Source organism: Ascaphus truei, chromosome 4 (genome assembly GCF_040206685.1).
Source record: "Ascaphus truei isolate aAscTru1 chromosome 4, aAscTru1.hap1, whole genome shotgun sequence".
In the NCBI taxonomy this organism is placed as follows: Eukaryota; Metazoa; Chordata; class Amphibia; order Anura; family Ascaphidae; genus Ascaphus; species Ascaphus truei.
Genome location: NC_134486.1, coordinates 83824520 through 83946415, shown reverse-complemented (window position 1 = coordinate 83946415; position 121896 = coordinate 83824520). Strand labels below are relative to the sequence as shown.

General features: G+C 43.9%; 2 protein-coding genes across 3 annotated transcripts; one reads left to right on the top strand and one right to left on the bottom strand.

Annotated features, from left to right (window-relative positions):
* Nucleotides 1–20807: 20807 nt before the first annotated feature.
* On the top strand, nucleotides 20808–37611 carry CEP68 (centrosomal protein 68). 2 transcript variants are annotated; one of them, XM_075596112.1, is made up of 6 exons: nucleotides 20808–21025; nucleotides 25107–26463; nucleotides 28842–28964; nucleotides 29516–29612; nucleotides 32523–32692; nucleotides 34576–37611. In XM_075596112.1, exons 1-5 carry the CDS (start codon nucleotides 20823–20825, stop codon nucleotides 32690–32692), a joined length of 1950 nt encoding a protein of 649 aa, XP_075452227.1. In that variant the 5' UTR covers nucleotides 20808–20822; the 3' UTR covers nucleotides 34576–37611. The 2 variants fall into 2 exon arrangements, with proteins under 2 accessions (XP_075452227.1, XP_075452228.1); XM_075596113.1 differs by lacking the exons at nucleotides 29516–29612; nucleotides 32523–32692; nucleotides 34576–37611 and having other exon boundaries at nucleotides 28839–28966.
* On the bottom strand, nucleotides 33685–65585 carry RAB1A (RAB1A, member RAS oncogene family). Its single transcript, XM_075596114.1, has 6 exons — nucleotides 65248–65585; nucleotides 44363–44435; nucleotides 41834–41929; nucleotides 40753–40848; nucleotides 40090–40221; nucleotides 33685–37654 (listed from the first exon to the last, which is right to left on the bottom strand). Exons 1-6 carry the CDS (start codon nucleotides 65268–65270, stop codon nucleotides 37457–37459), a joined length of 618 nt encoding a protein of 205 aa, XP_075452229.1. The 5' UTR covers nucleotides 65271–65585; the 3' UTR covers nucleotides 33685–37456.
* Nucleotides 65586–121896: the final 56311 nt, after the last annotated feature.

The following is a 121896-nucleotide window of genomic DNA, read 5'->3' as shown; positions in this document are numbered from 1 at the left end:
AGGAAAGAACGGACTTTGTGGTGGAAGTGAGGCAGGTATTGTTGAAGAGCAGGCCGTAACCCTGCCGATACCTACCATTCGGCCCCCGTCCCCCAACCCCGTCCATCCCCAAAGTTAGCCCCAAGGCCCTAGTTAAACCCCCTGTCCCTGTAACCTGTTCCTTCGGGTCTACCTCTAGCCTTGGGATGTCAGGGGATTCCCGGGGTCCTACCGAGGAACAGACTGGGAGCATGGACTGGGGAACTTCGGATGATGGATCGGAGGGTGGAGGGAGGATTTCCCGACGAGGGTCGGTGCCCAGTGATTGTGCTAGTATGTTGGGGATCACGGGTTGACACTGGTCACAGCGTCGGGGAAAGGTTACGCAATCTCAGGGTACTTCGGGGGTATCATCGGGCGGGCCTGAAGAGGAGGAGCCACTAGAATCCAACTCGGAGGAGGTACGGGGAAACTCGATGGTGGGCACCACTATATGAGGGTTATGTCGCCTGGATAGACCGCACCCGTTTCATTCTAGAAAGGGATGGGGTAGTTGACCATTGGTGGGCTCCCGGGGATTTCGACGATGGGGCATACCTCAAAGAGCTACGAGTAAGGTGGGACCGTATTCAAGGGGGTCTTATTACCCCAAAGGGATCTGAAGGGTTAGATGATCCAGTGGAGTCAGATGAGCCCCTGTCATGGGTGTTACCGGGAAAGGCTGGGCAAACTAAATTAACCCGGGCCTGCCGAGCTGAACGGGCCATTACAGCCAAGTATAAACGGTCTCATGGGCTGGAGTACCCATATGTCCCCGAACCTCTGATGAGGGAGATAGAGGACAATCGAGAGAGGTGGCTTCGTAATGATATAGAATATTATATCGTCAATAAAGGGGGAGCCATTAAGGGAGTTCAAGCTGAGCAGAGGGTTTCCCAACTAATGAGGGTTTGGAAAATCGGGCGCAGCATTTATGTGCACAAAGTGGTGTATTGTAATGAGCGAGGCCTACCCCGAGAGTATAGCGTGACAGTCACCGATGCAGCGGGGTGGGAGGTGAAGAAACCAGACCCTCGACACTATTATTAGGTCCCGTCAAGGAGTGGTCTGCCCTTTTCTTTAACGCTCTCTGCTGGTCAGTGAGCGGGAGGTTCTTGCATTATTATGTGAAGGTGATAATGTTTGACGCTTAATTTGTGTGTTCTTTTTCAGTATTTCCTGGAGCAAGGTACACCAAATTTAGGCCCCAGCCGGGACGGTGGGGATTCACCAGGGGGAGTATATAGCCATGCATAATAATGGTATATTACTTTCCTCTCTGTTGGCAGTAAGTCCTGGTAAGTACAGGTATGCCAGCAGTAGTTATGGAGGTTTTCCCTCACACAATGGTGAGGTGCCCTATGTATGGAGGGGAGTGGCTGTATGCTCTGAGTCCCTGGATAGTGACATCAGGGATGCGCCTGCCTCCTGAAGTATATAAGGCACAACACAGTTAGTTAGTTGTGTTCCAGCAGCTGTGGGAAGTTGTTGGGAAGTTGTATTTTCCTGCATAAGGGATTGTAGGAACACTTTGTGACCCTAGTGCAGTAACTAGCGGTCCAGGTTGACCAATCAAGCCTGTCTAAGCCACTCTGTGTCCAGTGACCTGGCACAGAGAGGATCTCCCTAGGAGAAGAGGGAATCCCACTTCAATTTGGGAGGGCGTACCTGGCAAAGGGACATCACGGAGAGATGTGCGGCTAGAGCCGGCAGCTGCATGGGGCAGTCTGCTACAGCCCAATCTGCAATAAAGATGACCTTGTTAACGAAACCCCCACTGTGTGAGTGTGAGATTACTCAGCAGTGGCAGTCACCACCTAGAAGGAGTTCCTCACCAGGACCATCTCCCTGCGGAAGCATAGACCCTGATGAGGTGGAGGTGCTGCACATGATGTAAGTTGAACTCGCACCCACTACCTCAGCTACCTGTCCTGATGACATCCCCTAATACCATCAAGCGGGAGACTCAGGAGTCCTGTTGCCTACAGGTGCACCACCAAACACTAACACGTAATGGGGGTTGGTTATTAGAGTACCCGGGCCAATGTGAGATTGGGGGGGGGGAAACCCTTTACACAAGTAAATGTGAGGTCCGCCACATCCTTTTACATTCTACTTTTGCCTTTCTTGCTTGGTACAGTTGGACAATGTGCATTGTTATTACTGAGCGGATAAAGTATAAGGCTGAGTCCCTGCTGGTAGGTAAAATGATAGGTGTGTAATCAGCGCTTGTGCAAATACAGTATTAGATAATAAAAAACCTTATGATACAGAGTCCAATGGGTAGTCCTGGAGCTGCCTTAAAAAGATTATTCTGGTATCTTCTACCCAGAAATGGATTGAAGGCTGGAAATGATCTTTTCTGGCGCTGAGGTGAGGTTGAGATGAGTGGATTTGTAATTTCTTCTGATGAGCTTTGACCTCAGGAAAAGGAGAAAAGAAAAAGACAAAACATGCAGGGGACCTGCAATGGTGTATTACCCAAGGGATAACAGGATGATACAAAGAAGGAGCAATTTATTATTAAAATAACAAGGTTAAAAAACCATGGATAACAATTTATAAACATACATTGAATATGATAAAATGAATGATGGACAGGTGCCTAGGCACTATCCGCACTCTTGTGATTTGGAACTTAGTCCAACAGTTCCGTTCTTTGCTCCGCCTGGTCTAAAATTGAAAACCTACTCACCACAGGTAAGTAGTATACAGGCATACCCCGGTTTAAGGACACTCACTTTAAGTACACTCGCGAGTAAGTACATCTCGCTCAATAGGCAAACGGCAGCTCACGCATGCGCCTGTCAGCACGTCCTGAACAACAATACTGGCTCCCTACCTGTACTGAAGCTGTGCGCAAGCGGGGAGACTATAGAGCCTGTTACAAATGCGTTATTTACATCAGTTATGCACGTATATGACGATTGCAGTACAGTACATGCATCGATAAGTGGGGAAAAAGCAGTGCTTCACTTTAAGTACATTTTCGCTTTACATACATGCTCCGGTCCCATTGCGTACGTTAATGCGGGGTATGCCTGTATAAGCACTTGGTTTTGGTGGTCTTGGCCGTTGATCTCGCCGTTCGCCTGGTGATATAGTCGTCTCTGCTGCCGGGGATCCGATTCAGTGTTCCTGTGAGCGCTGCTTCCTGGAATACACACGATCCTCACGGCGTGATGACGTCACCCGTATTGGTCCTCGGCTACGGTGCCTCAGCGGTACCAGCAAACCTTCAAACGCGTTTTGAAAGTACAAATAATGTCTCTCTTCGTCAGGGATAAGACTAAGGTCCCGTTGCACGCGTCCGCACGGCTGGCTTGCTTGCCGGCGGCGCGTGCAACTCGCTGTACCGCGATCTGCGGTCTACAGGATACTTTTCTCGGAGCGGGGGGGGGCGTGGCCAAACGGGTCGGGGGGGGCGCGGCCATGACATGAGGGGGCGCGACCATGACGTGAGGGGCCGGAGCGGGAGGTGGGCGGGAGTGGGAGGATTGACAGGGAGGGGGGGCGTGGCTTGAGCGGAGGGACCCGCTACTCTTCCCCCCCCTCCCTCCACGGGCTGCCACGGGCTGCAGGTAAGTAAAAAAAACACACACACGCAGGCACTCATACATACATACATACACAAACACACACACAGGCAGGCACTCACGCACTCATACACACACACACACACACACACACACACACACAGACAGAGACAGGCACGCACGCACTCATACACACACACACACAGACAGAGACAGGCACGCACACAGACAGGCACACACATACACACACTCATACACACACACACACAGACAGGCACTCAGGCACACACATACACACACACACAGGCACTCAGGCACACACATATACAGACAGGCACTCACCTGCTTTCACTCCACACTCCTCCCCGCTCCCCGAAGCCTCTCCTCCTCCCGCAGCCTCCCCTCCCCATTGGCTCACAGCCACACCACGTGACGCGTCAACGCTAGAAAACACCATTCTGGGGTGTTTCCTAGCGGCTGACGCGCCACAGCGTGTAATCAGCTGTGCAGCCAGTGGGGACCGGGACCGGCTCACAAGGATTCCCCTGCTGGTGGGGAACTCGCTACATTGCCGCCCGCGCCAACGAGCGCAGCGGGTCCCAGGCCTAAGTGCTGCTTGTAGCTGATCTTATTAAATACCCCAGTTCATGATTAAAAGCGCTTTGTGATTGGCGCAATCCTTAATAGAGTAATTCAATCAATCTGCCCTCTACAAGTGTTCTTATGGAGGCACAAATGATGATATTTAAATGCTTAATAACGTGATTTCTAGACATTAAATGCACAAACATCTCTGTGATCTAGCAAGACATATGGGTTAAAGAACCATTATTTAATTATATTGCAATTAATGATTATTGGTGGAAACTATCCCCTATTTTTAGGTGTCCCATCTGATTAAATTAAATAGTCTTGTGTGATCTCAAAGATTTTTATGCAATTTGGAAGCATAGTTTCAATGGCAATTAATCAATCTCTACACATTGTTGGATCTATATTACTATAGTCTATTATCTCATACTAACTTGATGTATTATAAGAGCCAACAATAGGATATATTAGTGAACACAATAATAATAAAACAATATTATATTGAACAAATGTTTTAAAATATTTTAAAATAAACATTCAAATCTTATTAAGCAATAATATGAAAAATACTAACTGCAATTTAAAATACTAGCTGCAATTAAAAATGTTGCAGAACTATCTTAAGCGGATATGATTTAAGATGTACTCTAACCATGATTTTAAATATGATCTTAAATATCATAGGGAGGGAAAATCTGAGCCGACCATGATTAAAGTAAATTAAATTATTCATAGTGATAATGTGAGTGACGTGTTATATATAGTGACAATGACATTAAACTAATATCTTTATTCTAAACTTAGTGTATATATTAATTAGTTATTAAAATAATTATTAAATTATTACGTGAATTAAGTAGTTATTTAAATTATTAAAGGTGGATACTTAGTCTTTATGTGTTATAAACTTATGATAATTATCCTACTAGTGTGTGTAATTAATTATACATATTACAGTGTTACGTGCAATTGTTTAAGTGCAATTATTGAAGTAAATGATACTTATGATGATGATCATAATAATACCTTCATCAAGTCGGCAGACAACTTGAAGATGGATTAGAATATTATGATTTTAGAAAAGCTGACAAATCAAATTCAATATTTAAACCTAGTGGGCTCAGAGTCTTTAACTCGAAAATCCAGAATGACTCTCTTTTTTAAATGAAATTGATTTTGTCCCCACCTCTCCTACTGAAGTTTGGGCATTCGATGCCATGGCATTTCAATCCTGTAGGGTTTTGAGAATGTACCTTTTTAAAATGTAGTGACACATTATGAAATTCAAACCCCCTTTTTATATTATAAATATGTTCTCCCAGTCTTCTCTGTAGTGTTCTACCCGTGCGGCCCACATATTGGAGGCCACACGGGCATTCTAGGAGATATATAGCATACTGGCTATGGCAATTAATTAGAGTTCTAATTGGGTACTCTTTTTGTGTGACCTTAGATGAAAACTGTTTTGTTTTAATACTAAACTGGCATGCTGTACATTTGGCACATGGTTAGTACCCTTTGATGTTGGTTTTGGAAGCGATATGTTTACTAAAAGGACAGCTTGGAGACAAATATGTTTTGAGGTTATTGGCTCGCCTGAAATATATTTCAGGTTTCTCTTTTAAATGTTTACTCAAAATTTCGTCCTGTCTTAATAAACCCCAATATTTTGCAAAGATTGTTCTTATCTCTGGTGCCAGTGTGCTATACTGTGTTACAAACGCCACTGTATTGTTATCATTATGTTGATCTTTGGGTTTGTATTTCAATAGATCTGATCTGGTCATATTTCTTACAGTTTCCACTGCCTGGTCTAACTGATGTTTGTTGTACTCCCTGTCTAGAAACTTTTCTTTTAGATTCTGTGCCTGTAATTCGAACATGTGATCTTCCGAACAATTACGTTTGATCCTGACCAGCTGTCCCTTCGGGGTGTTTTTTATCCAATTTGGATTGTGGTTGCTGCTGGCCAGGAGATAATTGTTTTCCTGCACTGGTTTATAGTAGGTTTTTGTCTGTAGGATCTTATTTTCCACATATAGTTGGAGGTCCAAGAATTCAATATTATCTTTGCTGTCCTTGAAAGTGAACTTCAAGTTCCTATCGTTATTATTGAGATGTGATTTGAACTGATCTAACTCAAAAACAGAACCTCTCCAAATGAAAATAACGTCATCTATGTAGAGCCGCCACAGGACCAAATTCGCCCCCAGCTCCGCGTTGGACCAGATGTAATCATCCTCATATTTCCCCATGAAAACATTCGCATAGCTGGGGGCAAATTTGGTTCCCATGGCGGTGCCACATACCTGTAAATAAAATTGATCCTGAAAAAGAAAATAATTGTGTCTTAATATAAAGTCTATAGAAACCATTAAAAATTGTGCTAATTTTGGTGATAAAGTGATATCTTGTTCCAGCTTAGATAATATAGCTTCACATCCCTTTTCATGGGTTATTACAGTATACAGTGAAGTTACATCCGCCGTTACTATTATGAAGTTCTCATGCCACTGAACCTCCCCTAATATTTGCAAAATGTGGGTGGTGTCCCTTAGGTGGGAACGCAACTTCACTACATACTGTTGCAAATGATGGTCAATGAACTCTGATAGAGCAGAAGTCAGAGATCCTATCCCGGATATTATCGGGCGACCCGGTGGTCTAGCAAGATCTTTATGTATCTTCGGGATCATGTAGAATATAGGTATTCTAGGGTATAATGTTATAAATGAATTCTTGTTCTTTTTTCCCTATTGCTTCATCTATGACTGCCTGTTCTAATATAGTTTGTAGTTTTTCTTGGTACTGAAGTGTAGGATTACGCTCTAACATTTTATAGGTATCTTTGCCACCGTAGCCGAGGACCAATACGGGTGACGTCATCACGCCGTGAGGATCGTGTGTATTCCAGGAAGCAGCGCTCACAGGAACACTGAATCGGATCCCCGGCAGCAGAGACGACTATATCACCAGGCGAACGGCGAGATCAACGGCCAAGACCACCAAAACCAAGTGCTTATATACTACTTACCTGTGGTGAGTAGGTTTTCAATTTTAGACCAGGCGGAGCAAAGAACGGAACTGTTGGACTAAGTTCCAAATCACAAGAGTGCGGATAGTGCCTAGGCACCTGTCCATCATTCATTTTATCATATTCAATGTATGTTTATAAATTGTTATCCATGGTTTTTTAACCTTGTTATTTTAATAATAAATTGCTCCTTCTTTGTATCATCCTGTTATCCCTTGGGTAATACACCATTGCAGGTCCCCTGCATGTTTTGTCTTTTTCTTTTCTCCTTTTCCTTTCTCCTTTTCCTGAGGTCAAAGCTCATCAGAAGAAATTACAAATCTACTCATCTCAACCTCACCTCAGCGCCAGAAAAGATCATTTCCAGCCTTCAATCCATTTCTGGGTAGAAGATACCAGAATAATCTTTTTAAGGCAGCTCCAGGACTACCCATTGGACTCTGTATCATAAGGTTTTTTATTATCTAATACTGTATTTGCACAAGCGCTGATTACACACCTATCATTTTACCTATTAGTGTTCATCTTGGGTGTTAGCAGCTGTGTAATATTGCATTATGAGTAATTTATTGAAGTGAAACTTCTTTAGTGGCACCTCATTCGAACTGGGGCAAAAAAGAATTGTGGAGACAGAAATGAAACGGATGTGACGTCAGTGCTGGCAGTTGAGGCCGGGCTGTGTTCTGGCTCAGCCCAACCCCAACACTGACATCACACCCGCTCCACAAATCAGATGCGGCGGCGGCGGCGATAGCCGCCGGCGCCGCTCCTAATGGCCCCCGCTCCCCCCACACGGCCGCAGACATATGCGGCGGCGGCAATTTCCCCCAGTTGGAGATGGGCACGGGCGGCATCCGGGGCAGTGGGGACCGGGCCCGGCTCTCTGTCCCAGCCGCACGCCAAGCTCAAATGACAGTAGTAGCTCTGTACTCCATCAGGGGCGAGTGCTTCTGCTGCACGGTGATGGGGGCAGCATCTACTGCTTGAACCGAGCGGCACCCTGCAAGTCCCCCTGCCCCCGGAGCAAACACACTCAAACACACTGACACAAACAAACACACATAAATACATACACATACCTCCGCAGGTGGGCTTGCTGCCACAGGATGCACGGGCTGGACACTCCTCTGCCGCCGGGCGGGAGACTCCTCTGCCGCCGGGCGGCAGACTCCTCTGCCGCCGGGCGGCAGACTCCCCTGCCGCCGGGCGGGAGACACAGACAGAGCTCCCCCCGCTGGGCTCACTCACGTACAGGCAGCAAGGGGAGCTGTTCAGCTGCCGTCAACCTCTGCGCAGCCCGCGCCGCGCATGCGCAGTAGTCATGGCGACCCTGTCGGACGCCACGCATGCGCAGAAGCGTCTGGCAGCGGCGCCGTTAGGTGATGTGAGGGGGTGAAGGGGGGTGATGTGAGGAGATGAAGGGGGGTGATGTGAGGAGGTGAAGGGGGTGATGTGAGGGGCAGGGGGGTGATGTGAGGTGCAGGGGGGTGCAGGGGGTGATCGGAGGTGCAGGGGGTGAGGGGAGTTGTAGGGGGTGAGGGGAGGTGAGGAGGTGAAGGGGGGTGATGTGAGGGGGTGAAGGGGGGTGATGTGAGGGGGTGAAGGGGGGTGATGTGAGGTGCCGGGGGGTGATGTGAGGTGAGGAGGTGTAGGGGGTTAATGTGAGGTGCCGGGGGGTGATGTGAGGTGCAGGGGGGTGATGTGAGGTGCAGGGGGGTGGGTGACGTGAGGTGCAGGGGGGTGACGTGAGGTGCAGGGGGGTGATGTGAGGTGCAGGGGGGTGATGTGAGGTGCAGGTGATGTGAGGTGCAGGGGGATATGTGAGGTGCAGGGGGATATGTGAGGTGCAGGGGCATATGAGAGGTGCAGGGGGGGTGCGCATACATCACACATGCACGCACACAGAGTCACACATGCACGCACACAGAGTCACACATGCACGCACACAGAGTCACACATGTACACACACAGAGTCACACATGCACACACACAGAGTCACACGCACACACACACAGTCACACGCACACACACACAGTCACACGCACACACACAGTCACACGCACACACACAGAGTCACACGCACGCACACACAGTCACATGCACACACACAGTCACACGCACACACACAGTCACACGCACACACAGTCACACAGTCACACGCACGAGGAATTCACACCTAGTGCAAATAGCTAATACAGGGGATGTGTGCCGAGCACGCACCTTCAAAGTCAAAATGTATTTGCGTTTTGTCAATGAAATTGTATTTTGATTTTTAATTAAAACATCACAAGCACAATTTCTGTGACAAAAGTCAAAGAAGTTTCACTTACTATGCGCGTGCACAGCACACACAGCTTTTTTATTTGTGAATCGTAGTAATAGGGGTCTTGATATAGATCAAGTATTTTCAACAGTAGACACCCCAGACACACCTATGATACAAGAAGATACACAGGTAGAAGGTTTAGAAGCTACATATGACAGATTAGAGAAATTAATGATTCATGAATCCAGACAACTGTGGGATGCGGTAGCATTAGAGAAATATCTAGAACAAAAAATGATTCCCCGCGGTTTAAGAATTTTTAAATCACCAACTCCCGATTTCAATAATGACCAATTTGTAACAGAGTGGAATAGACTGCTAGATAACTGCTCCTTTGAGTTAATGAGATTTCTCATCTCAAATAGGAGACAGTTACTTCGCAGACTAGACAATGAAATTACAGAAATACAGGAATATCTGGAGTCAGTGAATAGTCAGGAAAAAACATTATATGAGGATAAAATAGATAAAAAGACAAGACAGGCAGAGAAAGATATTAAAGAAAACAAAAGAATAAAACATCAAAGGGATAAGATAGATTATGCCCAAGGTAAATACAGAAATTGGAAAAAAACATCACTCCAGGAAAAGCCCCAGAATGTCTATAAAGGACGTAATAGAAATAAAAAAACATACTATGAAAACAAATATAGAGTATCATCTAAAGACGTACGTGACACATCTAAGGATAGAACACCATCTAGACATCAGAGTAGAGATACCAAAAAGGAAAACAAAATTGAAAAATCAAATAATAGAAAGGAGGAAAGAAGTGAGAACAAACATCAGAAAGAGGATGATAATATACAACCTAAATATCATATCAATTCCCCTTTCCATCAACTAAGAGGGCTACACATTGATCAGACCAACCAAAGGAAGAAAAGCCCCCCCCCCCCCCAAATACCACATCATCAAAAAAACAGGAGAGTCCAGAAAAAGGTACCAAAACAACTAGTGGAGATAAAAAATCAGGAGGTACACAAAAATCCAATCAGGAAAAGAAGACAACGTTTTCTTTTTTAGATTGGAAGAGAGAAAGGGACCAGGAGTTCCAGAGGAAACAACCAGAGAAAAAATGGGAATCTCCAAATTCGAGAAAAAGAAAAATAGAAAAAGAGGTAGAAGAGGGGGGAAAGAAAAGAGTAGCCAGAGCAACAAGCGAATAAAGGAAGCTAAAGTCCTCAAAAATCAATTGAATATATTTAACATAAGTAAATATGAACTTACTAAATATGAAAAACAAGTTTTAAGCAAGGGGCTAACTTTCGCTCCAACATGCGGCCCAAATCACTTTGGGGTACATGTGGATGTACAAAAATTCATTCGAAAGTTAGCATTAAAAAGATTCTTTGCGAAAAACACCAATAGATTAAATACGATTCAAGATGATAGGACAGACAAAAAATCAACAAAATTTAAACCTAGTTCTACATTTTACCCAAAATTTGCGAGGGGTAATTTAGTTGAATCGTTTGCAGAAATGGTATCAGCGGATATAGAAAAATGTATTAATGAAAAAAAGATAGGGAGGGGAAATCTGAGCAAACATGAGAAAGAAGCGATTACACAATTAGAAAATAATGATCAGATAGTAATCAAGTCGGCAGACAAAGGGGGAGGCATCGTAATTATGGATGCCTCCTACTATATAGAGGAATCCAGACACATATTGGAGGACAAAGATACCTATAAAATGTTAGAGCGTAATCCTACACTTCAGTACCAAGAAAAACTACAAACTATATTAGAACAGGCAGTCATAGATGGAGCAATAGGGGAAAAAGAACAAGAATTCATTTATAACATTATACCCTAGAATACCTATATTCTACATGATCCCGAAGATACATAAAGATCTTGCTAGACCACCGGGTCGCCCGATAATATCCGGGATAGGATCTCTGACTTCTGCTCTATCAGAGTTCATTGACCATCATTTGCAACAGTATGTAGTGAAGTTGCGTTCCCACCTAAGGGACACCACCCACATCTTGCAAATATTAGGGGAGGTTCAGTGGCATGAGAACTTCATAATAGTAACGGCGGATGTAACTTCACTGTATACTGTAATAACCCATGAAAAGGGATGTGAAGCTATATTATCTAAGCTGGAACAAGATATCACTTTATCACCAAAATTAGCACAATTTTTAATGGTTTCTATAGACTTTATATTAAGACACAATTATTTTCTTTTTCAGGATCAATTTTATTTACAGGTATGTGGCACCGCCATGGGAACCAAATTTGCCCCCAGCTATGCGAATGTTTTCATGGGGAAATATGAGGATGATTACATCTGGTCCAACGTGGAGCTGGGGGCGAATTTGGTCCTTTGGCGGCGTTATTTTCATTTGGAGAGGTTCTGTTTTTGAGTTAGATCAGTTCAAATCACATCTCAATAATAACGATAGGAACTTGAAGTTCACTTTCAAGGACAGCAAAGATAATATTGAATTCTTGGACCTCCAACTATATGTGGAAAATAAGATCCTACAGACAAAAACCTACTATAAACCAGTGCAGGCAAACAATTATCTCCTGGCCAGCAGCAACCACAATCCAAATTGGATAAAAAACATCCCGAAGGGACAGCTGGTCAGGATCAAATGTAATTGTTCGGAAGATCACATGTTCAAATTACAGGCACAGGATCTAAAAGAAAAGTTTCTAGACAGGGAGTACAACAAACATCAGTTAGACCAGGCAGTGGAAACTGTAAGAAATATGACCAGATCAGATCTATTGAAATACAAACCCAAAGATCAACATAATGATAACAATACAGTGGCGTTTGTAACACAGTATAGCACACTGGCACCAGAGATAAGAAGAATCTTTGCGAAATATTGGGGTTTATTAAGACAGGACGAAATTTTGAGTAAACATTTAAAAGAGAAACCTGAAATATATTTCAGGCGAGCCAATAACCTCAAAACATATTTGTCTCCAAGCTGTCCTTTTAGTAAACATATCGCTTCCAAAACCAACATCAAAGGGTACTACCCATGTGCCAAATGTACAGCATGCCAGTTTAGTATTAAAACAAAACAGTTTTCATCTAAGGTCACACAAAAAGAGTACCCAATTAGAACTCTAATGAATTGTCATAGCCAGTATGCTATATATCTCCTAGAATGCCCGTGTGGCCTCCAATATGTGGGCCGCACGGGTAGAACACTACAGAGAAGACTGGGAGAACATATTTATAATATAAAAAGGGGGTTTGAATTTCATAATGTGTCACTACATTTTAAAAAGGTACATTCTCAAAACCCTACAGGATTGAAATGCCATGGCATCGAATGCCCAAACTTCAGTAGGAGAGGTGGGGACAAAATCAATTTCATTTAAAAAAGAGAGTCATTCTGGATTTTCGAGTTAAAGACTCTGAGCCCACTAGGTTTAAATATTGAATTTGATTTGTCAGCTTTTCTAAAATCATAATATTCTAATCCATCTTCAAGTTGTCTGCCGACTTGATGAAGGTATTATTATGATCATCATCATAAGTATCATTTACTTCAATAATTGCACTTAAACAATTGCACGTAACACTGTAATATGTATAATTAATTACACACACTAGTAGGATAATTATCATAAGTTTATAACACATAAAGACTAAGTATCCACCTTTAATAATTTAAATAACTACTTAATTCACGTAATAATTTAATAATTATTTTAATAACTAATTAATATACACACTAAGTTTAGAATAAAGATATTAGTTTAATGTCATTGTCACTATATATAACACGTCACTCACATTATCACTATGAATAATTTAATTTACTTTAATCATGGTCGGCTCAGATTTTCCCTCCCTATGATATTTAAGATCATATTTAAAATCATGGTTAGAGTACATCTTAAATCATATCCGCTTAAGATAGTTCTGCAACATTTTTAATTGCAGCTAGTATTTTAAATTGCAGTTAGTATTTTTCATATTATTGCTTAATAAGATTTGAATGTTTATTTTAAAATATTTTAAAACATTTGTTCAATATAATATTGTTTTATTATTGTTTTATTATTATTGTGTTCACTAATATATCCTATTGTTGGCTCTTATAATACATCAAGTTAGTATGAGATAATAGACTATAGTAATATAGATCCAACAATGTGTAGAGATTGATTAATTGCCATTGAAACTATGCTTCCAAATTGCATAAAAATCTTTGAGATCACACAAGACTATTTAATTTAATCAGATGGGACACCTAAAAATAGGGGATAGTCTCCACCAATAATCATTAATTGCAATATATTTAAATAATGGTTCTTTAACCCATATGTCTTGCTAGATCACAGAGATGTTTGTGCATTTAATGTCTAGAAATCACGTTATTAAGCATTTAAATATCATCATTTGTGCCTCGATAAGAACACTTGTAGAGGGCAGATTGATTGAATTACTCTATTAAGGATTGCGCCAATCACAAAGCGCTTTTAATCATGAACTGGGGTATTTAATAAGATCAGCTACAAGCAGCACTTATCCCTGACGAAGAGAGACATTATTTGTACTTTCAAAACGTGTTGGAAGGTTTGCTGGTACCGCTGAGCCACCGTAGCCGAGGACCAATACGGGTGACGTCATCACGCCGTGAGGATCGTGTGTATTCCAGGAAGCAGCGCTCACAGGAACACTGAATCGGATCCCCGGCAGCAGAGACGACTATATCACCAGGCGAACGGCGAGATCAACGGCCAAGACCACCAAAACCAAGTGCTTATATACTACTTACCTGTGGTGAGTAGGTTTTCAATTTTAGACCAGGCGGAGCAAAGAACGGAACTGTTGGACTAAGTTCCAAATCACAAGAGTGCGGATAGTGCCTAGGCACCTGTCCATCATTCATTTTATCATATTCAATGTATGTTTATAAATTATTATCCATGGTTTTTTAACCTTGTTATTTTAATAATAAATTGCTCCTTCTTTGTATCATCCTGTTATCCCTTGGGTAATACACCATTGCAGGTCCCCTGCATGTTTTGTCTTTTTCTTTTCTCCTTTTCCTGAGGTCAAAGCTCATCAGAAGAAATTACAAATCCACTCATCTCAACCTCACCTCAGCGCCAGAAAAGATCATTTCCAGCCTTGAGTCCCTGCTGGTGCTGAGCTTGCTGAGAGGGCGGCGCTTGGCGCGGTTACTTGCATATATATATATATATATATATACATATATACAGTGGTTGACAAATCACCAAAAAATCTACTCGCCACACAAAAAAATCTACTCGCCACGATGTTAAATCCACTCGCCCGGGGCGAGCAAATGTATAGGTTTGTCGAACACTGCATATATATATACATATATATATGCAAATACAACTGTATGCTCATCTGCATGTCTTAGGCAGGTCTGCAACCCCGCCTTTCCCCATTATCACCCAGCATACAGCACTTCCACTGCAGCAAGGGACTCTGGGAAATGACATGCAAATGAGCACACACTGTCACTTTTTGCCTCAAAAACCATTTTTAACATGGTTCCCTATAGGCTTAAGCTTGCTGCATGGTCACAGCTTTGAGCACAGCCAGGGTTAAGGTGCATACCCAGAAAACCACCCACAGACAGCTTTTTGTTTTGAAAATTCTTTTATTATGCAGCGAATCTTTACAACAAGATTATAACAGTACATAAATCATTTTCCAAACGGAAAAAAAACCGCGACGTAAACAACGGCGCAGTGCATATCCCACACAACTCACATACATTTTTTTTAATGGTTTCCCCAAAAGTAAAACAAACTGTGACGAACACGGCGGTGCAGTGCATTTATACATATGCACCGCACCACAGACATGACATATCATACAAACATTATCTCTAACTTTATTGCACAGAAAAACTTTTGGGGCGGGGGAGTAAGGGGGGGGTGGGGAGCGGGGTGTTTAGTCCTCCTCCTCAGGACTGTCAAAGATGGAATAGTCCTTGAGCAGGCTGTGGAGCAGCCTGCGACAGTCCTGTACCGACATCCTCTTCTTCCCCCTGGTCAAACGTTCCCTGGCGAATAGTAAAACGTCTTTAAAACAGCACATTAGACGCCAACCAGCTTCGATTGCGTCCTCTGTGTGTGTTCCTGTGAAAAGTCCGTGGAACACCGAGTAGTACGTGACGCACTTCCTCGGTATACAATCCTTTAAGTCAGTGTCAAGCGCGCGCAGCAAGGCCTGCGCAAAGGGGCAGTTCCAGAAGAGGTGTATGATGCTTTCCTCCACTGGGTTGCACCTGGGGCAGTGACTCACGAGGCTGAGTTTGCTCTGGTACTTGTCCACATTCACAGGGAGTCCCCCGTGTATGGCCTGCCAAGCAATGTCTTTGTGTTTGTTCATTAGTCTTTTCGATGCCACATTCCTCCACACCGTTCCAAAGGTGTTGGGGTGGAGACCTGGGACCGATTCCATGATGTCTTTAGCCCTGATAATTTTGTAGATGATCTTGGGCTTCCACAGGTCTGGTTTTACTCCCTCCAGATTGTTCTGCCTCACGAACTTCTTCACGTCCTTGTAGAACCAGGGCGTGCGCCAGCTGTAAGGGATGGAGCTGTCCCACTTGTCCCACCCCAGTGCTCTCCAGAGCGGCAGGAGTAGGAGGCGGGACATGGAGTAGCCAGAGGAGTCTTTGTCGCAGTCTCTCAGGGTGATCCGGACGCAGTTGCTTACAAAGAAAGTGCGCAGCATAGTGGGGATGTCGGTGATTCCTCTACCCCCCTTGTGCGGCTCTTTGTACATCACCTCGCGCTTTCCCCTCTCAAACTTGGCCCCCCAGACAAAGCGGAACACTGCCATGGAGATCTCCTGGCAGGTTCTGGTCGAAGGCGGGTATGCCTGGGCCACGTACTGCAGGACAGGAAGGATCTCGTTCAGCAATACCAGCTTTTTCCCCTCAATGGTGAGGGGTCTGAGGCGCCACAATCCGATCTTCTGCTTCACCTTGTTCAGCCTCTCGTTCCAGCTCTTCAGGGCAGCGCCCTCGCTCCCCACACCAAACCAGACTCCAAGGATTTGAATGAGGCCTGCTCTGATGGGGAAGGGGAGGGGGTCGGCAGTCAGGTTCCAAAGCCCAAATAGCTTGGTCTCTGACTTCCCGCAGTTGACTTTTGCTCCTGAAGCTTTCCCGAAATCCTCGCACGTCTGGACCAGTGTCCTCACCGACCGGCTATCTGCGCAGAAGATGGTGACGTCATCCATGTAGAGCGAGCACTTCACTTTGCGTCTCTGGGGTCCTGGCACGACGATCCCTCTGATCTCTGCGTCTCGTCTGATGCACTGGGCGAAGAGCTCTATACAACAGACAAAAAGGAGAGGTGAAAGAGGGCAGCCCTGCCTAACCCCTGAGAGGACAGGGAAGGGGTTAGTCTTCCATCCGTTCACGATCGCCACACTGCAAATGTCAAGGTACATCAGGTTAACATAAGAACAGAACATCTCCCCCATCCCATACTCACGCAGCACCCTGCCCATGAAATCATGGGAGACACGGTCAAAGGCCTTCTCCTGATCAAGAGTGACCAGGGCCGCGTGTACACGGCGGTCTTTGATGTAGTGGACTGCGTCTCTGATTAGGGCGAGGCTGTCTGCGATCCTGCGTCCGGGGATGCCGCACGTCTGGTCTGGGTGGATGATCTGGCTGATGACCTTCTTCAGTCTGTTCGCTAGGACTTTTGCTAGGATCTTGTAGTCCGCGTTCAGGAGCGAGATGGGACGCCAGTTCTTGAGGTCGCACCTCTCCCCCTTCCGTTTGTACAAGAGCGTCAGCATTCCTTCCCTCAGCATTGGGGGCATCATACCTTCTGCTTCCATTTCCCTGTAAAGCTCGAGCAGGTCCGGGCCTATCAGGTCCCACAGCTTCGTGTATAACTCAGCTGGGATACCATCTCCGCCCGGCGTCCTACCCGTCTTAAAGGATTTGGTTGCAGCGTGGAGCTCCTCCAGCGTCAAGGGGGCGTTCATGGCTGCTTTTCCTGCCGGGTCGATGGTGTTTGTAATCCCTGACAGGAATTTGTCAGCCTGGTCTCGGTCTGATGCTTTTGGGGAGTAGAGGTCTTCATAGAAATCTTTCACGACTCCCATGACTTCCTCCTTCCCCTGCTGCACGTTGCCATCTTTGTCTCGCAGCTCCCTCAGGGTCGTGTGGGCAGAGTGGAGTTTCTTGAAGAAGAAGGCATTGCATTTCTCCCCCCTCTCAAGGTTCTCCACCTTGGAACGGAAGATGATTCGTCTGGATTCCTCCTCAAAGTGCTTTTGCAGGCTCTCCTTGGTTTCCTCCAGGTCGTCATCCACGTTCCATCCGCAGCATTTGAGGTCATGCAGGGACTGCAGCTTGCCCTGCAGGCCCTCGAACTCCCCCTTCCTCTCACACGCCAGGCGTCTGCCATTTGCCTGCAGGAAGCAGCGGATCCTTATCTTCGTGAATTCCCACCACTCTGCAGTGCTGGGGAAACAGGCCTTTTCTTCTTTCCATGCTGTGTATGCTGTTCTCAGCTCCTCCATGATCTCCTCCCTTTCCAGCAGTGCGCAGTTCAGCTTCCAGGATCCTGGCCCTGGGGGGAAACCTCCTCCCAGGCGCCCCTGGAGATGAATGGCTCTGTGGTCAGAGAAATGTACTGCGACCATGGAGTGCTGTCTGTGCTGTACCTGCTTGGTGGTGAATAGGAAGTCAATTCAAGAACGCACGGAACCATTTGGGTGGCACCAAGAGTAGTTTGCGGCGCCTGCTCCCATAGATCCCACCACATCCTTCAGGGATGCCTCCCCAATCATCGCCGTTAGTAGCCTGGACGGCACATCTATCTTTGCTGATTTGCTGGGGGGCACGCGCCCCCCCACCTCAATCGTGCAGTTGAAATCCCCACCCATCACCACTGCCCTGGAGGTTGCGAGCCAAGGGCGAAGGTGCTGGAAAAGTTCCAAGCGCTCATTTCTTCGGGGGGCGGTGTACACATTGATGAGCCTAATCGGCTCCCCTGCCCACGAACCGTCTACGACCAGTAGTCTGCCGCAGACGAGTTCATGGACAGAATCAACAGTGAAACATCCCCCCCAGATCAAAATGGCTACACCCGCGTTCCTGCACCCGTTCCCCCCAGACCAGTAGGAGGGGCCGTGAGACCACTGCCCGCTCAGGAATGTTAGTACTCTGGCACGTCTCATCCGCTCTCCTATGCTCCTTACGTTAATGGAGAAAATGTTAAAAGACGCCATTAGTTTGGGGATAAAGGGTTGGACAGACATGCAGTGATACTAGTTACTATCCTCGCTGGCATGGGTGGTCTTGCTGATCTCCTCGCACAGCTGGGCTAGCAGATCCATGGTTTGCCCAAGGTTGTCATCGAGGAGGAGGGTCTCTGCTGCCTCTCGCCCCTCTCTTATGAGCTCTTCCACGGTCACCTGTGTCTCGCTAGGTGGCTGTTCTAAAATGGCCGCCTGCTCCTCTGCAATGGCTGCCTCCTGCAGCTCCGCTTCCCCCTCCTCCTCCTCCAGGTCGCTTTCAAGGTCACTGTCAGCGTCGCTGGAAGTGGGTGAGTCGCCGATTTGCATTTGGGCCCTCTTCTGCTCCAGCCCCTGGTGCGGGCTTTCCGTCTCAGGGGCTCTCCTCTTTATTCCCTGCTTCTCCATTCCGGTGCGGGCTCTGGGTGCGGTATCTGTAGCAAGGGGGTAAGAGGGGTGGGGTGCAACAGCCTCGGGGCTGGGGAGAGGTGTTACAGGGGGAGGGGTAAGGGGTGGTGGGTGGGCGGGGAGGGTTGGGGTAGGAGGGAGGGTGGGGGTTGCAGCAGCAGTGGGTGTGGGAGGGAGTGTTGCTGCAGGGGTGGGGATGGGAGGGGGTGGGGTGGGGAGCAGGAAGGGACAGCGGGCTCAGGAGCCGCAGCGGGCGCTGTTTGGGTGGCCTCCTTTTGCCTTTGCTCCTTCTTATACTTCTTATACTTACCCCCTTGTGCCTTTACGGGTTGGTTTGCTGGGGGCTTCTTGGATACCTTCTGGGTTGCTGTCAGGGGAGCGCCCGGTGTCGCGCCTTTCGCTGCGGCCTCTGCGTAGCTCCTGACCCTCAGCTGGCAGTCCCGGAACATGTGGGTTGTCTCTCCGCACAGGTCGCAGGTTTTCTGGCGGGGACAATCCTTTGTTTCGTGTCCGGTGTTCTTGCAGTTTCTGCAGGTTTCCACTGATGCCCCAGGTTCCCGCAATTACCGCAGGTCTGGGGCTGGTCAGGGTAAAAGATCCTCCCTGGGCTGCCCGCGAGTGAAAAACTGGGAGGGAGGTGGTGCAGCCGGTCCGTCGCTTGTGAATCTGGCCACAAGCGAACGACCATGCTCCACTTTCCCACCCAGTACCCCATCTTGTCCTTGATCCTGCTTGGCTCCCTCACCACAGTGCAAGAGCGCCGCAGAAAGGTAGCGATATCCTTTCCAGGGATATGGGGGTTCCTCACCGTCACAGTGATCCTCTTCTCGTCCCTCTGGATAGGGCAGTTCACGTCGAACTGGGAGAAGGGGACCTCCTGTTTCAGGGTCTGGAAAGCCTCCCAGTAACCCTGCAGGCTCCCACCATGGTGAAGAACATGATGAACAGGCTCCCACCATGGTGAAGAAGTATATATACAAGTTCCATGGTCAAAAGCTTGGCGCTTTTGTAAATAACATTTTTAAACTTTCCCGCTTGCTCAGATAGCCCACAATTGCGCCCCCTCCTCCTCCCCCCTGCGCCCGCAAGTTGCAGGACACCCGGCGCGCTCAGCTCCACCGGGGACTAGCCTAAAATAGTACAAGAGTTAAGAGCACCACAATCATTTTGTTTATAAATATACACTTACACTTTATTTGAAAGAATAATGGATCTGTGGTTAAAAAAACAAACAAAAAAAAAAACTATTCCTTTTTTTATTTTAATTTTATTTTAGAGCATAACCTTACATAGCCCAGATTAACATTGAAATGTAGTACTACTAATTCTAAATAGTAATGCATGGAAAACAAGGAAACTACCACTTTTAATAGACTTTGCATCACTGTTACTATTAAAACAGTTCAATGTACAGTACAAGAAAAATCAGTATGTACTGTACAAGGGTCTGTTTAATGTTCACCGTGTTTTGTTAACTCTCCGGAGTGCAAGGGATTGGCTAGAAGGCGGTAGCAAAGGCTGCTGGAAAAAAATCCTGTGTTCAAACCCTGCCTTCACCCAACATATATGTAGGACATTAAGGAAGGCGGCAGGCGGCACTGTACTGTCACAGCATTGAGTCTGGGAATAGAATTCCGCCCTTCCTCGGATCCAAGGCAACGTTCCAAGCGCTCGATGACATTCTACAATCTACATCGTCATTGGACAAGCACACGTCCATATTGTGATTGGCAAAAGCAGGGGCTGGAGGGCTGGCCCGATGTGCGCGATGTCACTGATCTGGCACCGGAAGGGGTGTTGGTTTGCAAACCAGTCTTGTCATGTCTGGGTGAGCAAGAGATCTGCAGTTCATTTCTATCCACCTACTTAGTGCTAAGGTAATGTTTATATTTCTTTATGGGCACAGGATTTCCTTGATGTTTGATGATTAGTTGAGCAATCTAAATGAAAAAAACAAAACATAGATCACTGTAATTATATTGAGACATCTATGTATCATTACATCCGTCTTATTGTTGTGTAGTTATTGTCATACACGATTAGTTGGATGTTGTAACTCACTATTCTATCATATTTATGTTTCTTAATGTATTTCCTTACTGTAATATATTGTAAGTATTTTGTAAAAAAAAAAGGGAGCTTCTGTCTTTGGAAAAATGAGCAATCAGCTTATAATGTTCATTTTTGTTGGTGTCTTGGAACTAATATTGCTCTTTTCTTTTATCTACTTTCAGGATAGTTGCTTAAGTAATCCGTAGGATTCCCATTTAAAAAAAGAAAACTAGTTAGATGTGAGAAACACCTTCCAGCTATAGGTGTATATCATATAAACAAAAAAATACATGACACACAAATAGATTTAAATCATTATTTTATACATGAAAAAATATGACATGGGATCAACACGTTGGTCCATTTTGGCATATTTTTTCATGCACAGTATATTGATTTAAATCTATTTTTGTGTCATGTATTTTTTTTAGTTTACTTTCAGAATAAAACTGTTAATAGCTCTCTCACCTGACGATTAGTTGTTCCAACCTCCACTTCCATGTTATATATTCAAATTGGATTGTGGATGAACAAATACAGTAAGTAGACAGGCATTGGATAGCGCGTGCCTTGCTGCACCTCCCTATAAAGCAAAAATAATGTTTTATTGTATTCAGTGTGTTTTTTATGTGGGGAATTTTTTTATTATTTAAAGATGCAAACATTTATTTTGTGTTTAGGCTGAACGGAAGAAAGAAGTTTTATTGAGTTATAAAAGCTACTTTACATGTCTCCTCTCTGCTTTACCTGTAAACTGCAATACAAAGAAACACTATTTCAGTGCAGTTGCAGTCACCCACTTCCCACCAGTCAAGAGCAGTGTATAGGATCTTCAGGTTGCGGACATATTTGTTACCGTGCAGAGCTGTGAACGCCAAGATAACTGTACACCTTAAGTGCCTGGGTTGCAGTTAACACCCCTCTGGTGTTGAACAGATTAATAGGCAGAATCTCAGAGAAGCCAGTACATTTATCAGTAACCCCTTCACTGCCAGGCAGAGCAGTTGTTCTTTTTCAGCTCTGTCGCATTCTTCACTTGACCCTGTCGGTGACCTCAGATCACTACTACATTGCAGCGCCATTGAGGTTGTAATATAACCCCTTTCAATGACAGGGTTCTGCATTGTATTTAATTACAGCAATCTACATAGGATTTGGGAGGCACACACCACCCTGCCCCATACTGTATAGCCTACTTTTTAAAATGTTGGTACCATATTTTGCTGCGTGGTGCAGTGACGGGAGGCACGTTGCTGCCCACACAGAATGGACTGTGGGATTCCACTCACATAGTGTCTGAAACGAGCAGGCATTCTGAGGATTATAAACCTATATATCAAACCGCAGAAACAATGCTTAAAAACAAGTAGTGGAACCACCACGGGTCCGCGAACAGCTCTGAAACCGTCCTTGAGCTCACTTAAGTCAGTCTCCTTCCTCCTAGCTGTGACCTGAGAGTCCGAGACATAGCTTCCGGAAAGGGGGCATCGCTTTGCCTAGTATATGGAGCTGAAAGTCAGTCTTCTTTGAACAGACAATAAGGGGAGCGCAAAGGAAAAACACAACAGGAATCAGAATGCAAATACCCCACACGGGGTGAGCACTGCTCACTAATGCACCACAAGTAATGTGCCTTAGGCAATGCAGTGCGGGGGGAGAAGATGGAGTGAATATGATATAATATATATTGTGGTACTTACACGGCCATGTGTAAGTCAACTGCATGGACAAGCTATCGTGACTTGGTATCTGTGTGCGGGATAGCACTCTGCTGCTTCTTAAGGGATCCCTCTGTAGGTCGACCTATAAGTACCACAATATATATAAAATATCATATTCACTCCATCTTCTCCCCCCGCACTGCATTGCCTAAGGCACATTACTTGTGGTGCATTAGTGAGCAGTGCTCACCCCGTGTGGGGTATTTGCATTCTGATTCCCGTTGTGTTTTTCCTTTGCGCTCCCCTTATTGTCTGTTCATTGTGTTTTCCTGAGGGTCCTGGTTAGACCCGTAGGGTCGAGCTGCAGGCGCTGGCCATCGCAGTAGCGCACCCACCATTCAAGTGCAGGTAGATGCCTGGTGTACGGTAATATACAACCGTTTTATTTCTTGCCACTGAGAGCGCTGTCGTTTTTTTCCTCGCCACTGAGTTAGTCGTCTTTGTCAGCGGTGGAGTCTGTGATTTCCCACTAAGTGAAAAAGACTTAGCAGCCGTATTCATTTTAGGTTTTAATCGAAAAAAAATTAAATAAATGATATACTCCGTTTAAAAAAATCATTGAGTTTGGGGGGGGGGGGGGGGTGGGAACTAGGGAGTTGGAGGCTGACCCATTTGTACAGTGTTAGAAAAAAATCTTAACAAGAAATGAAAAAATAAACCTGCTTAAAGAAGTAAAACATTTTACTGTAATACTATAATCTTTTCTACGGGATTACCCCTTGAGCCCACTAGTTTAAAGAAAAGTACTTGTTTGTGTATTCTGCAGTACAGTGTGCTTCTTTAGGTTCTAGGCTCAGCCATTTGGAGCTCACTTATCCAACAGCCGATGTAATTCATTTGTTTTAGGTTTAGGACTTTAACCTCATTACTTATCTATCTGAACGATGGATTTAACAGTATCCTTTATTCTAGCAGAGTTTGTGGGATCGCTAGGTGATGGTCACTGTGGCATGTGAAATTTCAGATATGAAGTTGGGCACAGGCATGTTACAACTTGCCTGATAATGGTGGTTTCAAATACCAACAGGACCTCCGCAGAGAAGAGAGCAAGCTCTGTGCGTAATCTGAGAAATAGAGCTTCTCAGTTAAGAGGGGTTGTTACTTGTAAGATGTATCCTTTCATACTGGACATTGGGTAGAAATACTGGCACTGTTAAGCTATGTCTCCATTACATTCCAATTTGTCATACACGGAGATGGCAAGACTTGGTACATACTGTATTGTGTTGCTGGTCTTACACCAGCTGGGTTAACTGGCCTTCAGATGCCAAGGACAAAATAGGAAAAAAGTGAAACAACCTATGTATGTAATTGACTGTACTAGAAAAATGTAAAAGTGAAACTCTTGATTTTGTCCCATGTAATGCTAACCTGGTCAGATACATCCTGTGCTACACTTCTGGACTCTCCTGAGACTAACGTTGTCATCAAAATACTCTACACAACAAGAAAAAATATTTTTTTTGTCTTTATACATGCACAATTGTGTCACTTGAGTGTAAAACATTATTGTAAAATACTTTTATAATTATTTTTTTTTTAAAGATGTCAATTATCTGTGTTGAACACTTCACTGCTGTTCTGCTTACTACTCGTAGAGACTGCCCTTTTAATAACAAGGCTAAACACAATTTTGAACAACAGGATTTGTTCAATACAGACAATTAACTATATTGCAAACGTAACAGTTCATTGCACAGGTTTGAAATGGTGTTATTGGGTTATAATATTAGCATAGGCAAGGTAATTAATGTTTAGGAATTTTTGGAATAGGGCTATAGCAAACCCTACCTTTATTGCAGATACCTTGGGCAAGTCACTTTATCTCCCTGTATCTCATTTCCTAAAATTTAGATTGGAATCTCTTAAACCCATTGTGCCTGCAAGATTCCATGTACAGCTACGTACACTGTCCGCACTATTCAAGGGGGGGAAAATGACTGTACTGCTGACCGTTCACATGGAGTAATCATTAAGAAATGTGTTGGTCATAAACCAGAGATGCATATTTATCACCTTCGAGGTGCATTTACGATTTTATGGATATTTAGAATTTGTTACAGTATTACACACAATTTTGACTTTTCCCCATTGGAAAGTAAACAATACAGGAAGTTATGTTAAGGTTTATTTCTCTTTGTTTGGGAAAATTAAATTGCATTTACTTTTCTCTTTTATTTTTAAGGAGGCAAATAACAGATACCATAATATGCATACTGGTTGTTGCACAAATAATGAATAATATGGCTTTCTCGGGAGAGAAGACTGTGTTTCCACCAAGTACTTCAAATTATCAGTCTTTGTACAACACAAGCCGATCTTTTGAAGCACTGGCCCCAACTCTTTCTAGGACAACTCCTAGCAATGACGACCTTGGACAGGACAGGCCGAGATCGAGGACCTTTTTAGACTCGCCACGGTCTTCTACGTGTGGTATTTCTACACCCCGACTTCAGCATATGGCAAATTCGGGGGTACACAAGTCTTTGCAATCCAGTTTTAACGATACCAATGAAACAGCACAAACGTTTAAGAAGCCCAGCTTGCAGGAACAATACTGGGCAAGTGTGATTCCTGACTCCCTCCCTCCTTGTCCTGATCGCGGGTCTCCTCACTGGGACCCAAATAAAGAATATCAGGACTTGCTCGACTATACGTATCCTTTAAATCCTAAGTACTTTATTTATAAGGGCAGCGATGACGGGGAAATAACGGATCCCTTTTTCCATGACTCTGGAATAGATCTCGACAGCTACAACGTCTCATGTGGAAGTAAGTTACAATCTGTCGGCTCGCCATGTCCAGAGGAACACGAAGGAAAAAGGTTTAGATACCCAAGGACAAACCACCTAAGTTCCCCTTATGCGTTTTCAACCCCATTTAAAACGCCCCTCTATCGCGATTTGCAAAATCCATCCGATTCCTCCAACGAAGCCTCTTTTGAAGAACTCTCTCCTTGTGCTAGCAAAGTAGACCTCACCAAGGATTCCACAAGTAGTTTTTATCTCCCCAAATACTCTGTATACGAAGAGTGCAAATCATTGGGCAGTGTTTCAGAAGAAAAATTATCGAAGCCAGGTCAGTTTATACCCACTACAAAAATCCTCCCGCTGCGAAAGGATTGGAGCAGTGATGAGGAATATCTATCTTTACCTCCAAACTTTAAAGAGTTAGAGAACTTGGCCACACATTTGAAGGACTTATCTTTACGTATTGGAAAGAATGGTTACATGAATGGTGGGCAAGGCGAGGTCTGCAGACAGAATTGGCTTTTGTCTGAATATGCTGGCGAAAAAGGAAGGGGCACCAAGAAAAGCAATGCTCCTGAAAATCTTCATTACAGTCGGCCAGACTTTAAATCAGATGGGTCGGGTAGTAAGATAAATCCCCCGAGCCAGTGTCACACAGGCAGTACGTTAAATAAGTTCTCCTCTCTAAGAGATATGTTAGATGGTTTTTTTTCGTCCCATTTGTTGGAAACTGCTGGATGTTCACCAATGGAAAAGGGCCAAGAAAACGGGTCACTAGTCCAAAGTATACAGGTAAAAAATAAACCACTTAAATAGTGGGTTTTTTTCTAATTAATTGGGACTGTTTGGTCTGTATCATACTTATGATCCAAAAAGCAGGTTTAAGAGGATATGATTCTAAGGCCGCGCTTATAGTAGCGACGGCGTGCAGCGCGAAAACAAAGGCATGAAGTCCGTCGCGGTGCTCTTAGTGGGCGCGACGGCGCTGCGCAGCAACATGGCGACCAAAATCGCTGAAGTCATTGGGTTTTGTGTTGGTGCGCGGCCGTTGCGTGATAATGGCGAAATGCTCATGTGACGTCACGGGCCACGACCCGTGTCGCCCTCCCGAGGTTTCATGCAGCAAAGTGCAACTATCGCTATAGCGATGTCAGCGGTCGCGAGCACGTCGCCGTCGACGCTACTATAAGCGTGGCCTAAAGCTCAAGTGCTTCCATTAAATGCATTGTCTATCTGGTACATTTCATTCAGTCAACACACAATCCCAGCAAACTCTAACCCTAGAACCCACCACAATATATGTATGTTTGTGTCAAAAGGAGTGCTACTGAAGCGTGGCCAAATGTATACAGCGAAAGACAAAAATACTCCATGCTACATCCAATGTGATAAAATACATAGTTAAATACTATGAGAATTTTCACAGTTAGTGTTAGGACCTGCATGCTGGTCATGTATGTCTTTATTTATATAGCACCATTAATATACATGGCGCTTCACAGCAGTAATACACGTGACAATCATATAAATAACAAATAATACAACTAACACATAATGGGAATAAGTGCTTCAGACATAAAAGAGCTTACAATCTAAGGCCTGGGACATAGTAGGATCAGCCTTGCCGCAATAAGCAGGGGCTCGCGCACGCTTGCGGAAGCGTGTGTCTTACCTAAATTTTAGATTTGGCGCTCGCCAGAGCGCAGGGCCGGTCACAGGAGTGGATCGCCCAATGAGGGCGAACCAGCTACGTGACGTCACTGGCCCGCCCACGGACGGCACGCGCTCTTAGGCCAGGGAAAGCACTGCTTTCTCTGAGCCTCAGCGCCCCTCCGCACGGGCAAAGTATTTATGCCCGAGGCATAATTGGTAGATAGGGAGAACGTACAGAGACAGTAGGAGGGCATTCTGGTAAATACGTCTGCAGGGGCCAAGCTTTATGTATCGTGTATAGTATCAGCCACTGTGCTGCACATATGTTTCTTTAAGCAAGTGTGTCTTAAGGTGGGTAGAGAGGGTGCTAGTCGGGTATTGAGGGGAAGGTCATGCCATGAAGTAGCTGCAGGCTTATAACGCTTTGGCCAAAGGGTTTAACTAAATGACCCTAACTGATGAGAATACTAACATTAAAGAATTTTTAACTTATGTATTTTGTCACATGTATACATTTCATTCAGCCAGTAGCCCTAGTTTTAACCCTTCAGTATAGAAGGGGTTAGGGCCAACCCACAACTGAAAAATATACAAATTGTTTATTTTGACTATTGTGGAGTGCATATTTTTCCAGTTATTCCAACCGTTTATGTTCTATACACTTGGAATTGGAAATAATAATGAACAATCTTAAATGATTTCTAATGCCTGAATGACCGTGAGTGGCATTCCTGATTAATGTTATTAACTTAAAAAAGATAATTGACCTTGTTCAGTTGTCAATTTTGAGCTATTGGGATAATGAATGGAAAAGAGTATTGGAACCTAGACAGTGAAATGTTAAATTGTTTAAAAGAAAACATTACATTACTGGTGTAACAACATTATATATTTTCTAATTGAATGAAAATCATGGAGATGTGGACAGTTGGGGTGATTGTACACATTATTCAATCATTAAAAATATCACATTTGTGATCAGGAGTATGTAGTTTAGCTACTAGCATGTTAAAAGGGAATTGGTAATTTGTTTGATTCTTCTTCTTGGGTATTCTTTCCCATCGCCCCAAAAGATCCTATTTGCTAAAATAGTCCACTTTTCATGTAAATCAGTCAATAAATGGAAAACCTTGCAAGTTGAATATCTGAATAAAATGAGATCTTCATTTGATTTGGCACATTTTTTAAATACGTTCTCACCTGTAAGGTAACAAGATAATGAATTTATATTGAAATTCTTACTTTAATTATTTAATATGAATTGCAACTAAATAATTTTTAGAGTATCCTTACATACTGTACCACTGAGCTGAATGTGTTATTTTTTAGACTGTGTGTGTTGTGTACTTCATGTTAACAATGTAATTAATAGTTTGAAATAAGATAACAATTAGATTGAATCTGTTCAAAATAATAAGAGATGGAGCATATGCATTTGTAAAAGCAATGTTATCAGTTATACCAAAGTAATCATGAAAGAGATAAGTAATGCATTGTGCTTTGATCCATTTAAGTAGACATTTTGCCATCACCTCGACAAACTCATCCAGTGGCTGTACAGTGTGGCAGAAATAACAGACAACTGGATTCCTCCAAAGCCTAATGTGGAAAGCATACAGTTATCACTCAGTCTTTACCTGGTAAGCTACTCTGCTGATCATTTTCTTTTAACTGTCCCAGACGGGTCATGTTGAAATGTTTCATTCATTCTTTATAAATGAAGCATTACCAGGTTTAGTCTGTTTTCTTGAAGTCTCTGTTCTGATGAGTTTCCATACAGCGTTCTCTTGAGGATCAGTCTCTCTGCCTTAAGCCCTTTCCAAATCTGGCTGCAGAAATGGTTTTATTGGTGTCATCCAACATTCAGGAAGAAATGGCCATTTATATAGAACTTAGAGTAGCTAACCTTTTATTGGTTTAGCTCTAGTTGGCCCTAATAAAGTGTTCTTGTTATAATTAGCTTTTTGTGTGCGTGTGATTTTGTAAGGGAGCATGGACGAGCAGTTACTGCGAGTATACATGTCGCTATACTACTATGTCGGACTAGTTAAAGCTGTTACATTTGGGGTCTGGAGGGCTGGGCCTGGGGATGTGTGTGTGTGTGTGTGTATATCTCTATCATCTCTCTCTTTGTTACAGGTGCATTGGTAAATAGTTTCATGTTCAGTGCATGGGTCTGTTTTTGTTTTAGAAATTTAAGAAGGATATTGCTGAGCAACAGACGCTGACAGATACTGTTGTGAAAGATGGAGAACTGCTACTGAAATGCATGTCTCTGCATTCCTCCGGTAAGCTCCTCCTAATGCTGGGTCGTAGGAAAAGACACTTTAGTGCTGAATTGCAAATATTAGTGATGTCACGGGGGGGTGGTGGGGGCTTTTGGGAAGAGAGTGTGTGTATTTTGCAGGGGTAGTGTGTGTATTTGGTGGGGGGAGGTCGTGTAGATTTTTTTTGGGGGGGGGAGGGTAGTGTATGAATGTATGTTTTGTGTACTTGTAAATGACAAACTGTTTTGCACAGAATAACAATGAAAAAAACTAAATAAAGGACTTATTATTGTGAGATGCATTTTATTCCCTCACATATTTTGTCGTATGTTTATGCTGATACAGTATATACCTATTACAGTGTGTGTGTGTGTGTGTGTATACAGTATACTGTGTGTGTTTGTGGGGGTGTACTATGCATGCATGTGTTGCGGCTCTTGGAATATATTGTAGAAAGACATTTTTTATAGACGTTGCAAACCCCTCCCCTAGACCGATACGTTATCCTATATTTGTACTTACAGTATATTCAACCAGAGGAAGGCAAATAAAAAGCCCCAGTGGCATATCATCCAATGCTGTCTCATACACGGACACAAAATTCCTTCCTGACTCAAAATATTGGCAATCAGATTACTCCCTGGATCAACATCCTTCCCATGTTTACTTATTTGGTATATCCCTGTATACCTTTCCTTTCTAAAAAGATGTCCAGCCTTTTTTTTTAAGATATCTATTGTATCTATATGATCACAGATGGGCATCTGGCATATATATATATCACAAAAAACAATGTGACATTTTTCTAACTCACACGACTGTAGTCGGGGATATGAAGATTTATAGCGCGCATTGTATCATACGTTCCTCCTATGAGTTCGTCTGTGCTATCTGCCAACTGCAGCTCTATAAAAAGTACTTATTGCAGGACACACCTAAAAGGAAGACATCATGGCATATATAGGGTTATACACAACAGGCACCTCCTACTTATCGTTGTTGAGACTTGAATGGAAGGTGATTGCCAAATGGGTGGTTAAAAAAAATCTTGCGTTTATTAGTAAATACATGTAAAAATCAGATACAAAGAGCACAGAGCACAAGAAAGGTCTAGCGGTTTTTTGTTTTTTTTTTCATCTTGACCTCACCTTTTGTCAAGGAGAATTAGAACTCAATGTTACGGGTACAAAGTTCTGGAAATAACACCCATATTATTTAACGGATGGAGTAATCGTGAGCATCCTGTAACCTGGTGAATTAATTTTCAACTCGCAGACCCTCGTTTACTAAGCAATGGGTGGGTTTTGCACACGATGGTGAATGAGGCCCAGTTTTTCTTTTGTTCAGACTATGATCTAGCCACAACAACCAACTTTATCCATTTGTACAAAAAAAAAGCAGCTAAGACAAATAGTACTAATAGTGGCTGTAAAAATGTCAGCAAGGTTGGAAGTAAAACCCTTAAAGAATTTATTCCGGAAAGCGAATTGGTCTCTAGTATTTAATCCCAAGCAACTTCTAGAGCCATTTGTGGACATCCTCGGCCGGTTGCTCTTGTACTGGACATTTTCAGGAGCTTAACCCTTTAGCTGCCAGTGAGGCATCCAACACATTACAAATGAAAGTGTCATAGGCACCTCTGACATTGAGGGGATGTATCTCTGAATCGCCACTACATCTGTTGTGGCCACTTGTAGAGCAGCAAATCTACACGGGGTTGTGTTGATTTGGGCGATCATGCTGTTTTCAGACTAAATACCCCATATGCAGGGAGAGAAAGTATTTTCTTAGAGCTGCACTGCGAATGTACCCCCCAAAAACAGTTTAAAATGTGAAATTTTGAATACATATGAATGTAAAAAGCTGGGTATTGTGCCAGAAACTTGCAACGGAAGGAAATTAAAAACTAAAAAAAAAAAAATGAAACCGCTGGGGTGAGCTTCTGTGTAGTCTCACTGCAAAATACTGCCAGCAGAATGGCAGAAACGCCTTCCTGACATTTATATTATAATGAGGACAGTGTAGATTAAAGACTAAGAAATAATCTAGTAGTGGAAAGACTGGTATTGTCATAAAAGTTTTTTTGTTTTTTTTGCCATGGGTGTTGTGGTAAATTTACAACATTTTTAGACCCTTAAATGCTAGCTGTGGGTAAATGAGCTAAGGCTAGTGTCCGGTAGGTAAAGAGTATATTGTATCTGGCACTTGCTGTCCTCTTGGTAACATTTCAATGAATAGGCATATTGTAGATCCCTAGGTAACTTGATAGTCAATATAGTTCATTCAAAGTCAACAGAGCGCTAATCGGTGCTGGCTATCTCTCAGCAAGTCTCCTGCAGCTAGAATCCCTAAAGGAGTGGATTTGGGGTCAGTATACCAGTCTTATGGATCCTGCACCAATCAGGGTTACTTGCTAGTATTGGGCAAAGATGCCTCCCTCCCTCCAGAAATAGAGCAAACGCCCGTCCTTAATTCAGAGTAGTCAGCTGTGGTGTGCAGAGACCCTTAGATGCACACCTGCTATGGAGCCGACGTCGCCTGTGGCTGACATCAGACGCAGCCAACGTATGTTTCACCTATCTGCTTCATTGGGGTTGAAAAATTCCCCATAGCCTGATTTTGCTCATATAGAATCAGCCCCTTAATCTCTTGGTTACTAGATGGGATTGTGAAGCATTTCTCCTATTGTTTTGCTGTTCCTTTTTACGTGCGGATGGATTGGGATGTGGCATATATAGTCTCATGGGTACTGCTTGTGCTGTAAATATAGTGACTGCACATATTGACTTCAAGGGATCCTAGAGAAGCATACGGTATGTGAGTTTTGGGGTAGGGCATGTTTGTTGAACAAGACAACGCAAGAACAATTACATTGCGTAACGACTGTCATTAAGACACACAACAGTAAACATTGTTGTAACCTCTCATTAGTTTTGAAGGACACACTTGGATTAATCTCAAAGCAATCTGAAGAGCTTGACAGACACGCAAAGCGCCTGTATGCCTCAGTTCTCGGAGCTATGGATACCGTCACTGATGATGGCTTGAGGAGGAATAGGGACAAAAAACAATGTGTTTCCCTGGAAATGGAATCAAGTTAGGTAAGAAAGTGGACAGTAATTGTCAAAACGGAGATAGCGCATATCTCAGTATGTGCTTGGTGTGGTGTGTGGATAAAACGAGAGCTAATCAGTGACAGGAAAAACACAAAGATTAATATAAGATTCAAAATTTGAATTTCAGATGCTTTATAACTCGACTAGTAAATAAGTACAAGCAGCAAATTTTCTGCCTGTCGTTTAGCATGATTTTTATAATATATTCTAATGGGGTTTTTAATATCGTCCTATTGCTGCCTGACGTTTGATAGTGAAATACCACCCTTGAAACGAGCAGAGCCAAAAATTTTAGCCAAACATGGCAACCTCTTAATGTCTGTGCGGTCAGTATGCATCTTTTTTCAATTTTTTAGAAAAATTGAAACTCAAATGCAAAATGAACGTGTCATATTTCTGATTGTAATGGTCAGTAGTTACAAGCACAGATATTGATATTCCACAGACAAGTTGCTTAAAGTCCTGGGAAAGCTTTGGCCTGAGAATGCGATCCATCGGCGTAGCTCTCACTGCCTCAATGGTTTCATTTGGATTTTATTTGTCATGTAGAAATCTGGTGCTAGTTGCTTTTCCTCAGCATTGGAGCCAGTAAGTTTGTGGGAAAACAGGTAATTTCAGTTACACCCAATTCCATATTATAGTATGTAGTTACAAGGAAGTGAAAACACTCGCTAGCACACACTGTTTGCTTCATTTAGATATCATACTCTGGAATCTTAACGTATACCAAAGACGGCATACTTATGCGAGCAGAGAAACTAGGACTTGCTGATATTGGAGTTATGAAATAAATGTTCTCTAAGCAGCTTTAGCCATCTTTAGTTAGAACTGCACACATGTATGACTCTTGAATACTTTATTTTTAAAGATTTCACAATCCAGGTGAAAGGAAAACTGAAGGACTTAGTGTTATTTTTTTTTCCTTTCAGCTTTGATCATAGTTTAAGTATGTGACACTAGAAGAAAAAAAAATGTACCAGTTTTGATATTTTTATTATTAGACAGCTTGTATACACTGATGAAACAATACAGGGAACAATAGATAAAACACGGAAGTCTTACAAGCACATTCATTTTACAAGAGCTTCCCTACCGAAAAGCGTTTACAGGCTAAGCTGAGGGAAAGAGGGCAAAAGTCACACATTTTGTGGAGCAGATGAGGATGGACGCAGCTACTGTAGGTCATCTGCATGGGAATCAAACTTCTCAAAAAGGTGATGTTTTCTGATGAGGCGTGACAAGGCCTGGATACCGTAGCAGTAGAGGAACAGACAAGATCAGAAAAATGTAAACTGACATGCAGGCAGTGAGCTGTCTGGATAGAGGCACAGTAATGCCATATTGTGTGGGAAGTCACACAATATTCAGTAACAAAAACCCAACATGCAGGAAGGTTGTCTTGCAGACACAGGACTTGGGAGGGGAAAGAAGAAAAAAAACCAGCAAGCTTTGTGTGACAGGGAGGGGGGAGTGTGCGTGTGTTACTCATTAAACAGTACCAACCAGGGTATAGAAACTCACTGTTCAAGGAATAAACACAAGTTAGTTAGCAGAATGGAGTTTTAACTATTGCATGGGTTAATTGGCATGTCTCAATGGCTACAGTAAATGACCATTACAAGAGGCCACAGTGGTACCCCTGTGCTGTAATCAAAAAGTTTAGCTAGCTCTACATAGTTGGCGGAGGCTAGGGCCAACTTCATTACAAATTGAATATCAGCAAATAGTAACCTGCAAGTTGAATTCTACTCTACATGCCTCTAATTTTCTCACGCAGGAACATGTGTAGCTTCATTCAGTTTTGATATTTTCAGGTCCTTAAGAGATTCTCAAGACTCCTTAACGTTTCAAAATCTTTTTTCTTTTAGATAATCACAACTAAAATTTGACACCAGAAATATATATATACAACCTGCAATTCCCGTTTGGGGTGTTCTTTCTTCACGAAACAATTCAAACAAAGAGCACTCGGTTGTGATGAACAAAGTACCAAAAGGTCAAAAGAGAGCATTTCTTTAAATACTTTTATATTTCTCAACAGAAATATTAAATGAATGTTAACCTATGGTATTTCTGTATTGTGATAACTACTGTGCCAATTATCAGGTTTTATATTATAAAACCTGCATTGAGTTGTGATTGAGTCAGTCCATGTAGTATTACTTCATATTTATTCCTTTGTTACTGTTGCCATAATTGGAGTTGTGTGTCTGAAATCTGTCATGTTAAACATTTGCTATAACAGTTGTACAGTGATTTCAAATGTTCAAACTGCGTGTGATTTTTACAGTTTGCATTTTTCTACAGTCAAAATGAAAGTACAGATTCTAGGTTGGTTGGACTTTGTTTTTTGCATTGACAAATATAAAGATACCAAAATCTGAAATGTGTTTATTGAAATCCTTTACAAGAATCCTTGCTCTCTGGATACAGACTCTCCAACCCTGTGCACATAATAGGTACTACTGTAGTTCCTGTACACCTGCTGGATGGAGATACGTTCCAACAATACCTATAAAAAAGTCCCCTAACCTTTTTCCACACAAAAAAATAATTGGTACAGCTGCTCACAGGACCCAAAAATCACGTAGTGTACCACTATGCATGTACAGTTTGTGTCCCACAAGTCCAATAAATAAAAATGGGAACCATCAGAAAAGCCCTCAATTAAACAGCAGTATAAGGCAATGCAAGGTATGTCTATACACTTCCACCTGGATAAAGCTTCATTGATTTAGAGAATGGAACCCCCAAACCACTGGCTTCTGAGCCTATATGTTGTGACTTCAAATCATAGCCCGAAAAGAATATACTTTGGTACAGAATTTCTTTACACCTGTTAGTGTGTTTGTTCCTATTGAAACATAGGGTATTTTTTATTTTTGTTTGCCTAATGAGGTGTAGAACCTCAGGACCATCCATCTTCTGTTACCCTTAGGAAAAGTGTAGACAATACATTTGCCACATGCTTAACTGAACTGGATGTTAAGGAAAGACCTGAGACTTCATGCAAGCTCACAGATGCTAGCTGCAACACGGCATAAAATATGAATAGGCAGCTAACACTTAGTCTTTGCCGTTATATGTAGAATATGTAGATACAGCAGTCTGTGAAATTTTCCACACAGCTTCCCCCCCCTTCCCAGTATTTCAATAGGCCGAAATAAGGGATGTTGAAAGTACAGAATCCTGAAATATTTTGCAGAAAATATTACACAATGAGTAATATCCCAGGTTAGCCTGCTTATTATTTCAGTTCTGACTACACATTCAGTGTTAACATGTTTATTTTCATTAAGACAACACATGGTTTCCCCATTTTCAATCTGTATAGGTAGCGTAAGTTAGCAGTATTTATACGCCATCCATAGAAGGTTTAAGAGTTCTATACAACACCGGTCTTCAATTATCGAAACCGTTTCAACCATTGACAAATACAAGTTTTGCATTTTTTTTTAACTGATTTTTTTAGATTAATGCGCATTATTTTTTTGATGCAAGCGTCAGCCTGTTTGTTACACTCTTTGTTTACATCTACCAATTCACGTCAGGCTTAGCACTGAATAACTGGCATAATGTGTTGATCTGATCTGATTTAATAAAAGTGAAACAATGATAGAGTATGGAACAGTATATATAAACTTAATTGCAAAATTACATCACCGTGACACTCACTGCTTTACACCTCTGCAGAACTGTTTCTAAATCAAACCAATGTAAATAGCTACAGAAATTGAACATTTACGTGATTAAAATAGGACAAACACTGTACATTCAAACTAATGCATTAAATCTCAATTTAGTCGATTTTCTAATTCACCTACTTTTCTACTTGTATTACCGATTATACACCGGAAACATTATAGTGGTTGCAGTTGATTAGGTTAGTTATGCACTTGTTAGCTTTGTATACGAGTACCCAACTGTAAACTTCAATTACATACAGGGCACAATTTCAACCCAGGAGGCAGAAATACCTTAATTTCCCCCCCATTACTATACGAATTAAGACAATACTTATCACCATACACTGATATTACTTCCAATAAGTACAATATTTATTTAAACAATTCTTCAGTTGTTTGTTACATGTTGTGCAACAAATTACAATGTTCTGCAGCCACAAATTATATGCAGAGTATGAAGAAACTATACACCCCCTTTCTGCCAGAGGGGCCTACAACGCAACCCCTATAGCAGAAACGGGGTTAATCACATAGTGTAATCTTTCCATTTATAACTCTACAAGAAAGAACTAGCAAATCAGATCTTACATATAACATCTCACTAAACTTTATTGATGCATGAAAACTGACAGACACTCGTGTTGTTTGATACAAAATGGCTGAACTTCATCTTCAGAAGACTAAACCCAACACCTAAACATGCCAAAATCGAAACATCAAAAATGAATAGAGAAAAAAAAATAGGTATCTTAACCAACCACAGGGGGACAGAGTCTGGTATTAGTAAAGCAACAAAGGTTACACACATTATTGAGATACTGCCACACGTGGGGATGGGAAGGTTTAAAACAGTTCTGAAAATGAAGTTAGCTGTCTTGAGTCAAGGGCATAAAAAAAAGGTCAGTATTGAGCGTTTACAATCGCTGACCTTTGGGGAGACGGTAAGATTCTGCTGTAGTGCGGCTACATACAGTACAATTCAGGCAATTTTTGTTTTGTCACTTAGGTTCAGATTGAGATTTCACTGCTTGAGGAGGGCAGGGGGGAGAGGCTGCAGGCTGTTTTAGCAGCAGCCTCCACTGGACTGCTTGACTGGAGTGCTCTGGATTTTGACGTTGGACTTCTCTGAGCCACCAGATGTGGCCCCGGGACCCATTCGCTTTTTGATCTCGGCAGCCATTGTCATGAAGGCCTGCTCTACGTTCGTCGCGTTCTTCGCACTTGTTTCCAAAAATGGAATTCCCAGGGAGTCTGCAAATTCCTGGAAGTAGAGACAGTAACTAAATCAAAACTGTTCTCAAACTGGGGTGGCTAGTCACATACAAATAACTACTTTTCAGTTTATACAGACTCATAACTATCCACATATTGTATATAGATATAGTGTGTGTGTGTCAGAGTAAATGAGAACTTCACTCTGCACGAACAGCTATTTTTATTTAATATATACATACATACACTAGATCTACAGTCCTTGTTGATCCACTGCTGGATTAAATATGTACATCTATACAATATATATCCAAAAAACAGAAACAAGTCTGTTAAACGTATAATCTATATCCATGTATAGGTATGGACCAAAACATTTTTATAGGATATGCTGTATAAAATGTAGTAAACAGATATGATAGAGTTGTGCAAACATTTTGACCAAGTGCAGAAAAGACAAAATATAACCATTTTCAGCCATTACAAGTTTCACAGAATAGACTTGTTCATTTGCCAATCATTTTTAATGCAGACCATGGAATAGGGCTTACTTGTATACCTTCATTCACCTATACGCAACATGGCGAGACCTGTAAACACACCCGAGATACCTGGGCAATAAGCAAACTCACTTCAAATGATTGAAATTTGCTTACTTCCCAGATAGCTCCGGTGTGCTAACAGGTATCTATCCACATTAAGTTCATGTGACTACTTGGCGGAACACAAGTAAATGGGTCATCTACAAAATAGTACACTCATTCCTAGCTAAATGCATATTTCAGGCTGAACATTTCTATAAAATAGATTATCTGGCGAAATTACATCATGTCAGAAATTCGGCAAAGGTTTTAAACTAACATTTTTGCAGGCGGATTATAATATGTGTGGACCAAATGTTGGTACATTTGCTCATCTCTACTTGTTTGCTCCTGCTCTTAATGCAGATGCCAAATGGTCATTCAATACACTGCTCAAAGGCCTGCATCCACCCCCCAACCCCCGTGAAAATGCTAAAAACCAATAACACTGCATCACTGCTTCCAACTGGATCCTCAACACTTAGGCTGAGCTTATAGTCACCGCGCAATCAAAATTGCAAAAAAATAAAATGTACGAGGCCGCCCCTATTGCGCACGCCATAGCGTTTGAGACAAAATGGTCTTCAAGCGTGACCACGTCAAGTAAGCGGTATGGCCAATGAGGGCGAATTAGCTTCGGGACACGTCTGCCACGCTTCCAGCTCAGTTCACACAATGCTGGGGCTGCAGGCGTGCGCGAGTCTATGCGGTCCGTCGTGCATGCAGGTAGTATAATCTTTGCCTTACAGTGCACAAATGCCGGCAATCACGTCATCACTTGAGCCATGATCATGTGGTGCAAAGTCACTACTATGCGTGGTACTGAAACTGGGCTTACAAACAGCAAGCACGTCTAGAACAATCTCAAACAGCTGTAATTCTTTATGTGGAAATACAGGTTACGGTGGTTTGGCTATACGGAAGTTAAAACTAGGGGAATGTTACACCTGGGTGGTGACAAAAAAAAAAAATTACACAATAGGCCAGTGCTTCTCAAACCTCTCCACGGGAAGTGTGCCACATATTTAAGTATTAAGCAATGCACTTGCCGACAGTTGAATGTACCAGACATGAATTAGGAATATAGTGTTAGGTTGTGGTTCCAGAAGCCGGGCCCTGAAGAGCAGGTTTGAGAACCACTGGTCTAGGGCCACAGAAATCTTTTTCTATGACAACTGAATCTTAGGCAAATGTGGGGTTGTTCTAGTCTAGTATACATCCGACTCCATGACATTTTTAAGCCAGCACATTTTGCCCCCTGTGGTGCTTAAACATTTGCAGACGGCAATATTTCACCTTAGAAAACATGAAATATACAACAGGCGAAAATGATTTCCTATGAGAACAAACGAACCATTTCATATGGAGAAGGATTGTTTGGCATGACTGCTGTTTTTGAGACAGTCATGGATAATTAAATCACTGTGCTGGTCTATACTTAAATAATGAGTATTCAATTTGATCATTTCAATTTCTATTATACATGTATACCCCTGTTATTGCTCAGTAAAAATAGAAGCTTAACATAGGACTTATATACTGTTCTCTTGTATACTGTAATCTTGCCATCAACCTGCTGTCTTGTATATAAATCCCAGAATAAAATAAACTGATAAATAAATTAGGAATTGGTCAACGCAAACTGTTATGGAATGGGCCTACAATGGCAACCAGGTGGATCAATTTTTGATCCGTGTTGGATGAATCAAACTTTTCTGATTTTCTGGGACGGAAGGAGAACAGCGGTGTAGAAAATGTAGATTCAAATTAAGAAGTCTGTGCACTATCCAATGGTTTAAGTTATCTGCAACGTATGCATTTCTCTGCTTTCTGCGGAAGACACATGAATGAGAAAAAGCTACTGACATCAGTGCATGGAGAGAGTTCTGAGACCGTGACCCACCTTTGCTGTTGTGTAGTCCACTACCTTCTTTGTAGTCAGATCACATTTGTTTCCTACCAACAACTTGTTAACATTTTCACTGGCGTAGCGATCTATCTCCTGCAGCCATTGTTTTACATTGTTAAAGGACTCCTGGGAAAGAAGTACGAATTAATGATTTTTTATATGTACAAAGCAATACAAATTTATAAACCAAGTTTTTTTTTCCCCCCAAGGTCAATGAAATTGACCTCTGCATTCTGATTGCTCCTATCCAAGTACAGTACTACCTACAAAGTGTGGCTGTGTGTATTTGTTTAAAGCAGGGAAAAACATTTATGTACTTGTGCGGTATAGAGAAGTGCCACTCCGTTTGTAAAGAATTAGAATATATTTTACAGGTGATAGAGATACACGCACACACTTTATTTGCTACATTGTAACAAAAAGTTGATCGTTTCACTTGAGGTATAACCTGCAACACTGCCTTAAGGTTGCAAATATGTTTAAACAATACCCTGTTTTTTAGATTGTAAGCTCTTTGGAGCAGAGTCCTCCATAGCTACTGTAGCAGTGTTTATTAATGTTGTAATTCTACGGTTTGTTTCCCATCCTATTGTATAGTAAAATATGTAGCGTGTTCTAAACAGATAATAAATGATAAATCGTAATGAAGGAAATTACTTGGTCTGTAACATCATACACAACTATGATGCCGTGGGCTCCTCTGTAGTAACTGGACGTGATCGTTCGAAATCTTTCCTGGCCAGCTGTATCCCACTGTGTTGAAAAAGATACATCAGATTTAAACGTCACCTGGATATCATATACATGCAAACAGAGGAGCGTTTTTCTTGGCTGCTGCAATTTCAATTCCAAATCCTGCAATTTGCCAGATCGTATGCTGCCACCCAATGGATTTTTGCAGCAGGTCCACTAGCAATATAATTGTTTTACAGTGGAGATGCCATCTTGACATGCACAGGATTTAAAATATCACATACAAAAGTCAGTTAATAAAATGAAACACTGGGTATCCACGTATAAAAGCATAATACATAGGAATTATATGGTTTTCCTTCTAATTTGTTTTTGTCAACTTGGAAGGGCAGTAAGAACCTTCAAGGTTACCTAGACCAGTTGTTTAAAGGGGCTGAACAACTTACTCTGCATGAACTACATAATTAAAAACGCAAGAACAAAGAAAGACTTATTCAGGCCCTCGCTCTTCACATTTACTCTTACGATCAAAGTTGCTTTGTACCGTATTATGTTTATACCAGCTTAAATATCAATTCTTTTCTACAGCAGTCGTTCAAAGATCTAGGTTCAAGAACAGGACTAGATGTGAACAAACTATAATATTTCCATATATTACAGTTCAAAAACGCCAGATCCTATGGAAATTTCAGCATGGCTGGCAGGGTGCTATTTATTGTAGCTGTGAAATGCATTAACCTAGGCGCTCCACTTCATAGAGAAAAGCCAACAAATAGGAACAAATAAGTGTGTTCCTTTAAGGACTTCTGTAAATAAAACTATTGGTTTTCTACCAGTGAAGTCGCTGGGAACGTTAAGAAACTGCACACATATACATATATAAAAATGATTACGTTTTTAAAGATTTTAAAGACAAAGGGAACTGATCTGTAGTTGCTTAACCTCATTCCGATTGGAAGAATGTCCACTCAAATATGCAATGAAATAATCGGTTTCATCTTTTCCATCTTGAGCAGAAATAATTCTGCCACATTCAGTCACTTACTATTTGCAGTTTGATTGTTTTTCCATCTAATTCTATAGTCCTGATTTTAAAATCCACACCAATTGTACTGATGTAACTTTCCGTGTACGTGTCATCCTGCAGATAAACACAAATTGATATTTAGTATATTGCGCAGGTACATTTCAATACGTAACCTAGCTTATACATTTCTTGAAGATTGTGAAACTTAACACCGCTATCTTCGTTCTATCATATATCAATTGTCATTTCTACTTAAACCTATAAACAAACATTTTTTTATTCCCCCAAAAAGAAATGAGCAGTAAACATCTAAAGTTCTATAGCGACTATCAGGGCAGACGATATCATTTATCCTAAAGAGCCAGATATGGCGATAGTGTAGCACAAAGGTTCCCAACCTTTCCTTTGTAGGGATCGATTGGTATTATGTAAAGATCGGTACAGATTTAGTACACCATGAATCTGCTCAAATAAACCCCATTGATTTCCGCTCCGGAGACCCCCTGCATGCATCCCGAGATACTTGCCTCTGTAGGGGGTGCAGACAGCCGTTCCGCTAGCAGGGCTCACATAACAGCGGCGTTTCTAAGCTTCCAGCGCCATGCGGGCCAATCGGAAGCCGTGACGTTCTCAAGTTTGGCTTCCCATTGGCCTGCGTGCCGGGAGGTTTAAACTTTGCCGTGATACCAGCACACCCTTTGGAGGTCTAGCGCCGGAAGCAGGGGTCCCCCGGAGCTGAAATTAATGGGGTTCAGCTCCGGAGACCCCTTGCTTCAAACTTATGTTATAAAAAAGGAATAAATAAAAGCGCATAAATTGCTCCTTTAATGCTGTATGTCATGGAATTCCTGGAAGTCAGAGGGGATTTGTTTTGCTCCTCCCCATAGTTACAGGAGGGTAACTGGTGAATGGGAAGGGACAGCAAAACAGCGGTTTCTTTTGAAACTCCTGTGTGGATGGAAACCTTAATCATTGTAGTTTTATGGAATTCACACACACAAACAAAATGGAAATGGAAGGAAGCAAAGGATGCACTGCAACTGGATAGTAGTTTGAAAAAAAATGGGGCAAACTCCAAAATAAAATCGAGGGTTATTTATTTATATAGACTCACACGTTGGTGTACATAGCAACCGCACCAACGCGTTTCGTCCCGCAGGACTTTATCAAGGTGTATAAAGTCCTGCGGGACGAAACGCGTTGGTGCGGTTGCTGTGTACACCCATGTGTGAGTCTATATAAATAAATAACCCTCGATTTTATTTTGGAGTTTGCCCCATATTTTTTCAAACTACTATCCAGTTGCAGTGCATCCTTTGCTTCCTTCCATTTCTACTGTTCTACGACATCAGGAGTGCACGCAGAGGAACCCTCACTTGGCTTTGGCATCCTGGACTTCAGCTCACCCCCAGGGCAGGTAACGGGCATTAGCCCTCATTTTATTACCTGTTATATCCATGGGGTGCCTATACTAATCTGGTGGGATGTGCATCATTGACCATATAGGCGGTAGTCATGCAGACTGACCGCTAGGTCTTTATTATTTTTGCCTCCCCGCATAGGATGAAGCTTTATATATGAGCCTAAGGACTATATACAGTGTTCCTTTTCTGGACTTATGTTTCCAAATACAAAGATGTTTGTGCACACACACAGTATTTGAGCATCGCTCTATCAACCTCTCTCCTGTATACAAACAAAATGGAGAAATGTATATTCTGGTTTGTGAAAATTACTTGCAAAAAGTAGGAGTCACCCAGTGGTGGGATTGAAATTTTTTTAACAACCAGTTCTTACCTTGGCGGACAGCGTCCACCAGCATGTTTTCCCTGAATATCTTCTCAAAATGGCTGCGCGGCGTCACATGGCGTAATGCGGGAAAAGATGCTGGAAGACGCCGCCACAGGTGAGAATTAAGCACCGGTTCAGCGAACTTGTGAAATTTTAATAACAGGTTCGCACAAACCGGTCTCCCCTAAATTGCATATCCATATCGATATGGAAACAATGAAAGACTCACATGAATATAGTCCTGATTTTTATGTGATGAACGCTACTATTATTGTTCAGATCTAGCTGCGATACACTTATTAAAAAGACGAGAGTTTTCGAAAGCTCAACTAAAAGTACATCTATGCAGTACACTCATATTGGTCCATGAATAGGCTCTATACTTTATAGTAAAGCTTTGCCAGTGGGAACATATTGACAAGTCGGTGGAGAAGAAATAATGCAAGTTACATATTGCCATATTGTACTGTTGTGAAGGACCGATGCATGAAAGATGGCAATAAAAGTTTATTAGCGCTATTAACTTTACTAAATTAATTCTATACAAAAAGACTGTTCATTTGAATGTAATTTCCCAGAATCCCTTGCTGCAGTGGCAGCACTGTATGCTAGGACATAGTGGTGAAAAGCAGGGTTGCCGACCAGTCTGAGATGTCAATGTGCTCAAAAGTGATTTTCATTTGCTGAATACATAAAGAAACTGGTCCCCGTTGAGGGAACTTAAAAAAAAAAAATATCATGCAGAAGGGTACTTACTGCAAACCTAAGCAGAAGGCAAGATTTTCCCACACCGGAGTCTCCAATGAGAAGCAATTTGAATAAATAGTCACTGTAAAGAGAAAGAAGGATCATATTAAACAAAGACTCAGCAAGTCAGACTGCATACAATCACGTCATAGAATTTCCATGGCTTTTTCCAAGTAGCCTCCTCTGCTTCGTCCCCTTTTGTGCCAGAGATGCTACTTCAATAACTTGCCATGTACAGCAGGCTCGTCCAGTGCTGCACAAAAATGGAAATGGAAAAACACAGTGCACAAGCAAACAAAGCGTGGTGGACTCCGCTTTAAAAAACAAAGTATTCATTTGCCAATGGTAAAAACAAAGTTATGGGCGATCCTCGTACGCGTTTCGTGCTGCAACAATAATAAAGCGCCTGCAGCGCGAAACGAGGAGGATTGCCCATACCTTTGGCAAATAAATACTCACATTTTAACTGGAGTCCACCACGCTTTATTTGCTTGCGCGCAGTTTGCCTTTTTTTTTTTAAATTCTTCTACCACACGGGCTGTTGCCAACCAGAGAGTTCCTATAGGAAGAGGCTTTCACAATCCGCATTTGTAAGTATTTGAGTTTCCTTTATTAATAGGATTGTTATTCCTGGATCAGTGACACATGCTGCTGCCCCATCAAAAAAATAAAAAAAGACAAAAAACAGCAGCAAAAGCCTTTGCCCCTGGCCACAGGTTAAAGAGTACTGTGCCTAATCAAGACGGGATCCAGATAGGCGGTTTTGTGGCTTTGTGAATATTTACATGACTCATACAAATTATATTACTTTTACCACAATTTTTGGGGACGCAAGGACAGCTTATTGCTCTCCCATTACGGAAGATTGTCGTTAACAAAAAGACTCTGTATTACCTCTGAGCACCGGATGGTTGCTTCATGCTATTTTTCTATCGCCCAGCACTGAGCATATTACCAGATACTAAACTGCTAACACACAATAGGTAAACCCACTCAACAACTTTACTTGTTCCATTCTACTAGAGGCAGCCAAGAGGTGAAATACATGCGTTTTAGAATATCTGACAAAACCCCTCAAAATGCATATTACGATATCGGAGAAGCTGCATGTGGAGAGATGCATTTTCTAAAAATGAATGTTTAGTCAAGTTAGTTACTCAGAACTAAAAGGAATCCATTAAACAGCAACACAAACTACGCATAACTAGCACTGGCAGAAGGCACGCCGATCATTGCTACTAAAATGAAACGCATCTTTCCACTTTCATCATTACCATTGGACTAAGAAGTTAAAAAAAAAAAACGAGTATCCCTTTAACTAAATAATGGAAATGGTTTGGAGCAATAAAGTGGCAGGTGGTTAAAATACAACATATAAAAAAGGAGAGATGGAGAGAGACGGAGAGGAGAGACAGAGAGGAGAGAATATATATTTGCATGTCATTTCCCAGAATCCCTTGCTGCAGTGGAAGCACTGTGTGCTGGGTGATTATGGTGAAAGGCAGGGTTGCAGACCTGTCGAAGACATGCAAATGAGCACACAGTAATATTTCCATTAGATATATATAAATATATAGACACACACACACACACACACACACACACACACACACACACACACACACACACACACACACACACACACACACACACACACACACACACACACACACACACACACACACACACACACACACACACACACACACACACACACACGCTACTTATCCTATTCTTTTTTTTTTTTTTCTGTACTCCCCACATTTCTTAGCCTGTCAGCAGTATGCTCTTAAGCACGTGGCTCTTTACACCACCAAATTGTTTGGGATTCTGAACTGTGGGTTTCCATTTCAACGTTATTAGTGGTGCTTTGTTTTAGCTTTTAATTTTTATATCATATTTTATTCATACAAAAACATTTTATGTACACATATACAGACACTATTGAATGGTTACCCGGTGAGTGCCGTCAGTTCACATCTTAATTTAACAAGCAATTGACACTTATTTTGTATCGCACCAGAGATTGTAAGCTCTTCAGATCAGGGTAGATTGTAAGCTTTGCGAGACAGACACCCTTCTCCCAATGTTTTCTTTGATGTACTTTACCATATTGTATACCATATTTCCCTGTTTTCTGTCTGAAAAATGACGTGCAGTGCACATGGTCGGCGCTACACAAATAAAAAACAACACATACAGTGGTCTTTCCCATCACGCAGAAGTAATTTCCTGAAAGTACTGCAGCTATGTACTACCCCAATGTACATGGTTTGTATTGTGTACTAGAAAGTACCGAACAGTGTCAGCGTTACGCAGCATTTCCCAAATGTGGCCACTCGAGTCCTCAAGAAAATGTATTAATGAAAAGCACCAAGGCTCTTACATGCCAAGATTTCAAATGAACAATCCACCCTTACAAACCTCAATTCTTCTTTTACAGCTGAACCGCGCTTTTCAGCTCCGCCTACCCCCGGTTCCTGGAATACCTTCACCAGTAAGAATCGGTATTACTCCCAGGTTTAAAATGGCCATCCAATAGGAAGTTTCCTATTGGTCCAAAATGTGGCAGCCATTTTATTTCCAGAGGGAGATTTAAAACCTGAAATGTCAACCGTATCTCGGAAACCCAGAGGACTCCACAAGGCCAATAGTGGCGTTTGGCTCAGCGACCCCCCCAGTTCTCACCCTTGAGGCAAATTAAATAGACCATGAGTGGGAGGCCCTTCCAATAACCTTTTCACATACTGAAGTATCAGGTAAATTCCTCAAGACTGGCAAATATACTCTTAATCTTAAAAAGTGGTTAGTGCTGAAAAGCTACAGCATATAAAATAATGTAAGAGGCGGCTTTACTGAAAGGCCACATTAACAAAACGTGTTCTGTTTAAGGTAACTTCTAAAAATAATATTTTCCAAAAAAAAAAAAAAAAAGTACACATCTGTTCAGGAAGAGTTTTACAAGACACCAAAATCATCAATATTTAAAGTCACAGGAGGGGGGGAAATCCATTGCTTTACTGTTATCTGACCAAGAGCCTGCGTGTTCTGCTACAATGAGCCCATTCTAGATCACAAACAAATAGCCGTGTCAGACGAGCTGCAAATGAATGAAGCATCGCGATGGTGACCTGCCCCGAGCACTGCGCTCAAATAACGAGGTATGACAAAGTTACCATGGACACAGAGGCCCGGTCACCTGTAGAGAACACAGAAAAGCAGACGGCACAAAGCCAGAGGACTCAGCCATTTTTCCAAATGGACTCATTTTCACATTCTCTGGAACACAAATCTAGTGCTTTTTTTTGTGACAAAAAAAACTAAATAAATTTAAAAAAAACACACACCTCTTTCCCGTATAAGGCTGTGCCTATAGTGCCGTCGATGGCGACGGGGCGGGTGACGTCACCCGTTGCCGCCGGCGAAAGTTATGTTTCGCCGGGCGACGGGGGTCGCGGGATTCCGGCAATTTGATTTGTTCAAGGGCCGTCACGTGACAGCCCTTGAAAAATCAAATTTTGCCGGCTTCCAGTTTCGGCAACGTCACTTTGTCATCGTCGCGCGCACTATAAGCGCACGCAGCGGCAATGTATTTGTTTTCGGGCGACGTCGCGTCGCCGGCACTATAAGCGCGGCCTATGTTTCACAGACCATTAGCTACACTTTCTGTATGCTAGAACCCAAAAAAAAATTTTAAAAGATAAAAAAAATGTTTCAGGAAGCAGTTCTTGGGGACGGTAATTACATTTCATTTTACTGATACTTTAAAACACCATCATTATGGCAACAAAGTAATTGCGAATGTAACATTTTGTAGTAAATGGGCATTTGGTTTCTAACCATTTATATGGGAATTGTATGTACTTAAACCGATTGTGTGACGCAGAAACTGAACCATACCAATAAGGGTTCCTTTTGGAAAAATGTCAAGGACCACTTACTTATCCAACAGATCGTGCAAAATCTATGCGTACAAGAAAATAAAGGTGCGAGAATGGATTTGCAAGAGCCTCGCTGGGAAGCTTGCACTGGGCAACACTCCACTTAAACAGAAGATTTTTGTTCGCTTTTTTCTTTTTAAAGCGAATTAAAATTCATAATTAGTAGAAATGTCAAACGAACAACAATGTACTGTATGCATAATTTATTCATAACAAAATTATATCAAATCCAAAGCTTGTGACTCAAATAATATTGTACAGAGAAATCGTTGTCGTTTTGCGCAAACCCAGAATCCAAGGTACTTTCTTACAACAGGTTGGTATAAATTAGATCAGCGCAAATTAAGATATTGTTAACCCTCATTACGCTGTGACTTCTGTCAAGTCCCCAATCCCTCCACAATAAGACTGTTCTTACGGAATTGTAAATGCAGATCTGACAAGATTAAATAACAAACCAAGTATTTTCAAAGTCTATTCCAGGATTCAAAAGCAAATATGCAAAAACAAGTAAAATGAAGTTGACCAACCCCCTTTATAGCTGTATTAAAGTATGGTAGAAAGATAATCGTGTGATTAATTTGTGGGTGCACTACTGTGAATAGGTAATTATATTGGAGAGAAAACAAAGGGCTATAGATAAGTCCTCCTAAAAAATGCACTTGATTGCACACCATAATAACTCAAATATAACTTGTAATAGAAACCTATTAAATGTTATATTTTAGTTATGGTGGTACCCAAGCAAGTGAATTTCTTTAGGACTTATCTATAGCCCAAGCAAGTGAATTTCTTTAGGACTTATCTATAGCCCTTTGTATCGTCTTTAAAAGAAACGAGCATTACACTGCATGCTGACCTATAGTATTCAGACTGCTATAGGCAGACCAAACAGATAATGCTAAGCAGAATCAGTCATTTCCTATAAACTAGGGACTCTGGTTTTCTGTGTTTATTTCTCTGCAAAAATCTGCATTATTTCCCCTCCCAAGAGTTTTCATATAATCGAAAAGGGTGTTTCAGTGTTAACGAGAAATAAGACATTTGAATTTGGTGTTTCAGTGCATTGTTGTGTTTGCTTCTATACTCCCCAGTGGTGCGTCCCCAGTGGTGCGTCCCCAGTGGTGTGTCCCCAGTGGCCGCTGCAGCGTGCGCGACATACACCACAGCACAGCCTTCTATGGGGTAGGCCCCAGTGGTCGCACAAAGCGCTGTGACACATATGCTGACAGGAAGACAAGAATCCTGCGCCACGGTCACGTGGGCGGCCAATGGAAGAGCAGATATGCCGTGCCCCCTGCACATCCCATAGCTCCCCTACAGACCGCGGCTGTACACGCGCTGCCAGGCACTTGTGTAGCAGGAAGCACTGGTGCCGCAGCCCGAGGATGGTTTTTAAAAAACAAAATAATTTTTTTTAATTGGATTTAACAAAGTGCAAGATGTGCAAAGTGCCTAAGGACTGGGACCCGCTGAGCCCGGCGGCGCGGGCGGCTGCACGGGCTTTCCCCACCAGCAGGGGAATCCTCCCGAGCTGGTCCCGGTCCCCCCTGGCTGCACAGCTCACTACACGCTGTGGACGCGTCAGCCGCTAGGAGATACAAGAGAATTGTAATCCCTAGCTTCAACGCGTCACGTGGTGTGGCTGTGAGCCAATGAGGAGGGTAGGCTTCGGGAGGAGGGGAGGAGTGTGGAGTGCCTGCCTGTGTGTGTGTGTGTGTGTATGAGTGCCTGCGTGTGTGTGAGAGAGAGTGCCTGCGTGTGTGTGAGAGAGAGTGCCTGCGTGTGTGTGAGAGAGAGTGCCTGCGTGTGTGTGAGAGAGAGTGCCTGCGTGTGTGTGAGAGAGAGTGCCTGCGTGTGTGTGAGAGAGAGTGCCTGCGTGTGTGTGAGAGAGAGTGCCTGCGTGTGTGTGAGAGAGAGTGCCTGCGTGTGTGTGAGAGAGAGTGCCTGCGTGTGTGTGAGAGAGAGTGCCTGCGTGTGTGAGAGAGAGAGTGCCTGCGTGTGTGAGAGAGAGAGTGCCTGCGTGTGTGTGAGAGAGAGTGCCTGCGTGTGTGTGAGAGAGAGTGCCTGCGTGTGTGTGAGAGAGAGTGCCTGCGTGTGTGTGTGAGAGAGAGTGCCTGCGTGTGTGTGAGAGAGAGTGCCTGCGTGTGTGTGAGAGAGAGAGTGCCTGCGTGTGTGTGAGAGAGAGTGCTTGCGTGTGTGTGAGAGAGAGTGCCTGCGTGTGTGTGAGAGAGAGTGCCTGCGTGTGTGTGAGAGAGAGTGCCTGCGTGTGTGTGAGAGAGAGTGCCTGCGTGTGTGTGAGAGAGAGTGCCTGCGTGTGTGTGAGAGAGAGTGCCTGCGTGTGTGTGAGAGAGTGCCTGCGTGTGTGTGAGAGAGAGTGCCTGCGTGTGTGTATGAGTGTGTGTGTTGCTTGTGATTACTTCAATCAGCAGCTCCAGCCCGAGCCCGTGGAGGGAGGGAGGAGGGGAGAGTAGCGGGTCCCTCCGCTCAAGCCACGCCCCCCTCCCACTCCCGCCCACCTCCCGCTCCCTACAGACCGCATATCGCGGTCTGTGTATGTCAGCGCCCCGCCTGTCAGCAGTGCGGGAGCGCTGACGGAGGGAGCGGGGCCTTAGCCTAAGAGATAATGGAGAAAAAGCAGGGTTGTATACCTGCTAGACATGTGAATATACCACAAGTGGTATTTGTATTTGCTGTACACTGTACAGTGAAGGGTTTGTCACTTTTTTTTAACCTACCATAACTTATTTAATTAATGTGTGGTTCAATAGCTATGTTAAAATTACTCAAGAGAAAACATTTCAATAAGATTTTAGCACCGTTGCATCTTGAAACTAGCCCAAAACAAAAAGACAGCAGCATGATAGGCATGTAATGAAATAATATTCTTCATCTGCTCAAACAAAAAATATGGAAATCTCTAATTCATAGTACAGTACAAGATGTTTGTACTGTGTCTTCATTTAGAATTAACAAACCCTAGCTAAGAATTTAATCGGTTAAGTACCCCAGTGGTAGAAAGACACAGTCACTTTGCTTTCAGTATGATCTCACAATTTGACAGTAAGCTTTTCCAGTTATGGAAGCAGCAAACATTGACCCATGTAGGTTATGATATTTTTTGAATTTTTTTCCTTTTAAAGTTTTGTGGGGAAAAATGGCCACTAGAATTTATGGGGAAAAATCTGGAGTAAAAAATAAATTAAAAAAAGTGCCGATACATTAAGAAAACAATAGATGTTTTAAGTCAAAAATTTGATCAGTCTTGGAGTAATAACCGTAAAATACTAAATCCTTGTGACTAATTCAAACGTGATTTCAGCTGTGTTTTTTTTTAATATAGTAAAAACAGACACTTATCTATGCAAGATTTTCTTACACAGCATACAAACATTTCCTTCTCCAAAACAAGACACCACAAACGCACACAATGAGATAAGACATGTATGCTTCAACTCAAAGGGCATTGGGTCTTGTTACTTTGGTGTTTGCTCAAGTATGCAACAAGGTTTAAAGTCCAAAAGTGCCACTTGTGGGACTTCGTGTAGGTATGCGAAATTCTAGCATGTCACGTCTGTTACTACAATGATTATTCAAGATAATGGCCCAGAACACACAAAATTATGGTGGTTGGAGTTACAACAGATTAAACCATTTACTGGTAGGAACTTATCGCTTACCAGCATGGTGACAAGCTGTTCAGATGCATAAAGACAGTGTCACAAACACAACAAGCAGAGGAGTCGAGGTGCTTTTATGTGCCATCAAATCAATTACAATGAAACTGGTGTGCGTGATGCACAGGGAGCATACTTTGTACACTGTCCAGTTAGGACAGTCCAGATCCGGAACCAGGATTCTATGACATATGCACCAGATGGGCTCAGCAAGTAACTTTTGAAGAGAGATCCTCTGCAGCCAACAATGTTCAACATAACTACTATTGTTTGCTTTGACAAAGGATATTGAGCCTTCTCCACAGAGCGTCCTGTGTCTTTACGGCCCACTTCTAGAAAAGGACAGGGCTAGAAAATAGAGAGCACGGCCAGGACACAGGAACCGACTGATCACACTGCTCCATTTCCTCCAAGGATACAATTCTGCCAGTTGCACTGAAATGAATAAGCACTAAGGACAAGACTTTTCCATCAAAAGGATTATATTCTATACATGCCCTTATTTACAGACTACCGCTTTATTCATTAAACCAGAGTGGGTGTTCAGTAATAAGATTAAATGTGAACTACAAGTGCTAACTAGCTCAAAGACGGAGATAGCATACGGTATGGCTTATTAAATATAGCAGTCCTCAGATTTAAGCCCCCGCCCATCTAAATGCAGACATTTAAACCTAGAGCTCTGCAAAGTTTACGTCAGGTATTATATCCATTCACCAGTAATCCTCTTACTTATTTATCTCTATCCAAGTCATCCATTATAGCTTTACTCTTTAGTTCCGCTATGTTCAACAGGCATGAACATTTAATTTCCCCACTACTAAAATTAATGAAAACAAAATGCAGTAAATCAGCTTTCAACGACTGTTAATCATGGCTATCGGAGTTTAGAGAATAAACCTTATTTACATACATTTTCCATCTTTTTTAATTATTACATAGAAAGCTAGAGATGACGGGAACATGCATTCCAACGAAGTCAATCTAAAGTAGCCCATTAGGGTTGGGGCAATTTTAATATCCAGCGCTCAAAGATTACAGCTTCGCTTTGAAAAGGGAGCATCACACCCCTATACTCCAAAAGGTATTTTGTGGGTCTAAGGTACAAGGGGGGGGGGGCCCCGCAGGACGGTGCTTCAATATTATTGTGTGTAGGCAAAAATAGTCAGTGCCCACTCCTTACAAGGGGAATATGTATTCTTAAAGGGGCACCCTTAACACAACGGTCTTATTTGCATTTTGCGATTAAAAAATAAATTAACGTACCGCTTTTCATCAGGAATATTGGATTCATTTATATCAGCACGTAATGTTCATCGGTTTGACTAATGAAGGCACCATCATTACTTTGAACACAAAACACAGAACAATAACAGAGGATAACCATTTTCCTTGGGGCTTTAGGCAAAGGACTGTAACAAAACTCTCCAAAGCTTCCGTTTACCATAGCAATACTAAACAGTAAAACCAACATTTAAAAATACTTCTCCGATTTGAGGTTGTCAGTCAGCGACATCAAACTTATTAAACCTGCTGTATTGACTACTCTAGAGGAAGATCATGTTCACCCCTCCACGGGTGCTATAAACGCAATTGTAGGGCACACCGATTCAATTCACATCACTGGGAGCCTGGCTGCTGCCACGGGACGGCTACCCCAGCCAGTAACAGGGACCGGATTATATTAAGAAAAAAAAACCTCACACCAGCACACAGCAGCAAAAGGGTTAATGTCTTCATTAAACATCAATGGCTGCACAGCACGTGATCTGCAAATCTGACCCAACGTTCGGGGGCAAGGAAATAATATAGGTGGCGAAAACTACGCTGCTACTGAAACAATAAAAAAAGGAAATCCCAACTTCAGAAAGAAATACTGGAATATTTTAAATGTGGTTTAAGAATTACTGACAAGTCGAGGAGCAATAAATTAGTTTCCACACACCAACAACAGAAATCTATATAGTTCCATAGTAGATGAGGATGGAGGGGGAAAAAAAACCCCCAAAAAAAACACACACGACGTGTCCATCAAGTTAAATCTCTGCTAAATTTAGACGACCGATAAAAAATATAGGATAAAGTATTTACAGTATAGGCATAACCCCGCATTAAAGTACGCAATGGGACCGGAGCATGTATGTAAAGCGAAAATGTACTTAAAGTGAAGCACTACCTTTTCCCACTTACCGATGCATGTACTGTACTGCAATCGTGATATACGTGCATAACTGATGTAAATAACACATGTGTAACAGGCTCTATAGTATCCCCGCTTGCGCACAACTTTGGTACAGGTAGGGAGCCGGTATTGCTGTTCAGGACGTGCTGACAGGCGCATGCGTGAGCTGCCGTTTGCCTATTGGGCGATATGTCCTTACTCACGAGTGTACTTAAAGTGAGTGCACTTAAAGTGAGTGTCCTTAAACCGGGGTATGCCTGTATATTGATCCAGAGGAAGGGAAACAGAAAAACTGCAGTGACGTCATCCAATACCGTCGTAGAAGGGAAAAATACATTCTTACCCAACTCCAATACTAGGTACAGGCAGTCCTCGGTTATCCAACGGAATCTGTTCTGGAAGTAGCGTTGGATAGTGAAACAGTTGTAAAGCGCGTCCCATGTTAATCAGTGGTGGCGAGGGTCGGATAACACATTCCGGTGTCGAAAAACGGCCCTTAGGGTTGCGTTGTAAAGCGTTGGATATGCCATTCGTTGTAAAGGAAACGTTGGATAACAAGGACTGCCTATACAGTATTTCTTCCTGGATCAACATCCTTCCCATGTTTACTTATTTGGTATATCCCTGTATACCTTTACTTTCTAAAAAGATGTCCAACATATTTTTTTAATATATATTGTTCTGCCATCAGTCTCCTTGGTAATGAATTCCACATTGTAACTGGTGAAATCTCCTTTCCTCCAACCTTAAGGTATTTTCTCAATCACTCAAATACTACTTCCCCTGCAGAAATCATGCAAATAATTAATTTCTGATATATTGTTAGTTACAATGCTCCTTCCATCAATTAGAAAGTGTGTAAAAACTATGTTACTGTTAATTTGGTAATCACGTTCGCATAAAAGTAATTGTCCAAGCACACATCAAAATAAAAATGCTACCCCTGGTCATATATTGATGTTTGGGAAAAACTTGAATGAAAAAAAAAGCAAGAGTAAAAAATTCTAAGAAAATATTTGTGTAAATGATGATAGAGAGGAAAAGTTTTAATATAACATTTTTATAGATGTACCTGCAATTGTTAGACAACAAAGTTGTGTTTAGTTTGTTTACATATCAGACTTGAGTTTGCCCCATGTAATTGCTGCACTGTAATAACTAAATAATAATTTTCAGATAAATGTGTCTTCGCTTTAGGATTTTGAATAGAAATTTGAAAAGCTATTAAACGCAACATAAAATATGAAAGGTATCACATGCTCAAGTGCACTCTTTACTACAGCACCTGGAAAAATGAGAAAATACATCTTCATTTCAACGCTGAAAAGGGTGTTTATTCATAGATCGGCCTTCCAACAGAGGTGGCTGGAAAAAACTAAAAATCAAACAAAATGGCGAAGACACAGACACAGGTTCGTTAAATTCGGGGTAAAACTGTCAAATTAAATGTGTTTTCAGCCTTGGGGGGAGAAGAGAGAAATTGGCCAAATGGCTATAAGTCATTTCCTACGGAACGTACTATTAAAGTAGGGTTGTATTTTCTTAGTTAGCCATTTGTTAGCCAAAACTATGGTGGCTGGAGTTTACGGAGGATAGGTTTATGAAACACGGGTCTAAAAGCATCACTTCCCTGGAAGGCGCCACCGTTGTTAGACCTCAACAGCTCACAAAACACTGGGAAATGCTTCTCAAAACAATTGAATTTCCTGTTACCATGCTGAGGGTGGATATATTACAGCAGATGGAGAGCAGCCAAACTCTTTGTAAGATGACCAGATAAAAGACTTAAGATCAGTCTATAATACCAGGTGATAAGCAGCTGGGCTTTTCTTTCTTCTCCAATCTACCCACTCACTCCCTGATAAATAATGTATATGGCCTGGCCTCCAAAATTCTATGGGATGTCCAGTTTATTTATAGTGAAGTGACAAACAACTAATTCAAATGTGAAGATATAATTAAATTTTTTTTTTCATGACTGCATCAAGGAGCGCATCAGCCACACTCTCAATGGTAGTTATAGCAACTGAATAATTCCTGCTAGTTGATCTAACACAGGCATCAGTTACCTCACATGTAACCTACAAAGTTACTTTAATAGCATTAACAATGAACACTGTACACGTATATTGGCAAGATATTTGGTGACAAAAACCCCACAAGACTTTGCTTCAAATGGGTAGAATTAAAACACTGCAAATCATAGGACGAGAGCAGTGCTTCAATCACAAATGTGATATGACATGGAACAAATACAGATAACTAGGTTAATGGTCATGCTGTTCCTAACCCGTGAGTAATCATTATCTAGATTCAGTCATCTCACTAACACGATTTAGACTTTACTATTTCATAAACGTGCATTCTAATGTGTGCTGGAAAAAAAAACATACCAAAATAGCCTCATCCATGAATTAACAGTCAAATGTAATAGAGAAACAAGCATTGCAGAGTTACATTGCTATCATTGTCTATTGAACTGGCTGTTACACAAGGTGTTTTGGGGATAAATGCATTTTGTGCCATTGCAGAAATTCTCCTGCGTCTATAATGCAATACAGCAGGTGGATCTACTCATTTCAACTGACCTTTTAGTTAAAAAAAACAAGAGCAACTGGAAGTGTGTGTGGTAGAAAAGCAGCTCATATTAAACAGAGTTTTTGTAACCCGTTCTGCTAGAAGTCGCTGAAGCTTTGATTACCATTTCAATAATCTTTGTGAAATCTGAAAATCTGCATTTAACGAGAAGAGGATTTATATAAATGCTACACCAAAATGCACATGTATGCAATAATACATACGGCAAATAAATATTTGATAAAAATCTACATACATCACAGCTATTTGAAGCTCTATGCAAAGTAATACTAAACCATGTTTCCCCAAATTCAGTCATCTGAAGCAACAAACAGGGCGAGTTTTCAGGACAAAACAGACAATTGACAAATAGAGCTAGGTTAAATGTGTTAGATGAACACTAAAAGCATGCCCTGTGTTAGGCCTCGGTCCCGCTGCGCTCGGCCACACGCGAGTTCCCCACCAGCAGGGGAATCCTGCGGAGCCGGTCCCGGTCCCCCCTGGCTGCACAGCTTACTACACGCTGTGGCGCGTCAGCCGCTATGGGATACAAGAGAATGGTGTTCCCTAGCGTTGGCGCGTCACGTGGTGTGGCTGTGAGCCAATGGGGAGGGGAGGCTTCGGGAGGAGAGGCTTCGAGGAGCGGGAAGGAGTGTGGAATGAAAGCAGCGTGAGTGCCTGTCTGTGTGTGTGCCTGAGTGCGTGCGTGCCTGTCTGTGTGTATATGTGTGTGCCTGAGTGCGTGAGTGCCTGCCAATGTCTGTGTATGAGTGCCTGCGTGTGTGTGTTGATTTACTTACCCGAGCCGTGGAGGGGGGGGGGGGAGTGTAGCGGGTCCCTCCGCTCAAGCCACGCCCCCCCTCCCGCTCAAACCTCCCACTCCCGCCCACCTCCCGCTCCCTACAGACCGCATATCGCGGTCTGTGTATGTCAGCACCCCGCCTGTCTGCTGAGCGGGCGCACTGACTCTGGGAGCGGGGCCTTAGCTATTCGGAAACCGATATTGGGCAGTAAAATAAAATTCCTTTAGTAAATCAATCATGTATCAGCCCATCAATTAGTTACCCCCAAATCCTAGTCTGCTGCTGCTGAGCCACTGTGACTAATCGAGTTTGGTCCATACTAGACACATGGATGAGGGTATGAAGGAATTGTCTCATAGCAGGCAATGATGTTCAAAGACGATCGCACACGGCCTCAAAGTGGCCTTCCCACGCTGCGCACACAAATAAGCTCATTTAAATATCCTCATTCTCAGACAAAACGTGCTGGAAAGAAAAGACGTTGTCCTAATGCAGGGGTGGCCAACTCCAGTCCTCAAGGGCCACCAGCAGGTCAGGGTTTAAGGATATCTTTTTTGAGCAGAGGTGGCTCAATTAACACAGAGCCACCGGTGCTGAAGCAGCAATATCCTTAAAAACGAATCTGTTGGTGGCCCTTGAGGACTCTTGGCCTAATGTAAGGATGTCCTGTTCCCCATCCCGTTCAGCCCAGCGCCAGGTGCTGTAGTAAAGAGTGCACAATATAAAAAAAAAGACAATGCAGGAAAAAAGGAAGATGAAGGGGCCATTAGGCGGTTAATTGTGAAGGCCGGTCTTAATTAACAAAACAGTGACACCGCAAAGAGCAAGAGAGAAAATCCCCTACATTTTCAGTTTCCGCGAGAGGTATTTAACACTGAAAAATTATTTCATGAGAAGGCAATCATTACAACTTCAGCAATTACAAATATTGCAGCCATTGGTTCACTTTGTATGCAGTATTAGAACGCTTTAGAATGCACCAATTACATTTTAAATGCAATCCACTTAATTATGAAATTAAGTTTCTTTTCTATTTAATTCCATTAATATTGAAAATATCAAATGACACAATCGTGTTGTAGACAGGAGGTATAGGTTCTCACTTGTGTATTGCCATTATGGATCCAACCTTAAATTAATATCAATTACAAGTAGTAAATAATCCCATCAAAAGTATTAAGCCAAACTAACCTTTCCTGCAAGGATAGGCAAACACTGGTGTACAGCTGCAATATAGATCAGTTAGGGGCATTACAATTGCCAAAGATATTTTAATCGAATCCAACACCAATTCTTTTATTTGTGCTAACCAGTTTGCACAACATGGTGATTTAAGTATCACATCGCCTCAAAAAAGTGAACAAAACGTGGCTCCCATTTTCAGTCTTCCTCCATTACAATGTTCTCATGCTGTGACTTCCACGTGGACAACATTAAACGTCCTACAACAAAAAAAGATGAGAAGTGCTCCAGGTCGATTTATTAGAACTCCCTTATGTGCTTTCTGGGGAGAAAATGCCCTTAACACGACTGCATTTATGTGTGGAATAGCAAACGTAGACTGCCGCTTCATATCAAGGCACATCCCTTGAATGCTTCCAGCTAGGAATAGATATACCGGTAAGAACATAAACATCACTTAAGACACCAATTCCAAAAGGCTATTTTGTATTAAGATAGTAGGAGGCACGTCAAATGGTAATCAAGGTAAAGTAGCATTCCATGTTAATTTCATCTCTGGGGGCCCCCTGCTTCCCAGCATACCGCTGTACGCGTTGCCGGTGCCTTCACGGAGGTTTAAACCAAGTGTCTCATGGGAAATTAGGAAGCCGCAACCCCTCCTATTGGCTCCCGCGCTGCGGGAGATTCAATTTGTTTAGTCGTCACCCAGCAGGACATGGAACAGGCTTCCCGAGATAACTACAGAGGTAAGTATCTCAGGAAGCAGAGGTCCCCAGAGCTGAAATTAACACAGCTCTGCTCCACCTGTTTCCCACCTATGATGATGGCTACCTGAATTATTTTTTTACTGCCTCTGCTCAACTACAAAGACAAAAGGTTGGGAGCATCCTACAGGTATAATCTTACTGCAAAATAGGAGAAGAAATCAGGGCTGGGCAGACTTGAACCATTTTAATGGTGATGTGTGTGTTTTACATAAGCACATTCACTGCAATGGAATTCAAAGTAACCTGCTTTAGCCAGAACATCATTGTGATGCTAGGAGGAGCTACATTACGTTTAGTGGGAGGATTGCTCACACTTGTGCAACTCAAGAACATACTAAAGTGCACTCGACGTACACTAAATGACCCAAAAGCTCACAATAAAACATAAAATACATACACACCTTTATTGTATTTTTTTTTAACTTTTGGGGACTGCATTTTCAAGCCCCAATCCCTGACCAACCATGAGATCCCATTTTAAAGAACAAAGACACTTACATTTTCAAAATACTAGCTAGAAGACAGCAATGATGTACGGTATAATAGCCATAGTATTGAAGCGCTAGGCAGCCGGCCAGCCTGTCCTGCTGCATTTCTATTTGAAATTATTCAAAAGCAAGATCACTCATCATAATGCACTTTCTGGCACAGGTTTAGCATTAAGCCCGTTCATAACTTTCGCTGCTGCAGTTTAACTACTTAGGTATCAGAGGAGGCAAAAAACCAAGCAGTTCACAAAATGCTACAGCCGGTAGTTTTATCCTCTGGCTGCAAAAGGGCACAAAAACAACAAACACAAGAACTTAGGTGTTAAGTGCATGACTTGTGAATGTGCGGTGGTTTGAGCCTGTATGTTTTGTAAATCATACCTCTTTGGGGAAATGTCAAATGTACCCTCCAATGCTGGATATACCAAGTCGATATAAAACTCTTCATCATGAAATCAGACAAATTAACAGCCAAAAAGATGTTCTCTCCACAATTTAAACATCTATGCACACACCAAGGTTTAAAAACAGTGTGCATGTATTTTTCAATGCTGGCAGAGCCGGCAAACTCACTGCAGGAGTTACATACAACAAAAACTAAATGCATCTCTGCACCAATTAATAAGAAAAATATGATGTCTCCTGTTAAGTAGTCTCAGATTCTGGGGTCTGCAGTATATAACAAATAAAATCAAAAAGCGATTTCTTGGGTTTTTCAACCTAAGGAAAGAGACGTAAACTAAAGGATTTGGAAAACAATACATCGGAGATGAATGCGAGATCTGGCCCAGCCCTGATCTGAAGCAAAGCATGACTGCTGAGTCGCACTAGTTAATCTTCCTGTTGAAGGATGCTTCCCACTGCTGCAATACTGCACAGCAGCATCCTGGAGAAATGACAGTAGGAAACCGGAAACGTGCAAAAGTGTAAAGAGAGGGGCAGTCCAAGCCTCATTGCTGCAGTAAGAAGACCAATGCATAATTGTCGTACCTTGGATAGTCCTCTGTTATTTCTTTTGCATTAAGCGTCCGAAAACAGGAGATTTTTGTGAATCAATTAATCTGCAGTTACATCAATTCATATGCAAATAATGTCAGCGTATCCATTAGTTATCCCAAAACCTGCTCTGGTTGCGGCTCCTCGAGGAAAGGTTTCAGAGCCTCCAAGGAATATGTGAATTTCTAATAATTCCAATTCCACTAGTGCAGAAGCATGTAATACTGGCACAATAAATATGGCTCAGAACATAATTAAATGTTCATAACAAGTTACTCGTTGCCAAAAAAAAAAATAATCAAGGTAAATCAGGTAACAAAATACCATCACCCCACCTAGAACTTTCACACTTTCAGCTTGTCACCAATGTTCATAACACTGTGCCCATAAAGGGCATTGTTGTGTGATGGTAACCAAACTGCTAAAATGCCTCACTGCGATCCCAATGGTTTCTAAAATCTTCCTGATAAAATCTTGTAATTCGTTGCGGTCTCCATATTGGTTTAGAACAACACAGATTCTCTTTCCATGTTGTGGCACCTTTTATTGAATCATACAAGTTTCTTACGGATGTCATTTGTATGCCAGAGCTCAAGACCTTGATTTATCTGATTCTACCAATGAAAACCAAGTAATGAATGGTTATAAAGGTCAAGTATTGTGTCACAAAATAATCATATGGTGTGGGAGACATTACTGTGGGCCAGACAAAAATTCTTATACTAATGGTTATGGTTGCAGATCATACTGGGCCAGGTGGCACCAAAACAAGGGGAAACTAACAGGATCTACACAGCTTAATAAAAACAGATTTAAGAAGTCCTTGTGCCGCCCTACTCTTCTCAACTCAAATCTGCAAGTAATAACAGGCACTTGAAAGTTAAAAAAAAAAAAAAAAAAAATCGAACAAAATAATGTATTTAGAGAAGCATTACTGAACTGGCACCTGATCTGGGGGGGAGGATTTTCCTTTCTTCACTCTGGAAAAACAAGCTAGGGTACTAACCCTTGCTTTATAGTTACTAGAACTGCTAAGTGCTTGAATCTTAAGACACTGTTCTACATGGCATGAAAGGGTTATTTCACAGGAATGTGGCCTAAAACACAGCATAGTAGTGACCGCAGTATAGAATTTACTATATAGCCTTTGAGAAACTAACTTCATGAATCCCTTTTGATTTGAAAAAGGAAATGTGAAATGTACCCTTGGCCAGAGGATTGCAAAAGCTGCAGTAATATCTGTTTTGCAATAACCATGTGACCTACACATGACTCGCTGCTAAAACGAAGGCCGGGCATAGGAATCATCCGGAAACCAACACAGATCACAGGGTTTCCTACAACACTTTTCCTTACACTATCAGACGCGCCTAGAATGAGTCTCTTTGCACCTACAGTAGAACACATTCAAAACTGCTTCAGTACTGCAGTATTTTGATAAATTGATTTCCCCCCTGAGGGAACAGCACTTCCTGTAGATCTAGGCTAGAGTGACAAGTTGACGTCAAATAGAATACAAACCTCACCTCTGCTTTCTGTTTCTATATTCGCTTTCCTTGTGTTTTACTAGCTTCCTTTGTCTTGGTTTATAGTCATTTGTGTTACTTTGGCATTGGACCGGACAGAGTCCACAGTGAGCTCAGCCACAGTAATTATCTCTAGGAAACAAATGTGAGGCAATATGTACCCATCTAGTCATAATTCCAACTAGCCCAACAGTCCTTTCTTAACCCAGCTGTACAAATCTCACTTTACTTTGTAGCCCACACTCCCAGTAAAGGGGAGGGTGAGGCCTTGGACAGTCTATCTGCTGATATTTACAAACGATACAACGGTTTCACCCAGCTCATAAGATTAAAGTCCACGCCAGGTCAGAATATAAGCTTTCACATAGGGTAGAGGAAGATGGACAAATCCCAATAATATGGCAAGCCTGGTCAGTTTTTTTTTTTTTAAAAGAATATATAATACTAACAAAGAGGCGCTTACATTTCTCATGCCAGTCTTGACACTTTATGAAGTAGCATCACTGTAGTTTGATTACCAGCAGAAACCAAGACACATCTACCCTAAGATACCAGTCACCAATGCAGCCTTCAACTTTCACCTGGCCACACGAGCACTGAAATCCTGTGCCAGCCCCTGCTGCCTTTGTGCAAAGTTAAGATGCACTTAAGAAGTTAAGAACTTCAGGTCTGTGGCCCTAAACCCCAACTCATCCTCTTTAGGACTGTTTTGTCACAGCCCAAATCCACTAACCACCCGGAACTAAAACAGCTTTACCTTTACTATTCCTCTGTCTCGATTCTTACATTTTGTCGGCTTATCATCAGGTAACCTGCCCCACACCACCGCTCTTAATTCTTTTGATTGGTCACGTTTGTCATTAAGTTACCCCACCAGCCACAAGTGGGGCCTTCTCAGCTTTTGGGTAGCAGGGGGTCGACGACATTTAAGCAGTGCAGTGATGAAACACCAAAAACTAAGTAATTCATGGGTGAGTGGACTAACATGGAAATGTTAATTCCCCTCCCCCAGTACACAAAGACAGTGGTCACACACCATATAAAATCTGTGGTGGGAGCTAAATAAAAAAAACTAATTATTTACCCCTTGACGACTACAGCAGGAGAGGGGGTTCAGTGATGGGGATTGTCACTCTGTACCCCCCCTGTATGTCCCCTCACCATCTCACCAGAGCCTGGTCACGTCGTCGTCCCCTCTCACCAGAGCCTGGTCACGTCCCCCCCCCTCTCACCAGAGCCTGGTCACGCCCCCCCCCCCTCTCACCAGAGCCTGGTCACGCGTCCCCCCCCTCTCACCAGAGCCTGGTCACGTGTCCCCCCCCTCTCACCAGAGCCTGGTCACGTGTCCCCCCCCTCTCACCAGAGCCTGGTCACGTGTCCCCCCCTCTCACCAGAGCCTGGTCACGTGTCCCCCCCCTCTCACCAGAGCCTGGTCACGTGTCCCCCCCCTCTCACCAGAGCCTGGTCACGTGTCCCCCCCCTCTCACCAGAGCCTGGTCACGTGTCCCCCCCCCCTCACCAGAGCCTGGTCACGTGTCCCCCCCCCCTCACCAGAGCCTGGTCACGTGTCCCCCCCTCTCACCAGAGCCTGATCACGTGTCCCCCCCTCTCACCAGAGCCTGATCACGTGTGTCCCCCCTCTCACCAGAGCCTGATCACGTGTCCCCCCCCTCACCAGAGCCTGATCACGTGTCCCCCCCCTCACCAGAGCCTGATCACGTGTCCCCCCCCTCTCACCAGAGCCTGGTCACGTCCCCCCCCTCTCACCAGAGCCTGGTCACGTCCCCCCCCTCTCACCAGAGCCTGGTCACGTCCCGTCCCCCCCTCACCAGAGCCTGGTCACGTCCCGTCCCCCCCATCACCAGAGCCTGGTCACGTCCCGTCCCCCCTCTCACCAGAGCCTGGTCACGTCCCGTCCCCCCTCTCACCAGAGCCTGGTCACGTCCCGTCCCCCCTCTCACCAGAGCCTGGTCACGTCCCCCCCCTCTCTCTGACCAGAGCCTGGTCACGTCCGTCCCCCTCTCACCAGAGCCTGGTCACGTCCCCCCCTCTCACCAGAGCCTGGTCACGTCCCCCTCACCAGAGCCTGGTCACGTCCCCCCCCCCCTCTCACCAGAGCCTGGTCACGTCCCCCCCCTCTCACCAGAGCCTGGTCACGTCACCCCCCCTCTCACCAGAGCCTGGTCACGTCCCCCCCCCCTCACCAGAGCCTGGTCACGTCCCCCCCCCCCTCTCACCAGAGCCTGGTCACGTCCCCCCTCCCCTCTCACCAGAGCATGGTCACGTCCCCCCCCCCTCTCACCAGAGCCTGGTCACGTCCCCCCCCCCCTCTCACCAGAGCCTGGTCACGTTGTCCCCCCTCTCACCAGAGCCTGGTCACATCCTCCCCATCTCACCAGAGCCTGGTCACATCCTCCCCATCTCACCAGAGCCTGGTCACATCCTCCCCATCTCACCAGAGCCTGGTCACATCCTCCCCATCTCACCAGAGCCTGGTCACATCCTCCCCATCTCACCAGAGCCGGGTCACATCCTCCCCATCTCACCAGAGCCTGGTCACATCCTCCCCATCTCACCAGAGCCTGGTCACATCCTCCCCATCTCACCAGAGCCTGGTCACATCCTCCCCATCTCACCAGAGCCTGGTCACATCCTCCCCATCTCACCAGAGCCTGGTCACATCCTCCCCATCTCACCAGAGCCTGGTCACATCCCCTCGCCCCACAGTGAAAACGTGTAAAATGGAGATACTCACTACTCGGGATTCATGCTGGACATGTCACTGATCTCTCCACCGCTTCTGCAGAAAACACACACACACAAAACAAAATACAGCAGACCCGAGGCTTCGCAAGAAAAAACCAGGCCGGAGAGAGCGAGGGGACCAAATAAAAAAAGAAAAATATATATTATATATATATAAAGTAGAAGGTAGAAACTCGTACTAATTCCCCCCCACAGACCCGGGATCAACCCCCCCCAAAATCAACAGAGCCCACACAAGCCCAGCTCTCTGTAACCCCAAAATGGCTGACGGCCGAAACCAGGAAATAGTGAATCCTCCAACTCAGGAAGGCTTCGCACTGCCGACTGGAGGCTGGCCTTCGCGGTGCGCTATGGTAGTTGTAGTCCGCCTGCGCCCGCGCTTTTCGCTCACAAGCGTTGGACTTGGGGCGGGTCTTGAACTACATCTCCCAGGGTTCTATCCGGCGGTGCGCGCATGCGTGGCCCGTATCCTCCTCCCCCCTCCCAGTACCCTCGCCGGGCTCCGCCCCACTCCTGGTTCCTGGAGGTGGATTCGGCTCCGGCTCCCTCTCTAGCCGCTGGAGTCTCGCGCATCTGGTTGTGTGGCCGCGCGGCCGCTGCGCTGACGTCATCACTGAAACGTGGCAGCTGCCGGGCTGAGCCGAGCCAGTCACGGGGGGAGGGAGGAGCTGCACACACATCCCGGGGGGCAGGGCAGCTGGGGAGAGAGGGTGCAAAAGCAGCATCATGTTTTATTCATCATCACCATCCACTCCTGTGCGAGCTGACACTGTGATGCATTGACATGTAGTGTCTTGTGCACGTCTGCTGGTTTTCCACCAAAGGTCATTGTGACTAGCGAGAAGCACAGGATTACACATAGGTGTTGCCTGGTGTGAGGAGCAAGAAATAGGCATGCACACCTTCAGAGGTGTTAAACCTGCAAGGACTGGAGGCGGTGGGATTGCCATGTTCTGGGCTCCCACAAAACAAAATTGCATTTTCATGGGAAAGTGTTGATATGTTTTTTTTTTATTATTATTATTTGTGAATTGCGTGGAGGTCTATGTGGTTGTTAATCTATAAGAATTCATGTGTCGATACCTCACCAGACTGTTGATAGGATACATGGGAAATGGGTGCCTCTTAGTGTAACGCAGTGGCCCAAATGTAAATCGAAATCTCTAGAAGTGTACGTGCGCTCAAAAATTAAAAATACTTGCAGATGCTGAAACTCAATGGGAATGAAAAGAAAAGAGGTAGCACTCGCACAAATAGTGGGTAATCGTTATTCATCCAATGTTTTGGTCCAGCACAGCAGGCAGCGGGATAACCCCTTTCAGGACCACTTACAGGGAAATGATACACCAGTATATAAACAATTGGTTTATTGACAATAGAATAACGATATAACGCTACCATACATTATAGCAGGGGAGCGCAAACTTGTTTCCCTGCGCCCCCCCTGCCGGCAGTTCCCCTCTCTCCACGCACCCCTCCCCCCCCCTTACCTTTGCTTCGGTCATGTCACGTTGCCATGGCTATGCGTGTAAGAAGCCGCCGGAGCCAAGGTGAGGTTTACCGAGGCCTTCGCCGCTCCCCCAGCACTTAATTTAAGTGCCTCCGGGAAGCGAGCGGGCCTCTGTAAACCCCGCACCCCCAGTTTGCGTACCGCTGCATTATAGGCTAAAACGGGTAAATTCCGGGCAGTATTGAAATCCCTGCTCTCTGATTGGATAATGCCTGGAATTTTAACCAATCAGTAATGGCCTGGAATTTTTGGCACCTTGCCAAGTTTTTCAGCCTATCAGCTTTCAGTTCTCATTCACTAAGAGTGAGATCAGTTTTTAGACAGGGGAGGTGATTGGATAGAAGGCAGCAGCAATACACTGACTCCTCCACCCTGTCTGCAGAGAGCTCCGCACAGGAGAGTGAGGGAAAGGTTTGTGTGTCTGTTTTGTGGGTATTAAAGGGGCCAGAAGAGTGTTTTATTAGTTTGTGGGTGTAGAGGGGGCAGCAGAGCCTGTTTTGTTGGTGTGTGTCTGCAGTGTGTGGGTTTACAGGGGTCTGGAGTGGGTGTAGGGAGGGGGCTGCTGGTGTTTTTTGCAGATGTAGCAGTGGGAGTCTGTTTTGTTGGTGTGTGTGTATGTGTATCTGCAGTGTGTGTTTTGTGGGTGGAGGGGTGCAGAGTGTTTTGTGTGTGTCTGCAGTGGGGGTTTACAAAGGGGCTGCTGGTGTGTGTTTTGAGGATGTAGAGGGGGCTGCAGTGGGTGTAGATAGTGGAGGAGGGCAGCAGAGTGTTTTGGTATGTGTGTGTCTGCAGTTTTGTGGGTTTATAGGGGGCTGCAGTGTGTTTGTGGGTATAGAGGGGGGGACTGCTGTGTGTGGTGCGTGTTTTGTGAGTGTAGGGGGTGGCTGCAGTGTGTTTTGTGGGTGTAGAGGATGGGGACTGCAGTGTGTATGGGGGACTGCAGTGTGTTTGTGTATATAGAGTGGGGGTTGCAGAGTGTTTGTGTGTATGGGGGGAGGGCTGCAGTGTGTGTGTGTACAATTTCCTTTTAACAAACTTGCAGTAAAAGCATAAGAATGTAGACAATCGTGCTGATAAAAATGAATATGACTACAAAAATGTATATTTTATATGAAAAATTAAAAATAAGACTACATTTAGCCTATAATAGTAATAATCCCTGTTCTTCGGGGATTATTACTTAAATATAACACATAATACAATAATAACAACACAGGGTGAGTGTCCCCCCAAAGTACCTAGGGTGCGTGGCACCGATACTCCTGGTGTCCTTCCCCAATGAGAGTCAGTCCTACTCAAGTGTAGGGAGTAGCACTATCGCTGTGGACCGTTGGTGCACTTTACCTCTCTGGGCACTCCTGTACCCAGGTACCACTGAATGAGCAAAAAAGGATCCATCTGATCCCACAACGTCTGCTGAATCCTTTATCTCTCTGTGGTCCGAAGACGTCCGCCTCGAGGGAGTTCCATCTGGAGGGTGTCCCTTAATGTCTATAGTTGCCTGTGTCTGATCCCAGACCACAGGCCGCAGCTCACCGCATGGCGTCTCTTCATTAGTGCTACACCTGACACTGTAAGGCTAAAGGGTAGCGTCCCTGTCTGGGGCCTTCCCTATAGCAGCCAAAATCTAGAAGGGGACTTAGGGCCTAGCTGGGATCTAAAGGACAAACCTAGGCCTAATCCAGGGGAGCAGCGCTCCCTGGACACTACCTCCACGGTTGCTCTCCTTACAACTGCCAGTAACTGCCCCTGCACGCACTCCTTCGCATCAAACTGTCTCTTCCCCCAGTCCCTAAGGCTCCTGGGACTTGTAGTCCCATGCAGAGCCTCTTCTAAGATGGCGGCCACAACTCTGGGGACTGCGCATGCGCAAAAACTCCACTGATCAAACACGGACATAAAATGGCCGCTGCAACTTCTCGGCTCTGTGCATGCGCGATCTACAAGATGGCGACCCCCGCTTGCCGGGTACGCTGCGGAGCTCTGCCGCTCCCATACACCGTAGCCGCCCCCCTCCCCGGCACTGGAGCTAAGGGGACACGGCTACAAAGGTAGCTGTACTTGTTGCTTAACAAGAGAAACAATACAGTACAGGGAATCATAGTACAATAAGTGCACAAATAAGATCAGACAATAGGAACGGACATCCCTGCTCCGGTGAGCTTACAATCTAAGTGGTATGATGGGAAATTTACGGAGACAGCAGGTGAAGAAAGAAGTGCAGTAGATGGTACTCAGGAATCCCCCCAGATTACTGAGGACATGAGGAACACAGACCACCAGATAAAATCCTGTCTAGAAAGCAGTGTGCAGCTCACCGCCAAATCTCCCTGTTTCAGCACAGGCCAGGACAGTAAGAACGGGCAGGGAACTGAATTACATTACAGGTCCCGGTATATGCCCAACCTCCAGAAACCAGTGTGGGGTTCAGTACATCTTCACCAAGTATAAGGTGAAGAGAGTTATAGGTGTTTTAAGTTAAAGTGTAGAGTGTCAGTTCTGTGACCCAGTGATGGCTGTAATACTGTAATTGTATTAAAAACCGCCTGTGTGTCTCCCACCAGGGATAAGGTGGCGAGAATCATATCGTGTTTTAAATGTATGGGTTATTGGAACAGTGTTTCCCTGTGTAACGGGTGCTCCCTCTGGCCTGACCCACCCAATCTCATATTGGCCCGTGTAGTCTAACCAGTCCCCCATTACAAGGCGTGTGTGGTGGTGCACCTGCAAGTAACAGGACTCTTGAGTCTCCCGCTTGGTGTTATTAGGGGATGTCAATCAGGACAGGTAGCTGAGGTAGTGGGTGCGAGTCCAACTTACATCATGTGCAGCGCCTCCACCTCATCAGGATCTGTGCTTCCGCAGGGAGATGGTCCTGGTGAGGAACTCCTTCTTGGTGCCATCCACTGTTGAGTAATCTCACACTCACACAGTGGGGTTCTTTTTCTCAAGGACATCTTTATTGAATACAGGGATGTAGCAGACTGCCCCATGCAGCTGCCAGCTCTAGCCGCACATCTCTGCGTGATGTCCCTTTGCCAGGTACGCCCTCCAATCATGAAGTGGGATTCCCTTTCTCCTAGGGAGATCACCACTGTGCCAGGTCCCTGGACACAGCGTGGCGTAAACACACTGGAATTATCACTGTGTTCCCGCTAGTTACTGCACTAGGGTCACAAAAAGGGTTCCTTCAATAACGGTATCGTCAGGTTACTCTCTCCCTCGAACAACAACACTAACTGTCAGTGTTGTGCCCTTTATACTCCAGGGGGCAGGCGCATCTCTGAGGTCACTATCCAGGGACTCAGAGCATACAGCCACTCCCATCCTTACACAGGGCACCACACTTGGGGGTGAGGGAAAACCTCCATTACTACTGTGGGCAGGCCTGTGTGTACCAGGACTTACTGCTAACAGAGAAGATGTATGCAGTCATTATTATGCATGGCTACATACTCCCCCTGGTGAATACCCACCGTCCCGGCTGGGACCTAAATTTGGTGTACCTTGCGCCAGGAAACACTGCAAAAGAACACACAAATAACACAGCAAACATCATTACATGAACATAATAATGAACGCTCAGTACACTCACTGACCAGCAGGGAGCGCAAAAGAAACAACAGACCACTCTATTGGACACTCAATAGTAATGCCGAGGATCTGGCTTCTTCACCTCTCGCCCCGCGGCATCATGCACAGTCACGCTGTATTCCCGTGGTACTCCTCTCTCATTACAGTACATCACCTTGTGCTTATATACACTGCGCCCTATCTTCCAGACCCGCATCAGTTGAGCTACCCTCTGCTCGGCCTGTATCCCCTTTATGGCTCCCCCTCTCTCAATGATATAGTACTGAATATCAGTCTTGAGCCATCTCTCCCTATTCTCCTCTATCTCTGTCATTAGAGGTTCAGGGACATAGGGGTAATCAAGCCCATGGGACTTCCTGTACTTGGCAATGATAGCTCGCTCAGCTCTGCAAGCCCTAGTTAAACTGGTTCGACCAGCCGTCCCGGGCAACACCCATGATAGGGGCTCATGTGTCTCCACCGGATCATCTAACCCTGCGGACCCCTTAGGGATAATTAGGCCTGCCTGTATACGGTCCCATCGTACCCTTAGAGCCCTAAGGTAGGATTCATCATCAAAATCCCCGGCAGCCCACCAGTGATCAACCACCCCCTCCCTCTCTAAAATAAAGCGGGTGCGGTCAAACCACGAGACATACCCCTCGTACAAGGGGGCCCACCACCTAGTCTCCTTCCGTTCCTCGGAGCTAGAATCTACATTTTCTTCTAGGGACTCCTCATCAGGCCCACCAGAAGACACTCCAGATGTACCCTCAGATCGGATATTAATTCCCCTGCGATGAGAGGTATTCCTAACAGTGATACTCATCCCGCTAGGACAATCACTGAACACCGACACTTGTCGGGACATGCTCCCTCCTCCCTCCGACCCATCATCCGACGTACCCAAGTCCAGGCTCCCAGTTCGATCATCAAAAGGACCCCGTGACTCCCCGGACAACCCTAAACTGGAACTAGATCCAAATAGGATAGGGACGGGTACAGGGGCTTTAGCTAGGGCCTTAGGACTAACCTTGGGTGTGGACGGGGTTTGGGGACGGGACCGACCAGTAGGCACGGACAGGGTTTCGACCTGCTCCCCAGCGGTACCTGCCTTAGCATCGCCACAAAGTCCATCTTTGTCTTCAACCTTGGGACTCCTGGGCTTTCCGTTCAACCGCCCATTCCCTTGGATAATAGGTGGTCGCTTCCCGCTGCTCGATCGCAGAGGCGGCACCATCTCCCACTCGGGACCTCCCTGGTCCTCCGGCACCACTTCCTCACACGCACGTGCTGCGACGCCATCTTGCGGTGGATTCCCAAGCGGAATCTCTTCCTCCACAAGGATCTCCTCCAACGCCATTCTGCTACGCGATCCAGTCTGGCTCTGGACTCGCTCCTCCGGATCTTCCACTCCCTGGGTCTGCGACAGACACGGTGTCTTAGTCCCGTGCAGGGTCGGGGTAGATCGGCCTCCGTACGATCCACTAGTCACCACGGCAGTGGGACTCCGGCGATCGGGTGGTCGCGGTACAGGGGACACTCGACTCCGCGTCTCCATACCACGAGGAATTTCATCCCTCCATGGCGTACCAATGGTATGACAGTCTCGTCTGATGACTGTCTTACTCGCCAGCCTTGCACACTCCTCATCCGAGGATTCCAGTTTGCAGTTCGGCCGAGGCATCCCAGTAGGAGACCGGCGATGGGCTCCTCGGTGATCACCTCTCCGATGGCTGAGTTTCTCTATCGGAAGCACCAATGTTGGCTCCGACTCTGCGGGACTGGCACTCTTGTTCCAGAGAGCTCCCGGCTGTTCTTCTATCGCCACCGGTACATTTCCGGTCATCCCCGTAGATTGTACAGGTACGAATGTGGTCATGGGCCACATGTACTGCAGTCCACAGTGGGGGCATCGGGCTTCGCTGCCCACGGCTCCGCCCGGCAGTCTGCACTGCAGGCACAGACACGCCACAGTCTCTACACCCTTCACCCGGATCACCAGGAAGCCTCCTGGAGCCGAATAAGGGTGCGTGGAAATCACAGGCCCTTGGTCCACTTTATCAACAGCTTCAGCCATTTTTATCAGCGGAGGTACTCTGCTCAGAGGTCGGTACTGATCAATGGCTCTTCGCAACTGAAAGGCATGGGCTGATATAGTCACCCTTCCTCCCTTTTCCTCTGGCGACATCCGGTGAGACCGCAAACCACTCCCCCTGGTTGAAACTAGGGGGATGTCTCGTAGACTTGTAGGCAGACCCAGCACAGGTGCGGAGTGAGTCATAGTCCATGAGGGCGCGGCTCCAGCTTTCGCGCCAAACTCCCCATCGGGGTGGAGTTTTCGCGTTGGCGCCAATCCTGGCCAACATCTAGCAGACTGCAAAGTTGCAAGACCTTTTGCAGCATGCCCACGCGGTGTCCCGGGGACGCGGGAACCGCCATCTTGGTAAGCATTGTCTTTTCGTTCACTGTCTTTTCTTTCACTGAAGGCAACGTCTGGCTGTCTGTTAATTGGTGTATAACAAAGTCCATTTTGTTCCTCCCATCGAAGCACACTGTCCTGCTCATTATTCTCAGGGGTATCATCCCGAGAACAAAAACACGACAAACACGGCGCAGCCACGGCTTTCACGCCATTCCATAACAAACTCACAAAAGTCTCTTCTGTAGTCTGTTCTTCACATGACCGCAATCCTGGACCTTCTGCTCTATGCAGATCCTCCATTCTTGTGGTTCTCCTTCCCTGCCATCCTGGACCTTCTGTTCTGTACAGATCCTCCATTCTGACAGTTCTCTCTCTGTTTCTTTGGGTGAACACCGATTCTCTGTACGTGGAGCTCCGCTCTGCGGGGCAGCTACCACATCTGTACAACAAACATGCCTTGTGCACCACCTGGTGTACCTAACGTAGATCTGACTCGTGTGTGCACTACCTCAGGCTAGGCTCACCCTTCCTGTGTCTACCGTAACACGTTCCTCCCGTCTGTGCTCCTTGGTAAGTGATCTGGAATGGAGACTAGAGTACTCTGGCTCTTCCATGCAGCACTTTGGGCGTCGACCTACTTTTGGCTAGCCTAGTGCGGACCCTTCCAGAATTCCTGCTCTCAGTTACCAGTTTACCCCTTCAGGCGTCCCCCGCTAGCGCTACCTCAAGGCGACTAGAACAGCAATAGCCCCCGGCTCCAGACTCACTAACCCCTAACGGATCCCAAGGCGTCTTTGCGGCATGCATCTCCAGCACCTCCCTGACTACCCCTGGCTCCGTCCCTCAAGCACAAAGTGGCAGCAGACACTTTCCTTAATTCCTACTGTGTGCCTAGCAAAAGCCTGTCCTGTTGACAGGTCTCTCAGCAGCGCCTCCAATTGTAACGGGTGCTCCCTCTGGCCTGACCCACCCAATCTCATATTGGCCCGTGTAGTCTAACCAGTCCCCCATTACAAGGCGTGTGTGGTGGTGCACCTGCAAGTAACAGGACTCTTGAGTCTCCCGCTTGGTGTTATTAGGGGATGTCAATCAGGACAGGTAGCTGAGGTAGTGGGTGCGAGTCCAACTTACATCATGTGCAGCGCCTCCACCTCATCAGGATCTGTGCTTCCGCAGGGAGATGGTCCTGGTGAGGAACTCCTTCTTGGTGCCATCCACTGTTGAGTAATCTCACACTCACACAGTGGGGTTCTTTTTCTCAAGGACATCTTTATTGAATACAGGGATGTAGCAGACTGCCCCATGCAGCTGCCAGCTCTAGCCGCACATCTCTGCGTGATGTCCCTTTGCCAGGTACGCCCTCCAATCATGAAGTGGGATTCCCTTTCTCCTAGGGAGATCACCACTGTGCCAGGTCCCTGGACACAGCGTGGCGTAAACACACTGGAATTATCACTGTGTTCCCGCTAGTTACTGCACTAGGGTCACAAAAAGGGTTCCTTCAATAACGGTATCGTCAGGTTACTCTCTCCCTCGAACAACAACACTAACTGTCAGTGTTGTGCCCTTTATACTCCAGGGGGCAGGCGCATCTCTGAGGTCACTATCCAGGGACTCAGAGCATACAGCCACTCCCATCCTTACACAGGGCACCACACTTGGGGGTGAGGGAAAACCTCCATTACTACTGTGGGCAGGCCTGTGTGTACCAGGACTTACTGCTAACAGAGAAGATGTATGCAGTCATTATTATGCATGGCTACACCTGTAAACCGCGCAAAGGAAAAAAGGGTTTTAAAAAGCAGCAGCTTACAGCAAAGCGCATAGCGTTTAGCTAACTTCGGCTAGGAAGATCCAGGAGCGCTGAGTTTTGCTGTGAGTGCTGCTGGAGTAAAATCATTAAAAAGGTTATGCCGCAATTTTTATAAAGGTATATAAAAATTGATGTATAAAAGTCCTCAAGGGTTATGTTTTCGGTACAGTAATGTTCAGAGGAAGTAATTCAGTATGGATGAAGGTCCATTTGCATAGGAAACAGGAAGCTACCCCGCCCCTAAGCTTCAAAGGACCTGTTTCAAAGGCAGTCCAGGATATGAAGGTGTTAACCATGTGTTAGCACGGGTATGAAAGTGTTAGACCCTGTGTTAGCAAGAAGGGGTGAAGGAAGAGACTTCAATAAGCTATCCTGCCAAATGGCTGCTCTGTCCAAACTTTCCGGCACTGAGCCGGCAGGGGGTGTAGCATGACAAATGGGAAAATATGGCGTTTGTCGCACATGCCCAGTTGCTATGCTGAAGTTCCCAGTGCCAGTCTACACAGGACTGGCAAACTCCAGGATAGGTGGGATAATTTATTCCCACGCAGAGATTGGCTGGCCAGTTAAGGTATAAGGAGTTTTAACCCCATAATAATCCGTACAGCCCATCAGGAATCAGTTTCATCTAAGTTCCATCATGTAACAAGATTCATCATGCAGTGAAAGATCCATCCTGTAACCAGACTTAACAGCGTAACTAGTAAGTGTATTCTTCGTTGTAATTGTAAATCAAGTTGTGTATGTTCATTCTGTAAATAAATTACAATTTATTTTGTCTCTTGCTTTGCTCAATTTAAAGGATTCGGGTATTAAGGTGTTAAAAGTGCTGATCTTCTGTGACAGTGAGTTTTAATGTTTGACTTAAAGGTGGGGAGGAAAGGTGCTTGGCGGATACTGAGTGAGGGAGTTCCTCAAGTAAGGGGCAGTGAAGGAAAAAGGTTTAAGGCTGGAGACAGCAGTAGGGGTGAAGGGTGAAACGGTAGAAAGGATCAATATTGGCCACTATTTTGGAGTCCTACACTATTTGCTTCATTTAGAAATGTAGATCAGCAATATAAGAAGACCAGTGTTCTGGAGCTAATCTGTGAACATGATTTATTGGTTTGTCTTGCATATCAATAATGAAGTGCCCTAGATGTTCCTGTATGAATGCTGTGTGTGATCAAGTCCTGAGGCAGCTGCTGAACTCTTAGCTAGGATCATAGGACATCCCCCAGTTCCTTAATACTTAACCCCTTTCCTGGATGACAAAACTGCCAGCAATGTCAGGCCGCGTTTATAGTGGCCACGCGTGACGTGACATGCACCTGTCGCTTGCGTGAAACCTGCATTGAGGTCCGAGGCGTGGCGGAGGTGTGGCCGTGACTTCACGTGAGCGGTTCGCCCTCATTAGCTGAACTGCGCACGTGACCCGGCCATCGCGCGACAAACTCAAAAGTGTTTGTCCGAGAATCGCGGTCGCGCTTCCTCGCACGCGCTATGGCCCGCACAACAGAAGTACAACCTTTTGTTTGCGGCATGCGTGTCCACTATAATCGTGGCCTAACAATGCGTTGCAGACACCTCAGGCAATCTAGGGTGTTAAATTGGGCCCAATATACAGCTCTTCCCAGTACACACAATAGAGGAACAAATATATCAAATCAAAATTGGTGCAATTCCAATACCATCACTGTCCTCTAGGTGCTGGAATAGGGCAGCTAGGGGACTTTTCATCTCTCAGAGAGTTTATCTTCCTTTGAGTAGCTAGATCAGCTGCTGCTAATCAACCTGGTCTGACTGAACGAGGAAGTGTTTTAAAAGACACAGGAAGCTGCCAGACTGAGAGAGATTGCTGTCCAAGAGAAGGGGACATAGAGGCGTCCTCCCAAGCAGTGGAAGCTGGCACAGACCTCTAGGCCCGCTGGATGATGGTCGCGGAGCCTGCTGGGTCTGCCTGGGTCATTAATCCCAGGAAGAAGAAGGAAGAACGAGAGACCGTGCTGAAGCGGTGATGTCCTGTCCTTGGCATTGGACTTACAAAGGAGAGATTCTTTGAGCTCATGTGGGGCCGAATTCCCCTAGGAAGGAAGAATGTGAGGCTGCGCTGAAGCGGGACGTCTGCTCCAAACACTGGACTAAAAGATAAGCAAAAAATCCTTTATTTCCGTATGCAGAGACTGTAGATTGTTGCATATGTCAGGGCATGTTTTTGGGGTGGTGTGGCAGGACGGCCTGTAGGCGAGGTCAGACAATAGTCCACACGTGTAGTTTCAGGTTGAAGCAAATATTTAGTGGTTTTATTTCTTCACCGCAGAACTAAACAGTTGGGTGCACCGTCCCTTTAAGGCAATCCAAAACATAGGAAAATAACATCTACTCCACATTGGGAGAACTTACTCCCAACCCAAGCCCTATCTATCAGGCTGGCTGGCTATCTCCAGTTCCCAACCCTTTTAACATATATCACACAGTCAGAAAACAATATTTAAGATTCTTACTGTCCTTTTAGAAAGAGGTTTGGGAATCCGCCTGGCTAGCAGCTTGCATGCACCAGCTCTGTAGTATGAGACAGCCACCTGCTACAAGCATTGGCTTCCTTGTATAACATGGTGGTTGTCAGGTGTGTTTGCTTACCTCCTGATTACCCAACCATTCCTCCTGGGTTAACCCTCTGAGTGTTGGATGAAGGACTCAGACGTGTGTTTCCCAGGCATAACTATTAGTAAAACACAGAACCCCAGTAAGCTCTTTTTGGGAACCCCTGAGCCCCCACAAAATATATATATATGTATATGTGTCAAAATGGAGTGCTATTGAGCGTGGCATATGTATACAACAGACGACAGAGAAGCCCAATGCTACATCCAACATGACAGAAATACACAGTAAAATACTTATATATTCTCTTGAAGTAGGGTCATTTAGTTTAACCCTTTGGCCAAAGCGTTGTAAGCTTGCGAGCCACGTCAAGGCAGACACCTGTTCGCAAGTCCTAACACTACCAGATAAAATACTAATATACCTCTATTAGGATTAAAATTCTCATTTACCTCTATTAGGAGGGAGAAAGACCACAGTGGGTCTATATCCAGCAGAATGAGGCACTAGGGAAGTGGGGAGGGGCGGGCTTAAAACCTGGGAAGGAGGAGCCACTAACCTCCACCAGCTGGAACAGCTGAGAATGGGTTAACAAAACACAGAACCCCAGTAAGCTCTTTTTGGGAACCCCTGAGCCCCCACAAAATATATATATATGTATATGTGTCACAGAGAATATAAAAGTATTTTACTGTGTATTTCTGTCATGTTGGATGTAGCATTGGGCTTCTCTGTCGTCTGTTGTATACATATGCCACGCTCAATAGCACTCCATTTTGACACATATACATATATATATATTTTGTGGGGGCTCAGGGGTTCCCAAAAAGAGCTTACTGGGGTTCTGTGTTTTGTTAACCCATTCTCAGCTGTTCCAGCTGGTGGAGGTTAGTGGCTCCTCCTTCCCAGGTTTTAAGCCCGCCCCTCCCCACTTCCCTAGTTTGCAAGTGCCTCATTCTGCTGGATATAGACCCACTGTGGTCTTTCTCCCTCCTAATAGAGGTAAATGAGAATTTTAATCCTAATAGAGGTATATTAGTATTTTATCTGGTAGTGTTAGGACTTGCGAACAGGTGTCTGCCTTGACGTGGCTCGCAAGCTTACAACGCTTTGGCCAAAGGGTTAAACTAAATGACCCTACTTCAAGAGAATATATAAGTATTTTACTGTGTATTTCTGTCATGTTGGATGTAGCATTGGGCTTCTCTGTCGTCTGTTGTATACATATGCCACGCTCAATAGCACTCCATTTTGACACATATACATATATATATATATATATTTTGTGGGGGCTCAGGGGTTCCCAAAAAGAGCTTACTGGGGTTCTGTGTTTTGTTAACCCATTCTCAGCTGTTCCAGCTGGTGGAGGTTAGTGGCTCCTCCTTCCCAGGTTTTAAGCCCGCCCCTCCCCACTTCCCTAGTTTGCAAGTGCCTCATTCTGCTGGATATAGACCCACTGTGGTCTTTCTCCCTCCTAATAGAGGTAAATGAGAATTTTAATCCTAATAGAGGTATATTAGTATTTTATCTGGTAGTGTTAGGACTTGCGAACAGGTGTCTGCCTTGACGTGGCTCGCAAGCTTACAACGCTTTGGCCAAAGGGTTAAACTAAATGACCCTACTTCAAGAGAATATATAAGTATTTTACTGTGTATTTCTGTCATGTTGGATGTAGCATTGGGCTTCTCTGTCGTCTGTTGTATAACTATTAGTAGCTGACTTCACCCTGTCACAGGTGGGAACCAGCTTAGATGGCCATTCAGTTAGTAAGGGTTAAAGCTACCATGTAATTCGTTTTCCCTAAAAGGAATATGTGTTTTTATGGGTTTTTTTTTACTTAAAGGGACGGTGGGCCTGTTGGTGTATGATTTAATCCCTGAAAATAAACCCCTTATAGAGAAATACAGTGTGTCCTGCCTTAAATTGGGACTAAAAGACACTGCAATGTGGTGTGGGCATCACAGTATAGATATATTAAAAAAACATTGAAATAAATAGATTCTATTGTTTGTTACAACGGTTGCAGTTTGTTTTGCCCCAGAATTGCACCACTTTCCCCCAGATTTGTAGACCCAATAGTTTCTAGTCTAAGGCGACTAGGGCAAAAAATGATTGAAACAAAACCTGCTCAATGGGATTGATGTACCTTGCCAAACATTATTGTGAAGGGGTTAACCAGGCTTATAAAAAAGGTGACGCCCACTTGGTTAACCCTGACCCGTGTGTTAGGGTCTTAGAATGTCAGCTTTGGGACCCAGATGTTGAAAATGTATTACTGCAACTGTATACTGGATGTTGCGCCGATCTGTTCCACAGATGTAAGAGCTCGCGCTAAAGACCCTCTTACCATCAGGATTTTCACCTGCAGCTCCACAGACGATTGATTCGGGCAGTGCTGAGCTGAGACAGAGAGGTCGGTGACGGAGGAAGCGGGGAGTAACCATATCGGATGACATCAACATTTTATGTGTCTGTATTCTTATGACACTGTGTAAGTGTTCATTTTATTGCTTCTATAAATATATTTTTATACTGGATTACGCTATGGATGCTCTTTCTCTCTTTTCTCTGATTGGTGAAATTCCCTGAGTGACATCGCATACTACCATATCTAATTGATGTTCCTGTATTACACACCAGAGTCAAGCTCATTGCCACTGATCTCTCAAACGCCTTATTTTGATTGACACCACGTGAGTCTCCATTCGACCTAGTGTTTAATACACTACACCATTCTATACTCTATTTGCACTATGTTTTATTTTTCTCTCATTACATATTGAACCTGCGCTCCCCCGTGCTTTGATCATATGTTATAGATATCATGACGGATGAAAGTGAAGCGATCTAATAAAAAAATGAAAATGTAAAAGAAAAAAGGTGGAATTTGTTGGTTAATGAATAAATAAAGCAGTGCTCCTACCATGACTTTATAACATCACTCTTTCACTACTGGTTCCTACATGTCATGGCTTTTGACCTTTAACACCTTCAGTGCTAAAATAACCAACAATAGCATTGTGCAATGCATTGCAGGCCCCTCTGACACTGAAGTGACAGATACAGTATATCTTCTGCATAAAAGTGTAGGGACTCAAATAGTAACCTCTTTTACCTTTCCCAATGGGTATTTTAACTTTTGATGCACTTATACGGGCTTAGTCTATATCAACCGAATCGGCCTGATATAGCATAAACCCTGTAATCTTATTCGCTGCATTTTGTTATCTGTTCTGTGAAGCACTCCCTACATGGCTTGTGTTGTATAAATACAGTCATACATAATTATACTTATGATGTTAATGCCAAAGTACACATGAAATATCGTAATGCCGCGTACTTTTCAGCAGTAGCTGTCAACACTGGGAGACTTCCTTTCCACTCTACGTGAGATCTCCTTTATGAATAATAGCTAATCGTTTGGCAAAGTACAGTATGGACTGCGAAGAGTGGAAAGTTGGCATTGGTACAGTACACCTGAGAACGATTGTCATAACCTGATAATGGTGGGACCTGACTTTAGCTGAGTGCAAGGATTTTTATAAAAAAATGTTGATATTCTTTTCTATTTTAGGGATATTGTTAAAAAGAGACGGTCAGCACTGGTCCTGTTTCAGCTGGTTGCCATGCACCAACCCAGGAGGTCTAGTAAATGGTGCAGCTGACACCACGTGCTCAGGGTGAAGCGCAAACATCTCTGGATCTACAGATCTGTAGAGATTGTTGCAGATTTCTCTAGGGATACATCTATGGGCAGCATGAGAGGTGCAGGAATAGCCCCACTTTTTGCAGACATATATTGGATTTGGAGCACTCATCTATGTAATGCACAAAGTTGAGGCTGCCCACAACGCTGAGTGGGAAATTCAAAGTTGCTCTGCCACAACTTGCTTCAGGCCCTGCCCGGAGACTCTGGACCTCCTGCAGAACTGGAAGCTGCTCCGGGGAAGTAATTGTGGTGGTGCCGGCACCTAGGATTCCCTCTGTATTGCTCTAAGGCTATGAGTATAGCTCTGTTAGGCTAAGGCCCCGCTCCCTGCTGACAGGCGGTGCGCTGAGATACACAGACCGCGATATGCGGTCTGTAGGGAGCGGGAGGTGGGCGGGAGTGGGAGGTTTGACAGGGAGGGGGGGCGTGGCTTGAGCGGAGGGACCCGCTACTCTCCCCCCCTCCCTCCACGGGCTGTAGGAGGGACCCGCTACTCTCCCCCCCCCTCCCTCCATGGGCTGCAGGAGGGAGCTGCTACTCACCCCCCCCCCTCCCTCCACGGGCTGCAGGAGGGACCCGCTACTCTTCCCCCCCCCCCCTCCCTCCACGGGCTGCAGGAGGGAGCTGCTACTCACCCCCCCCCTCCCTCCACGGGCTGCAGGAGGGAGCTGCTACTCTCCCCCCCCTCCCTCCACGGACTCGGGCTGGAGCTGCTACACACACACACACACAGGCACTCATACATACATACACACATACACACACACACACAGGCAGGCAGGCACTCACGCACTCATACACACACACGCGCGCACACACATGCAGGCACTCACGCACTCACACACACACACAGAGGCAGGCACTCACGCACTCACGCACACACAGACACAGACAGGCACGCACGCACTCAGACACACACACAGACAGGCACTCACCTGCTTTCACTCCACACTCCTCCCCGCTCCCCGAAGCCTCTCCTCCTCCCGAAGCCTCCCCTCCCCATTGGCTCACAGCCACACCACGTGACGCGTCAACGCTAGGAAACACCATTCTCTTGTGTCTCCTAGCGGCTGACGCGCCACAGCGTGTAGTCAGCTGTGCCGCCAGGGGGGACCGGGACCGGCTCGCGAGGATTCCCCTGCTGGTGGGGAACTCGCGACATAGCCGCCCGCGCCAACGAGCGCAGCGGGACCGAGGCCTTAAGTGACATTGTGCTGTGTCTGCTGACTCCGGTTGTGGGCAGCCTCAACTTTGGGTGTCTCTGGCAAGTCCTCAGGGTCTTCCAAAAAATCAGGGAAGCTTGTTTCGTAGTTATGAAATAAAGAAACATTACATAGTGTAATACTGTTATAAAATAATTAGTGCAATCAAAGCTCAAAAGTGACTACTCACAATAAAGCAGTCAGATTCAGGCAGTCATCCAACCTTAAGGGGTGGATGTACCCTGTGTATACAGCAGCCACAAGCCCCCAACCTCCAAAGAGAAAAAAGGAGAAAAGAGACAGATGGTTTTTGTATTAAAAGGGGGGTTCAAAAAATGCAGGCTTACACTTCATATGATCGAGGTATGCAGTATGATATTATGGGTAGTGGGTGCTCATCTGGTCGCGATCCTTTTGAGTTCCTCACTATCCTCTGCTCCAACGGGAGCCCCAGCGTGGACGCGAGTTTATTCCGTTGGAGCAAAGGATAGTGAGGAACTCAAAAGGATCGCGACCAGATGAGCACCCACTACCCATAATATCATACTGCCTACCTCGATCATATGAAGTGTAAGCCTGCATTTTTTGAATCCCCCTTTTAATACAAAAACCATCTGCACTATATGGTCTCTCTTCTCCTTTTTTCCTTGGAGGTTGGGGGCTTGTGGCTGCTGTATACACAGGGTACATCCACCCCTTAAGTTGGATGACTGCCTGAATTTGACTGTTTTATTGTGAGTAGTCACTTTTGAGCTTTGATTGCACTAATTATTTTATAACAGTATTGCACTAATTATTTTATAACAGTATTGCACTATGTAATGTTTCTTTATTTCATAACTACTAGACAAGCTCCCCTGATTTTTTGGAAGATCACCTGATGCAAGACGAGTGGAAAAGTCTTTATCAAGGGTTGTAGTTTGTTTCACAGTTCTTTTTTAACACTTATTTTATTTTTTAACAATTATTAACACTTATCATTATTCAAACACGATTATTACAATTATTATTTTATTATTCACATATGTGTGGTTGAATTGTATATTGTCACATTTAGGGTGTGTTAGAGCGCTATTGTTAATCTTCCCTCACTAAGTCCTCAGGGTCCACAGCTTAGTCTGTGTACTGCATTTCTAGAGTTCCCCTCTCCATAGAGAAACATGGAGAACGGGGCAGCGACCAATGACGGCATGGATGCTGTGTGTTGGGCCAATCACAGCGTGAGGGCTTGCCTGTGTTGACCAATCCGGGAGGCTGAGGAAAGGAGGGCGGGAATTACGAACCAACCAATGATAACAGTACCTATCTCCCCCTGTTCACTGCCGGCTCGCTATCTCTTGATGAGATAGGTCCTCTTTGTCTGGGCAGACAATGGCTCAGCTCTTTGGACCAAGACCTCCCAGATAAGAGACCTGCCCATCACCACTCTCTTTTGTCCTCAACCCCCTCTTGAAACAAACTAAACCCAGATTCCTGGGTGTGCAGGTTGTGTAATTGTATTACCAGCCTAGCATCCCCAGGGAACAAACAAATACAGTTAACATGGCACAACATACACTGAATAAAGACATGGCTATAGACTCTTAGGCTGCGTCCCCGCTAGCGCTGAGCTCACTGAGTGGGCGGCGCTTGGCGGTGTGACTTGCATATATATATATATATATATATATATATATATATATATATATATATATATATATATATACACAGAAAACTAGAAGAAAAAACAGGCGCACTCCTAGTGTGATAAAGTATAAAACAGTATTTATGGGATTGTAAAATATAAAAAGCGCACTCACAAACAGAGTAAAAATAATAGCATTTATGAGATATACTCAATCGCCTTGAAGCTGTGAAGGGAATGTATCAGCCTGTCCCGTTGGTGCCACCTCTGGTGTATCCGTTGGTTCAGCAAGGTGCACTGGAGCCACCGCAGCCAGATAATGTAATAATCAGCAACACGGTCAGAGACTCCCTCCAGATACACCTCCCACAGCTCTCACTGCTCACCAGCAGGCAACTGCAAAACCGGAAGCGACAGCAGTCCCAAGCAAAATAGCAACAGGTCCAAGGTACTCTCTTCGTTCGTGCAGTAATGTCAGCCACAAACTCGCCTCTTTGGGAAACGCCCTACGCGTTTCATCACTAAGGACTTCGTCAGGGCATTTATATGTTTCATGTTTTTTTATTTTTGCTATAGATTCCAGTTGTTTTTATCACAAATTTGCCCTTTTGGGGATTCTTTGGTCAATAGCCTTGTTAACTCTATCTGATTTACACAGCTGATTTATCCTTATCAAGCTTCCTAAGGCGCTACTCCAATTTGTTTGTTTTATCTATATATATATATATATATATATATATATATATATATATATATATATATATATATATATATATATATATATATATATATATATATACACAAAGAAAATACAGTAGCGCCACTTGTGAAACAAGGAGATATAAACAATATTTAACTAAAAAATATAAAGAACAATATATATATATATATAAATGACAATATATTAATCTAAAAAACTATATTACGTGCCAACAATAGTGATAACATATAACAAACAAGAAAAAAGAAAGCAAAAATGTAGAAAGTCCAACCCTTAGTGCAAGTCCAGAAAAATTCAAAATGAGGAACAAGATGATAGCCAGGGATCCACGGCTGCTCTCAGAAGGAATAACCAATTCCAACAGAAATCTATAGAAAGAGAAGAACAGAGAGCGCACGTCCCATAGTGTAAAAAAGTACATTTAATATTAAAAAGAGGACAAGGGGATTAAGAACACTCACAAAAGTAAAAGAATTATAAGCAGTTTGTGATATAATCACCACCAACAGGGGCAACAAGCACCACCGTCCTGGAACACATCAGTGGATCGATTGCCAATCCAGTTCACCTTCAGCAGTTTCTGATGAATGAGAACACCGTGTCTCTGCTTGAAATGCAATTTCAAGTTGCCAGCCTCAGATCAGCTCCATGCGCTCTCCGGCCGTAATGTGCGCACTTGCGTGATGACGTAGTGTCGGGGTGACGTACACAAACTGCTTATATCACAAACTGCTTATAATTCTTTTACTTTTGTGAGTGTCCTTAATCCCCTTGTCCTCTTTTTAATATTAAATGTACTTTTTTACACTATGGGACGTGCGCTCTCTGTTCTTCTCTTTCTATATATATATATACACATGCAAGTCCCTGCTCACGCGAGGCGTGCGCGCGGGCACACACGCGCGGGCACACACGCTCACTGGCGCTTAAGTAAACAAATTATTTAAACTTTCTAGCACGTTCAGCTTCCCCTGCATTGCCCCCTCTCCCCCCCCCCCCCCCCGCGAGCGCTTGCGAAAATGTAAAGGACACCCGGCGCTCATGCTTGGAGAGCTCTCCAAGCATGAGCGCGCTCAGCGCCCGCGGGGACAAAGCCTTAGGGGTAACAAAAGGATTTCTGGCCACATGAGATGGGTGTGCAGGGTAATTCTGTATATCTATCAGATGGACATGGGCCAGAGACCGGGCTTAACCTTTAATATGCTGGTATCTGGGCCCTACCGTCACAAATGACACCTAGGCATCTAGCTTGGTGTATTGCGGTTACGGTGGAATCATCTCTTGCAAGTAAAAAATCCGGGTACAGGTGTAGAGATGGAAGGAAAAAAATTATAAGTTCAGTTTTTTGACATGTTAAGTTTAAGATAGGGATTGGACATACATGAGGAGAAATCGGAAAGACAGTTAGTGGCATGGGATTTGAGAGGAGAGAGGTTAGGAGAGGTAGATTTGTGTATCGGCATAGAGGTGATAGTGAAAACCAAATGACTATTTGTTTACCAGGTGTAAAAGGAGAAAAGTAGAGGTTCTAGAGCAGAGTCCCAAACATGCGTGGGAATGATTAGGATGTGCCCGCAATAGACACACTGAAAGTGCGGTCAGTTAGGTAAGATGTAAACCAGGAGAGGGCAGTGTCATGGAGAGAGATATAGAATATTCACCTAGCACACTCACAGGATGTCAGTTGCTCGCGTTGTAATCCATCTGGTTTCCCATGTAAAATCGTGGGTGTCAACCTGCCAGTTGCACACCATAGAGAATCATGAGCAAAGAAAACGGCTGCGACAGATCAATGTTACCACAATTCGGATTGATCCGTATTTTGTTAAGTGTCCATGCAGGGACTTCAAATATCAAACACAATGTTTCAGGGAGGACACACTCGCCCTTTGTCAGGTGTAAGAATGACCTCATCAGTAGCATTTTATTATACACCTACAACATTATTCCTTTCATTGTGACAATTCAAAATCACATACAATAATATAAACCACAGAAATAAAATATGTACACTTTATGTTATACAACAGAGTAAAATATATACAAAAGACATTTAAAACCAAATAATAGGGTATATATAATTCTTATAAGTATATGCAGTCGACAGAGAATTAGAATCAAGGACAAGAACGGCCATTTTAAATGTCCAATTGTAAAAATACAAAAAGGTAAGTGACTTTAAATCACAATATAATATATTCAAGCAAACGTAAATACTGCAAGGAATCGGGGAACACGTCCCCTGCGGCGTGTTCCCTCCTTACCTCCTGCTGCACAGCCTCCCGTTGCAAGTTTTCCAAGAGCGCGTCCCCCGCGGCGTGCTTCCTCCTTGCCTCCTGCTATACAGGCTTCCGCACACATTACAGAGCGCGCGCCCACGCAGGGCTTTCACAGCTCCTACGGAGCTTGGCTGAGCATAGTTATTGGTAGCCTTGTGTTCCCACGTCTCTGCCTTGTGCCTTGTGTTTAACCTTTCTTGCTGCTTGCCTCCCTGTGTACCGACCCGGCTAGACTTTGGACCCTGCTCTGGATTACCGACCCCGGCTTGCCTCAGACCATCCGACCTTCTCCATTCCTGACCACGGCAAACTGACTATCTACGATCCTCCTGTCTCCAACCCTTGACCACAGCACTTCGAACTTTGTTTATCCTCCTGGCACCTACCCACGACCTTGGCAAGTATCTAGATTAACCCACTCTCTCCAACCCAGACCCGGCAATCTTGACTATCCACTCTCCAGGCGTGCCTCCGCTGCTGTGGGTGCGCAGTTCTATACTTTCCCACCTCAGTACCGGGATCCCGCCTTGTTGGGGGTGAGAGCAAGTGTTACCAATACCTTTTCTCATTATATAATTCCTAATATAAATACCTGACTAGGGAACTTACATATTTGTAAGGTCAAAAACATCATATTCGTAATATGTCCTTTATTTATGTACCGTAGATGTATATATCTTTAATTAACATCATGTTCATATATACTTATGTAACGGATTTTCTGGCATAGCCTGACCCACCCAATCTCACATTGGCCCCTGTGGTCTAACCAGCCCCCATTACAGTGTAGTGTCTGGTGGTGCACCTGTTGGCAACAGGACTCCTGAGTCTCCCGCATGATGTTGTGTGGGGATTGCCAACCCAGACAGGCAGCTGAGGTAGTGTACTTGAGTCCTACCTAGATCCAGTGCAGCGCTTCCACCTCATCAGGATCCCAGCGTCCGCTTGTGGATGGTCCTGGTGAGGAACTCCTCTGTGGTGCACTCCTCTGTGTAATCACTCCACACTTACACACGAGGGTATGATTTAACAAGAAAAGAATAGAGGCTGGGGCGCTCCCTTATTTATTAGGCTTGTTGTATGGCCTATTTTTAATGTATAACCAAAATGAGGGGTAGTGTATACTTGCCCTTGTTGTTTTCTGCAGCTGGACCTGTAGAGAAGATAAAGCCCGGAATCTTCTTGAAATGGCAGTAGAATCGATGGATCGGTCAGCGCATGGATTTTTTTGCTCACAGGATGAAAAGAGAAAAATGGGGGACACGTGATTAGTGTTTAAATAGACAAAACATTTAACCAATAATACAATGTGGTTGTCTAAAATAGATCTTGTTTAAAATAAAATAAAATAAAAAATAAAATAGATAAAAAATATATATATAAAAAATATATGTATATATATATATATATATATAATGGAGAGGGAAAAAGTATATACCTTGGTTAAAAGCCTGAATTTGGGCTTGGATGGAAAGGTCTGAATAAAAACCACTTCATAAATTTAAAAAGTTTTTAAATGGAATTCTGTTGTTAATGGTGGGATGAGGGATGTTAAATAAAAGCTGTAAGAACGGTGGGGGCAGGTGATTGGCGCGCTCTTGCGCAGCCTGCTGCCAAACAGGGACGGTTGATGCTGTTAGTGCAGTACTATGCAGCCTACTGTCTGGCTAAAAATAGTGATGCTGGTTTGGCAGTGTTCGTTGTATTTAAATGTTGCCTGAAGCAGTAGCTTCCTCCTCCTTCTACTTGGGGTGGTATGCGGTGCTAGTTTAGTAAAAGATTATAGCAAGATAAAATAGAGTTTCTGGTGTGGGGGTGACTGCCTACTCCTCCTAATGGAGGCGGTTCGCAAGTGACTTCTCTCCCGGGTGCCCGATTCAAAGGAAGGAAGGGCCAAAACCGGTGAGTGGATGAAAAATAAGTTTATTAGGTGCATAAACAGCAAACAGGAAAAACACTTACAATACAGCTTAGGCAACAGCCCAGCCTCAGCTCGATCGTCCGATGGCGCTCCTCCGACCGGTGTATCCCCCGTGATCGCGTCCGATGGCGGGAACCGGAAGGGGAGGGCTTACCGGATGTCAACAGGCTGGCTGGGTCCTTCAGGTAATGGGCTCCGGCAGGGAACTACGCGTTTCGCAGTGATGCTTCGTCAGGTTCCTGCCGGATGCCCTGGATCTTCCCTTTTTATAGGTTTAAAGAAGCTGCTTGATTGATTGATTACAATCAGTAAATGATCTATGTAATTACACTATTAAAACAGCTTATACATCAAATGGTGGTCTTATTTATTATGTACATTGACTGTAATGGGCGAATGGAGGAGAGACAAGGTAAATGCAATGTGAATATATAATTTATACAGTCATAAAATTGGGTCAAGCATTTAATTGTGCACATGTGATATCACTCCTTCGTATGGAGCTTGATTGTCTCATATATGAGTGTGCCAATTAGTAGATAATACAAAATGCATAAGGAATACATAGAAAAAATACATGAGAGAAATTCTAAGAAAAAAACATGAGAGAACTTAAAAGAAAAAATATATAGGGAAAAATGCATACATATTTATACAGGTTCCTTTAAAATGAGTGCTGTAAATGAATTGTATTGTACTAAAACCTTGCACTTGAATCCCCATGTAGGTTCACATAGCTCTATGCTTTGGTAGAAGATAGTTTGGTAGTCAGGGGGATAGAAAAAATATATATGTCTGAAAAACAGTATATAATCTCATACAAAAAAAAAATTTTTTGATGGTGAATTAAGTTACTTCATACATCTCTTCACTAGAGCTTTGAATTTAAAATGTTTCACAGCGTTCTAAAAATGAAATAGTAGGATATAAAATATATACTTTAAAAATAATATATATCAAATGAATATATATCAAAAAATGTAAGGAGTTACGGGTTTAAAACAATAATAATAATAATCAAACATAATTATGTGTTTTAATTGTGGATAGTATGAAGATTCAGTATTTAAGTCATCTGTCATCATGATTCAGACTTGAGTGTTCTTGTATGTGATTTATCGGGGATTCGATTCCAGGGTCATAGTCACTCTATGTCTTGTGTGCTTAGTGGGTTAGGCTACATAGATGCTGATATTCAAAACCATGTTTGCTGGTACATTTGGAGGTTAGTCGTCATAAGTGTTGGTGGATCCTCGTAGTTGCGCCGGTACTAGTGCAAAGGGAGGTAGAGAATGGGGGGGGGGTGCAGGGTGAAGATAGAAAGAAGAGAGATAAGATATGGAAAAGGGAGGGGAAAAAAGGGGGAAGGGGGAGGCAGAAAAAAGGAAGGGAGAAAGAAAGGGAAAAAAAGGGTGGGAAAAGGGAAAGGGAAAACATGATTAGTACAGTGTCTTGAATGGAACGCAATCTTTATTCTAGGAATGCCCCAATATCTATGTCGATGTTGAGTCCTAGGGGTGCTAGCGTTTTCAATTTGTAGATCCATAGGGTTTCCTTCTTGGCTAGTTTAGTTAGTCTATCGCCTCCTCGCCAGAGGGGTGGGATCTGTTCTATGGCTCTATAGGTGAGGCCGGAGGGGTCTCCTTGATGTTTTATTGAGAAATGCTTGGACACGCTGTGGGTCAGAAGCTGTCGTCGAATGTTCCCAATGTGCTCTAATATGCGAACCTTTAATGGTCGGCTTGTACGGCCGACATACTGTAGTCCACATGGGCAGTTTAATAGATAAACTACGTAATCGCTCTTGCAGTTGATGAACTGTGCAGTTTTAAATTCTTCGCCTGTTACTTTGGATGAGAATTTTATTTTGTCGCTGGAGCCCTGTTTGCAGGCTTTGCAGGTGCTGCACTTGAAAAAACCTTTTGCTGTTGCTAGCCAATTGCTCTCCTTCTTTGTGTTGTCTGTTCTAAACAGACTTGGCGCTAGCTTTGTTTTTAGATTGTCAGCTCGTTTAAAAATGACCCTTGGTTTTTCTGGGAGGTAATTCTTTAGAGTGTCATCCCCTAGTAAAAGGTGCCAGTGTTTGTTTAGTATTTGTTGAATTTTGCCCGAATCCTGGCTGTATTGGGTTAAGAATGGAGCATTGAAGTCTTCTCTTTGTTGTTTGTGTGATGGTTTAAGAATGTCAGTTCTTTGCAGGAGGCTTGTTTTATTAATGGATTCTTCTAACGTATTTTCATTGTACCCTTTATTGATGAACCTATCCTTTAGGATACCTGCTTGTTCTCTAAAGACGTTATTGTCACTGCAATTTCGCCTAATTCGGCGGAATTGGCCTGGGGGTATGTTGGATAGCCACTTTCTGTGGTGGCAGCTTGTTTTTAGTAGGTAGTTGTTGCAATCTACTTTTTTGAAGAATGTTTTAGTTTTGAGTATGTTATTCTCAACATAGATGGTGAGATCTAAGAATTCTATTGAGATTTGGTTTGTGCAGGCTGTGAATTTTAGATTAAGTTCATTGGTGTTGATATATTCCAGAAAACGTTTCAAATCTACTTCGCTCCCTTGCCAGATGAAGAAGACGTCATCTATATATCTTCGCCATAGCGCTAGATCTGCGCTGAATTCATGTGGTGACCAGATAGTGTCTTGTTCCCAGATATCCATAAAAAGATTAGCGTAGCTGGGTGCAAATTTTGTACCCATTGCCGTGCCGCATTTTTGAAGGAAATGTTTCCCATCGAAGTTAAAAAGGTTATGTTTTAAAATAAAGTTAATGCTTTCTAAGATAAATGTTTTTTGTTCTATGTGCATGTTTGGGTCGTTGCTGAGTGTCCTATCTATAGCTGAGATGCCGTCTTCGTGATTGATTGATGTATATAAGGATGTTACATCACATGTGCAAAGTATGAAATCTGAGCTCCATGTTACTTGTTCTATCAATTTGATAGTTTGTGTTGTATCTCTAAGATATGACTTCATCTCCACAACATAAGGTTGTAGGGAGATGTCTATGTATTCTGAAAGTCGTGAAGTGAGAGAGCCTATCCCCGAGATGATTGGTCTCCCTGGAGGCGCTGTCAGGCTTTTGTGTATTTTGGGTAGGAAGTAGAAGATTGGCATCACGGGGAATTTTACATTTAGATATTGATATTCTTTATCGTTAATAACCCCTATTGTTTTACCCTTATCAATGTGATTTAAGTATTCTGTGCAGAAGTTTTTGTGGGGATTTATTTTGAGATTCTCATATGTCGTAGTGTCCGAGAGAATCCTGTCTGCTTCTTGTCTGTAGTTAGTGGTGTCCATAATGACTACTCCCCCCCCTTTGTCTGCCTGCTTGATCGTGATAGATTTATCATCTTCTAGTTGTTTTAGCGCAGTCTTCTCCTTGAGTGTTAAATTGTGTTTAATTTTACTTCTGTTATCTTTAGTCAGTTTGTCGAAGTCTTCTTGTATTTTTTTTTTTGATGAAACGTCTCTATATTATGGCTTTTAGCCCAGCTTGGGTAAAATTTGGATTTTTCTTTTAGGGATGTGTGTTTGAAAGTGTCCTCTTCTATTACCGAAGGTGTACTGTTGTTTGCGATTTCCCTACTTTGTGCATCTTTAGATAAGAAGAATTTTTTTTAGTGTGAGTTGTCGTATAAATTTGTGTGCGTCTATGTAAAGGTTGAAACCACTTGCAGCAGCTGCAGGTGCGAAATTAAGGCCCTTTTTAATGAGGCTACACTGCTCGGTATTTAGAATCTTTTTGCTCAAGTTGAAAATATTGCTATTGTCTATTGTGTCGCCGGTCTTTTTCTGCTGACCTCTTCCTCCCCGTTTTCCTCGTGTGGTCTTTTTCTGGCCCTTGTGTTTGGGGAGTCTTGTTCTCTCTGTCCTTCTGGGAGTAGGTATCTGTTCTGTGTTGTTAGGGGGGGGGCTTTCCTCCCTGGAGCGTTCTCTAAAAAAGGCCCCGAATGTCTAGAGTGTGCGGGTGGTGACCTTGGTTCTCTCCTTGGGCTACGTTCCCTTTCGTATCTGTTTTCTCTATGTTCTATTGGGGATCGTGCTCTGTGGTTGTCGGGGGGTGATCTGGCCCTGTGATGATAGTCATGATAGTTGCTGTGTTTTGTGGTGTGTGGTTTATGTTTCCATTGGTCGTCGTATTGGTGTCCCTGTTTGTATTGTTTTCTATCGTCATCTTTGCCATGCATGTCGGAGCGTTTGTTGTCTCTGTCATGGTGTGTGTATGTCTCTCTATGGTGTTCATGTTCCCTTGGTATCCATTCCCTAGAGGGGGCTTGTTTCTCATCGTGTCTAAATTTTACATACTTGGTACTTCCGTTTTTAGCGCTAGATTTGGAGTAATCTGTGTTGGATTTATAGTTTGAAGTGCTAGGGACATTATCTGTGCTAATGTCTCTGCTCTTATACTCAAATGTTCTTTTGCGCTCTCTTGGTGTGCTGGGTGTGATTGGTGTAATTTTCTGCCATCTTGGGTTTGAGCCTACTAGATAATCTTCCTCATCTCTCCTATATTTCTTGTTTTTTGATTCTATTAAGTTTCTTTCTATTGTATCTATCTCATCTGCTAGTTTTTTATCCCTATTTTGGAAGGTGGGGTTATCCATTATAGGTTCTAGTCTTTTCTGAATTAGAACCACCTCCCTGTCTATCTCTGACAGAGTTTTGTTGTGGTGTTCAATGATGAGTTTCATTAGGGTGTATGAGCATGTATCCATAGGCAAAATTCAACAAATACTAAACAAACACTGGCACCTTTTACTAGGGGATGACACTCTAAAGAATTACCTCCCAGAAAAACCAAGGGTCATTTTTAAACGAGCTGACAATCTAAAAACAAAGCTAGCGCCAAGTCTGTTTAGAACAGACAACACAAAGAAGGAGAGCAATTGGCTAGCAACAGCAAAAGGTTTTTTCAAGTGCAGCACCTGCAAAGCCTGCAAACAGGGCTCCAGCGACAAAATAAAATTCTCATCCAAAGTAACAGGCGAAGAATTTAAAACTGCACAGTTCATCAACTGCAAGAGCGATTACGTAGTTTATCTATTAAACTGCCCATGTGGACTACAGTATGTCGGCCGTACAAGCCGACCATTAAAGGTTCGCATATTAGAGCACATTGGGAACATTCGACGACAGCTTCTGACCCACAGCGTGTCCAAGCATTTCTCAATAAAACATCAAGGAGACCCCTCCGGCCTCACCTATAGAGCCATAGAACAGATCCCACCCCTCTGGCGAGGAGGCGATAGACTAACTAAACTAGCCAAGAAGGAAACCCTATGGATCTACAAATTGAAAACGCTAGCACCCCTAGGACTCAACATCGACATAGATATTGGGGCATTCCTAGAATAAAGATTGCGTTCCATTCAAGACACTGTACTAATCATGTTTTCCCTTTCCCTTTTCCCACCCTTTTTTTCCCTTTCTTTCTCCCTTCCTTTTTTCTGCCTCCCCCTTCCCCCTTTTTTCCCCTCCCTTTTCCATATCTTATCTCTCTTCTTTCTATCTTCACCCTGCACCCCCCCCCCCATTCTCTACCTCCCTTTGCACTAGTACCGGCGCAACTACGAGGATCCACCAACACTTATGACGACTAACCTCCAAATGTACCAGCAAACATGGTTTTGAATATCAGCATCTATGTAGCCTAACCCACTAAGCACACAAGACATAGAGTGACTATGACCCTGGAATCGAATCCCCGATAAATCACATACAAGAACACTCAAGTCTGAATCATGATGACAGATGACTTAAATACTGAATCTTCATACTATCCACAATTAAAACACATAATTATGTTTGATTATTATTATTATTGTTTTAAACCCGTAACTCCTTACATTTTTTGATATATATTCATTTGATATATATTATTTTTAAAGTATATATTTTATATCCTACTATTTCATTTTTAGAACGCTGTGAAACATTTTAAATTCAAAGCTCTAGTGAAGAGATGTATGAAGTAACTTAATTCACCATCAAAAAAAAATTTTTTTTGTATGAGATTATATACTGTTTTTCAGACATATATATTTTTTCTATCCCCCTGACTACCAAACTATCTTCTACCAAAGCATAGAGCTATGTGAACCTACATGGGGATTCAAGTGCAAGGTTTTAGTACAATACAATTCATTTACAGCACTCATTTTAAAGGAACCTGTATAAATATGTATGCATTTTTCCCTATATATTTTTTCTTTTAAGTTCTCTCATGTTTTTTTCTTAGAATTTCTCTCATGTATTTTTTCTATGTATTCCTTATGCATTTTGTATTATCTACTAATTGGCACACTCATATATGAGACAATCAAGCTCCATACGAAGGAGTGATATCACATGTGCACAATTAAATGCTTGACCCAATTTTATGACTGTATAAATTATATATTCACATTGCATTTACCTTGTCTCTCCTCCATTCGCCCATTACAGTCAATGTACATAATAAATAAGACCACCATTTGATGTATAAGCTGTTTTAATAGTGTAATTACATAGATCATTTACTGATTGTAATCAATCAATCAAGCAGCTTCTTTAAACCTATAAAAAGGGAAGATCCAGGGCATCCGGCAGGAACCTGACGAAGCATCACTGCGAAACGCGTAGTTCCCTGCCGGAGCCCATTACCTGAAGGACCCAGCCAGCCTGTTGACATCCGGTAAGCCCTCCCCTTCCGGTTCCCGCCATCGGACGCGATCACGGGGGATACACCGGTCGGAGGAGCGCCATCGGACGATCGAGCTGAGGCTGGGCTGTTGCCTAAGCTGTATTGTAAGTGTTTTTCCTGTTTGCTGTTTATGCACCTAATAAACTTATTTTTCATCCACTCACCGGTTTTGGCCCTTCCTTCCTTTGAATCGGGCACCCGGGAGAGAAGTCACTTGCGAACCGCCTCCATTAGGAGGAGTAGGCAGTCACCCCCACACCAGAAACTCTATTTTATCTTGCTATAATCTTTTACTAAACTAGCACCGCATACCACCCCAAGTAGAAGGAGGAGGAAGCTACTGCTTCAGGCAACATTTAAATACAACGAACACTGCCAAACCAGCATCACTATTTTTAGCCAGACAGTAGGCTGCATAGTACTGCACTAACAGCATCAACCGTCCCTGTTTGGCAGCAGGCTGCGCAAGAGCGCGCCAATCACCTGCCCCCACCGTTCTTACAGCTTTTATTTAACATCCCTCATCCCACCATTAACAACAGAATTCCATTTAAAAACTTTTTAAATTTATGAAGTGGTTTTTATTCAGACCTTTCCATCCAAGCCCAAATTCAGGCTTTTAACCAAGGTATATACTTTTTCCCTCTCCATTATATATATATATATATACATATATTTTTTATATATATATTTTTTATCTATTTTATTTTTTATTTTATTTTATTTTATTTTAAACAAGATCTATTTTAGACAACCACATTGTATTATTGGTTAAATGTTTTGTCTATTTAAACACTAATCACGTGTCCCCCATTTTTCTCTTTTCATCCTGTGAGCAAAAAAATCCATGCGCTGACCGATCCATCGATTCTACTATGATTTAACAAGATCATCTTTATTGACTTGCAGCGGGCCAGCTGCCCCTCACAGCGGTTGTACTCAGCCGCTCATGTTCACCGCACTCCCCTTTGAAAGGTGTCCTTTCCCAAATTGGTGGATTCCCTATCTCCCCTTAGGGAGATATTCCCTGTGCCAGGTCCCTGGTCACAGTCTTATGAGCTGTCTCCTCCCAAGTCTGTACTCAGACTTGCTCCTTGTTTCATCATCTACTACCAACAACCTCTGAACCACTAACTTTTAGCAGTGCTGTGCCTTATGTATCCTCTGGGGGCTGGCACAACTCTGACATCACTAATCATGGATTCAGAGCATGTGACCACTCCCATCCATACATAGGGCACCTCACCAGGGTGTGAGGGCAAACCTCCATAATTACTGCTGGCATGCCCATAACTTACCAGGCCTTACTGTCAGCAGGAGAGATGACTGTAATCCATTTTACAGCATGGTCTCACTTATATAAATGTTCTATAAATATTTTAGAGAGAGCATCTGGACAAAGAGCACAAATAGCTTATTTAATGCTTGTTTACATGTGGCAGCAGCAAAATGTGTATTCATACAGTAGTCTCTGTGTTTGTTTACAATTTTTTAACCTTAGAAAACACCTATAGTTTTATGCTTCATTCAACCCTTTTGGAGATACTGTATCTAATAAGATTATCCAATATAATTGTTCTTGTAGGAGGATGTGTTCTTTATTACCTCCTCCATATTGTAGGGATATATGTTCTAGGATCATCCATTGTAGCTGTGCCACGTTATGTCTCGCCAAATAAAAATGTTTTCCAATAGGTGACTTTTTTATTTATTTTTAAAATGCAATAGATTATAGGTCCTAATATTACTTTTATGTTCAAGTATATGTTGTTTCACTGGTCTTTTAATTTGTCCTACAAATCCTATAGGTATAGACCACATGGGCATTTAGCAACCATATTAAACATCTTGTGTCATGTGGAAAATAACTTAAATGGAATCCTATGACATTTAAAGGGATGTACAGTTGCATCTTTCATAATTCCATTGCAGTTGCCACAATGTAAACAGGGGAATGGCCCTTTAAATTTTGGTGGTGTATATAATTACTTTTCTAGTTTTAATATCTCCTTTAATCAGTGCATTACCTACATTGTTCCCTTACTGCATGAAAACAGGGGGCGTTCTTGAAAACACTTTCCATAATGTGGGTCTCTTTGCATAAGGGACCAGTATTTTAAAACTGTTTTCCTTATATTAAATGAGTTATGATCAAATGATGTAATAAAAGGAATCCTTTGTTATTCCTTTTGTTATTCTCTGTTTTAGACTTCAATAAACTGTGACGTTGAATTTTCTTTACTTGTGTTTTTTTTGTTTAAGTGGTTCATATAGATTATACCCTCTGTCCACAAACCTCTCAATCATTTCATTTGCTCTTAGATCATACATACAATGTCATGGAGGCCAACAGAATGTAGGGTGTGCAGAAGGAGGGGATGATCAATGCCGGTATGAAAAGCAGCAGAAAGGTCAAAAAGAAGAAGTAGGGAGAACTGACCTTGAGATTTGGTCTTGCGCAGGTAGTTCGTGACTTTTGTTAAAGCAGTTTCCATGGAGTGCTTAGGACAGTCCAGCCAGGAGTGTATCAAGGAGAGAGGTGGAAGAGAGAAAGTCCAGCATGTGGTTGTATATAAATAAGTCATTCAAGCAGTTTGGATGCAAATGGTACACGGGAGATAGGGAAGTAGCTGGAAGGGTAGACGGAGTCGAGAGTAGATTTCTTGAGGATAGGTGTAACAGAAGCATGCTTAAAGGATGAAGGAAATGGCAAAAAGTTCACGGTTAAAACTCTTCACTAATTTTTGCAAATACCTGAGTTTCTAGGAAACATAGCAAACATTTTCACCAAACTGCAAGACATTTGCATGTCTCTATTTAGGAGGTAAGAGTGGGGCACTTGTGCTCCGTTAATCCCTCTGCGTTAGGTACAACGAAACTTAAATAAAAAGCAGATGTGTTATCACTTTCCGTTCTGAAAAAAAAATGTTTATTCGTCCACAATAAAAGTTACAACTAGAGGAAATAGAGCGTAAAGGCCATTTGTAAAGGTAAAGTTTATTTGGACCGGTATTTCTATTTTTTTTTTTTTTGCATTGCATCTTTACAACTAGAACCTCTAGGTTTGTAAAATCTATTCCTTTTAATGAATCTCTCAGCAATAAGCAGTGTGATGGCAACAAGAGGTAGTAGTACAGCATCCTTATTTTCTTCCTACATCATCACATCATTATTTTTCAGAAAATAGAGTTTAATTTGAAGTCTCCGTTTACAGCATAAATGGAAACAATTTCCCCCATTATAATAATAATAATAATAGTTTGTTCTTGTATAGCGCTGCTAGTTTCACGTAGCGCTTTACAGAAACATTTTGCAGACACAGTCCCTGCTCTATGGAGCTTACAATCTATGGGTTTTTTCTTTGGTGCCTGAGGCACAGGGAGATAAAGTGACTTGCCCAAGGTCAGGGCCGCCAACAGAAATCATAGGGCCCAGCGCAAATGAAAGGAGCAGCCCCCCCCCCAAACTCATAGCGCACCTCCCTCCGAACCCATAGCGCACCTACCACGAAAAAATATATTTTTGCGCGCAACTTTTACTTAACTGTTTTCTTATTGTGATACAGAAAAAAACATTACAATGCAACCTATTTATTTTTATATTTTCAACAAAAGACAGGTGACTGCCTGCCTTCTGCCTGGGTGGGTGACTGGGTGGGTGGGTGGGTGACAGTGACTGGGTTGGTAACAGTGACTGGGTGGGTGACACTGGGCTGGTGACAGTGACTGGGTGGGTGACAGTGACTGGGTGGGTGACGGTGACTGGGTGGGTGACAGTGACTGGGTGGGTGACACTGGGCTGGTGACAGTGACTGGGTGGGTGACAGTGACTGGGTGGGTGGATGACAGTGAATGGGTGGGTGACGGTGGGTGACAGTGACTGGATGGGTGACACTGGGTAGGTGACAGTGACTGGGTGGGTGAAGGTGACTGGGTGGGTGGATGACAGTGACTGGGTGGGTGGGTGACTGGCTGACAGGGTGGGTGAGTGACTGGGTGGGTGACTGAGTGACTGGGTGGGTGACTGAGTGACTGGGTGGGTTAGTGACTGGGTGGGTTAGTGACACTTTAGTGTGTGGGTTAGTGACTGCATGGGTGGGTTAGTGGCTGGGTGGGTGAGTGACTGGGCGAGTGACAGTGACTGGGTGAGTGACAGTGACTGGGTGGGTTGAGTGTCTGGGTGGATGGGTTGAGTGACTGGGTGGTTGACAGTGACTGGGTGGGTGGGTAACAGTGACTGGGTGGGTGACAGTGAATTAACTGGCGCCTGGCCCTGACTCACTGGTCCCGGGACGCTAGTACCCGTTGTCCCCCCCTGTTGGCGGCTCTGCCCAAGGTCACAAGGATCTGACACCTGGAATTGAACCAGGTTCCCTTGCTTATTATTATTATATAGATCTAAGGTACTAAGTGTACTTTATATATTTTAACTTTTGTATGTAAAGTTGCACCGTTGTCAGTATTTGATTCAATTGCTTGCCTATTTTCCTATTGATTAGAAAGAGTATAAATAGGGAGAGGGTGAGCAGCTCCATGACATGCCCCTTACGAAGCCAAATAGGCGAAAATATTTGGGTAGAGGACGTGAACACGGAGGATGTGCTAAATAATTCCCTGTAGGACTTGTATGCAGTATTGCTGAATGACTGTGACGATCTAACAGTAGTCTCACGAGACGTGAGTTGGACTCTCACGTGATGTGGAAGTAATCCAGGTGCACAGAGGCACGGTCGGCGAAGGACGCAGGTCGTTCCTTTTAAGTACCAAAGACCCCCGTGAGCCGGTTGAGACTGTGGGTGAGGAACGCAGAATGTTCTCTGGACTTAGCAAGTCGGAGGATTCGGCTGGTGTATGCAGTGACTCCGGCGGATATATCTTTTTATGTGTGTGTTTTTTTAGCTCAATAAATTGTTTGTACATTTGTACAATCCTTTCTTTCCTTATCTTAATAATTTCTCTGTGAGCTGAGCCAATTTACACAGTTCGGTGAAGCCCAGCAGTTGCATCTTTGACGTGAAGTTCAGCTGACCCTGACGGAGAGGATCTTTTCAACGCTTCTGAAGCAGCTAAGATTAATCAATTTTGCTGATACTGATTTACTATCCTGTAACTGCAATCATTTATAGCAGGATTTTTGCCTACACTATATACAGATTACACTATGTTTTGGTTTTCCTTTTTCTATCTCTCCTGTGCGCTTTAGATCCTATTTTTTCTTACAACCCTAGGATCGACTGGACAGAGGCGCAATCATTCCAATGGGGTCATTACTGCTCCCAGAATTGCTCCTTACCATCCAAAGCCCTATACGGGGTCTGCATACCTGAACAGGTAACCCCTCTTCTTCCAAAGATTTATTCCGAATTTCATGATGTTTTTAACAAAGCTCAATCCGAGGAGTTGCCACCTCACCGTCCATTCGATTGCCCCATTGACGTATTACCCGGTTCAGTGCCTCCGTGAGGATGTTCCTATCCATTATCGCCTCCAGAGGCCAAAGCCATGAAGGAGTACATCCAGGAGAATCTACGGAGAGATTTTATCCGGAAGTCCTCATCCCCGGCAGGTGCAGGGTTTTTCTATGTTGTATGTATGTATGTATGTATGTCTTTATTTGTATAGCGCCATAAAATGTACATAGCGCTTCACAGTAGTAATACATGTCATATAAATAACAAATATAAATAACAGATCATGGGAATAAGTGCTTCAGACATACTGTAAAAGTAACATTAAGGAAGGAGTCCCTGCTCCGAGGAGCTTACAATCTAATTGGTAGGTAGGGAGAACGTACAGAGACAGTAGGAGGGAATACTAGTAAGTGCGTCTGCAGGGGGCCAAGCTTTGTGTCATGTGTCCATGATTATCCAGTGCTACTCATATGCTTCTTTAAGCAGATGTGTCTTAAGGTGGGTCTTAAAGGTGGATAGCGAGGGGGCTAGTCGGGTATTGAGGGGAAGGGCATTCCAGAGGTGTGGGGCAGAAAGTGAGAAAGGTTTAAGGCGGGAGAGAGCTTTAGATACAAAGGGGGTAGTAAGAAGACATCCTTGAGAAGAACGCAAGAGTCGTGATGGTGCATAGCGAGAAATTAGGGCTGAGATGTAATGAGGGGCAGAAGAATGTAAAGCTTTAAAAGTGAGCAGTAGAATTGAGTGTGAGATACGCGATTTAATCGGAAGCCAGGAGAGGGATTTCAGCAGGGGAGACGCTGAGACAGATTTAGGAAAGAGTAGAGTGATTCTGGCAGCAGTGTTTAGGATAGATTGTAGGGGAGACAGGTGAGAGGTAGGAAGGCCGGACAGCAGGAGGTTGCAGTAATCGAGACGTGAGAGAATGAGGGCCTGAGTCAGAGTTTTGGCAGTTGAGTAACAGAGGAAAGGGCGTATCTTTGTGATATTGCGGAGGAAAAAGCGACAAGTTTTAGAAACGTTTTGAATATGAGAGGAGAATGAGAGAGAGGAATCAAGTGTGACCCCTAGGCAGCGTGCTTGGGCTACTGGGTGAATGATCGTATTTCCAATAGCAATGTGGAAGGATGTAGTAGGGCCAGGTTTGGGAGGTAGTATAAGGAGCTCTGTTTTTACCATGTTAAGTTTCAGTCGGCGGATGGCCATCCAGGATGATATTCCAGAGAGGCATTCAGAAACTTTGGTCTGTATAGCAGGTGTAAGGTCAGGGGTTGAAAGGTAAATTTGTGTGTCGTCAGCATAGAGGTGATATTTAAACCCAAAAGATGTGATTAGGTCACCTAGAGAGAGTGTGTAGAGAGAAAAGAGAAGGGGTCCCAGGACAGAGCCCTGGGGTACCCCCACAGAGAGATCAATAGAGGAGGAGGAGGTGTTAGCAAAAGAGACACTGAAGGTACGATGGGAGAGGTAAGAGGAGATCCAGGATAAAGCTTTGTTCCGAATACCAAGAGTAGGGAGAATGTGAAGGAGAAGAGGGTGGTCCACGGTGTCGAATGCTGCAGAGAGGTCAAGTAATATGAGCAGAGTGTAATGACCTCTGTCTTTGGCAGCGTGGAGGTCGTCAGTTATTTTAGTGAGGGCTGTTTCAGTAGAGTGAGCAGTGCGGAAGCCAGATTGTAGAGGGTCTAGTACAGAATAGGTGTTGAGAAAGTGTAGCAATCGAGAGAATACAAGACGTTCAAGGAGTTTGGAGGCAAAAGGCAGGAGGGAGACAGGTCGATAGTTAGAAGGACAGGTAGGGTCAAGCTTGCTGTTTTTGAGTAATGGTATAACGGTTGCATGCTTGAAGGATGAAGGAAAGGTACCAGAGTAGAGGGAAGAGTTAAAGATTTGTGTGAGCATAGGGATTATAGAAGGAGCAAGAGGTTTTAGGAGATGGGAGGGAATGGGATCAAGAGGGCAAGTGGTAGAGGGAGAAGAGGAGATCAGCAGTGATACATCCTCCTCCGAGATAGCAGAAAAAGAGTCAAGAAAGACAGGAGGAGAGTTGGGAAGCATTGTGGGATGGGAGGAGGCAACAGATGGGATGTTCTGCCGTATGGACTCCACCTTTTTCTTAAAAAAGTCAGCAAAGTCCTGAGGTGAGATGGAGGAAGAAGAGGAGGCAGCTGAGTGTGGTCTGAGTAGAGAGTCAAAGACAGAAAAGAGACGGCGTGGGTTAGACTTGTGTGTGTTGATTAGTGATGAAAAGTAGGTTTGTTTAGCCTGAAAGAGGGCAGAGTTGAAACAGGATAGCATAAATTTGTAGTGAATGAAGTCTGCGAGCGTATGAGATTTCCTCCAGAGGCGTTCAGAGGAACGAGTGGAGGAACGCAGCATGCGTGTGTGGGAGTTTAGCCAGGGTCTGGGGTTAGAAGGGCGAGGACGGCAGAGAGAAAGTGGGGCATGAAGATCAAGAGAGGAAGATAAGGCAGAGTTGTAGTTCCTGACCAGGTTGTCAGGGTCTGAAGCAGAACTGAGAGAGGAGAGGGAGGAGCGTAAAGTGGAATCAAGAGCTGGGAGGTTAATAGAGCGCAGGTTTCTGCAAAAACGAGGGCGAGATGGAGATGGAGATGGAGAGAAGCGAGAGAGAGAAAATGAGATGAGGTGATGGTCAGAGAGAGGAAAAGGGGAAATGGAGAAATCTGAGAGAGAGAAGTTTTTAGTGAAAACCAGGTCTAAGTAGTGGCCATCCTTGTGGGTGCTGGCTGCAGTCCACTGTTGAAGGCCAAAAGAAGAGGTTAGAGAAAGAAAGCGGGAAGCCCAAGGGAGAGAGGGGTCATCAATGTGTCAGTTGAAGTCCCCAAGGAGAAGAACAGGGGAGTCTGAGGAGAGAAAGAAAGAGAGCCAGGATTCAAAGTGAGAGAGAAAGGCAGAAGGGGGATGAGTAGAGGTAGGTGGGCGATAGATGACCGCCACATGGACCGGGAGAGGAGAGAAGATCTGGACTGTGTGAGCCTCGAAGGAGGGAAAAGCAAGAGAGGGGGGAATAGAAACTGTTCTGTAACGGCAGAGAGAGGAGAGCAGGAGCCCCACGCCTCCACCCCTGCCATCAGGGCGCGGAGTGTGGGAGAAGGAAAGGCCACCATAGGAGAGGGCAGCTTCCAGAGCAGAGTCAGACTGAGTGAGCCAGGTCTCAGTTATAGCAAAGAGAAGCAGGGAGTGAGAGAGAAAGCAGTCATGCACAGAGAGGAACTTGTTAGAGAGGGAGCGAGCATTCCAAAGGGCACAGGAGAAAGGGAGAGAGGAGGGAGGGTGGCAGGGGATGGGTATGAGGTTGGAGGGGTTGACACCAGAAGGAGTAGAGGTTGCAGTTGGCAGGCGAGGACGAGCGCATGTAGGAATAAGACAGGGACCAGGATTGGGAGAGATATCCCCAGAAGCAAGGAGGAGAAGCATGGATAGAAAGAGGATGTGTGAGGATGATTTGTAGGGGTGTGTTTTAGTGCAGGCGGCATAACTGTGTGGTGACAAAGGGCGCAGGTAAGAGAGGAGTTCATGTGAACTGAGAAGTGGTGAAGTAAGGAGAGATGGCGAAATATGAATAGAGTTAGAGACATGATGATGCTGGTGGAAGGAAGTGCATAATTTGAAAATAAGTGAGGTTACAGTAAATATAAAAAGTAAAGGTGGCATCACAGCAATAGTAATGTGTTGAGATGTGCAGTGTGGGATGATAACCTCCTTTCCAGCGTAGTTCAAATGCAGGAATCAGAAGCAGTAGATTGTGTCCACTTTTTCCACTTCTTTTTGAACTTCCTTTTTAAACTTCCATACTACTTGAAAGATTTCTACTTCCTTTTTAAACTTCCATACTACTTGAAAGATTTCTACTTCCTTTTTAAACTTCCATACTACTTGAAAGATTTCTACTTAAAAGCATTTCTGCTTAAGAGCAAAGGCTGCTAGCAGCAATGGCTGTTGTAAGTTTACTTATATACATTTAGAAAGTCACCTGGTTGGTACAACAAACTTAATTAGCACATGTGAGGGTAGTTAAACCAAATTGTTTTTCAAAGGTGGGTGTTGTCTTGCACAAGTGTGAAAGATGAATTAAATTAAGACAATAGGGGGATGATTTCCACACAGACAATTTGAGATGTTTTTACCTAAATTGAACTAAAATTAGCTAAATAGACAGCAGGGTATGAGGATTGCAGGACACACAGACAATTTGAGATGTTTTTACCTAAATTGAACTAAAATTAGCTAAATAGACAGCAGGGTATGAGGATTGCAGGACACACAGACAATTTGAGATGTTTTTACCTAAATTGAACTAAAATTAGCTAAATAGACAGCAGGGTATGAGGATTGCAGGACACACAGACAATTTGAGATGTTTTTACCTAAATTGAACTAAAATTAGCTAAATAGACAGCAGGGTATGAGGATTGCAGGACACACAGACAATTTGAGATGTTTTTACCTAAATTGAACTAAAATTAGCTAAATAGACAGCAGGGTATGAGGATTGCAGGACACACAGACAATTTGAGATGTTTTTAAAAAGAAGGATGGATCTCTCAGACCGTGTATTGACTATCGGGGGCTTAATAAAATCAAAATCAAAAACCGGTATCCTTTACCCCTAATTACCGAACTTTTTGACAGGCTACATGGTTCCACCATTTTTACCAAGTTAGACTTATGGGGAGCTTACAACCTGGTAAGAATCCGACAAGGGGATGAGTGGAAGACGGCCTTTAATACTCGGGGACGGTCATTATGAATATCTGGTCATGCCGTTTGGACTGTGTAACGGTCCACAGTATTCCAGGATTTTGTCAACGAACGAAGTTTTTAGGGATCTTCTCGACCAATTCTACATTGTATATTTAGATGACATAATTTTCTTCTCCAAGACCATACGTGATCAACTTGGCCATGTCAATCAGGTACTCCAACGTCTCCGACAGAATCACCTGTTCGCAAAATTGGATAAATGTCAGTTTCACCAAACCACAACGTCCTTCCTAGGCTACAGTACATCATCTCCGACACCGGCCAGGCAATGAATCCAGCCAAGGTAAAAGCGGTATTGAATTGGCCTCGGCCCACAACCCTGAAAGCCGTACAACGGTTCCTGGGTTTCGCCAACTATTATCGTAGGTTCATACAGAACTCTTCTGTAGTAGAGCCCATCATGCCATTGACACAGCAAGGAGCCGACTCAGCGCTTGGGCCTCCGGCGGCCATCCACGCTTTCGAGAAGTTAAAAAATGCCTTCGTCTCAGCTCCGATCCAGGATTACCCTTTACCCTTGAAGTGGACGCTTCAAATGTCGGGGCAGGAGAAGTGTTGTCCCAAAGGAAGTCTCCGCAAGCCAAATTGCACCCTTGTGCCTTCTTTTCCAAAAAAGTTTGCCTGCCGAACAGAACTACGACATAGGCAATCGTGAACTGTTGGCCCTCAAAATGGCTTTGGAAGAATGGAGACATTTACTCGAGGGCACCAAAAATCCGGTTACTATTATAGATCACAAGAATCTCCTCTACATTGAAGGCGCTCGCCGCTTGGGATCACGACAAGCTCTGTGGTCCCTTTTCTTCTCTCGCTTTAGTTTAATTATTTCTTATATACCCGGTTCTAAAAACGTGAAGGGTGTGTCCCTGGAGGGGACGTGCAGGCAGTGCACTGCTTAAAGTTGCATATAGAAAAAAGATGCGACGGTGGCTGGAGCAGGTGCAATAAAAATAAGCTTCTTTATTGAGGAACAAGACAAACAGGGTTCACATGACGCTGTAGAGGTACTCTAACATATTTCGGGCTCCCAGCCGTTTGTCAAAGACATTATTACATGGAACCCTTAAGACAACAGTGGGCACTGTCTTACGGGTTCTATGTAATAATGGATTCATGGCAAAAGGTGGCACTGTGTGCTCAGTTGCATGTCATTTCCCAGAATCCCTTGCTGCAGTGGAAGCACTGTATGCTAAAGTAGGTGATAATGGTGAAAAGCAAGGTTGCAGACCTGTCTAAGACATGTGAATGTGCTAACAAGTAATATTTTTATTTGCAATATGCTATATGGTGGAGGGTTTTCAGTCGCCTTCTCACTATATATATATATATATATATATAGTGAATAGATGAGAACAAGGCACTCCGTCAGGTAGATAAAGGTGGGTGCAAATCCTATATAAATCAAATAGGTGATACGATACCGTTTGAGCGAATATCAGAGGCAGCACTCCACAAAGTTGTCAAGGTCCCATGTGGAGGACCGAAACGTTGGTTATTATGTCTCACTAAATACAAAACTTTTTTGACAACTTTGTGGAGTGCTGCCTCTGATATTCGCTCAAACGGTATCGTATCACCTATGTGTATATATATATATGTGTGTATATATGTGTGTATATATATATATATATATATATATATATGTGAACAGAAAAAGAGAGAGAGCGCACGCCCCATAGCATAATACTGCGTAATTTATTATAAAAATGGGGAAGGGATGGAAGGGGGGGGGGGAATCGTCACGAAGACGCTGCGCACGCGCATGAGGCCACACGAAGCGCGGGAAGATAATAGCGGCCATTCGGAGTGGAGAGCTGAATTCGATCAGCACACAGTCGGTACAAAGGCATCCTTATCCGGTTGGAGGTGATCTGGAGGTGATCAGGAACAGCTACCGTGAAGGGACCTTGCCCAGCAGTACCGGATGGTGGTGAATTTATTCACAAACTGCATTTTAATATTTTTTATCCTGTGAGTGCGATTCCCCCCCCCCCCCTTCCATCCCTTCCCCATTTTTATAATAAATTACGCAGTATTATGCTATGGGGCGTGCGCTCTCTCTCTTTTTCTGTTCATAGATATCCGTGGAGGTGGTTTATCCCTTGTGAGAGCAGCAGAAGACCCTGTGCATATATCTTATATCTCCCATTATGGACTGACTATTGAAGGACTGGTTGGATTTTTATTACAATTTTACACTTATTTTGCTTCATATTTTCACTTTTCACCTTTTTAAGCACTTTTTGCACATTTTTTTCATATTTGTATTTTTCTATTCCATGTTTTATTCACATTGATGTATTATTCTATGATGTTGTTTTGAGTATATTTGTATATTTAGTTTAGTATTCAAACAGGTGCACCCATATATACATCTTTATTTTTAAACACATTTAGGAATCTTACACACTTTTTATTTACACGATATTAGCACTACAGTTTATTACAAAGAGTAATAGAATATTATTTTGGCGCCACAATTTTTTGTTTTTTTATATATATATATGTGTATACATATATACCGGGGAGCCAAAGGGGACCTGGCTATATATATATATATATATATATATATATATATATATATATATATATATATATATATATATATATATATATATATATATATATATATATATATATATATATATATATATATAGCCACCCTTTGGCTCCCCGGTGTATATATATGTATGTATATATATATATAGCCAGGTCCCCTTTGGCTCCCCAGTTCCCCGTTCCTCTTCCCCTTACCTTCACCAGTGAGAAGGCAGTTGCGGGGGCGAGCGCGTCTCTCGGTTTCATCAGAGGCACGGCGCCCCCATCTTTGTTATGTCCGCACGGGCGCGGAGGCTCGCGCATGCGCAGACGCGGCAGCCAATATAGTGAGCGTGAAGGGGCAGAGATGGCGCTCCGTAGCGCAGGGACTCCCCAAGGTCGCGCAGGCGCAGAAGAGAGCAGTGGCGGCCATTACAGGGTTGCACAGGCACGGCAGACATAGCGCACACGGCCCTAATGTTAATGAGGGCCATAACGGACTACAATACCCAGCAGCCTCTGGGGACTGCCCTTTCACCCACATCACGTGCAGCCAGCCAGCAAATAGAGTTTGCAGCTTCTCTTGTTGGAGAAGGATACAATGTTGCACAGAGACCACGCTAGTCAGTTGGAGCTGGGAGAAGGAAGGGGGAGGAAGTGTGTAAGGAGCTAGTGGCTTCTTCCACTAGGCCAGGTTACCCCCAGGCCCCAGGCAGGCCCCACTCCCCACTAGGTTAGGGGGTAAGTTCATAGGGAAGGCCCCTTAGGTAGGGACCCTGCCCTTAGGTGAGTGTAAGTCTAGTCAGTGACACAGCTGCTGTGTGCTCTGACAAGAAGAGGCAGTGTGGCTTTGAGTGCAGCCACAGCAGTTAGTTTGGCAGTTTCAGGGAAGGCCCCTTTCTGTGCAAGGGGGGGGTTGCTTTCTACAGTACAGTGTTATGTGATGTCACCGGTGCCAGTTGCACGTGGTGATCGCGGCCTGCGTCTGGGCTCAGACAGACCCTTTTTGAAGAGCTTTACACCCGGGCACGGATGTGTGCCCGGGCAGGTATCTATACGTGCACCAACTATACACACGTGAGCAGCGCTGCCACACATCTGGGTGGGGGTCCAGGACACTGGGACACTGGTGCTGAGCACCCGATTATTGTGGGCACTGTATGGTTGTGTTACTATTGGGCAGAGAGGCCAAGGGCCTTAACCAAGGGGATATTGGTGCCCTTGCACCCAATGTATGTTTGTTATGCATAGAGCTGTTGATACTCTATATGATGATACTGTGTGTTATGTTACTGATCCCTATAGTAAACCCTTTTAGCCATAACCTTTGGTGTGGGCTGGTTACTTTATGGATGCTCCTATGTGAGGGCCATTCTACACTCCTAGAATCTCACGTAGGTGGAGGCGCTGATTGAAGAAACGTTCCAGAGAAGCACCCCAGGTTCCCATCAGCGGAGGCTCAGGCCTCCTGTGAACCTGCAGGTACATTGCACCACACCTGGTAACATATAGGTTCCCCCTCACATTCACTATATCTGCGATTGGGGGTGGGGGAATAACCGTTATATATATATATACACATACACACACACATATACAGGGCTCGACAAAGTACTTAGCTACGGTGGGGTCTGGCGGCGTGGTGCAGCGATCTCAATCTTCTCCCCTGCAAATTGTAATGTTTCCCCTGCAGGTCCTGAAAAAACGACTGCGTGGCGTCAAAAAATGGCCACGTTGCATGATGCCGTGGTGTTCTGTTGCCATGGCAATGCAGCATCATTTGATGCAGCGTGGCCATTTTTTCAGGACCTGCCGAACTCCGCCCCAGGTAAGAGTTTTGAGGTGGGGTGTTAGAGAGTTACTTTGGGGGGGTGGGGACGAGTGGGTTTTGCTCTAGTTTGTTGAGCTATATATATATATTAATAATCATATTACGTCTGATTACATTTATATCAAGGGGTTCTATACCGTATATACAGATAGATATTGGGTTATGATGTTACATTTATATCAAGGTTTTTATATATATATATATATATATATATAATCAAAAAATAAATAGATGATACCGTTCTGTGGCTAACGAAATGCTTTTATTTGTGCGAGCTTTCGAGATACACTGATCTCTTCTTCCGGCGATGTTACAATGATTGAAAAAAAAGATATACTTAAAAACAGTGTCTCTTGGAATGTTATCTGTGCTGTTCCTTCCCCTGGTGTGGATGTGTTTTATGGCTAGAGGTGTCAAAAGGTTACACATCCATACCAGGGGAAGGAACAGCACAGATAACATTCCAAGAGACACTGTTTTTAAGTATACCTTTTGCTTCATTCATTGTAACATCGCAGGAAGAAGAGATCAGTGTATCCCGAAAGCTCGCACAAATAAAAGCATTTCGCTAGCCACAGAACGGTATCATCTATTTATTTTTTGATTATTGAAGCTCGGCTAACACGGTACTGATACCTCTACATACATACATATATATATATATATATATATATATATATATATATATATATACACAAATATAACTATATATATATATATATATATTTTTTTGAGATACAGATATATTTCTCTGTTTCTGAATCAAAGTGTTTTTACTTTAGATAAGTGGGACTGCACGTTTAAGCTATGGTGAAAACTTTTGTTCTATAAAGTGTTTCCTTCCTGACTGTTTTAATTTTACTGCATATCCAACATGAAGTAACCCTTTGAGTGCTTGGAAGACAGGCATCACCTGAGTGTCACTCAACGACTTGATCGCTAAATGTAGATTTTTTTTTTTATATGTGCAAAGTATATTTCTATATAGAAAGTTGTATTTTATATAGATACAGAGGAGGATACAATTTGGTATCAATGAAATTGTCCAATTTATTTTCTTCATTTTTATGCACATTATCAATTTGTGTATTTTTTTTTTTAACTATAGAGCATTCTTTCTGATCCACTTGTTTGTCGTAATCTTATACATCTGCTTTTTTTTATCATCAAGAAACTCAAAGCAAAAAAATGTTTGGAATTTATTTACTGTATTCATTCTAAAATGTGTTCATTTCAAAATGTCTTTCCAGCTCCCTCTAGTGGCTGTAGCAGTTGAAAAAAATTGTTATCAACATTTTTAATTTAAGAAATTGAGGAGCAGTTCCACAAAGCTCCAAAAAACAGAGCAAATAAAGTGGTTACCTAAAAAGGTAACAAACGTAATTTTTCCTGAGTTTAATGGGTATCCGCAAAGTTCATGATATGCCAAACCAACGTCCTTTAGTGAAAGTATCATTGTTACGATATCTGTAGTAGCGGGGTATGTGCGCAGTGCAGAGAAGTACAAACGAATACACTGCACATGCGCATGGGGAAAAATATTAACCGCGTTCCAATTAACACACGTGCGTTGCAGCCGTGTCACACACGTGCGTTACCTAAACAGAATGCCCACGCGCACATTCAAATTCAAATAAATACACAATACATAGGGACGTTTTTCAGTCATATTCGTCTGATCCTAGCGGTGAGAACATGGCTGAGGTGGCTTCCACCTCTGCTGATCTTGCTGCTTGAAGGATCAGGAGCATACAAATTAACTGAGGAGGAATTGAATATCCGGATTAATGGGGTGGTGGATCCCCACTCCAAATTATATGTGGCACTATGCTCCAAAACTAGCACAGTGGGGAAAAAACACACACTGAGGCAGATCCTGACACAAGTTAATGCCCTGGGCAATGCTGTACGTACTGTGGACATGCTCAAAAAAGGGGGACAGACAGTTGGATCTATGACAAAAAATGTCAAAATAAATAAAAAAAAATAGGATGCAGTGTGTGTAGCAACATCTATTATTTGTGGGCAGAACAAACCCGTGGAATACTGAACATCTATCTGAAGAACGGGGTAATTTTGAAATGAAAACACAAAAATAGTCAAACACATCGCATATCAAACATTTTTAAATACAGCAAATAAACAAATAATAGAACAGTCTATAACTCATTGAAGATACACAAAGAAAAAACATGCAGAAATGTTAGAACCGTTTATAATATTGTCCACAAAGGGTAGACCTTTCACACATATGGGACATGACATTAAACTGCAAGAAATCAATGGCACGGCTTTGGGTCTTGTTTTACATTCCTGACAATCTTGCACAGATATTGCTAACCATATAGGACAGGAAATGCGTACGGCAGTAGTTCAAATATTAAGAACAAAAAAAATCTACATTTTCTGGTATGGTCGATGAATCAACTACAATCAATGTCAAAAACGTTCTTGTAATTTGCTTAAGGACCGCTGTTGGCGAATCTGATGATAGTTTGTTTTTATTTTGATTTGGCACATTTACAATGACATTTTATAATGTATTTCAGTTTCAGTAATATTCTTTTTTTTTTTTTTTTTTTTCAACTTATTCTTTATTTGTTTTTTTTTTTGTTAAGAAAAATGGGGAGTGGGATACAAAACACAAAAAGGGGAACATGTTACTTGCGAATCACATACAGTTGTATCAAGTGAATAACACATTCAATGTGGAGACAATAATGACATCACTGTTATTACAGCGTTTAAAGTAGTGAATACAGAAAATTAACTCAAAAGACTTAAAAGGGGAAAAAGAAAAAGAAGGAAATGTCATTGCTTTTAGAATATTCATTTCTTTTGTTGTCATACCGGCTTAACTTCCATGCATTTGTAGAGTATCCGAAACTGGATACTGGATACCCTCCAGGCTCACCTCTGCATTTTATACAATTACGATTCCTATCACACCAGGGTTGTCTCAATAGTGAAGCTCTTGTTATTTATTGTTATATATATATATTTTTTTTTATTATTATTAATTTCCCTAGCTAGTGTGTTTTTACCCCACCTATTTTTTGGTTTTCAGGACTGGAGAGTAGCTCTCGAAAGATATCTATTTCCTATATAGGTTCTCCACGGTTCCCAGACGTCTATGTATTTCTGTACTGTGTCGTTTTGTATCCCCGTCAGTTTAATATTCTTTTTTTAATTGTTCTATTGAAAAATGTTAACACCTCTGTGTAAACTTAAAGCCGTTTGATTTTATGCTGATAAGTGATAACAGATGTTTATTATTTATTTATTGTAACTGTTTTTTATAAGATTGATTTATTTGGAATTTTTCACATTTGAAATTATATGACAGGTGGAGAATGACACATGAGTTGTTTTGGGGGGGAAGGGAGGTTAATAACATCGATTGATTTAGCCATACCCCCAGTTTAAATATCCAATTTCCAGCACTGGTGACCATACATGCCAGTTTAGCCTGGACAGTCCCGAATTTGCATTAAATGTCCCAATGTCTCAAAATCGTTGAAATGGCCCAGTTTTTAGGTTTACTCTGTTTGTATGGCGGTGACGACAGCAGAGGAGGGCAGCGGAGGAAAATGGCAGCGGAGAGGAGGGTGGTGCAGCGACAGAGGAGGGTGGTACAGCAGCAGAGGGTGGGGGTGGGGACCTCCCCCGCGGGGCCTACAAGAGTGGGGGGGGAAAGCCGGTACAAATTACCAGGGCCCGGCGGTCTGGAAGGGGGCCCGACTATGTTGCATAGTATCATTATTTGTCACTCCTTGCTGCCGCCCTCCTTCTCCTTCTGAACTGCAGCGTCAAATGACGTCATGACGTTGCGTCACCATGGCAACACGACGCCGTGCGATGTGACGTCCACTGCGTCATTTGACGCTGCGGTTTAGAAGGAGGAGGGTGGCAACAAGGAGGCGCCACAGCTAAGTGCGGGAGAGTGAAGAGCTGCTGGGGGGCCTGAAAATTTTTTTATTTTTTTTTACCGGGGCCCGAACCCGCTCTCAGGGGCCCTGCTCCCCTGTACCGGGGAGGGGGGGGGGAGATTGAGGGGTAAGTGGTGAGAGAGAATATGAGGGGAGAGAATGAGGAGGGAGAATATGGGGGGGGAGGGGAAGTGTGTGTGAGAGAAAGTGGAGGAAAGAGGGAGGAGAGTGAGAGTAAGGGTGGAGAAAAGAGGGAGAGACATGGGGAGAGTGAGTGTACAGTTTGTGTTATGTTAGGAAACTGAAATAAATCAATAACTGTGACGGTGCTCATCTCAATGAGACCCGCAGGGCTGAGGAAGGGATGCAAATAAACCCACCACACCCCAGTGACAGAGTCCTGTTAGACTCGCAGGGGTGAGCAAACTTTTTAGGCCGAGCCCCCATTTTCATCCATGAAATTTCTCGGGTCCCCCCCTGCCTGATGTAATCAAAATCACATGACGTCAGCGCACGTGACACGTCCCTTTGTAACGCCTCCACCACGCGTCTACAAAAAAAGTATTTACAACAAATTACATCACTTAAAAATAAATATTATGATATTTGTCTAATAGCGTCCCCATTTATGCTGTATTATTAATCTCTCTCTTCCCGCCACATCAGGACCTCTCTCCCCTCTCCTCCACAGTCTCACACTCCTCCCCCAGTCTGGGAGAGGAGAGGGGAGAGAGGTCCTGATGTGGCGGCAGTAGTGTAAAGCCCAGTAAACAGGCAGAGGTCAGGGCTGGCGGCAGTAGTGTAAAGCCCAGTAAACAGGCAGAGGTCAGGGCTGGCGGCGGTGGAGCAAAGTTCAGTAAACAGGCAAATGGTCGGGGCAAGCAGAAAGTAGCAAGGTCGGGGTTCGGGGTCAGCAACTGGGGAATCCAAACAGAAGAAAGGGTAATAAGGCGTGACAGTACTGTATAGACAAACAGAAGAAAGGGTAATAAGGCGTGACAGTACTGTATAGACAAACAGAAGAAAGGGTAATAAGGCGTGACAGTACTGTATAGACAAACAGAAGAAAGGGTAATAAGGCGTGACAGTACTGTATAGACAAACAGAAGAAAGGGTAATAAGGCGTGACAGTACTGTATAGACAAACAGAAGAAAGGGTAATAAGGCGTGACAGTACTGTATAGACAAACAGAAGAAAGGGTAATAAGGCGTGACAGTACTGTATAGACAAACAGAAGAAAGGGTAATAAGGCGTGACAGTACTGTATAGACAAACAGGAACTGCAAATGTAGAACCTTGCTCGGCGACTCCCACTTGGAACTGCAACCAAAGCCTGCGCTTATAGTGCACGCGTGTCAGGAAGCAGGGCTCTCGCAACACCTCCTTACCTGCCTCAGAGGTCGTTGCTGCCGCCCCTCGCTCCCCGCTGGTGCGTCCTCGGCGTGGGACTCGACGCTGGCTCTTGCGGTCGCCATCTTGCCGGGGCGCGCGCAGGAGGATCTTACACAGCGCGCGCCTCCGGCAGTAATTTATTCATTCCTCCGCTCTTCTAGCCATGCCCCCATTGTACAGCTGCAGCCCCGCTCCTGCTCTCACACTCCACAGCTGATCACAGGCAAGGATCACAGCCTGCACCAGTCACAAGGCGCTCCACGGCACACCTCCGCTCTGCCTCCTTCCCTGATTGGTCCCTCCACGAATATTACCCCTGTTCTCCCTGGGAATCATTGCTCGGCATAGCTTCTGCTAGTTGGGCTAGTATTTGTGTATGCTCTTGTTCTTTGTGTTCTTCAGGTGTGACCCGGCTTGGCTTTCGACTCTCCCTCTGGCTCTGGACCCCGGCTTACTCCTTACGACGCAGTCTCTCTCCGCCCTCCGATCTTGGCTCGCTCCTCTACCTCCCGGACCTCTGGCACCCTCGACCCCCGGCTACAGGAATCACCACAATCCTTCTACCTCTGGACGCGGCAAGTACCTAAAGACTTCTGGCCTGGCAACTATTACCACACTCCGGACCCGCCCATCTGCTGCGGGTGCGTGGTATTATACTTTCCACCTCAGTCTTGGGACGGGTCTGGTCTGCGGGCAGCACTTCCGTGACAACGTGACGGCAACACAAAGCGACGGAGCGACAGTGCTACCAGAAATCTGGTAGTCACTGATATTTGATTTTTTTCGACAACGGTCTCCCCTTGCGGTCAATCGGGAGCTTCTCTGTGCCTCTGCCCTCCCGTTTTATGATGTCATCCAGCAACATTGCCTAAACTTCAAAATACAACTCGTCTCAATGGCGACTGGTGACGTCTTCGGTCGTGTCGCCGGCTGTATAAGCGCAGCCTTAGGCTAAGTCCCCGCTAGCGCTGATCGGGCTGAGAGGGCGGTGCTTGCGGAGGAGACTTACATATATAGATATATGTAAGTCCCCGCTCACGCGGTGCGCACGGCGCTCATGCGTGTGCACACACGCTCAGCCGCGATTGGCACTTAGGTAAACAAAAAATCTATACATACCCGCGTGCTCAACTACCCGCAATGCCCCCCCCCCCGCAAGTGCGTACAAGCAGGACACCCGGCGCTCATGCTTGGAGCGCTCTCCAAGCATGAGCGTGCTCAGCGCCAGCGTGGACTTAGCTTTATATAGCAGGCTGCCAGCACCCAAAATGGCCACAGTGAGCAGAAAGGGCAGGTGACTTGGAAAACCCGAATCACAAGAAAACCTGGAACGGATCGAGCAGAATCCTTACAATAATAGAGCATAAATTGCGACACCATTAGACAAATACCATTATAACATTTATTTTTAAGTGATGTCATTTATTTTATAAATCATTTTTTAATGCGTCTGAGTTTCTACTATTGAAAATATGCTCACCCTAATTAGTCTGAGATAATACAGCACAATGTGGGTGCTTTTGCCATCCCAGTCGCTTCCGTTCAGGAAGGGACTCGCGGAAGCTTGTTTGCTTCCTGAAAGGAAGTGACAGAGATCACAAAACAAGAGCAACAAAAAAAGAGGAAACTGAAAATTCCAAACCTCTAACCTAGTTTTTATAGGAAGGAATGTAAACCTTCTGTAAATATATTCAAATGTCTTCATCAATCTGATGTGTGCAGCTTATTTACTCCAAAGAACACAGGATTCCATTGATTGAGCACCACTGACAATTCTATCAATGAGAAAGAGAATGTTTGGAGCAGCGTACAGAACAGAGGGACGATGCATCATGCAAGGACGCCCCCTGGAGGGACGCCAAGTTTTCACCTAACACACTGCAACTGCATTTTCAAGATCTTAAATGGACATTGACAGGAAGATGCTGATGAGCCAGCCTGTAACCGTGACCTCAAAGTCACATCTAAGACGCTGCTTGTCAAGCTTAATGGAAGGCGGCAACAACCCTATCAATAATTTTTAATGATTATAGCAATGCATTGCAAATCCCCTCTTGCAACAATAAACCTATTTGGCTTGTTAAAAGCTACAGGGGGGAATAAAGAAATAGGAAAAACCCTGTCTTCACTTGACTTGGTGAAATCATTGCTTGTTATGTTCAGAGATTGAAGTGTGATAGTAAGAAGGTTAAAAATGGCCGCTGCTTTTCAATGTACTCTTCCCTTTATATGAGAGGTTTACGTAAACATAGCCAAGATTTGGCTATGTTTGGATCTGTGCTTGTGAACTGCACCACATATTTTTAGACTTGTGTATATGTATACACCTTACAAATGAAAATGTGAATTACAGCTTTTCATGTGGGTGAGTCTCTTTGCTTTCTTTAGAGCTATCATTGTTCATGCTATGCCTCATATATCCCAGAGTAACAGTTTTTCTGGACCCCCCTGACCCACCCAATCTCACATTGGCCCCTGTGGTCTAACCGGTCCCCATTACATGGTCGTGTCTGGTGGTGCACCTGTTGGCAACAGGACTCCTGAATCTCCCGCATGATGGTGTATGGGGAATGTCAACCCAGACAGGCAGCTGAGGTAGTGTGCGTGAGTCCTACCTACATACAGTGCAGCGCCTCCACCTCATCAGGATCTCTGCGTCCGCAAGGAGATGGTTCTGATGAGGAACTCCTCTGTGGTGCCTTCCTCTGTGGAGTAACTTCACACTCACACATTGGGGTTCTTGTGAACAAGGGCATCTTTATTGATGGTATAGGCAGACTGCCCCTCGCAGCAAACAGCTTAGTCGCTCATCTTCATCAGCACTCTCCTTTCAGAAGATCTGCCCTCCCAATGGAGTTGGATCACCTCTCCCCTTGGGGAGATCACCACCTGTGCCAGGTCCCTGAACACAGTGTAGGCCCTGCCAGCCTTACTGCTGCAGATCTCAGTACTTGCTGTAGAACCACTCTTAGTTAACACACTTGACCTTCAACATAGAGAACACACTAACTTTGGGCAGTGCTGTGTCTTATATACACCTTAGGAAACAGCACATCTCTGATGGTACTAACAGTGCATACATATGACACCTTGCATACATATGACACCTCACCAGGGTGTGAGGGCAAACCTCCATGATTGATGCTGGCAATCCTGTATACTTACAAGGTTTACTGCCAGCATGAGAGAGAACTGTAGACCATTTTTAGAACATGGCTACACCAGTTTCAAGCACAGCAAGCTAATTAAGTTAGCTATGATCTATCATGTTGTACTGCGTATTTGCAGGGTAGAATTTGCTTTGGTAACATCTTTAAGCGAAGGTTGTGACTTTGTATGGTTCATTTAACACGTTTTCTGTCCTAGGGACAAGCACCCAACTCCTCATGCATGGAAAGTGTTACCCCTTTCAGTGCCAGAGGGGTGTGCAACGACAAGGTTCCCGAAATACTTATCAGTTTTATTGTCTGTAAATGTATCTAACAATTAGAAGCCCACGCGATTGAGACTGTGGTATTAACCTCACACCCTTATCTGCACACCATAGCTACCATCATGAGTAGAGATTAACTCTACAGCAGTCATTTACCTGACCTATATTAACTATCTGTGTGCTGTATATACTCACCAATTACTTAGATGGTAACTATTCCTGATCGCCACACCTGTGACTGTCCCCCGTTACATTCACATTTTAATTGGTTTTAAGTTAGTTTAGAGCGAGCGCTTTATGTTGTTTGTCTAGCTATATACTAATAAAATATTTGTTATTTTTGCCAATTGGCGTTTTAGTGGCAATTGTTCTCTCACAATGTTGGGAGCAATTGCTTACCTGTACCGAATGGTTGACTGAACTACATCTATGTAGTATATGTAGTATACCTCATCTATGTATTTGGTATTTACACCGTGTAATTCACCCCTAGCCTTGTGTGCAGCCAATGAGGATCTTTGAGGAGGATTCTATGCCTCCTTTGTGTTACGCCGATGCTCGCCACAAACCGGGACCGGACCGCGGGGCTGAGGTGGGGTAATATAATCACCGACCTTAGTCCACGCAGACTGATCCGGAGTGCGCAGTTCGTAGTCGTACATCGCAGGGTCAGGATTGGAGAAGGCAGCATCGTCGTTAATGAAGCAGGAGTTCGGCAACAGGAAATCAGGAGTGCCCCGCTTCAGCTTAGGAGCGTGAGCGCGGGGGTGGCTTCTGCGCGAGGAGCGGCCTCGGCCCATGACGCCGATCTCAGCAGGAGGAGACAGCAGGCTGGCCGAAGTTCACCGCAGGGCAGCGTCGGGAAGAACCAACGCTTCAGCGCAGAAGTCCAAGGCAGGCCACTGCAAGAGGATCGCTGTAGGCCGCAGGAAAAGAAGGGTAGCCACTGCTAGGAGGGAATGCAGCAGTTACCAGTGCTGGCATCAACGCTTCAGCACAGGCGTCCAGGATAGGCCACTGCAGGAGAATAGCAGCAGGCCGCAGGACAGGAAGGGTAGCCACTGCTAGGAGGAAATGCAGCAGTTACCAGTGCTGGCATTAACACTTCAGCACAGGCGTCCAGGATAGGCCACTGCAGGAGAATAGCAGCAGGCCGCAGGACAGGAAGGGTAGCCACTGCTAGGAGGGAATGCAGCAGTTACCAGTGCTGGCATCAACGCTTCAGCACAGGCGTCCAGGATAGGCCACTACAGAAGAATAGCGGCAGGCCACAGGACAGGAAGGGTAGCCACTGCTAGGAGGGAATGCAGCAGTTACCAGTGCTGGCATCAACGCTTCAGCACAGACGTCCGGGGTAGGCCACTGCAAGGAGATAGCAGCAGGCCAGTGCTGGCAACAACGCTTCAGCACAGACGTCCAGGACCAGGCCTCTGGATACTCAGGAACTTGGAAGGTAAGAACGCTAGGAGAGAGGCCTGGGGTGGTTTGTGGCAGAGACAGTAACATAGAGGTAGGAATAGTTATGCTCGGCGCTGGTTCAGAGCCAACGCCTAGAATATAAAGGGCGGAGATCCAATCACAGGAGGAGGGTGTGTGAGAATTCCTCCAATGAAGTAGCACAGGGCAGAAGCTGCAATGAGAGGCAGCACCTGTGCCATAGATTGCCAGAGGAAGCTTGCAACTGCACAGGTCTGCACGCCTATAGTCAAAGCCAGTAGTGGATTCCTTACACTTTGTACGTCTTTGTCTGTTAACCCTATCCTCCTTGCACCGGCAGGCATAATATATATATATATACCCTAACTGACATATACATTGTATATCAGGGTGAGCGGTAGATCACAAGTTATATATATGTAAATGTATCTTGCCTGGCTCTAGGGGCCAATTGAAGACGCAACATCATTGGGTGGATGACGTTGTGGCTTCCTATTGGATGGCCGTGGTGGCTAGCTTGAAATGTCAATGAATGTCCAAACTTGTAAGTATCTGGTATTTTCAGAGGTATAAATAATGCAGTTAAGCTTGGTAGGTTCCCCCGGTTCGAAAGCTGTAGAAATATCAGTTTACAAAATAGGTGGGATGGCTGCTTCAGCAGATACATTAAAATCTAGCGAATGAGAGCATTACATAGCTATAACCTGATTCTCCAGATCCAATTGTAAATGCAATGAGGTACATATACAGAGGAAAAATGATTAAAACAGGTAAACGATAGAGAGAAAAAAAGGGAGTCATGTACTAAAGCTTTAGTTAAAGAAGCCACCCTATTCTTTCTTAACATTTGTTTTTCAAGTTTTTCCTGGTTGTAGGAACATTTGCTTCTTAATATTAGTTTTTTACATTGGTACTTAACCCCCTAAATGTCTGTAAAAACCCACACATTGTGTGAAGAAAACATCAGCAAAATAATAAGCAACATAGCTGTGTATGTTGTGTTAGATGTTAAAGTTTGTGCAGGACCCAGAGAATCTCAGCGATGCACTCATTTCATTCCCTAGCTGGCATTTTCAAACTCACACAGCTGTCTCTGATCAGGAAGCAGATGACACCGATACATTTTGTTTTTAAAATATATTTTCCTGCTATGTTGAATTACCCTTTAATGCTGATAATTACTGCATATCCAGGATGCCAGGACTCAAACACAAGCTGGCGATCTAAAGATGCAATAACAACCAAGGAGGTTTTGAAAAAGACATAGGAACAAATGTATGCTCAAAATATTCAGCACCCTTTATTATTTTTTCTACATTTGGCTCGAAACGCATGTGATCAAATAAAAGCTATTATTTCCTATGGAGGTAAAGGCAGCCAAATAGCAGTCATCTTAGCCTAAGCACATACATGTAAAAAAATACAGTTCTTATTCAGCCAATTTTAAGATATTTAAAGCAACAATCCTGCCTAGGACTAAACTTAACTAAGGACAGCGGCATGGTGCATAGGTTAAATAGAGCTGATTGGCACTTTTTTGCAAAATATATACAGTGGTATATATATATAATTGAATTCATTGAGCCTGAGGAAGCCGATTTCTGGGCGAAACACGTTGCTCTATTCTATGGGACTATTTTTAACCTTAGCACCCGCCGTAGCCATTTGTCCCGTCTGTGAGCTACCAGTGCTCCAGAGTGGATGACCGGACGCGGTAGCGTGGACCTGTGTGGATCGTGGAGGAGGTGGACTCTGCAGTGACTACTAAGGATTTTTTAGATGTGAGTGTGTATGTGCATTTTGTTAGTAAACTTATGTGATTTCATTCTAA

What these genes read in the sequence shown, in the direction of transcription:
- CEP68 (XM_075596112.1), top strand. Translation starts at nt 20,823, where the DNA reads ATGACATTCTACAATCTACATCGTCATTGGACAAGCACACGTCCATAT. An exon ending in TATCACTCAGTCTTTACCTG is followed by an intron (nt 28,965 to 29,515) that starts GTAAGCTACTCT and finishes TTTTTGTTTTAG; the next exon opens with AAATTTAAGAAGGATATTGC. An exon ending in CATGTCTCTGCATTCCTCCG is followed by an intron (nt 29,613 to 32,522) that starts GTAAGCTCCTCC and finishes ACCTCTCATTAG; the next exon opens with TTTTGAAGGACACACTTGGA.
- RAB1A (XM_075596114.1), bottom strand. Translation starts at nt 65,270, where the DNA reads ATGTCCAGCATGAATCCCGAGTA. An exon ending in AAACAATCAAACTGCAAATA is followed by an intron (nt 40,849 to 41,833) that starts GTAAGTGACTGA and finishes TTTTCAACACAG; the next exon opens with TGGGATACAGCTGGCCAGGA. An exon ending in TGGACTACACAACAGCAAAG is followed by an intron (nt 37,655 to 40,089) that starts GTGGGTCACGGT and finishes CTCTACTTCCAG; the next exon opens with GAATTTGCAGACTCCCTGGG.